Raw genomic sequence first — 144,179 nt, forward strand, 5'->3', positions numbered from 1 at the left:
GCCATCCTAGGTGCAACCGTGCATATGACATTCTTCTTTCAGACGAATACAATCTGAGTTATATTAAAAATGTCCTGGCTCTTCCAAGCTTTATAATGGGAGTCAATGGGTATATTTTTTTGGAAGTCCATCAAAGCGCATCCATCCATGATAAAAGTGCTCGACACGGCTCTGGCGGGTTAATAAAGGCCTTCTGAAGTGAAGCGATGCGTTCGTGTAAGAAAAAATATTCATATTTAAAACTTTATCGACTAAAATAAGTAGCTTCCGGCAGACGGCCGTACGCAAGTCAACTTGCGCCAAAAGTGTAACACTTGATGGCGTATGACGTAGGATGTAGGAGTAGCTTAAGCTTTCGCGCTTCAAACAAACAGGGCTGGGCAAGCGCGTTCGTCATTACGTTGTGCGTCAAGTTTAACGGTTACTCTTTTGGTGTAAGTCGACTTGCGTACGGCCGCCTGCCGGAAGCTAGTTATTTTAGTCGATAAAGTAACTCCCATTATAAAGCTTGGAAGAGCCAGGACATTTTTTAATATAACTCCGATTGTATTTGTCTGAAAGAAGAATGTCACATGCACCTATGCTTCAGGGTGAGTAAATCATGGGATAATTTTAATTTTTGGGTGAACTATCCCTTTAAACACAAACGGTAACTGAAGAACTTGGAATACTCGCACCAAATCGTTGATAGGAGTGGAGCAGCGGAGAAATGTTTGTTAATCTTAATGTAGCCAAATATATTATTAAAATCAAAACTTGTATATTTTTAATTGCACAAGAGCTTACATGAACAAACAATGAACAGTTATATTTTTATTAATGTTTAAAAAAAGATGATTAAACACTGTAATGTATTGTTCACTGTTAGTTAATATTACTTGACTAATATGATATATATATATTAGGGCTGGGGGAATTAACGCGTTAATCTTTGCGATTAATTTGAAATGTTTAACGCGTTAAAAAAAATTACGCATTTAACGCAGCACTTTTTTTTGCCTCGTTTTAATGATTTCCTGTTGCGGCTGCTATTGAGAAAAGCCGAAAATATGGGGATCGGGTTTCATTCTCGCACAGCTTTCATGAGCGGGTCTTTTCCGCTCCGTGTGCGCCGCCGCACTCTCCGTTCCGTGTGTGTGCGTGTGTCGGCCATAGGTGTCGACGCGCTGCGCTCTCTGCTCGATGTTCGACTCCGTGTTTGCGCTGCGCATTCTGCTCTGTCGTTCACGGCCCAAACGCTCCAATCACGTACCGATCAAGCACTGGAAAAGCAAAGTTCGCTCAAATAAGGTGAAGTTTCTCTGTAGACTTCTGTTTGCTGAGCTGGTATAGTATTGCCTGGCATTCTGGCAACAATGTTAAAGGGATTCACCCAAAAATGAAAATTCTGTCATTTACTCTCCCTCAAGTTGTTCCAAACCTGTATGATTTCCTTTCTTCTGCTAAACACAAAATATATTTTAAAGAAGGTTGGTAATTAAACAGTTGCTGGTCCCCATTGACTTCCATAGTATTTTTTTTTCCTACTATGGAAGTCAATGGGGTCCATCAGTCGTTTGGTTACCGACTTTCTTCAAAACATCTTCTTTTGTGTTCAGCAGAAGAAAGAAAGTCATACAGGTTAGGAACAACTTGAGAAAGAGTAAATGATGACAGAATTTTTATTTTTGGGTGAACTATTCCTTTAAAATGACCTGCTCTGATCACATGCTCTGGTAATAATAGCTTTTTTAGGACTATAGTTTATTTTTATAATTAGTAAAAAAAAAAAAAAATGAAAAAAAATCTTAAATTGATTATGTTGATTGATTATTGAAAAAGAATAATACATTGATATATTGATGTTTAATATTATTTTAATATAGGGCTATTTTCTCTTCCTTTTTTCCGGTGATTCTAAGTTTAATTATTGATGATTACAAGCTTGGAGGAAATGCAATTAATTGCAATTAATTACAGCAAATTGTGCAATTAATTAGTTAATTTTTTTAATCGATTCCCAGCCCTAATATATATATATATATATATATATATATTTAAGAATCAAGTTCAGAGTGATCAGCTGTGCCCAAAAGAGAACAATGTAATTGCAAGCTGATTGAGGAAAGGACCTATCAGCTTGCGCCATCTACAATTTCATGACAGAACTTTTTATTTGTTTTTGGGTAACTATTCCTATAAGCTTCAAGATTGACCTAAATATTTCTAATAATACATGCACCACTTATTATTATTGTCCTCAGACTCTATTCTCATTTATTGTAGGGTTATGTTTTAGACTGGCTCTGCAATGCACTGAAGTTTGCAACCATGTAGGTAAAGATTTTAAACAGTTTTATTTCCTGAAGCACAAAGATAGGCCTTTTCACTTCAAAGGTTTCTCATAGGTTGAGACTGTTTAAAAGCATTTTAAAAGCATTTCTTTTGTATTCATTGAAAGCATTTATTCAAAGGGGTCATATATACACAATACAATACAATACAAATTGAATTTCTATAGCACATTTAAAACAGCTGCCGTTGACCAAAGTGCTTACCAGCATAAGTAATACAACAAAAGCAATTATATACAGTCACACAAACAAAATTAAATACTGTTCACTCAATCAGTTCTAAAAGCCATACTAAAAAGATATGACTTCAAACTAGACTAGACTAGCATCCACAGATGCGGGGAAGATTTAATGTGCATTGGAAGAGGGATCCATAAGTGTGGTATCAAAAGGTCAACAATATATTTTGGGGCAATACCATGCAACAAAACCATCAACAAAACCTTAAACTAAATTCTGTATTTTACAGGCAGCCAGTGTAAATAAACCAAAACTGGAGTAATTCTCTCTCTCTCTTATTTGTACGAGTTAAAAGTCTGGCCGCAGCATTTTGCACTAATTGTAGACAAGATAATTGACCCTGTGAGATACCTATATATAAAGAATTACAGTAATCAATATATATATACAGATTGGCCATATATAAAGCGCTATTTAAATTAAGAATACTTGTCTTGACTTGACTGTGAAAAAAAAAGCAAAAATTACTTTTAAAACAAAGCAAATGTGGCTGTGGTGATTTGATGACTTCTTTCCAGTCTTGGCGTCTCTCATGTTCTTTGCTCAGACACGGACAGGCTCTCTGGTGTGGCGGCTTGAGTTCCCTGTCAGGTTGGACTTCAGGCTTCGTGTCAAGTCTCCAGCTCAAGCCCAGCACCAAGGACAGCAAGTATGTTATTTCCTATCCAATACAAAGAGTATATGAACAAGTAAACTCATGAATGTTCTTTAGAGCTGATTTACAACAGAATTGAATTCTGTTTGCATGACTGATTCTGTTATTTTCCTGTTTATTACCGTGAAGCCACATTGAAACAATCTGTATTGTATAAAGCGTTATATAAATGAAGGTGACTTGACTATAACAAGAACATTACAATGAACACAAATTTGAAAATCTCACAACAAATGATCCAGAATTGAAGACAAATGATAATAATGCTACTCTTTCTGTTACACTTCCTCACACCTGAAATCACTGATCGAGTGAATCTCCTGTCTACAGTAGATCATTTCTAATCCATTTATGTTGTAACATCTGCTCTAACGTCGGTCGTTTAGTTGGATCCCGGGTTAGGCACTGTCTAATCAGATCACTGCATTCTGTACACATTTTAATAAGGAGAGAGCTGGTTAGTCATGACCATGTGACTTGGCATCTATGAAAACAGCATCTAAAACATGATTAATATAAATGTAAAATGTTCCTTAACTTTACTTTAAAAGTGAAGTATGTAGTTTCAGCGACACTAGTGGCACCTAGCAGAATTACACATTTTTTCAAAAAAACTTTCGTGTGTCGCAGCTCTTACTGGTTTTTGTGAAGGCATGTTTCAGGTCCAACATATTAGGAATACTTTTAGCTGTGTTGCATTGGTCTCTTTATGAAAATGTGTTTTTCTGAAAGGGTGCATGATGATGCTGTATGATACCGAAGCATACTTTGTAGCGCGTAGAATCATAATGTTCGGTTTCCTTTGACGTGTTAATGACCCGTTTAATCTAAGAAGGCATAAATGCAGCGAATTTTGGCTTTCACTGCTAACTAAAGCTGATTTTTTTTCCCCATGACTCCACTTGCTACAGTAGCCACGCCCCAAACTCTCACTATATGTTGAACTATATATTAAAAATCTTACATACTTCACCTTTAACTGTTTCTGTACAGATCCTTTGCTTTATGTGTATGTTTAGCAATGTTATCAATATTATTCACTCACCTTTGGTTAAGTTGGAGTTCTGAAATGTAACTTTGGCTTGTTTGATTTCCATTCCATTGCGAAAAGGAGGACATGATGCATTCACCATCTCATACAACAGCACTCCTAGAGCCCAGACATTTGCTGGGACGGCGTGGAATCTAGGTTCTGTTAAGACTTCAGGTGGGCGGTAATCCAGCAATCCTGTAAGCAAGACATTTGCACATTGTTGAGCTTTTTTTCCTTAAGCATCAAATAATCAGTAAGTCACTATACATTCAGGTTTACACACTCCCAAAATGCTCACCACGGTATATTTTGTTCTCGTAGCCATCACTGCTTAATAGCTGACCGTAGCCAAAGTCTATCAGCTTGAGCTCTAAAGTGTTTTTCCTCAACAGAAAATTATGTGTATGAATGTCGTTATGAAATACACCATGCTCAATGCAGTGTTGTACTGCCAGCACAGCCTGTTGCATGATGACCCGTGTTATTGTTTCAGGCAGTTCAGGATTACGAGTGATGAACTCCAGCAAGCTCTCGCAAGGTTCGGGGTACTCCATAACGAGAGTGAATTTTCGAGGGTGTTCAAACAACTCGTATAGTTGTATGACGTAGGGGCTTATTGGTTCTCGCCTCATCATTAGCAGAAGCGCCACTTCTGTAACGATAGGTCGAGGATGCCCAGGCTAGAGAAAAGTAGTAGAAAGAAGGTCCATCCATCCATCTTCTTCCACTTATCCGGGGCTGGGTTGCGGGGGCAGCAGTCTAAGCAGGGATGCCCAGACTTCCCTCTCCCTAGACACTTCCTCCAGCTCTTCCGGGGGGACACCGAGGTGTTCCCAGGCCAGCCGGGAGACATAGTCCCTCCAGCATGTCCTAGGTCTTCCCCGGGGTCTCCTCCCGGTGGGACATCCGGAAAAGATGCCCGAGCCACCTCAGCTGGCCCCTCTCGATGTGGAGGAGCAGCGGCTCTACTCTGAGCTCCTCCCGAGTGACCGAGCTTCTCACCCTATCTCTAAGGGATCACCCAGTCACCCTGCGGAGAAAGCTCATTTCGGCCACCTGTATCCGGGATCTTGTCCTTTCGGTCATGACCCACAGCTCATGACCATAGGTGAGAGTAGGAACATAGATTGACCGGTAAATCGAGAGCTTTGCCTTGCGGCTCAGCTCCTTCTTCACCATGACAGACCGGTACAGCGACTGCATTACTGCAGAAGCTGCACCGATCCGTCTGTCAATCTCCCGTTCCATCCTTCCCTCACTCGTGAACAAGATTCCAAGATACTTGAACTCCTCCACTTGAGGCAGGAACTCTCCACCAACCTGAAGCGGGCAAACCACCCTTTTCCGACTGAGAACCATGGCCTCGGATTTGGAGGTGCTGATTCTCATCCCAGCCGCTTCACACTCGGCTGCAAACCGTCCCAATGCATGCTGAAGGTCCTGGTCTGATGGGGCCAGCCAACAACATCATCCACAAAGAGCAGAGATGAAATCGTGTGGTCCCCAAACCTGACACCCTCCGGCCCCTGGCTGCGCCTAGAAATTCTGTCCATAAAAATTATGAACAGAACCGGCGACAAAGGGCAGCCCTGCCAGAGTCCAACATGCACCGGGAACAAGTCTGACTTACTGCCGACAATGCGAACCAAGCTCCTGCTCCGGTCGTACAGGGACCGGATAGCCCTTAGCAAAGGGCCCCGAACCCCATAGTCCCAGAGCACCCTCCACAAGATGCCGCGAGGGACACAGTCAAATGCCTTCTCCAAATCCACAAAGCACATGTGGATTGGTTGGGCAAACTCCCATGAACCCTCCAGCACCCTGGAGAGGGTATAGAGCTGGTCCAATGTTCCACGACCGGGACGAAAACCATACTGTTCCTCCTGAATCCGAGGTTCTACTATCGGCCGTATTCTCCTCTCCAGTACCCTGGCATAGACTTTCCCGGGGAGGCTGAGAACTGTGATCCCCCTATAGTTGGAGCACACCCTCCGGTCCCCCTTCTTAAAAAGAGGGACCACCACCCCGGTCTGCCAGTCCAAAGGTACTGTCCCCGACCGCCACGCGATGCTGCAGAGGCGTGTCAGCCAAGACAGCCCCACAACACCCAGAGACTTGAGGTACTCGGGGCGGATCTCATCCACCCCCGGTGCCTTGCCACCGAGGAGTTTCTTGACTACCTCGGTGACTTCAGCCCGGGTGATGGACGAGTCCACCTCTGAGCCCCCAGCCTCTGCTTCCTCAATGGAAGACGTGACGGCAGGATTGAGGAGATCCTCGAAGTATTCCTTCCACCGCCCGATGACATCCCCAGTCGAGGTCAACAGCCGCCCACCTCCACTGTAAACAGCGTTGGTAGGGCACTGCTTCCCCCTCCTGAGGCGCCGGACGGTTTGCCAGAATCTCTTCGAGGCCGACCGGTAGTCCTTCTCCATGGCCTCACCGAACTCCTCCCAAGCCCGATTTTTTTGCCTTCACAACCACCCGGGCTGCAGTCCGCTTGGCCTGTCGGTACCCGTCAGCTGCCTCAGGAGTCCCACAAGCCAGCCAGGCCCGATAGGACTCCTTCTTCAGCTTTATGGCATCCCTTACTTCCGGTGTCCACCACCGAGTTCGGGGATTGCCGCCTCGACAGGCACCGGAGACCTTACGGCCACAGCTCCGAGTGGCCGCGTTGACAATGGAGGTGGAGAACATGGTCCACTCGGACTCAATATCTCCAGACTCCCTCGGGATCTGGTCGAAGCTCTGCTGGAGGTGGAAGTTGAAGATCTCTCTGACAGGGGATTCGGCCAAACGTTCCCAACAGACCCTCACAGTACGTTTGGGTCTGCCAAGTCTGTCCAGCTTCCTCCCCCGCCATCGGATCCAACTCTCCACCAGGTGGTGATCAGTTGACAGATCCGCCCCTCTCTTCACCCGAGTGTCCAAGACATATGGCCGGAGGTCAGATGAAACAACCACAAAGTCGATCATCGACCTCCGGCCTAGGGTGTCCTGGTGCCATGTGCACAGATGGACACCCTTATGCTTGAACATGGTGTTCGTTATGGACAAGCTGTAACTAGCACAGAAGTCCAATAACAGAACACCACTCGGGTTCAGATCAGCCGTTCCTCCCAATCACGCCCCTCCAGGTGTCACTGTCGCTGCCCACGTGGGCGTGGAAGTTCCCCAGTAGAACGACGGAGTCCCCAGTCGGAGCACTTTCCAGCACCCCTCCCAGAGTCTCCAAGAGGGCCGGGTACTCTACACTGCCGTTTGGCCCATAGGCGCACATGACAGTGAGAGACCTATCCCCGACCCGAAGGCGCAGGGAAGCGACCTTCTCGTTCACCGGGGTGAACTCCAACACATGGCGGCTGAGCTGGGGGGCTATATGCAAACCCACACCAGCCCGCCGCCTCTCACCATGGGCAACTCCAGAGTGGTGAAGAGTCCATCCTCTCTCAAGGAGTGTGGTTCCAGAGCCCAAGCCGTGCGTGGAGGTGATCCCAACTATCTCTAGTCGGAATCTTTGAACCTCACGCACAATCTCAGGCTCCTTCTCGCCAGAGAGGTGACGTTAGAAAGAAGGTTAGCTGGGTAAAAATCTGAAGGAAACATTAAATGTACTTTTCTTTGATCTTTTTAGACACGTTCAAAAGAGCCTTTTCAGCTCAAAGTTACTTAAGAGTAACTAGAGTAATCTGCACTTATATCAATACATATTCAGGTTTTGGCCAACTAACAATATCAAGATAAAGATCCGTGTCAACCTTGCGCATCCGCTTGATGGCAACCTGAAAAAAAAAAATCAATAACAATAAGTTTAAATAACAGAAACAGTTTTCAAGCACCTGCACCTTGCACTAAGTATTAAAACCTCTGTCATTTTTTTTAAATATGTTTTGATGCATGCAAGAGCAAATTGTTCGTACTATTTGGTAAGATTTACCTTTTTGCCATCAAATTTGCGTGTTCCCTCGTACACTCTGCCAAATCCTCCGGATCCAATCATTTCTCCCACGTTATAGAGAGACTCAAAGGACTCTGAAAAACAAACTATGTCAAAAAATATGACAAAATATATGAGCTTGCTAGATCCATTGTTTTATTTTAAAAATATCAGTGCTGGTTGTGTCGAGAAAATAATATTAAAATGGGGAAAATAATATTAATATTCTCTGAAAACAAGCCTTAAGATATTTTTGTGGAAAACAAGATGACAATATTGTTTAAAATAATGTTGGAGAAATAATGGCGATTTACCATTATTTGTCTTGACGCCAGAGTGATCTGGCGCAGGTGATGGCTCAGGATCAGGTGATGGCTTCACAGTGGACACAGAAACAGACAACTCAGAAAGCTGAGGAGATAAATACCCAGGTAGCTCCTGGATCAGTGTCTGGGTCGGTGCTGGCAGCGGGTCCTGATCGCAGCCAGAGACTCCAAACCTCCGGACCAGCCGTCTGAGTTAAAGCAGCTCTTCTGGATGTCGAGCGGCCTGAGGCTGGAATATTTCAGACATCACTCAGTTAGTAATGTTTTAATAATAATCAATGTCAGTGGTCAATTACAAATTGTTACTAAAGTTAGGTTCTGCTGGGTTCTGGGTTCTAATCTGCACTCGTATAGGGTTTTTTTTTCTCATCAAAACCGATTATGTTTATCAGTGGTTGTATATCAGGCAGGGACACGTTTGTGTGCATTTTGTTTTGTAATTTCACCGGAGAGTCTCCACAACAGATTGAAGCGCGAGTGAAGAGAACACCGTATCCGCGCCAGTGTTGCCAACTTAGCGCCTTTGTCGCTATTTTTAGCGACTTTTCAGACCCCTTTAGCGACATTTTTTCTTTGGGATGGCACCACAAGGTGCACTGCTGAACGGGAACAGAAATATCACAAAAAATGTTTGTGTGAAAGAGGCTACATGATTAATGTAAATAGTGTTTGCTTCTCCATAAGGCCATCCTTAAAAATATTCTTGTTTGCCGTAACCCGACCGACCCTGTCAATTTAGTACCGACCCAATTATTTATTTTTTTCCCTTTTAGTCCGACGACTTGCCGGTTGTAAACTTGCATTAAAGGGTTAGTTCACCCAAAAATGAAAATTCTGTCAGTAATTACTCACCGTCATGTTGTTCCAACCGCGTAAGACCTTCGTTCATCTTCGGAACACAAATTAAGATATTTTTGATTAAATCTGAGAGCTGATCACTCCTCCATAGGTTTCTATGTGATTGAAACTTGCTGGCCCAGAAAAGTTATTAAAGAGATATACAGTCCAAGTGACTACAGTGGCTCAATCTTAAGTATATCAAGCGACGAGAATACTTTTTGTGCGCAAAAACAAACAAAAATAACGACTTTATTCCACTATTCATTTCCTTCTCTCTGGGCCATTCTCTCATTTCATTGAATCTTGAAAAAAAAAATATATAGACCTACCTACCGACCCTTTTTTTCTTTTTTTTGCTGTTACTGCAAACCAAAATATTTTTAAGGATGGCCTAACCATACTTTTATGTCACGTTGTTGGCGTTTGTGTGAACACTGATCATCCTTGACTTTGACTCTTTTTATGCACATATTCTCTCTGAGGGGTGTGTGTGTGTGTGGCTGGCAGCCCATATTCAATCTCTGATCAGCTCAGTGAGAGAGTGATTTGAAATGCTATTGACTGAGTGCAGTGTTCCTGCAGATGGCTTATGAGGGATGCCACAGTCATCAGAGAGATGGGCCTTTCAATATCATCTGAAGGACAGAAAACTGCTGTCTGTCTCTCTATCTCACACACGCACGCACACCAAAGCTGGCTGCTGACAAGCCAAAAAAGAAAATTTAGATGACAGGAAATCAATGAAAGCCAAATTATGATTTGTGAATATACCAAATGGAAACACTAAAATGATTAATTCATGGCAGTGTTCCAGGGTTGGCTCAGTCATATAGTCCAGGTGATATGTGGACTAAAATTATGTTCACTTTTTCATAAAAGCATGAAGCTTGGTACACATGTACAGTTTGCGGCCCTGAACATTTTCAGAAATGGAGCCATCGCAAAAACGCAAAAACTGAATTATGTATTTTGTATTATCTCCTGAACCAAACATGATAACATGGAACATTTTATGTCTACGACTATGTTTTGAAGGTCAAAGATTACAATAATACCATATACATATACAACTAGTTAATGGTGAATTCGGTGACGTTGTGAGAAGGATTACAATGAAATTGCAGTATCTAAGAATGTCATCTGAAGCTGGGGCCACACTAAAAGATAATATTTTCAAAATGTGAGAGACCACAAGCATGACGATAAAAAAAGAAAAAATCATAGATTTATCCAGCCCGTTCTCATCCCAAGGCGTCATATACTGACGCTTTTGAAATTTCTTCAATATCCGACGCACAGGGCACCCTTAGGCGTCAATATGAGACGCAGATAAATATGAGTCTAGGAGGCGCCTCCTAGCGGTCTAACCCTAAACCTACCCCAGACCTAAACCTACCCATAACCGGCATCTCATATTGACGCTAAAGGGTGCCCTTTGCGTCGGATATTGAAGAAATTTCAAAAGCGTCAGTATATGACGCCCTAGGATGAGAATGCGTTGATTTATCCGTTTTGTTGCTCTAGTGCAGGGGTCGGCAACCCAAAATGTTGAAAGAGCCATATTGGACCAAAAAAAAAAAAAAAAAAAAATCTGTCTGGAGCCGCAAAAAATTAAAAGCCTTATATAAGCCTTATAATGAAGGCAACAAATGCTGTAAGTGTCTATATTAGCTTTATTAGCCCCCTAGTATCAAAATGATAAGTAGGCTACAAATACATAATGAGCATTCATGATTAAATGTTTATTTTCCCTGCAGCGCATCCTGGAGAGAATGACGCACCACATGACTACTCTGCTGTACGATCGTGCTTTAAGTTTAACTTCCATTATAATTTTAATGTATTATGTTTCGTTTTATTTATTCGTGTATTATTTTTACAACGTTGAAAAACTTTAAGAATGTTTGTCATGTTTTTCCTCCTACAGAAATTATATTAAAACAAAAAATATTTTTTCCATTTTCATATTTTTGAAAAAGCTCCAGGGAGCCACTAGGGCGGCGTTTAAGAGCCGCATGCGGCTCTAGAGCCGCGGGTTGCCGACTCCCGCTCTAGTGTGTGACCAGGAAAGCACACCACACACTATCAGATTCCATTCACAGACAGAGTCCCGTCTGTGAACACAGGAAATCTCGCAAATTCTCTTCCATCAAACGTGACTTTAAAATAAACAAACATGACAGATAACCGGCAAGAACAAATGGTGCTTATAGTGTATGGATTGCTTTTTAAGCCATGCAGGGACACACCAAGCCGGCGGTCGCCCGGTGGGCAACGGCGGGCAGTTTTTGAGCATCGACCGACTTAGTTTTTTCGGTGTGTTCCGCACCGTTGGATCTAGTCAACACAGTGGGCTTTCATCAGTGCTCATTCTTTGGCATCGGTTGGGTGTTTCCCTACAGAAATTTTGCGAAGAAAAGTGTTCAGATGAAATCGTAGAGAGGGTGTGAACATGAATATGTTACAGCATGAGCTGGAGATTAATCTTCCGTCAGCTCGCTTTCTGATTGGGTATTGTTTCGTTTCACATGATAATCTCCAGAGCGTGTGCATGTTTGTCCTCTGGGTTCCCCCCACACAACAGGATTTCTGATTCGATTCGAGATCGGGCGGTTCCAACGTTCTTCCGAGCAGATTCAGTCACTCTTAACACACTTCACACCACAGGAAAATCTGATAAGATAATCTGTAGAACCATCAAGATAACAGGGACGTTATCTGGCATTGTCGGAAGGGGAGAAATTGGTCCAAAATCACCCTGAATATAGTAGTGTATACCCAGCATAAGTGATGAGCTTGAGAATGCCATGGAGTTCAGCAATAAGGGCGTCTCTGAAAACAGACATCATGAACAGGCCAAAAGTGTCCAGCTGAAATTCAAAAGACATGTGAGTTGGTTAAAATGGGAAACCCCTTCACAGAGGACAGCAACAACCTTCTGAAGCTGAACTCAAGAGATTTAGCAGACCAAGCTGTTGTGGATGCTGTTCGGGTTGCTGAGAGGAAGGACCAAGAGCAGTACAAACTTTTGGTTGCAGAGAGGATGCAGGGCACAGAACGCATCACTGCCCCTTTAAAGAGGAAGCTCTTTGAGAGTGGATAAAAACAAAACAGAGCTCTTTTACTTTCTGGCCAGGAACCTTGTGAAAATGTTGACTACCAAACAAGTTGTTTACACATGCGAACCCAATCATCTCACCCACAAGAATCAGATCAGATTGCCCCTTGCACACATGAAGAGGCAGATACAAGGATGCTACTCCATTCAGTGGATGCTGCAAGAAAAGGATTTAAAAAGATCACCCTACACACTGTGGACACAGATGTTGTGGCTCTAGCCATTGCACATGTGTCAGAGCTGGACACTGAGGAGTTGTGGGTGGCATTTGGGACTGGCAAGAACATACCTGCCCATGAAATTGCCTAGTCTCTGGGTCCTGACAAAACCAAGGCCCTTCCTGTGTTCCATGCCTTCACTGGCTGTGACACATTGCACATTTCGATGGCATTTGCAACCAGGGGCAAGAAGACAGCATGGGATACCTGGAATGTAGATGACATGGCAACAGAGGCCTTCATGGCTCTGTCAAAGGCTCCAAAAAGCATTCCAGAGGAGGACATTTCCAATGTGGAGCTCTTCACAATTCTCCTCTACAATCGCACCAGCAACGAACTGAACACCGATCAAGCTCGTCTTGAGTTCACAAAGAAAGGAAGGAGGAATGGAGCAAATGCCCCCAACTAAGGATGCACTGCAGTCAAGTCACCTTAATTTATATAACGCTTTTTACAATATACATTGATTCAAAGCAGCTTCACAGTGATAATAGGAAATTTATTCAACAAAGATTGTTTTGGCCGTACAGCAGCTCTAGGAGAAATTCATAGTCCAGCTTAAGTAAGTTATTTTTATTGATTCATTACCATTTTAAAGATCATTAGGTAATCAAGATCATTTTATCCCTGTATGAACCAAACCCATCTTAAGTGTTTGCTGCCAAAAAAGCTATTTTATTTTGTTTTTTTCATCTGACCATAGAACCCATCCCGGTTGAAGTTCCAGTAGTGTCAGTTACTTTTCAAACGTTCTATGGACAGATGAAACAAACAAAAAAAGAGCTTTTTGGCAGCAAACACTTAATATGGGTTTGGTTCATACAGGGATAAAAAAAAGTACCCCATGTGTAAAATGAAATACTTTGCTGAATCTTTAATGCTGTGGGCCTAATTTTATGCCAGAGGTCCTGGACATCTTGTTCAGATACATGGCATTATGGATTCGATCAAATACCAACAGATAAAAAAATCAAAACCTGACAGCCTGTGCTAGAAATCTTATAATGGGCCATGTTTGGATCTCCCAACAGGACAGTGATCCAAAAACAAACATCAAAATCAAAACAAAAATGGGTCACTGAGCACAAAACCAAGCATCTGCAATGGCCATCCCAGTCCCTGACCTGAACCCTATAGAAAATGAGTGGGCTGAACTGAAGAGAAGAAGCGCCAACATGGATCTGGGAATCTGAAGGATCTGGAGAGATTCTGTATGAAGGAATGGTCTATGATCTCTTGTCAGGTGTTCTCCAAACTCATCAGACATTATAGGAGAAGACTCAGAGCTGTTGTCTTGGAAAAAGGAGGTTGCAAAAAGTATTTAATAAAAGGGGGCAAATAATTGTTCCCAATGTGTTTTGGAGAAAAACATTTATTTCATAATGTGATTTCCCCCCCACTTTCAATTATTTTACTTCAATAAAAGGTTAGATTTTTGCATTTAAAAAAAAAAAAAAAATATATATATATATATATATATAACATATTACAGGAGAGCAAAATATAGGGTAGGTGCAGAGACCAGCTCAATGCAGTTATCTAAAAATATGATACCAAGTGCAAAATATTACATAATGCAGTACAAGGTGCAAATGTAAAGTATAAACACAGAAAGTGCATTATTGAGAATGAGGTAGGCTATGTTTATGTAAATGGCCAGTGACCACATCAGTACAAAATGGCATCATGAGGTAGAATGTTAAAAATGAAAGTGCAAAAGTAAGAGGCATTATAGGAAACATTTGTGACCCTGGACCACAAAACCAGTCACATGGGTCATTTTTTTTAATCATCTGAAAGCTGAATAAATAAGATTTCGATTGATGTATGGTTTGTTAGGGTACAACAATATTTGGCTGAGATACAACTATTTGGAAATCTGGAATCTGAGGGTGCAGAAAAATCGAAACATTGAGAAAATTGCCAAGTTGTCCATTTATGTTCGCGATTGTGCTGCATTCACTCACAAAAATAAATGTTTTGGTAGGAAATGTACAAAATATCTTCATGTAACATGATCTTTACTTAATATCCTAATGATTTTTGACCCATACAATGTATTGTTGGCTATTGCCACAAATTTACCCGTGCTACTTGTGACTGGTTTTGTGGTCCAGGGTCACATTTGTAAGTGTGCAGTATGGAAGCATGTTAATGTACAGTGCAGACTTTTCCCTTTTTTTATTTATAAGGAGGTTCAGGTTGGATGTAGTGTTCATCATTTTAATTTAGAGTTCAGTAGGTTGACCGTAGAAACTGTTCCTGAGTCATGCTGGTGCGACAGTGAAAGCTCCTATAACGTCTCCCAGATGGAAGAAGAGTAAACAAACAGCCCATAGCTTGGATGAGAGGTGTCTTTAATAATGCTTCTCACCCTTCATAGGCAATGTTTGTGGTATATCTTTGATCGAGGGTATAGTTGAGCACCAGTGATGTTTTGGGCATTTTTCACCACCCGTTGGAGGGCATTCTGGTCTGAGACAGTGCAGTTGCCATGCCACATTGTGATGCAGTTTGTTAGGATGCTTTCAATTATGCATCTGTAAAGGTTCAGCAGGATATGGGGAAACAGGTGAGCTTTCTTTAGCTTTCTAAGGAAGTAGCCTAGAGGCGCTGTTGCGCATTTTTGATAAGAGTAGCAGTGTTGATGGTCCAGGAAAAATCCTCAGAGATATGGACACCCAGGAATTTGAAGCTAGTCGCACGTTTCACTTCAGTCCCATCAATGTAAATGGGAGTGTGTGTGTAGCCTTTCTTAGTCTGCCGGTAGTCCACAATCAGCTCCTTGGTCTTCTGGGTATTGAGTGTAAGATTGTTGTTTGCACACCACTGTCAGACCACCGTGATGTTGTCTGCAAACTTGATGATGGAGTTTGAGCCATGCTCAGGTTGTGGGTGAAACTAAAATAATGCATTTTTTAAATAATCAAATATAGATGCAAATATACTATGGATGCTTTTTATTTTATTTATATGCAAATGAGAATCAAAATCTAACATTATTTTAGAAATTACTCAGTAAAAATTGAAATGCGCTGCATAAGAATATTTACATCTTTAGAGCCACCTTTTACAGCAATGTCAGCTTTAAGGTTTTAGGAAATGTATGTATTTACGTTTTGCTTACTGTTGGTTGATATCAGCCCATTCCTTCAGGCTGGTTTGCTACACAGTTGTTAAATAGATTTTAATTTTGACTGACATCAGAGCTGTCTTATGTTATTAAGCCACCCAGTATTAAATTAGAAATTCCTAAACATTGATGTCTTACCATAAAGTTAAATATGAGTTCTTCTGTACATTTGATCTTTGTTGTTGAACATATAGCACCCTCTGGTGTCCAAAGATAATACCAAGAAGCACACATTCTAAAATTTGCTCATACAGCTCAGCATGACATCGTAAATTTATATTTTAACATTACACACTCTTACAAAGAAAGAAAGAAAGTTCAGTGGGCTAGGGTTCTTGACTCAATTTTAAAGAACCCTTTTTGCCAATAGGAGAAATGTCATATATGACTGCATAAAAGTCATATACCTTTCAGGTTTAACAAGGCAAAGGTGTTAATGAGTTTTTTAATTCATACAATTTGAATAAAATACTCATTCTCAGTCCTGAAAATGCTAAAAGGACAGACTTGGCAAAACACGTAGGCCTATAAAATGATGAAAATATTACAAGAGTGAGTTGAAAAAGGAGCAGCAGGTGGGATTTCAGGAAGAGCACCAAATTACATGCAGTAGAACCAAAAGCCACATGTTGACCATGAAAGGATCAATTCATTAATTGTAACGTGCATACTGCGTACTGTTGAGATTTGCCATGTCGCGCCGCGTTATCGGCCAGGTAGAACAATTCTCCCAAATACTATCGATATATTCACAAAAAACCTGCCTGCTCCTTCTCAGTGTACCCAAACACACAAATGAACTAGAGGAAATTACTAGCAGTATTTGCAACAGCAGCTACGCTAATTATTTCCTATTCGTTTCTTTGTTTTATCTTGGGATGCCCATCCTGAGGTAACTAGAGAGTATGTCAGTAGTATGTGCTCCAGTTTGGATCCAGCCTATTATGAAGACTTAAGATGCCCAACACCTATGAAGAGACGGTGCCAACTCCTGCAAAGATTTCAGATGACGCAAGTTACACTGAATCAACATGCACCAATGCTACATTTTTCTAAATGTCATAATCATTTGTTAACAAACAAGTATTTATTAATTCAATGAGCTCATTGTTTCTGCATTAAATTATTACATTGTTTAACTTAATACACTTTTAGCTAACTGCGATTTTTGTATATGTACATTTCTGAAATACATAACTCAGACAGTTACCTCTGATAACAGATCTCTCTAAATTGTAATATGGACTCATGCACCTTCTGTAAAGCTGCTTTGAAATGATGTGAATTGTAAAAAAGCGCTATACAAATAAATGTGAATTGAATTGAAATAATTCAGTATTACAATATGTTCTCAATTTCTGAGAATTTTATTTTCAAAAGAGAACAGAGCATATTTTAAAAAGGTTTTTAAAAAATAAATAGCTTTAACCGAAAAGTACTTCATGTGCAAAATCTTGGCGCAAAATGCATCAGTCAATGAGATCCAGTCAGTTTCCACACAAAAGATCTGCATATGTAGTGAGTAACTGTGAAAAGACAGGTGACCATGTCCATTCTCAGAGCAAAGAAGCAGGTGGAGTCGTCGTGTCGATGTCTCAGCTCTGGGCCAGCTCTAGTTTGTTTTCTGACGTTTTTGGTGCTTCAATTACTTCTTCACACATGAACTGCTCCTACAACAAAAATATAAGCTTTTATATGAAATGTTATTCAAAATCACATTAAAATCACGCTAAATTCAAAAATGTTATGGAATATTGCAGTATTTATTATAAATTATTTATTCGTGCATACATCATTATTGTTATATTACTCTTAATCTTTAATCAAAATAACTTTTTTTTTACTGGCATGAGGGCGGGGAAACCTGTCACTCTCACACGAGATCACAGCAACAGCAAACCACAACCATCCAATTCATTCCCAATGGACAAAATCAAGTCCCGCTCTATACTTTTTCTTGTTTGAAAAGCATTACTCAGATATACGTCACAATAGGGGAGAAAGGACTAAGACTGCACCCGAAAACAGCTGACTTGTTTCCTCACAGCCTTATCAAGCAATGACATAGTATGTCAAAAACGTACATTTACACACAAACAGACCAGAAACTGCAAATTTTGGACGCCATCTTTATTTTTTAGCTCAACTGTCACAGAATGTAAAGCACAGGATTGTGGGATATCAAAGGCAGCGAAGGATACATCTATTGACCAATTCACACTGCACAGACTAGCGCCAACAAGTGCCAACAAACACCAACAAACTAGCTGGCCGTTGGATTTAGAATTTTATGAAGAATAACTGTCATGTTCACACTGCCCCAAGAGACACAGACAAACGCTAATTAAACATATGCAGTCGGGGGTGAACACAAACCCTGACAGGGTAACACACTGATCCGACAAAACCCAACAAACGCGTTTGTTGACGTTTGTCTGTGCTATGTGAACTTGCCTTATGTCAACTTCAAAAATTGATCAGATGAAGGCATCTCAGGAGACAGGTAGTGAAGCTAACATTGGATTTGGACGTGTCTTAATGCCGTCCTACCTTGGAATACATCCTTTGTAGGTCAAATGTTATCAGATGGCATTAAGCGGTCGCTTAATGGAGTTTGAAACTCAAAATAGTTGTTGAACGGATACTATATGAAGGTCTTTTTTAAAAGTCGGCATGAAATGGAAGTTGTGAAAAAAAAGTAGGACTTGATTTTGTACATTTGGAATTGATTGATCGTTGGATTGTGCCCTTGTCCCATTAAATGGATAGTTCACCCAAATAGTTCACCCTCATGTTGTTCCAAAACCGTAAGACTTTCATTCATTTTCGGAACACAAATGAAGATCTTTTTAAATGAAATCTGAGACCTTTCTGTCCCTCCGTTGACAGTTCCTCAACTACCACTTTGACACTTCAAAAAGTCCATAAAGAGATCACAAAACGAATCCATATGAATTGAGCGGTTTATTCCAAATTTTCTGAAGAGACATGATCGCTTTATATGATGAACATATTGAATTTAGGCTTTTATTCACAGGCTTTCATTCATCAACTCACACATCAGTTATGATAAACAGAAGCTCAAGCATGTATGCTTGCCATGCGAGAATTAATGAGGTTCACGAGGTTAATGTTACGCAGCACGTTTGAGCTTCTGCAAGAACCAATGAGGTTTGTTCGCATGTCAAGCAGGTTCGGTTAAGCTTCTTTTCATGTTCGCTGTAGCCTGGCAAGCCAGACCTACATCAAGATGTTAGGTCTGGCAACTCACCATAGACACGGCTCAATCCGAGGGGCGGGATAAACGGCTGTCTTTCAAATTCACTCTGCACGCAATAGGACAGCGCTTCAACCAACCAGAGCGTTTTCCCAACAGCGGAGCTAACGTTAGTTGATAGATTCAACTTTTGAATCTGGCCGGCAAAACTACGAACAGATCTTCCTTTTTTAAGAATGACTTAAGTGCCGTTCTTTGCTCTTTTCTCAAAGAAAAACTTAACTCCGAGTCGCGGCCAAAGCCGATTCGAAAGACTGTTCTCCAGCAGCAGCAGCCATTCTTTGTTTTCAAGTAGGAACCGTCGCAACTCTGTCGTCATTATGTTAAGCCCGCCCCGCCTACTCTATACACGATGTGATTGGCCTGACCTAATTTAGGTTTTTACAGCTCCGAAAGTCAATGGAGAGTTGCTAGACTACCCTGGCTGCAAAATAAATTTTGCTGCCGCTAGGGTGCGTCTAGATTTCTAGGCTATGTTCGCTGATTAATCTTTAAACATGTATAAAAGCCTTAATTCATTCTGTTCATCATATAAAGTGATCGAGTCTCTTCAGAAAATGTTGGACTAAACCAGTCAACTCATGTGGATTAGTTTTATGATCTCTTTATGAACTTTTTAAAGCGTCAAAGTGGTAGTTGCGTAGCTGTCTATGGAGGTATAGAAAGCTCTCAGATTTAATGTGAAAGATCTTCAATTGTGTTCCAAAGATTAACCAAAATCTTCTGGGTTTAGAATTTTCTATCTATCTAACTATATATCTATTTATTTATTATTTATAGTGCAGAACAACAAATCAATGACCATGCCAAGTGCAGATTAGACTTTAGCCAAGTTGGCTATACACAAATATCAGAACATACTAAACATCTTACCTTATCATAGATTACTTTTACTATTAGTGAGCAGCTCGGACAGGTGGCCACTTCTTCACCATTCTCAAGATCCTCCTGAAAAACAGAAGTTTCATCTTAACAAAACAGTAGGTATTTTTCAGTTCACCTATATATGTTTGCCCCTAGTTAAACTCTCACACTCTTTGAGTTTTGGTTAATCGTTATGGTCTTTTGGTTAATGTCTCGTAGTTCTTCAAGTTTAATCCATAAACCAATACTTTATCCGCTAACATAACAGGAAGGAACGATTACAGATTCAAATACAATTCTTCATATAAATAATATAGAAACGGACACACATATATTAGTGTGGAAAAATATTAATCTGGAAATGATTAGTCAAGTAATGACTGTATAGATTCTGCTAGAACAACTTGCCTTCGTTATCGCAAATCTGTCACCACATGGACAAGGAAAATAATATGTTTCTGTTTCTTCATCATACTCAAAATCTTCTATCTCAACCTCGTCGTGAAACACCGTCATTTTAAATAAATTACTAGTTAAAAGCCCTCGCCAGTCGCCGGTGGTGATTCAACCATAGGGATTCAACATGCAGCCTCTGTGACATAAGTGGCGCACAAATTTGACGTGGCCAGCAGCGAATTACAATAAACAGCTGTTCACAATTTAGCCACCAGGAGGAGACACATTTCTATCCAACCGATGCTGCACAAGTCTTAGTACAGTAAATAGTTTTCTGTAAACATTACAGCTGACTACGACTGGGGTTTTCAGTATGCAGTGAGAATCCCACTGTGGGATATCTACCCTGCAATCGATGTTATCCAGTCATGTGTGCATGCAGACCTACCCAACTTTCCCAGCGCAAATTTGCTTCCATTTAAGTCACTGAGTTAGAGATTATGTTGAAATAGCAGCTACCACACTTAGTATTTCTACAGTGTAGGCCTATGTAGAGTAGCCTATACTGCGCAATACGCAATAATACTTGCACATTCAATCTGCATTTGTTACAAATGAACTTAATAATATCAGACACAGTCTGATATGTTCAGACAGAGTCATTATGTTATTCATTCTCAGTCTTATTAAATATGTTTCAGAATTACAGTAATGTATAAAGCTCCAAGCACCCTCCTTCCCCGGGGTTCCTGTTTTAAAACTCTTCATGTAGATTTATACTCTATGACAATGAAATTACAGAAATTAAGTAACATTCATTAAAGTCACTGAGTTAGAGATTATGTTGAAATAGCAGCTACCACACTATTTTTACAGTGTATGTAGAGTAGCCTATACTGCGCAATAATACTTGCACATTAAATCTGCATTTGAAGTGTTACAAATAAAAATTTAAGTAATATCAGACACAGTCTTTTAACACCTTTTTGTGAATTATTAACATTATTTATTATCTTAAAATGTAATCATTATAGGCCTACTGCATTGCACATAGCCTATCAGTAAGAGGTAGGCTACTGAAGCAAGTATTTATCTGAATATATCCTTTCACACTTGAATCACATGTACACAACACAAGACTCAAGGACCTAGACAGCATTTTTGGCATCAAACACTTACATACTTGGCAACAGGTTTTCACTTCTCCCATGTTTTTAAAAAAAAAAAAATATCCCAAATTCTGAAGAATTTAGTATTGAATTTGATTTTGTGATTTTCAAGTTGAAAAGAGAACCATGACATGAGTTAAGGCTCAGAGACAAGCATTCATTCTTGCAATGCAAATGGGATTAATTGGTCAAATAGATTTGGGCTATTTGAGGAGAGAAGAGAGGAGGACAAGATTTTCCCAAGAACTAGGGTTTCATGAGACCACAGGCAAACATTACAGTGCCATGAAAAGTACTTGATATTAAATCTCGAATGCATGTTATTCGGTATCAAGCAAAAGGCAATATTGCATTAAGGGAACCTTAATAATGACACAATGCAGCATTTTTTGTTTTATTTTCTTCTTTCAGTGAAAAATCTGCAAATCATTAACAGTGGCTCACATCACCCCTGTGAACAAGTAAATGTCCCCTTAAACCAGTTGGACAGCAGCAATAACAGCAACTAAACACTATTTAAAATGTGCTTTGCAGTCTCTGAAGTAATTTTTGTCCATTATTCTTTGCAGAACTACCTAATAGATTGTGATGAATCTGAACTGCTCTTTCAGAATCTTGGTTCCTTGTCTCCAGGCCTATAGGCCACTCCAAAAAAATAAATAATTTTTGTTACTTTTAAGCCATTCAGCTGTGGAATTGCTTCTGTATTTTGGATCACTGTTCTGCTGCATCACCCAAATACAGCTCCTGTACTGATGAAAGGACAGGATTATAGCAAGTCACAATGTTCCGAAAGTAAAGCAAACATCCCCAAAATCACTGTGCTTCATTGTACTAACACTGTAAGACTGTAAGACATATTTTATGATTTTATTGTCTTTTATTGTTGATTGTCTATTGCTTGTTTATTTTGCTTTTATTTCTCTATCTTGTTCCCTATTTATTTATAGTGGTTCTTTTATTAATTGTACGGCACTTTGGTCAACCTCGGTTGTGTTTAAATGTGCTCTACAAACATTAATTGGTTGATTTATTTATTTTTTATTCACAGCATTATAATTTGTTCCAGTTTACTTCATTTTACTATATAACTTATACAGAACACTGCTCATTTATTCTGAGGCAACAAGAAGAGACCCAGTTCCTCGAAAGACAGCAAGTGCTTAATAAGTCACAGAGCTTGCATGTGTGCACAGAACACAAACACAGAGGAGTGTTGTTTAAGGTGGAAAGAGTGAGAAGAACTTCAGATGGCGTAATTGTATAATGGGTGTCAGCAGGGATTTGTTTGGGAATTAAGACATGAGTGAACTTCAGAAACTAGATTTAAATGCTTTAACTGCAATCCTTGAGTAACTCGAATGGATATATTTTTAAATTAGAAACACAAGATGTCTTTGTACATCAACTTAGCAAAAGATCTAGCAAGTCATTAGCACAGATGCGAAAGTAGAGGATCATTTGGCGTCACTTAAATTTGAATTCTGAATTTGTTTGAGCAAAATTGGTTAATGCTTCGGCTAATACCCTTAACACAACAACAAATTAGTTTCAGTTAAAATAAAAGTTTTCCGTTATTGACCTTTCAGTCAACAAGCCTTCTTAAATTTTTAAAAAGTGGATTTTTTTTCTTCCACGTGGCTCATGTTATTTTGACCTTTTTATCTTTTAGTAAAGAAGTCACCTAAACTAAGTTTCCAGTCATGTGCCCTTGTTAATAATTAAGCCACAGTCTTAAGTTAGCACAATTGTTTCCAAGTAATCCATGATGTCAGTATGGAAGTCCATCACCAAATAATTCAATAATGTAATTTAAGTTAAACATGTTTGTGGTAAACATCCATTTTAAATGAAGGGACAGAACGTGTGCTTCCTAATTACATCATGGGTAAGAAGATCTCAGGTCAGTGAATATCAAGCACATGCAATTTATTCACAAGTGTCTTATGAGAGAGTTTTGAAACATTTTGATGCCAAGGACCCAAAAACATCATGATCCTTGTGAGGGACCCCCTTCCTAAAATATAGGCAGCTAGATATGTTCATAAAGACCTGTTTATACTATGAGAGAAAAACAGCGCTGTTCTAAAATTCAATAATTGGCTTTTGTATTGTCATTATACTTAAGCCAAAAGCAAATTAATAACATTATATTTTATATCTCATTATGTTATTCATTCTCAGTCTTTAGATATGCCTTCGTTAGACATTAGATATGTTTCAGAATTACAGTCCTTCCCCGGGGTTCCTGTTTTAAAACTCTTCATGTAGATTTATACTCTATGACAATGAAATTACATAAAATAAGTAACATTCATTAAAGTCAATGAGTTAGAGATTATGTTGAAATAGCAGTTACCACACTTAGTATTTTTACAGTGAATGTAGAGTAGCCTATACTGCGCAATAATACTTGCACATTCAATCTGCATTTGAAGTGTTATGAACTTTATATCAGACACAGTCTTTTAACACCTTTTTGTGTATTATTAACATTATTTATTTATTATCTTAAAATGTAATCATTATAGGCCTACTGCATTGCACATAGCCTATCAGGTTGGCTACTAAAGCTAGTATTTATCTGAATACACTGTAAAAAAAAAAAAAAACTTATTAAGTTATCACAACTTTTTATCTTTTGTCAAATCAATTTAGATAATTAATGTGGTTCAGATTACATAATATTTTGAGTTTCTATTGATTAAACCAATCTCCTTCATTGCATTAACTACATTTTTTTAATTTCAATCAACTCAACATTTTAAGGCAACCAGGTAACTTACTTTTTTAAGTTAAACCAACAATACTTTTTTCACACTTGAATCACATGTACCCAACACAAGACTCAAGGACATAGACAGCATTTTTGGCATCAAACACTTAAATACTTGGCAACAGGTTTTCACTTCTCCCATGTTTAAAAAAAAAAAAAAAAAAAATCATCTCAAATTCTGTGAAAATCCAATGTTGTAATTTTGGCTATTTGAGGAGAGAAGAGAGGAGGACAAGATTTTCCCAAGAAAAATTAAACACATTGTTTTGTAAGAATGCATCTGCCAGGAAAATAAATCCAAATATGCGACCCTGGACCACAAAACCAGTCTTATGGGTCCGTTTTATATTGATGCATGCATCTGAAAGCTGAATAAATAAGATTTCCATTAATGTATGGTTTGTTAGGATAGGACAATATTTGGCAGAGATACAACTATTTTAAAAATTGGAATCTGAGGGTGCAAAAAAATCGAAACAATGATAAAATCGCCTTTAAAGGGATACTCCACTTTTTTTGGAAATAGGCTCATTTTACAACTCCCCCAGACGCTGCGTCATATCATTACGCCTGCTGCACCCATGGTACGGCAGCAAAGTTTCTTGATTATTACGCAGGAATGTGAGTATAGTTCCTAGCCATATCAGCCTAGAAAATCGCAACTTTACATTTTCCGTCGGTCTTAGTACACAATGTAACTACAGAAGAGTCAAGTTTTAAATAGGAAAAATATCTAAACTCTTTGGTCATTTATTTGAGAGAGATGCTAATGGTCCTGTCCGATTCAATGATCTATGCTAAGCTATGCTAAAAGTGGTACCGCCAGACCCGGAGATCGGCTGAATGGATTCGAAAACGGTAAAACTCAACTGTTTAACTCTGGGGGAGTTGTAAAATGAGCCTATTTCCAAAAAAAGTGGAGTATCCCTTTAAAGTTGTCCATTTATGTTTGCGATTGTGTTGCATTCACTCACAAAAATACATTTTATATATTTACTAAATATCCTAATGATTTTTGGCATAAAGGAAAAATCGATAATTTTGACCCATAAAATGTATTGTATAGACCCTTTTACAGCCCACGTGATCAAATAGTTGCGCGCGCATTTTGGCAACGGAAGTGGTGTTTTTCCCCACTGGCTCTAACGTGTTGGCACCTCCGAAAGTTTATCAAAACGGTTTCCCAGCATCAAAATGTCTGGTTGTTGCGTTTACGGTTGCACTAATCGATATTCCACCAAGGGGTTTAAGTTTTATAGGATTCCGACAGGATCACGGCCGTTTCAGAATAGTGGCTGCAGGCGATTAAACGTGTTGATTGGAGCGAGGACATAATAAAAAATGCTCGCGTCTGTTGTTTAATCCGCTCGCGTAGCTTGACACGCTGCTGATTCTCGCCATACTTCCGTTGCCAATATGCGCGCGCATACGTCATCGTTGTGTACAAACAGTAAAAGGGTCTATACCCGTGCGACTTGTGACTGGTTTTGTGATCCAGGGTCACATTTGATATAGTGGGGATTGAAAACTAGGCTTACATGGAAAAACACAGAGTTCGGTTGACCTTTTTAATTGGTTTTTAATGAGTAACCAGTGGTTCTCGGGGTGATATTAGTTTAGTTTGTTACAAAAGAAATCCTATATCTTATCAAATGTGTTTCTTTCAAAGTCTCATGACACTATAAAGTTTCAGGGGGAAAAAAGGGAATGTCATGAGCAACTAAACCTTTCCTAACTTAATTTGCATTGACTCCAGACAGTGTTTAGGGTTTTCAGGACCCAGAGGTCAATGAAGAAAACTACGACTCTAATGATGTTATGCTGTATACGTCAAATCAATCAAGGTCTCCTGTTGTAAGCTGTGAAATTTTGTACAGTCACTGAGAGATTTATATATTGTTGTTGCTCGACACCAGGGGGTCCATTTAATGTGTTAGAGACCTCTTGCATGTGCTGCTTCAGCCGCAACATTATGTTCCAAAATAAAAGATAATACAGTTGCCAAAGATGCAAACCCGAGTTGCTCCAACAACAGATGGTTCAGAACACATATTGTATGATGGTTTCATGAATTTAAAACATTAGTTGTCATAAATTAATTCATTAAATGAGAATTTTCACAAAAATTGGCAGCACAATCGGATAAAACGATTTTCATGCATGTATAAATCATTTAAATGGAACTGGACAAAGTTTGCACTGTTGGTGGGTGGTTGCACAATGGTGGTTGGACATCTGAGTTGATTGCTTTCAGGTCGTTTTAGATGTTTTTTTCATTTTATGTTCCATAGTAAGAAACTTCCTGTCAGATGCATGTGACATTCCTTAGCATAGAAGAGTGTAGCATAGAAATATAGGCTATAGCTACATGCAGGTAAAAAAAAAAAAAGGACAAAATAGTTAGTGTGATCGCACTTGTTAATGTCCTTACAGTGTACTTAAAAAAATGTTAGGGTGTTAGTAATTTACTGTTTTTACTATAGTAAATACATGTAACATGTAAAAAGACCTTGATTTTAAGGTTTCCTTGTTACAGTCTAATTGTACATTTAAGTAGCCTATATTTAATTATTAATTATGAATATTAATTAACAACATGTCTTAATATAGGGTTAGGTGCATATAATGATGCATCATTTAGGATACTGTTAGTAGTCTAAGTATGTAGGCTAACATATGTAACAAGGACCATCGTTTTGTAACCAGACGCGATGCGACAAGATTCCAGCGACAAATAATTTGTCTGTCCTCACCAGACGTGACGCGACTATTGGACACGATGAAAATCACAGCAAATCAGAAGAGCGCGTGTGCGCCGGCGGGCTCTCTTGGCACGCTGCCACGCTCCCGGCGCAACGAAATGGATAAGTACATAATCAAATTCATGAATATTACACCATTTTAACATGATTAAAAATACATAAATTAGTTACTGAAACAATCGTCGTCATAGAATAAACTCTGTTAGCAATGAGTTGACAGTTTGAACGTTCTTTCACTTTTATTTCTTTTGAACTAGATCCGAGGTTAACTGTTGCTTTCAGTACGGCTATAAAAGACACACAAAATGATGTTCAAACTCACCCAGACACTTTTAACATTAAATAACACACACAAACAGTACCTGAGATTATTCTTCTGTTGTTGTTTCAGCCTCGATGTCGCAGAGAAACCGTTTCTAAAATAGAAGATTTGCGTGTTAGGACACGGTGTTACCATAAAGTAGCTTACCCTATGTGGGCTGCAAAAATGTTTGTTCTACTATACCATACAATATTAATGTTCTTGGAAGAGCTCATCTTGTTTTGGGAGCCAGGATTAAACAATGGGCAGGCACAGAGTTACATTGTATAGAGATGTGTTTTGGACTAAATAACACTGCACTATAAAAGTACATCACATCCTGACATTAACACATCTTTTCTAGCTATGTACACTGTTGTTGGACTGGTCAGATCTGGCAGAGCTGGGTGATTTACAGCCAGTGTGATAGCCCAGGAGGATCACTGCTGACCTTACAGAGATTGAGCTGTACCTCTTGTACTGTAATCTAGACCACTGCTGGATTTATCCAAGGCCTTATCACTGGGCAGAGAGGCTAAGGTGTGTGTGGCACTGCCAGCCCCGTGTACATGTGCTAATCAGCCTGGCCTGTGCACTTTTGGTGGCATCCGTTCTGTCTTCACATTCTCGTGTTGTATTGATAGCATGAACTATCAACACCATGAAGCTCAAGAAGTTGTGTTTCCCTCTGGCCCGCATTGGGAACAATCAGCTATAAATGCTCGAATGGGTATCACTGAAACTAATATCTCTCTGATTGCTTTATGACATTAAGGCTATATTTGACCAGCGTATCATAAAGGCTTGTATTAACATTGTCTTGAGTCCAAGTTTAAATCGGATTGTAAAATGCATCAATACATCGTAATGTACTTTGGATGACTTTAATTTTCTTCTGAAAAACCACTTCATATGGATTGTTTTGGAAAGGTATTTGCACTTCTCTTCAAAATAACTGTCAGCTGCTTGTTATGTCAGTGGTGCTTTTTATTAGATAGAGATGCATCATTTAGATTGTGTAAAAATCATTAATCGTGTCAGAAAGTATACACGAAGGAAATGTGCCGCATAAATAAATCATTATCGTTAGCAATATAGAATGGTAATGGCTTTTATAGCCTAATTATATCCACTAGAAATAATAGTCATTGCCAGGGATAAATAACACCTCCATTTGCAATCTGATCGGGGGAATTCAAGTGTTAATTGATGACTGGCAAAGATTTTGGCTCTAGCCATAAGTAAATCTTAGGACCCATGGGAGTGACAGATGAGAGAGGGAAAGTTTGGAGCAAACAGGTGTTGGGTCTCACCATCTCACGGTGAACCATCAGCCACAGTGACGAAAGCTTCCCAGAGTTCCCTTCTATTCCTCCACTCTGTCACTAAGCAACTTTACAGTATCACACACAGGCGTTTGCTCATACTGTGGCCAGAGCGATGGAGACGAGCCAGGGTGGGGCAAGGAAATCCTATTAAGGACATGATTGAAAGCCAAAACCTACAAAAGGTACTTATTTATTTGCAAGTATTCAGGTAAAACTCAAATATAGCATTCTGTGTAGTATTCTATAAAAAAAAAAAAATGATTCTTGTAGCTCAAACAGTTATGTAAAGCCAAGGTCATGGATTTGATTCCCAGGGAATGCATGAACTGAATGCTATATAAATTGTTTTGGATAAAACATCTACCAAATTTATAGATTTAAAACAAATGACCTTTGTGGGTTGGATGGATTAATCCAGAGAAGCATGGATAAAACTTTTTCTCAAGTGGTTCTCATACTTTCAAGACTACCTAATCATCACCTTACAACAGCTTGCATGTGATGTAAAATTGCAATTTGAAATGATGATTTCCTAAAAATAAAAATATAAAATTCTACCAAATTGGTTCAATATTAGGTGACAAAAACATTCAGAACATATATATTTTCTGTATGTTCACGTTGACCTTTGCAGTGTAAACACCAGTAATGCTGGTCATCAGCATATGTTGTGTTTTGGATGGGAAGCTAGTGTGTGCATGGGAACCAGCAAGACTTTCTTTATCATCCAGTATGGTATTTTGGGTGGAGCAGTTTTGGAAGTCTTGTTGGTTAAGAAGCTTGTTGGTTGAAATACAAATGGAAAATCGTTATAGTCTAAGATGGTCTTTTCAGCTTGAAAAGTCCACTTTTGTATGTAATATATGTAATGTATATCACTCTTAAAGGGATAGTTCACCCAACAATGTAAATTCTGAAGATCTTTTCAGAATTCTGAAAGATCTGAGTACTTCTGAGTTCTGAGTACTCTTCATTGACAGCTACGCAACTACCACTTTCACGCTTCAAAAAGTTCATAAAGAGATGGTAAAACTAATCCATATTAATTGAGCAGTTTAGTCGACATTTTCTGAAGAAATTCAATCATTTTATATGATGAATGGATTTAATTTAGGCTTTTATTCACGCTTAAACATTGATCAGCGAACATAAACAGAAGCTCAACTGAATGTTTATATGTGAATAAAACCCAAAATTCAATCTGTTCATTATATAAAGCGATCGGGTCTCTTCAGAAAATTTCAAATAAACCGTTGTGGTAGTTGCTTAGCTGTCATCGGAGGGACAGAAAGGTCTCAGATTTCATCAAAAAGATCTTAATTTATGTTCTGAAGATGAACGAAAGTCTAAATGTGTTTGGAACGACACGAGGGTGAGTAATTAATTCATTTTTGGGTGAACTGTCCCTTTAAGGTTATGCATTAGACTCTAATTATTAGAATATAATTATTAGATGCAGTTAATATAGAAGAAAATATATGTATGGCATACACTATGCATATATTTTATGAATCTAAACATTCTTTTACTTACAATGCCTATATGGATTCAGTGGAAATATAAGTTTATGGAATTGTTACATAAGAGCATGTATGGTCAAGTACGGGGTGCATGCAGTAGATTTTGTGGCTTAGTGGTGTCTATGTATTTATAGTTCCTGATAAAGTGTCCAACCCATTTCAGTCCCCCCATTGCCCTTCCACAGGGGGAGTAATCCAATAAAGAGGAGCACAGGAGTCGCTCCTCCATCTCTCTTTCAAGAACCAAAGACGCACAGCACAGCACATCACGGCACAGGACAGGCAAGTTGAGCATCAAGAAAATTCTCTTCTCTTCTCTTCTCTTCTCTTCTCTTCTCTTCTCTTCTCTTCTCTTCTCTTCTCTTCTCTTCTCTTTTTATTTTATGTTTTTGCCATTAATTCCACCCACTTTATCCTATTGCTTTTTTATTTGCATCTAATAAATTACAACTTTTCAATCTTCACTGAAACTTCAGATTTATTTCAGAAAACATCTGATCTTATCATTATCAATCGATATACTGTATTTAATGTAAATTCTTCCAATGCATAAATAGCTGTTTCGCATTCTCCCTTTTCTTTCTATTGTCTGTCCTGTAGTTTCAATGCTTCTGAGCCAAATACTTTTCACTGAACCATATTTTAAAAGCTCGAGGTGGTTCATTTATTAAATTAAAACACAGTAGAGATGGAATGTGTGCTTCAGACTTAGGATTTACAGTGGAAAGTAGGCTGCATTTTAAAACTGACATGATTACTGAAATGTAAAAGCATTTGTGGACATGCCAAGATGAGCCAATCTGTATTTTTCTAATGGATGTGGTTTTTAATAAATCTTCTAGGTTTGAGATTTATACCTGAAATAGTGCTATAGTACTGGTATAAAATGTTTTGCCCTCTTTTTTTTTGGTTGTTGGTATGGGGATAAATAAATGTGTCAGGCATCTCCACAGCCACCTGTCAGTCCTTCATAGTTATGGCTGAAAGGTTCCACAAACCGAGGCCCTCTTGTCTTTAATTAGCTGCACGTTTCACTGCATCACTTATGGTTTAATCGTAAATGAGTGGGTTGGTTTGGGGCTTCATTGAGGTAATTCACATGACTCATTAAGGTAATTCACATGACTCAAAAAGATTCCCCAGCTAAGCTCTTGCGTCAGTCTTATTTAATCCCTGGGTACTGTATGTGCATGTCGATGTCTGTTTGAGACTGAGGCGACTGAGGAAGATATGCCTCTTTACTGATAGTAAGGGACACACTGGGGACAGCTGGAACCACAGAGACTTCTCTTGATCTGGTGCCCAGTGTTGGTGCCAGCCTGCCAGGCTGAAGACAGATCAAAGAATCCATTCAGAAACAACAGTGTGATCTGACAAGTGTTCACAGTGCAGATTTAGCTGACTCCACTGCCTCTCTGTGGGAGACGCACAGAACATAAAGGAGTCTATGAAGTTATAATAAAGGTCACAAACACACAATGAGATCATGACCTCACTCTCATGTGGCATAGTGGCTATAGCTTAGGTTTAGTCAACAGAAGGCAGATACACTTTATTTTGATGGTCCCCTTTATACATTCTGTTGATATAAGCAATGTTGCACCTACATGTCAACTAACTCTCATTAGAGTAGTAGTTGAATATTAGTAGGCTGTTAGGGATAAGGTTAGGATTAGTAGAATAAGTTGACATTTACTTGCAAAGTTACTTATAGTCAGTAGAATGCCTGTTGGGGGACCATCAAGTAAGTAAAGTGTTAGCAAATATTGAAGGGATAGTTGATCCAAAAATGAAAATTTTGTCATCATTTATTCAACCTCAAGTTTTCAAGAGTTTCTTTCTTCTGTTGAACACAAAAGAAGATATTTTGAAGAATGTCAGACATTTGATGGTAGCTATTGACTTCCATAGTATTTTTTTTTCCTTCTTGGCTACCATCAACTGTAGTTGAACTCGTAGTGAACTTGGTACACTTTACCAAGTCTACTGAAGTGACTCAGCTAGACAAGCTTTACAGAGACTTTTGTTGTGTTAGAATGAGACTCTCTGAGAAAATAAGCCACAGGATTGGTGTGGAGCTCAGAGCGGGTAAGCTTTGAGTGCACAAATGCTAGTCTGGACAGTTCTGAGGGATAACGCAGGAATATTAGCAGGGCTTTTCTGAGGAAGACACAACAGCTGGGACTAATACAATGGCATGCATTCCACTCTTGCTTTAGAAAGTTTGCGTCATATAGTTAGCCTTTATCAAGAAGAGGTTAAGCACTGGTATTATAGGCCTACTAGTTAAGTTTCATGCCTAACATGATTCCAAACTATTATCTGAACGGCATTCTCAGTGTCCCCCTCAACCTTTCTGCACCATTTAAAACACTTTTATTATTTAGGAACTGTTTAAACCCAAGATGACGGAGCGCTATGACTGCCACTACTGCAAGGAGTCTCTGTTTGGGAAGAAGTATGTTCTGCGTGATGAAAATCCATACTGTGTGAAGTGCTATGAGAGCCTGTACTCCAACACCTGCGAGGAGTGCAAGAAACCCATTGGCTGCAACAGCAGAGTATGTTAATCTTCACAATTTCTACCTTACTAAATGTTTTTACTAAAAGACACAATCCAAAACAGCTGGAGCTGCCCTGGTACACTTTAGCATACTTTAATTATGACGGAAATAACATGATTTAAAATAATATTTAAGTGTGAAGTGAATGTAATGTTTGCAGACACTTAATTAAAACTGAATGAAAATGTATTAGCTATAGCTATAGAGTTTTTTTTACCTATAGCTAAGTAGGACTTAAGTACATCTTTATATGTAATTTCATTATAACTTATATTGTCTAAAGTGTAATATCAAAAGTACTGACAAGCATTTAGTAAACTAAAATATACTTTAATGTAGTTTCTGTTAAAACTTGTATGTCATGTATTCAAATATATTTGTAATTATTGTAAAGGTGAAGAATAGTACTAATATTATACTATACTTAATAATAATATAGTACATTTAAAATATATTAACTTAAAATGTAATTTCATATAACACTACACTTAAAAATATAATCAAGTACTTTAAATGTGCTTTAGTGTTAGTTAATGATTTAATGATTTAAACTGTACTTTAAAGGAAAAAAACTTTCATTTTACATAATTACAAAGTGCACCTTTTAAAAGTATACTTAAGTGTGTTAAGAAACAGTCATAAAAGTACACTTAAATGGATTTTATTTCATTAATATTTTATTATCTGCATGTACAGTTTAAAAAAAATGAAATGCAGTCAAGTGCACTACTTTTTCAAGAGTGCTCCAACTTAAATAGCAGGAATTATCCAGAAATATGCACTTTTCTTTATTCCATTAGAATGACAGTTCTAGCAGACAGTGCACCATATCAGAGCTCAGTATCCAGAACGAGATTTGAGCATTTTTATTTAGTAACACTGTACACAATGATTTGGAGCTCCGTGTGACCCTCTGAAAGCTGAGAGATCACCAGGAGAGTGGTGGGGAATCGTATGAATGCCAGCTCAGGCACACTGGACTGATCCCAGCAGGACATCAGTGCTGGGGAGTGAGTCCAAAACCCAACAAAGAGATCAGATGAGCTTTTGTGGAATTACCAGTACTCATTTACCTTGGAGACGGAAACACAGAGCGTCACTTTTACCCTTGAACTCTGTGAACATATTAAAAGGACAGTTCGCCCAAAAATTATAATTCTTTCATTTACTCACTGTTATGATTTTCCAAACCCATAAGATTTCAGATCATCTTCAGAACACAAATGAAAGTAGCCTATATTTAATAGCTATTTTTGTCCGTCCATTGAAAGTCCACGCATCCCAAATTGTCACGCTATTAAAAAGTACAAAAGGACATTGTATATGCATTGATCAGTATTCATATGTGAATAAAAACCTCAATTAAATCTGTTCATCATACAAAGTGACCGTGTCTCTTCAGAAGACTTAGTGATTAAACCGTTATATTTACATGGATTACTTCTACAATGTCTTTTTGTGCTTTTTGAAGTGTAAAAATGTTTGGACTTTATGGTAAAAAATGATGTGTGTGAAAGTCTTATGGGTTTGGAACAACATGAGGGTGACACAAATGTCATGTTTGGGTGAACTATTCCTTTAAGCTCTATGCTACAGACTTGTGCTACAGAGATGAATCATACCTCAAGTCATGCAGCTTGTTGAGAAGAAGTGTACACTTACATTTCAAAGCGATTGAACATACTTTTTTAATTGCAGATGATAAAACTGGTGAAAAATCCCATCCACTTGCATTAAATAAGGGACCTGAGCTATAACTAGGGACTACAATAGCAACAGCATTGCACAGTGCTAAAAGCCACTCAGAACACTTTAACCACAGCATAGCAATGCCCTAAAAAACATGTTAAAAAGGAAGAAGAAATAGAAATATATATAGACATGTGGTGCTCTCTCTACAGGCTCCTGTGAGTTTCTGTCGTTAATGTCACATTACATGGTCATTAGTCCTGATGAGGAGCTTGTCACTTGTTTTGAGGACAGGCCTGGGGTGGGACCACATCTGTGTGGCGTGTCCTTGGCCCAGTTAGCTATCCCGCTACCCCCTCTAGAAGCAGCCAATCAGCATGACCTCATAGCACCTTGGGCCAGCGATTTAACGAGCACAAAACACTCTCTCTCTCTCTCCAAATTGGTGGATAATTAAAGCAGTGGTGTCATACATGCATCCTGAGGCGATGTGCGTACACAGCCCAGGACAGACTCTCACTAACGCACAACAATTGGCAGATCACACTGCGATTGGTCGCAGACGCCAGCACCTGCGGCTCTCGGAGAGTGGAGAGATTGGAGAGTGACCCGCTGTGAAGCTGACATTGAGGAACCCTTTACCCTCCCTCTCTCCCTAATTATCAGTTCAAAGGCTGAAAAAGACCACTGAGGCCAAGCACATTCTCCCTTAACCCTAAGTTTGATGCAGGTGAGACAATGGAGGTTCAAATCGTCCTTACTTGCTTGCTTTTGTCCTCAGGATCTGTCTTATAAGGACCGTCACTGGCATGATGCCTGCTTCCACTGCTTCAAATGCCAACGTTCTCTGGTAGACAAGCCATTCTCCACCAAGGACGAGCAATTACTGTGTACTGAGTGTTATTCCAATGAGTATTCCTCTAAATGTTATGAGTGCAAGAAGACAATCATGCCAGGTGAGTGAAACGTTAGCTTGCTTGTAATGCTCCTCACACATTTTCTTAGTCATTTAGAAACCTGATTGATGCATCAAGACTCATCACAATGAGGCATTTGACAGTATCTTTTGACATTATTAACTATGCGACATATGAATCAATTTAAAGGGATAGTTGACCCAAAAATGAAAATTCTGTTATCAATTACTCTGTCATTTTCAAAACACAAATGGTGATATTTCTGTTCCTCCTTTGAAAGTCTGTTCCACAAGACTTTGATGCTTCAAAAAGTTCATAAAGACATTGAAAAATGAATCCATGCGTCCTCACTGGTTCTTGCGGAAGATCAAATGTGTTTGCATTACACACAAGAACAAAACTCATTGGGTTTCTTTTACAATGTCTTTATCAACTCTTTTAAGTGTCAATTGAATGAACTTTCACTGGAAGTACAGAAATCTCTCAGGTTTCAATTAAAATGTCTTCTATGTGTTTTGAAGATGAACAAAAGTCTTATGGGTTTGGAATGACATGAGGATGATGGTGCGTTCCAGTCAAGTTGGAAAGATCATACTGTACTTACGATTTGAACGCATATGAACATCAATACAAAGTCGCATTTACCCTTGGTATCTGAGTTGAGGGCCTGTCAGTAAGAAAACATATCGGACGCAATGGATGCATCATTTGTATTAATAGTAAATTTTATACAATTAATGATTTTTGTTGTTGTTGTTGTTGTTACATTTACAAGTTGCATGTACAAAATACCATTGTATTGTTCAATCTACAGCATCTTCATAAATTAAATAAAACACAAACACAAAGCAAAAAAACTTTTGAAACACAAACAAATTTATTTATCATTTTGTAGATGAACTCATAAATACTAACTTTTTGGTGATTTTCATTTTTGGATGAACTAACCGTTTAAAGGGTTAGTTCACCCAAAAATGATTATTCTGTCATTAATTACTCACCCTCATGTCGTTCCAAACCTGCAAGACTTTAATTCATCTTCGGAACACAAATTAAGATTTTTGATGAAATCTGAGAGCTTCCTGTCCCCCCATTGACAGCTACAACAACCACTCTGACGCTACAAAAACGTGTGAGAGCCAATGAGGTTCATTCTCATGTGTTACGCAGCACGTTTGAGCTTCCGCAAGAACCAGTGAGGTTTGTTCTTTCGCTCCAAGCAGGTTAAGTTAAGCTTCTGTTTATGTTCGCTGATCAGTGTTTAAATGTGAATACTAGCCTAAATTCAACCTGTTCATAAAGCGATCGAGTCTCCTTACAAAACCGCTGTGGTAGTTCCGTAGCTGTCTATGGAGGGACAGAAAGCTCTCATATTTCATTAAAAAGATCTTCATTTGTGTTCCGAAGATGAACGAAAATCTCACGGGTTTGGAACAACATGAAGGTGAGTAAATGATGACAGAATTTTTGGGTGAACTATCCCTTTAATAGGCTATAATCCATCCTCACTCTTATCCTGCTAAGTCATGGGATATTTGTTTGTCTGTCTGCATTTGTCTCTATGTCTCTATGTCTCTCAGGCTCCAGGAAGATGGAGCATAAGGGGAACAGCTGGCACGAGACCTGCTTTTCCTGCCAGCGCTGTCAGCAGCCCATTGGAACCAAGAGCTTTATTCCTAAAGACAACAATAACTACTGCGTGCCCTGCTACGAGAAGCAATTTGCACTGCAGTGTGTGCACTGCAAGAAGGTAAGAACAGCTGGAATGCAACATGTGGCTTTGAATAATATGAAAAGTATTAAATGATATCACACCTTTTTTGTTTCCTCTCAGCCAATCACCACTGGGGGCGTGACCTACCATGACCAGCCATGGCATAAGGACTGCTTCTTGTGTACAGGCTGTAAGCTGCAGCTGTCTGGCCAACGCTTCACCTCTCGAGATGACTTTGCCTATTGCCTCAATTGCTTCTGCAATCTGTATGCCAAGAAGTGTGCTGCCTGCACCACCCCTATTAGCGGTATGAGCGTTCAACACATTTACATCTCCTTATGTTTGGAAGGTGCTTATCAGAACCGAACGCAAGCTTATAAATCAGTACAAACACAATTAACATATTTGTACTGAAAGTTGCAATGAAACAGAAGTAGCGACAGATCTTTTCTTATCTATTTTATCATGTACAGTTGCAAGAAAAAGTATGCGAATCCCTTGCAGAATCTGTGAAAATGTGAATAATTTTAACAAAATAAGAGAGATCATACAAAATGCATGTTATTTTTTATTTAGTACTGTCCTAAATATGATATTTTTCATAAAAAAAAAAAAATGTTTACATATAGTCCAGAAGACAAACAAATAGATGAATTTATTAAAATGATCCCATTCAAATGTTTATGAACCATTGATTCTTAATACTGTGTTGTTACTTGGATGATCCACAACAGTTTTTTTTTTTTTTTTTTTTTTTTGTCTTGTGGATTACATGTAAACAGTTTTTATGTAAAATACATTTTCACAGATTCTGCAAGGGGTTCACATACTTTTTCTTGCAACTGTATATCCGAATGAAACAGAATTATTGAAAAATAAAAAAAGTAGAAAGGGGTGGGGTTTAAGTGGACTAAAGTCCAGCATGTCACCAGAGAGAAATCTGTCATTTCACTGGAAGATTGAATCGTGACATTTTGATTAAAACAGTTTTAAATTAAACAAATGCATGGATGAATATAGATAGGGTGAGTTTTCATTTCATGCTGACTTTCATATACACACAAAAACCATCCTATTAAAGGAATAGTTTACTCAGATGGTTTTAAATCCATAAAACTTTGTTTATTACACAAAACTAAAAAGTTTTGAAGAATATCCTGGCCACTTTTTTAGTAAAAGTGATTCAGGATTGAAGCTATAAAGCTCAACTTGACAGATAAGCTCCATGAAGGTATATTAAAATAAGTCCATATGAGGAATGTGCTATATTACTGGTATTCTAAAGCCATACAATGGTAATTATGTGAGAAACAGACCAAACATAGATTACTTCTATCACTTTTTTGATATTTTTGTTGGGATTTTTGTCATTTTGGAGATTTTGAAAGTCACTTTTCTAATTCATCTTGATTATATTGAAAAAAACATCCATGATATATATATATATATATATATATATATATATATATATAAAGGGAAAACAGAACATACAGGTTTTGAACAACCTTTCTGACCTCAGAACGATTTGTTACTGTCATATCCTTTGCAGGTCTAGGAGGAAGCAAATACATCTCCTTTGAAGAGAGACAGTGGCACAACGACTGCTTCAACTGCAAGAAGTGCTTGGTGTCTCTGGTGGGCCGTGGCTTCCTGACTGAGAGGGATGACATCCTGTGTCCTGACTGTGGCAAAGACATCTGATCACACAGCATAGCATGTCAATTCCTAACATTTTATTCTTTCATCAAAGTTAAACCGCAATACAAGCTTTTAATATAGCTAATATATTTGTCTAATAAAAGTTTAAAGGATCCTGTGTTTGCCAAAGCCTATTATGTCATGTCATTGTGGTCAGGGTTTAAAATGTTGCCAAACAAAAGAAACATATGCAGAGTGAAAATTGTTAAATGTCTTTGTTTTAAGATAGAAAGACATAAAGCACATAAGTGTTATTGCCTATATACCTTTTTTTTTGTGACTAACATTTGCTTTTGACTCATCAATCAATATTTGTCATTTATAGACTGTAAAGAATTTGCTGTAGCTCATAATAAAATTCTTGAAAAGGCATCAATGAAAGCCTCAGTACTGCTTACAAGAGATCACTACAATAAAAAAGTGACTGACATTCAACGCATTTACTCTAAATATGCCTCAGCTGTTCTTTCTTATCTTTCAGTGAAACCTAAAACAGAACCCAAAGGTCTTATTCGTCATGCATCTGTCTCTGTAGCTTATTAAAAACAATGTAAGTTTATTCAAATATATTCTTACCTAAGGTTCAATTTATTATATGGAAAGGATTTCATAGATTAACATCTCCAGTACACACAGCAAACATTGAGCATGGTGTGACAACACAGAAGATAATGCGAATGAATAGCTGCAGTAACATCATGGATGTCGTCAGATGTTGGCCTAGAAGACACTGGCCTATGGCTCCACCTTGTGGTAAAATGTTAAATTACATTTTCATCTGCTAAATGCAGAAATACAAAATAATGAATATGATTTTGTTTGAAACGCCATTAGAACTTGCAGAGGGAGGCCATAACTCGAAAAGTGTGATCTTTAGGGTTTCTATTGTAAAATCTAACATTCTAACCAAACGCCACAAATCAAGAATAATTAGCTTATAAAAAAAAAAATAATAAAAAAAATAACTATTTTAACGACATTAGTGGAAAAGCTAAATTGTAACACATTTCGCTTTCAGAATTAATTTTCATAAACGCTTTTCAATCAAAAAGCCAGAACCCACCCTCATCACGTGGCCGGATGTATTTCGGCGGAGAAACAGGAAGCGCTACAGCAGGAGGAGAGAGAAAGAGAGAGGGAGGTGGAGTGTGAATGAAACTGGCAGGCCGTGAAAACGCTGCCATCTCTCAAATCAGGACCGCACTGGCCAAGGCTGGGGTACGATATGCGCTCGGCTTTCTTTCACATCACCTGTCGCGTCACCTGTCGCATGCCGCAACACACAGACACACACACGACCAAACACGAAGGCTGTGTTTTAAAACCTAGCGAGCTGTCTTCCAGCACAGCTTTTAATATGGCACAATAGGTGCGTACGTTTGGAAAACTCCCCCCAATAATGCTGTCTAGATAGGCATCTCACTAGGTTTTGAAACACACTCCCATGATCACCCGTAATCAAAGCACTGTCTGTCGTTCATATAAATGCTCATACTGGACTGTTTGCGTGGTTGTGAAGCAGGTGTTGGTGCTTGAAAGAGGAATCGAGTAAGTGTTTGTATTGATGAATCTTGTTATGTTTTGCTAGCGTGGCCTTTGGCAGGTTGGACAGACAGTTATCTTGTAAATAACTTTCTAATACTGAAATGAAATGTCTTATTTGTTTTAAAGGAAGCTGATAGTAGGTCTATAAGTAGGGCTAACGCACCTGTGTGTAATACAAACCACAGGTTAATAATAGGCACCTGGTTTTGTGCTTGACTGTCAGAGCTGTGATTTCTTGCTTTAGAATATTCTATTATGATGAATTATACCAATAAGTGGCATTTAGAAACCATTTTTGCGTTTCTGTTTACATGGAGGCACCCAAAGGTGTGTATCTCATTATTCAAATTAAGTATATCTTTGTCTACTTCATCTTTTTAAAATTCTTTGTATTATTAATCTAATGTCTTCATAAAATGCTTCATAATATTGCTCATATTTGTTGTCAGTGCAAGTCTAAAGTAACTGAAGATTTTGTTTGTTTCCTCTCTTACTGAAGATGTGGAAAAGAGAACAAAAGCTTTAGTTTAGGCTTGTACAGCAATATTATTATAGAATATTCTGGTAACACTTTACAATAAGGTTCATTTGTTAACATTACTTAATGTATTAACTAACAATGAGCAATACATTTGTTGCAGTATTTATGAATATTTGTTAATGTTAGTTAATACAGCTGTTTATTCATGTTAGTTCACAGTGCATTCACTAATGTTAACAAATACAACCTTTGATTTTAATAATATATTAGTAAATGTTGTAAATGCTGTAGAAGTATTGTTCATTCTTAGTTCATGTTAACTAATGAACCTTTTTGTAAAGTGTTACCAATATTCCTTATAATAATGCTCAAACTTGTTGCCAGTGTAAGTCTAAACTAAGGTTTTGTTTCTTTTTTCTCTCCCACGGTAGATGTGGGTGGCACCATGAGCGTGAAAGCTTTTGAGCTGGTTCCCGCTGTGGAGCGGGAGCAGTTGATGGGCGAAAAAGTGCGGATAAACATTGAATGCATTGAGTGCTGTGGCCAACATCTGTACCTGGGCACCAATGACTGCTTCATCCATCACTTCATACTAGAGGAGCACACGACAACCAAAGGTAAGCTGGCCTACAAAGCCCAGAAACTCCTCCACAAATACTTGGGCCTGAAGAAGCCAGTAGCAGAACTGAAGGCCGCCTCTGCTTTGGAACGTCTAATCGTCCTCTGTGATTCAACCATCACTGTTGTGGACATGGTTACCCTGGAGCTTGTCCCTTTTGGTGGCACTAAGCTCAAAGGTGTGACTGCGTTTTGTATCAACGAGAATCCGGTGACAGGGGATGCGTTCTGTGTGGAAATGGCGGTGGTTTTGGCGCGCAGACGGGCAGTCCAGATATGTACGGTCCATGAGGACAGAGTGCAAATGTTAAAGGAAGTGACCACACCAGAACAGCCCTGTGCCCTGAGCCTGGACGGGTACAATATCTGTCTTGCCCTGTCCACACAGTATATGATTCTGAACTACAGCACAGGAGCCTCTCAGGATCTGTTCCCTTATGACTGTGAAGAAAGGAAACCCATTGTTAAGAGGATCGGCCGGGAAGAGTTTCTTCTGGCTGGCCCAGGCGGGCTTGGTGAGTTACATGACCGAACACGACACTGATCAGTACACGTATTCATTTTTTCCACCAATTTTATTCCCATTTCATTAAAAGCTAGCACCAGCATTAGGTTTTTCTTTGCCCTATTGAAGCATATTAGTCATCAGTGACATTGAGGATCTACACTACACAGAATCAGATCTGTGGTGAATTTTTAGAAGTGAATTTATTTAAAAAAATGTTTTTTTCTTTGCCGTCATCAGTTTAATGGTTCAGGAGATAGTAATATACATTTTAAATGTATGTCTATAGAAAATCTAGATAATATTACTCTCATTCTATAATTTGTGTTTAGTGAAAAATTAATTGATTTTGCTACCAATAGAGTGCTGCAGTGATGGCGTGTTTTTGTAGAACACCCCAGAAGTTAGCATCACCCTGGTTTCCTCAACAAAAACCCAAAACATTTTTTCCATTGACTTTTGGAGAAACTCTGACTTTTTCAGAAAATAAGCTCTGCGACAAGCAAAAGTTTATGATTCTTACACGTTTTTTCCATCATGATAATCTTCATAAATCAAGTAAAAAGCTGAATGAACGTTATTAACAAACTAAACCACGGCACTGCAATTAAGCATCCCATAACTCTTTCAGTCTTTATTCAAAAAACATTCGCCCTGTTAGAAGTTAGAGTTGAGGAGGTGTAAAGGTGGACTAGTAGTGATTGATAGTGTTAGTGAAAGTTACTTCTAAAAGTAATGCGTTACAATATTAAGTTATTAAGTAGCAAATTGTGTTACTTTTTATCATGTGTAACTGATATGATTTTTCCGTATTCTCCGACCTAAAAAGTTCCATGCGTAAATCCAAGAAAAAATGTTTGGGAGGGGTGTGTGGTTGGTTACTGTATTAAGATTAAAATCACGAAATGGCCTTAATCACTAAATAAACTGCAAAATGTTACGTTTTCTAATACATTTATTTCATGCACGGATTGCTTCTTGACAGCGCTGCACGAGCCGTGGTTTGCCATGGTTCGAGGTGCCAAATGCAAGTAAAAATCGATGCGCCGGTGAAACGGTGTTACTCACCAGTTGCCCGGTAACTTTTTTATAATGAATTTTGACAATGCATTGTTGTGAGAATGTGATATGGCTTAATGCAATCATCAGAATGCAACGGTTGTGATGTAATTATATAAATATATAGTCTGATGCGCTGCATGTTTCAGAGTAAAGAACAACACTGTGTTCATTTTCTGTTTAGATTCACAGTAAATGCCACTCTGCAAGTGCTATGTGTGTTTGAGTCACTTATAATTTGCATTTGGGAACGCAACATGTGCCATTGCCAACCATCTTACCGAATTCATAATGAGAATCGTTTATAAATCTGTTATCAACAAAGAGGAGCGTTAAGGCCTACCTGTGGTTGTCTGCCAAAATGAAAGCTCAATGGTTTAAAGTTTGAAAGCAAAGAAATTAGGACAACCATAAATGTTAGTATTGTATCGGTCAGGTTTTACCTTCTTTTTATCTTTAGCTGCGTTCACATGCCTGTTGTATGGTAAGTAATGCATTAGGTTTTTTCACCTGGGCTGGGCTTGGTTGTTTGTTTATTAATAACAAAGTTCTATTTTTGGGAAATGTAAAAGCCCTTTCACACCAAAAGTGAAATAATAAGCCTCAGGCAGAAGGAAATGCAAATCCACGTCTGTACAGTAGAGAGCACAGCTCTAACAAACCTTTCAGCTCTGCTGCCATTCCGAACTGCAGCAGAATAGGACGCAGGAAAAGAAAGTTTAACAAACTTTCTTCAGCAATAAAAATATAAAATAATGAAACACAAATGTGTTTATAAGTTATTTTTGCTTAGTATGGTTTAATCATCCAGGTGGATGCTGCACATTGGTGGTGGTTGAGGAGATTCCCCCTTCTATGTAAAGCGTTTTGAGTGCCGAGAAAAGCGCTATATACCTAAATGTAATTTATTAGGGGTTCAAGCATGAAATGCTGAAACCCTATTGTAATTGTGCTGATTTTTAGGGGTTCAAGCACGAAGTGCTGAAACCCTATTGTAATCGTCCTGATTTTTAGGGGTTCAAGCACGAAGTGCTGAACACCTATTGTAATTGTACTGATTTTTATTATTATTATTATTATTATTCTTCTCCGCTAAAACGCATCGTGCAGCCCAAACCGTAAGTGCTGGAGACTTGAAACTTTGTCAGATGGTAGTACAAAAATCGAGGAAAGGTTCAGAGAGTATGACCCCGATTGGCCCATAGGTGGCGCTATAGCGACCAAACGCGCGAAACTGGTCATAACTCCTAGACCGTATGTCCTAGACTCAAGTGTCTTATATCAATGGAATCCAGACCTCATGGCGAACAAAACGTATATCTCCGATTTCATTTCCGGTATGCAAATTTTTCCGCCATTTTGAATTTTGTCAAAAACCTACTTTTGCAAACTAGTCCTAGGTTTTTCGCCCGATCGGAACCAAACCAGTGCAGAAATGTTCTCTGGAGTCTGAAGATCAATAATTATCGAAAAAACGTCGATATTTCGATTCAAAGTCGCTAGGGGGCTCAAAATGAACGTTGTGGGAGGAGCCTATTTTACTAAAATGGCTATAACTCAAAAAGTAAATGAGATAGCTTCACCAAACTTGGTACACATATGTAGGAGTTCAATCTGGGGTCACAGTAAAAAAATCACAACGATTAAACACTAGGTGGCGCTATAACATGAAAGAAACATGAAAAGGGCTATAACCACCTGACTGTTAGTCTGATTGACTTGAAAATTGGTATGCAGTGTCTTGGTCCAAGGTGCCATGTATGTCTATGAGGACATTGGCGTATCTCAAAAAACATGGCCGCCATTGGCCAATGAAGTCGAGCACCTATTAGACAAGGTTAACGGAGGCCGATTGGAACGAAACTCGGTGGGCATGTTCGACTCATGGCCCTAGAGGTCTGTAAAATTTTTGAAAGAAATCGGCCACTAGTTGGCGCTAACGAGTTTTATGGCTCTGTAATCACGTGGTGTTACACTTATAGTCACATTATGCATATCATTTGATAGATCTACTCATGCTGAACAACTTTGCCTCAAGAACCATTGCTGTCAATCAAACCGTTCATTAAATATTCGTGAACATGTTAAAAACCTACTTTTGCGAACTAGTCCTAGGTTTTTCGCCCGATCGGAACCAGACCAGTCTAGGGCAATTCTCTGGACTCTCTAGATCAATAATTATCGAAAAAAAGAAGAAAATTTTGCTTTTGTTTGGCTATAACATGATCATTTAGAAAATGGGCGTGTCAAAATACACTCAAACGTTTATAAATCATAAATAAAAACTCAGAACTTTACAAAAATTGATGAGCACATGTGACATAACATGCTAAAGAAGCATGGGAATTTTTATGGAGATTGGACCATAGGTGGCGCTATAACTGTTAAAAAGCTTTGAAACAATATATATTCTATGGTAAATTGCCTGTATTGGCTGTAAATGGTGTTTTCCATTTATGATCTTATAATTTTCAAATCATAATATTCAAATCTAGTGCAGTACAATTCTCTGGACTCTCTAGATCAATAATTATCAGAAAAAGTATAACTTCTTCATTTGGATGGCTATAATAGGGTCACTTTAATATGTAGCCTTGACCAAGTGTCCCCAAAAGCCTATATCTTTTAAATATCTTTCAGATCTAGTCAGAACATGTTACTCTTAACAAGCATGAAAAATTTCAGACAGATCGGACAAAATTTGCCTCTATAACAGTTAAAAAGGTAAAAATGATATAACATGGCATATTAAGCCAATAAGTGGTATTGTACTGCCCCCTGCTGTCATTTCATCATACTACTCCCTAATATTGTTATATAATTCATATTTATACTTTATAAAATCATTATTTTAACATTTACAATCACATTTTGTCAAAATGCATCTATTGGAGTGTTACTATTGACAATTGTTTTACATTTAGAAAACGAAAGTAAAACCTTGTCCGCCATTTAGGCCACGCCCCCCCAGTACAAATTCACTCATAACTCGAAAACGGAAAGTGGCCGCGCGCTCAAATTTTGATGGTAAGGACCTCTCCGGGCTCTTGATCGAAACGTAGCGTCGCGGGCCTCGGGAGCGCGCCCCCCCCACGGAAAGCTAGTCCGCGGGACCCCCGACTTTGAACGGCCGTAACTCCCGAACCAGATCACCCCGAACCTTGTGTGAGGGCTCATTGGAAAGGGCCCATCCTTGGCTAGCTTCGATTCAAATGTGGTGTAATTTGCCCTCGGCATTCCAGAGAAAACTGCTCCAAAAGACATGCCTTTGAATGGTCATAGCTCCCGGCCCCAATCGCCCAAAAACACTGTGATGGTCTCATTCAACAGGGCTCCTCAAGCACTATCTATGCTCTGAGGTTTAGAATTTTTCGCCATCTGGTTCCCGAGATATAAGTGAAAAAACTAATTCCCATTCATTCACTTCAATTGTAAGATGGAGGCTGTAATTCCACTGTTGTCAACTAGAGGGAGCAGCAGTATTAGACATAGTATTAATCTTTTTATCAGCTTTCAGCTTTGGCCAACAAGCAAATGCTTAAAGCTATTTATTATTATTATTACTGATAATACAGATCACAAAGAAATATGTGAAAATGGTTAGACCATTAAAAGATATTTTCACAATAACATCCCAAAAACATTGAAAACATATTTGTCTTTGTGTGTGTGTGTCTGTGTGTGTCTGTGTGTGTAAGCATGCTTAATGGAAAGAACATGGTAAAACTGCTTTGTTTTACTGGTGGATAAAAAAGTCTTTCAAATGAAAGTGAGTCAATTAGTGGTCTTCTACTGCCCTCTGCAGGACATTCTACTTATAAAAATATTTTTACCTGTGCTTTTGCATACATTTTTAGACTATATAAAATTGCTTGCATGAAAATCACCTATTATAACACAATCATGTTTTGTCAGTTTATCACTTCATTTGTACTGAGCTCTCAGTTTGAACAATTCTGCTTCTCAGTGATTAATTTGAAATCTGAAAATGGTGTTATACGGAGGAGATTTGCAATTATCATTTTGTTACCTATCTTTAATTTAAAATATCTACATCTACAACCAAATGTGTTTGCATGTGTGTGTTGAAGCATGGTTACTGTATTAAGTATTATTGTTTAAGTATTATTGTTTTCATTTACATTTTAACCACCAGAAGACCACTCATTGCTTCATTCTGCTTACTAAAATATTATTTTCCAGTTAGTTTCCATTTGAAATATTGTTTAAACTTTATAAAATCATTAAAATAACATTTCAAATCATATTTTGTCTGTTTATAAATCCCACAGACTCACATTGGCTGCAATACTAATGTTTTTGAAAGACACAGACCTGAGAGTCTAATCTTTGTGTATTGTGCATATAGTATTGATATTATTACTATTGCAAATCATGTTATTGTAACTCATATCTTAACAGAATATTATTTGTAATTTTAATTCTTTATTTCTTAATTGTTTTTTTCTGATTACTACAGATATTATCAACAAAGATATCAACTACACCTTCACTTTTAATATTGATAAGCTGCACACACAGCGCAATCACACACCCACTAATGCATTCAAATAAATGTAATCTTACTGTGCTACTTTATTTGTACATGATTAGAATGAACAGACATCTAAGAATATTTTTCTTCTTTTGTTAAAGCCATTTCAGACTACAAGTAAGCATTATATTACTAATCAACTATTTTAAAGGTGCCATACAATTGAAAACTGTATTTATCTTGGCATAGTTGAATGGTAAGAGTTCTGGACAAGGAACTGACATACCGTGAGCCTCAAACACCATTGTTTCCTCCTTCATGTGTAAATCTCCTGTTTGCAAAAGACCGCTGAAAAATGAGTGAATTACAGCATAACACCGACTGTGACGTTGGAGTCGGGATCATTCATATTTATACCCCCCCAATTTGCATATACCAGCCCATGTTCTAGGCCAGGCAGTGTTAACGTGGACCTGCACAGCCGAATCATCAGAAGTTCTGCAGGTATTGTGAAGAAGCAAGCAAGGACAATAGTGAAAATGTCAGATCATGGATATAAATGTTATGTTCGAGGCTGTGCTGCGGATTTCAGAACTTTTCATTCCCTTCCCACAAAAGAGAACTGCCAAAAGGCATGGTTGATTTTTACAACAGGATACCTTACCATTTTAATTCAAAGCTGTTAGTTTGCTCTGCCCATTTCACCACTGACAGTTTTTCTAACCTGGGACAATATCAAGCAGGTTTCGCTCATCGTTTGATACTGAAGAAGGGGGCAGTTCCAACTAATGTTATATTTCCATTACAACCCCTACCGCAAGCAGAAAGTAACGTTAGTGATTTTATCCACTACTTGACTGTTGAAGACATTTCTGTTTCAGAGATATCATAGAACAATTTAAAATATATCAATGCATTCTACGGCACCTTTAAAATAATTATTTAAAATGGAGATCAGGCCAAACATCACTAAAACATGAAAAGGGCTATAACCACCTGACCATTAGTTCGATTGACTTTAAAATTGGCATGCAATGTTTTGGTCCAAGGTGCCATGTATGTCTATGCCGCCATAGGCCAATAAAGTTTGTGCACCTCTTAGACAAGGTTAACGAAGGTCGATCGGAACGAAACTCGGTGGGCATGTTCGACTCGTGGCCCTAGAGGTCTGTAAGAATTTTGAAAGAAATCGGCCACTAGTTGACGCTAACAGGTTTTACGGCTTTGTAATCACGTGATGCATGTCATTTGATAGATCTCCTCATACTGAACAACTTTGCCTCAAAAACTACTGCTGTCAATTAATTTGTTCATTAAATACTTGCGATTATGTTAAAAACCTACTTTTGCGAACTAGTCCTATGTTTTTCACCCGATCGGAAATATATCAGTGCAGTACAATTCTCTGGACTCTCTAGATCAATAATTATATAAAAAACTTAAACTTTACCCATTGGGTAGCCATAATAGGATCATTTAGAAAATGTGTATGGCAAAAAACACTCAAAAGCCTGTAAATCCTAAACGAAAACTCAGACAACTCACTAAACTGCCTTATGTGCTTAAAGACCCTAAATGCTTGAACCCCGCTAAATGCTGCTTGCAGCTTTAATTATTATTATTATTTTTCCGCCATAAAACGCATCGTGCAGCCCAAACCGTAAGACCTAGAGACTTGAAACTTTGCCAGATGGTAGTACTATTGCTCGCTACTCAGATACACGGACTCAGCCCAATCGGCCCATAGGTGGCGCTATAGCAATCAAAAGCGCAAAACTGCTCAGAACTCCCAGACCGTAAGGCGTAGCTTCAAGTGTCTTATATCATTGAAATCCAGAGCTCCTGAAGAAAAAAACGTATATCTCCGATTTCATTTCCGCCATGATAGATTTTTCGCCATTTTGAATTTTGTCAAAAACCTACTTTTGCGAACTAGTCCCTGGTTTTTCGCCCGATCGGAACCAAACCAGTGCGGAATTGTTCTCTGGAGTCTGAAGATCAATAATTATCGAAAAAAAGTTGAAATTTCGATTAATGGTCGCTAGGGGGTGCAAAATTAACGTTGTGGGAGGAGCCTATTTTACTAAAATGGCTATAACTCAAGAAGTAATTAAGTAAACTTCACCAAACTTGGAACACATGTGTAAGAGGTCAATCTGAGGTCACAGTAAAAAAATTGCGTCGATTGGCCACATGGTGGCGCTATAAAACAAATAAAAACATATAGACAACTGACCGTTTTTCCGAATGACTTGAAATTTGGTATGCAGTGTCTTGGCCCAAGGGGCCATGTATGTCTAAAAGGATATTGGCGTATCTCGAAAAACATGGCTGCCATTGGCCAATGAGGTTTGAGCATCGTTAACGAAGTCCGATCGGAGCGAAACTCGATGGGCATGTTCGGCTCAAGCCCCTAGAGGTCTGTAAGAATTTTGAAAGAAATCGGCCACTAGTTGGCGCTAACGAGTTTTAAGGCTCTGTAATCACGTGGTGTTACACTTATCATCACAAAAAGCATATCATTTGATAGATCTGCTCATGCTGAACAACTTTGCCTCAAGAACCATCACTGTCAATCAAACTGTTCATTAAATATTCATGAATATGTTAAAAACCTACTTTTGCGAACTAGTCCCTGGTTTTTCGCCCGATCAGAACCAGACCAGTCTAGGACAATTCTCTGGACTCTCTAGATCAATAATTATCGAAAAAAAGTTGAACTTTTGCATTTTTCGCATGGGTATAATTGGGTCATAAAGAAAATGGGCGTGGCAAAATGCACTCAAAAGCCTATAAATCCTAAACGAAAACTCAGAACTTCACGAAAATTGGTGAGCATATGTGCCACAACATCATTAACAAGCATGCAAAATATCATGGAGATCGGACTATAGGTGGCGCTATAACTGTTAAAAAGCTTGCCTGTATTGGCTGTAAATGGACTTTTCCATCTATTATTTCAGTGGTTAAAAGCTTTCTAAACAAATCTTAATGTCTTAAATGCTTATGTGCTTAAAGGCCTTAAATGCTTGAACCCCGATAAATGCTGCTTGCAGCTTTAATTATTATTATTATTATTATTATTCCGCCATAAAACGCATCGTGCAGCCTAAACCGTAAGTGCTAGAGACTTGAAACTTGGCCAGAAGGTAGTACAAAAATCGAGGAGAGGTTCAGAGAATATGAGCTAGATTAGCCAATAGGTGGCGCTACAGTGCAAAAAACAAAAAAATTGCATATTTTTGCTTAAATCTCATCAACCCTTTGTCAGAGACTCAAGTGTCTTATATCTTTGGAATCCTTGGGTCAAGCCGAACAAAAAAGGCCTCAAGGATTTCATTTCCGGTATGCAAATTTTTCCGCCATTTTGGATTTTGTCCAAAACCTACTTTTGCGAACTAGTCCCTGGTTTTTCGCCCGATCGGAACCAAACCAGTGCAGAAATATTCACAGGCGTCTGAATATCAATAATTATCGAAAAAAAGTTAAAATTTCGATCCACGGTTGCTAAGGGGCATCAAAATGTTTGCAGGAGGCGGAGCTAATTATGCGAAAATGGCTATAACTCGTGAACGAAATGAGATATTTTCACCAAACTCGGTACACATATGTATGAGCTCAAGTTGAGGTCACAGTAAAAAAATCGCGGTGATTGGCCTCATGGTGGCGCTATAATATGAAAAAAACATAAAACAGGCTATAACCACCTGACCGTTAGTCCGATTGACTTGAAAATTGGTATGCAGTGTCTTGGTCCAAGGTGCCATGTATGTCTATGAGGACATTGGTGTATCTCGAAAAACATGGCCGCTATCGGCCAATGAAGTTTGAGCACCTATTAGACAAGGTTAACGGAGGCCGATTGGAACAAAACTCAGTGGGCATGTTCGGCTCAAGCCCCTAGAGGTCTGTAAGAATTTTGAAAGAAATCGGCCACTAGTTGGCGCTAACGAGTTTTGTGGCTCTGTAATCACGTGGTGTTACACTTATCGTCACAAAATGCATATCATATGATAGATCTGCTCATGCTGAACAACTTTGCCTCTAGAACCATTGCTGTCAATCAAACAGTTCATTAAATATTCATGAATATGTTAAAAACCTACTTTTGCGAACTAGTCCTAGGTTTTTCGCCCGATCGGAACCAGACCAGTCTAGGACAATTCTCTGGACTCTCTAGATCAATAATTATCAAAAAAAAGTTGAACTTTTGCATTTGGATTGCTGTAATAGGGTCATTTATAAAATGGGCGTGGCAAAATACATTAAAAGCCTATAAATCCTAAACAAAAACTCAGAACTTCACAAAAATTGGTCAGCATATGTGACATAACATCATTAACAAGCATGAAAAATTCTATGGAGATCGGACGATAGGTGGCGCTATAACTGTTAAAAAGCTTTAAAATCATATATTTCCTATGGTAAACTGCCTGTATTGGCTGTAAATGGTCTTTTCCATCTCTGATCATATAATTTTCATATCATAATGTTCAAAACTAGTGCAATACAATTCTCTGGACTCACTAGATCAATAATTGTCAGAAAAAGTTGAACTACTTCATTTGGATAGCTATAATAGGTTCACTTCAAAATCTGGCCTTTACCAAGTGTCCCCGAAAGCCTATATCTCTTTAATCAATGCTCAGACCTTCTTAAAAACAAGTCAGAACGTGTGAAATATCACCCTGAACAAGCATGAAAATTTTCAGACAGATCGGACAAAATTTGCCTCTATAACAGTTAAAAAGGTGAAAATGATATGAATTAATGGCATGTTAAGCCAATAAGTGGTATTTTACTGCCCCCTGCTGTTTAAAATAGTCATTTTCTCATATTGGTATTGGTATCAGCCATGGTAAATCATGATAAATGATGGTGTGTGTGTGTGTGTGTGTGTGTGTGGTACAAATATAACAAAGGTTTTATTTTCCAACATGAAAACAAACATAACAGAGTGCTAGTGCACAAACAATAACCGACAATGATAATGGATGAGAGGGGAATGATGAGGAGGAGCAGGTGATGATGAGGAGGGTGATGAGGAGCAGGTGCAGGTGATGACGACAGATGGTGAATGTGATGAAGACAGAAGGTGAATGTGATGAAGGTGAATGTGACACCAATATCACTGAAACATCTGTGTGTGTGTGTGTGTGTGTGTGTGTGTGTGTGTGTGAGCATTATTGTGTGTAGCATATGTAGCAAGTATGCATTATTGAGTTAACATGGAAACACTGGTTTGCTTTAGTGCAGAAAACTGGTCAAAATCATGAGGTTTAAAGTGAAAGTGAGCCAATAAGTAGTTTTCTACTGCCCTCTGCTGGCCATTCTACTTATTAATTAAATTTTTCCACATGTGCTTGCATTTATACTTGAATACACACTAAAAATCACTTATATAGCAATAACTATTATAACACAATCATATTTTGTCAGTGTTAATCACTTTATTTGCACTGACACTTCAAATAATTGCTAGTAATGTGATAAATCAGGCTAGAAACATGGTAAATCAAAGTAAATAATACTAGATTGTCGTTTATCTCCTGGTAAATAATACTAGAACGTGGTATATCATGGTAAATCATGATTAACTATGCTGTGTGTGTGTGTGTGTGTGTGTGTGTGTGTGTGTGTGTGTGTGTGTGTGTAAGCATGCATTGAGTTAACATGGAAAAACTGGTTTGCTTTAGTGCAGAAAACTGGTTTAAAGTGAAAGTGAGCCAATAAGTGGTCTTCTAGTGCCCTCTGCTGGCCATTCTACTTAATAATGAAATATTTTACATGTGCTTTTGCATTCATACTTGGACACACACTAAAAATCACGTATATAACTAACTATTATAACACAATAATATTTTGTCAGTGTTCATCACCTCATTTGCACTGACACTTCACATAATTGCTAGTAATGTGGTTAATCATGCTAGAAACATTGTAAATCATAGTAAATAATACTGAAATGAGGTGTATCAAGGTAAATCATGCTAGAATCCTAATAAATCATTCTGGAACATGGTATATGATAGTAAATCATGCTAGAATCATATTAAATAATTCTAGAATGTGGCAAATCGTTGTGGGAGGAGCCTATTTTACTCAAATGGCTATAACTCAAGAAGTAAATGAGATATCTTCACCAAACTCAGTACACATGTGTATGGGTTCAATTTGAGGTCACAGTAAACAATTTTATGGAGATCGGACCATAGGTGGCGCTATAACTGTTAAAAAGCTTTAAAACCATATATATCCCATGGCAAATTGCCTGTATTGGCTGTAAATGGTCTTTTCCATCTATTATGTCAGTGGTTACATGCTTGCTAAATAAATCTTAATAACTTTTGATGCTTTTGTGCTTAAATGCCTTAAAGGCCTTAACTGCTTGAACCCCGATAAATGCTGCTTGCAGCTTTAATTATTAGGGGTTCAAGCATGAAATGCTGAAACCCTATTGTAATTGTGCTGATTTTTATTATTATTATTATTATTCCGCCGTAAAACGCATCGTGCAGCCTAAACCGTAAGTGCTAGAGACTTGAAACTTGGCCAGAAGGTAGTACAAAAATCGAGGAGAGGTTCAGAGAATATGAGCTAGATTGGCCAATAGGTGGCGCTACAGTGCAAAAAACAAAAAAATTGCATATTTTTGCTTAAATCTCATCAACCCTTTGTCACAGACTCAAGTGTCTTATATCTTTGGAATCCTTGGGTCAAGCCGAACAAAAAAGGCCTCAAGGATTTCATTTCCGGTATGCAAATTTTTCCGCCATTTTGGATTTTGTCCAAAACCTACTTTTGCGAACTAGTCCCTGGTTTTTCGCCCGATCGGAACCAAACCAGTGCAGAAATATTCACAGGAGTCTGAATATCAATAATTATCGAAAAAAAGTTAAAATTTCGATCCACGGTTGCTAAGGGGCATCAAAACGTTCGCAGGAGGCGGAGCTAATTATACAAAAATGGCTATAACTCGTGAACGAAATGAGATATTTTCACCAAACTCGGTACACATATGTATGAGCTCAAGTTGAGGTCACAGTAAAAAAATCGCGGTGATTGGCCTCATGGTGGCGCTATAATATGAAAAAAACATAAAACAGGCTATAACCACCTGACCATTAGTCCGATTGACTTGAAAATTGGCATGCAGTGTCTTGGTCCAAGGTGCCATGTATGTGTATGAGGACATTGGCGTATCTCGAAAAACATGGCCGCCATCGGCCAATGAATTTTGAGCACCTATTAGACAAGGTTAACGGAGGCCGATCGGAACGAAACTCGATGGGCATGTTCGACTCAAGGCCATAGAGGTCTGTAACAATTTTGAAAGAAATCGGCCACTAGTTGGCGCTAACGAGTTTTACAGCTCTGTAATCACGTGGTGTTACAAATATCCACACAATATGCATATCATTTGATAGATCTCCTCATCCTGAACAACTTTGCCTCAAGGACCATTGCTGTCAATCAAACCGTTCATTAAATATTCGCAAACATGTTAAAAACCTACTTTTGCGAACTAGTCCTAGGTTTTTCGCACGATTGGAACCAGACCAGTCTAGGACAATTCTCTGGACTCTCTAGATCAAAAACTATCAAAAAAAAGTTGAACTTTTGCATTTGGATGGCTGTAATAGGGTCATTTATAAAATGGGCGTAGCAAAATACACTAAAAAGCCTATAAATCCTAAATGAAAACTCAGAACCTCACAAAAATTGGTGAGCATATGTGACATAACATCATTAACAAGCATGCCAAATTTTATGGAGATCGGACTATAGGTGGCGCTATAACTGTTAAAAAGCTTTAAAACCATATATTTCCTATGGTACATTGCCTGTATTGGCTGTAAATGGTCTTTTCCATCTATTATGTCAGTGGTTACATGCTTGCTAAATAAAACCTGATAACTTTTGATGCTTTTGTGCTTAAAAACCCTTAAAGGCCTTAATAGCTTGAACCCCGATAAATGCTGCTTGCAGCTTTAATTATTATTATTATTATTATTTTCCCCTAAAACGCATCGTGCAGACCAAACCGTAAGAGCTGGAACCTTGAAACTTGACCAAATGGTAGTCCTCAATTTGGGGAGAACCTATCAAAGTATGACCCCGATTGGCCCATAGGTGGCGCTATAGCAACCAAAAGCGCGAAACTGCTCATAACTACTAGACCGTATGACGTAGACTCAAGTGTCTTATATCATTGGAAAGCTGGACGCCTGACGAACAAAACGTATATCTCCGATTTCATTTCCGCCATGATAGATTTTCCGCCATTTTGAATTTTGTCAAAAACATACTTTTGCGAACTAGTCCTAGGTTTTTCGCCCGATCGGAACCAAACCAGTGCAGAAATGTTCTCTAGAGTCTGATTATCAAAAACTATCGAAAAAAAGTTGAAATTTCGACTCACGGACGGTAAGGGGCGCCAAAACGTACGTTGTGGGAGGGGCCTATTTTACTAAAATGGCTATAACTCCAGAAGTAAATGAGGTATCTTCACCAAACTTGGTACACATGTGTAAGAGGTCAATCTGAGGTCACAGTAAAAAAACCGCGGCAATTGGCCACATGGTGGCGCTATAACATGAAAAAAACATAAAACAGGCTATAACCACCTGACCATTAGTCCGATTGACTTGAAAATTGGCATGCAGTGTCTTGGTCCAAGGTGCCATGTATGTGTATGAGGACATTGGCGTATCTCGAAAAACATGGCCGCCATCGGCCAATGAATTTTGAGCACCTATTAGACAAGGTTAACGGAGGCCGATCGGAACGAAACTCGATGGGCATGTTCGACTCAAGGCCATAGAGGTCTGTAACAATTTTGAAAGAAATCGGCCACTAGTTGGCGCTAACGAGTTTTACAGCTCTGTAATCACGTGGTGTTACAAATATCCACACAATATGCATATCATTTGATAGATCTCCTCATCCTGAACAACTTTGCCTCAAGGACCATTGCTGTCAATCAAACCGTTCATTAAATATTCGCAAACATGTTAAAAACCTACTTTTGCGAACTAGTCCTAGGTTTTTCGCACGATTGGAACCAGACCAGTCTAGGACAATTCTCTGGACTCTCTAGATCAAAAACTATCAAAAAAAAGTTGAACTTTTGCATTTGGATGGCTGTAATAGGGTCATTTATAAAATGGGCGTAGCAAAATACACTAAAAAGCCTATAAATCCTAAATGAAAACTCAGAACCTCACAAAAATTGGTGAGCATATGTGACATAACATCATTAACAAGCATGCCAAATTTTATGGAGATCGGACTATAGGTGGCGCTATAACTGTTAAAAAGCTTTAAAACCATATATTTCCTATGGTACATTGCCTGTATTGGCTGTAAATGGTCTTTTCCATCTATTATGTCAGTGGTTACATGCTTGCTAAATAAAACCTGATAACTTTTGATGCTTTTGTGCTTAAAAACCCTTAAAGGCCTTAATAGCTTGAACCCTGATAAATGCTGCTTGCAGCTTTAATTATTATTATTATTATTATTATTAATTAGATCATCGAAGGTCAGCAGCAAAGTCATTGGTCAATAAAGTGAGATTAAATACATAAATTATATATATTACTTATTGCAGATTTGCATAGTATTCTGAATTAGCATTTCACTGTTTTATTCATTTTGAGGAATAATCTGTTTTTGTGCAATTGAAATGAGTAAATGCATGCTCGCATTTAGTCTAGAACTACAAATACCCACAACCACCGCCATTCATTACACAGCGCACACAACGCCTCGGAGAGGTGTTAATCAGTAAATGGAAAATTAAAGTAACTTGCGTTACTTATTTGAAAAAGTAACTCAGATATTTTGTTGTAAATTTAAAAGTAGCGCATTACTTTACTCGTTACTTGAAAAAAGTAATTTGATTTACGTAACCCTCGTTACTCGTAATGCGTTACCCCCAACACGGTTGATTGATTGCAGAATGATGGAACTCGTTTCCTGGTTTTGGTCTACAAAAATGTCATCCCTGCAGCACTCTATATAAGACAAGAGTCTGATGAAAATCACTTTTTTGTAAACCTAAATGTTTTGGAGGAAATGACTCCTTATGTGACCCTGAGGAGTATCATAAATTTTCTATGACGAATATCTAGTATTTTTTTGTTTGTGCTTTTTATTATAAGTTCAGCCACAGCCCACCTGAGATATGAAGCTGTCTTCTCTGCTGTGACTGTACTCATGGTGATCATTTGTGATGAGTCATGCATCTCTCTGTATCTTTATCTCTCAGGGATGTTTGCTAATGCAGAAGGCATATCTCAGCGTGCTCCGGTGAGCTGGTCCGAGAGCGTGATCGCGGCGGCTGTGTGTTTCCCGTATGTGGTCGCGCTGGATGAAAGCTTTGTGACCGTTCACAGCATGTTGGACCAGCAGCTCAAACAGACAATGTCATTCAGAGATGGACACCTTCTGCAGGATTTTGAAGGTAAGAGTGTATTCCCATACATTTAGCATTATTTCACCCTTAGGGCCGGTTCACACAGACCGCATTTTTGCTGGTAAAAACACGAGACCTGGGTGAGTGGAACAAATTGTTTTTTTTACAATTGTTACATGTGCCAGACACTGCAAAAGATGCGAGTTCAAACGGTTAAAGACGTCCATCTAGCGTTATGACGTTACATTGCGTATACGTTACGTTAGGCGTTACATTGAAAAGCTATGGAAAAGTAGTGTAGGGCCATGAAATGGAAAAACGTGGCCCCTTACTCTGTATTCACGGTAGAGATGCGCGGTTGGCGGTTACAGCCGCGGACTCCGCGGATAAACCGCGGATCGGGCGGATGACGTGACGAAAAATAATATTTTAATTCAAATCGGGCGGGTGGCGGGCGGTTGAACCAATCAAATGAAAAATATTATGTATACAGCAATCAGCGGATGGCGGGCGGGTGCGGTTTTGAAAATTGGTCAAAACGTTGGTGCGGATGGATGGCGGACGGATGATGAGTTTTGTGATGCGGTTGCGGATGAAATAATAGCCCATCCGCGCATCTCTAATTCACGGTTAAAGAAGAACGTTGTTTGGAATATTAAAGCAATAGTTCAGACATAAATGAAAATTGTCATCATTTACTCACCCTCAAGTTGTTCCAAACCTGTATGAATTTCTGTCTTCTGTTAAAAAAAAAAAAAGCAAAACAAAAGGAAGAATATGGGTAACCAAACATTTGATGGGCCCCATTGACTGAACTATAGTATGAGGAAATAAATACTATGGAAGTCAATGGGGCCCATCAAATGTTTGGTTACTGACATTCTTCAAAATATCTTCTTTTACAGTATGTTCAGCAGAAGAGAGAAATTCATACAGGTTTGTAACAACTTGAGGGTGAGTAGATAATGGCAAGAATTTTTTTGTTTTTGTGGTGAACTATCCCTTTAAGGTACGTTTACCATGCCTATTTTAAGGGGATAATGATTTCTTCCTTCATAGCACCTCAGAAAAACGTAGTCATGGTAATGACATATTTTAATTGAAGGGCTAAAAGTACAGTCTGTTTAATATGTTGTACTGTTGGTACTGGTGACGTTTAGGTAGTGGTGGAAAGAGTACTAAAAACTGTACTTAAGTAAAAGTATTGCTACTTAAGAAATAATTTACTTGAGTACAAGTAGAAGTACTGGAAAATAATATGACTCAAGTAAGAGTAAATGCGTAGTTTGCTGAAAAACTACTCGCGTTACTACGTTACAAAGTACTTTAGTATATTTTTCTATTTTTATCTAAAATAAGGCGATGTCAGCAATATGGAGCGCAAAACACTCTCATGTAATTTCTGTTTCATTCATACTGGAAGCAAGAGGGCACCCTTATAGGAAACCCCTTATATGGGCATCAGATATCCCTACAGCTGAATAACATGCAGATACAGACAGTCGTTTTGACTAATGAAAAATGAAGACAATAAACACGATTGCAATGATCTGTGTTATTTAAGCCATCTCAGGTATTGTCATAAGAATGATGTATATCTATAATGCAACGCTAATCGACATGGCCTGTATCAGAGTATATATCATTTTTATAAAATTAAATATTTTCTGTCTCACTCTTAAGAAGCAACATGGGACCACTGAAGCAAGTTATTTTAAACACGACTGACGTGTGTTTGTGTATATATAGTGATTTTGGAGCAAAACATTATATTAATCTCATAAATTGTTGTGTTTGACACTATGCTAAGCAAACATATCAGCTATCCCTGTTGCTAAGAGCGATTGTTTCATTACTAATTTTGAAAAGTCCACGTAAGATCATTTTAAGGTTTTTTTTTTTAAAAGGGCAAAAACACAGAAGGGTGAGAGGTCTGATCAAAGAATTGAGGGATTAAAACAGTATGAATAGAAAAGTGCCAGTAAAAAAAATAAAGTGGGGTACGGGTTAATATGTTAAAGGGGTCATATAATGCCATTTTTGTACAAGTTATTATGATTCTTTAGGGTCTAAATGAAAAGTTTGTAATACAAACTATAAAAAAAATTCTCATTAGTATTGCAAGAAAACACTCATTTTACCTGGTCAAAAACAGCTCTGTTTTCAGCACGCTGTTTAAGTGCATGTGTCTTTAAATGATAATGAGCTTTGCTCACCCCGCCCCTCTGTTCTGTGCGTACACAGTTTGTAATAACACAATAACCATAACGCGTTGTTCATTATAAACTTGGGATTATATTTAATTATATTGAGAACGTTGTACATAGAAAACATGCCGTAATGTACCCTGAGTGTAAACCTTAGCCGCATTCATCGTGAAGCATGCAAGCGATTTGCAAAGATTAATATAAAGGTTAATAAAACGTTACATTCACTTCTTCTGGAGGTGCAGCTGGAACACGAATAGTTGGTACCGATCCTTTTTCAGGAGCAGCTTCTTAGCAAAACCAGCTTTATACTGACCCTCGTTTATAAAGCAGTCTGGTGAGAAATGATTTGCGCAAACATGAAAGCATTGACGTTGATCGTGGGGAATATTCCCTTCGAAAACAAAACTCAGCCACTGCGTCTTCAGCGGTTCGGATTTAGGAACATCAAAATGACTGCTGTGTTCATTATTACACCCAAGAACAGAACACCACAATCGCTTAGACGCCATTTTGCTCCAGCGTATCAACAATGTCCGCGTGGACTATGATGACAGCTCGCTCAGGGCGGGTCTGTGTTGAAACGCTGCTGTCAATTAACAATCGTGGGAGGGGCGTCTGACCGTGTGACGTCACACGGTCAGACGGCTCGATTTGAGACGGGAAAACATATAAGGAGATTAAAAAAAGACCACTGGATGGATTTTTATCATTTTATGATGGTTGTGTACAGGCACTGCCAACACACATTTCAGTACAATCAACTTGTAAAAGTGCATGTACCATTATATGACCCCTTTAAATAAAATGTTTTTTTTTCATTCTACCGAAAAGAGCCCACTGTTGCCATAGCAACGAGCTACACTTTTACGTGCATCTGATTGACAGATAATTCATTCATTCTTATTTCACTGCTGTTTCTAATGTTGAGTGTATTCCAGCTTCGTACAAAGTTTGCTTCGTACATTTAGTTTAACTGCATTGTTAAAGAGGTTCAACTGAATTGTGTGTGTGCATTTTAGTCACTTAACTTGCATTAGATTGTTCTTGCTCCATCCATGCAATAACTGCGTCCTTGTATGAGCCGAGTTTTCTATTTACTTCAACTGCTCAGTGCTCTGGTAATATCAATGGTATGAACCATTTCAGTTTAAAATCAGAGCCACATAAAATTTAATCCATAATGTTGCTCATTAGTTATGGCCACAATCTGTCAGAAATAACACACCTCCTGTACTGAAGTAGATTCTACAAAAAAAATATTAAAGGGCACCTATTATGCCCCTTTTCACAAGATGTAAAATAAGTATTTGATGTCCCCAGAGTGTGTATGTGAAATTTTAGTTCAAAATGCCCAACAGATAATTTTTTACAGCATGTTTTAATGGTCACTTTTTGGGGCTGAGAAAAATGCACCGTTTTAGTGTGTGTCCCTTTCAATGTAAATGAGCTGCTGCTGCCGCACAGAGGGCGGAGCCTCATGAGCTCACGCTCAGGACAATCTCATCTGATAATATCAAAACAGAACCTCTCTGTAGTGGTGTTCATTTCGACCCGGAGTCGGACAATAATGCCCACAGAGCCAGAGAATATATGCTGCATGGAGATAGAACAGGTATAGTTTAGTTTAATTACGGTTAAAACTTATTTTTCATCTTGCTTTTATCCACTATTAGTACAAGCCTGTTGTAGCAGACCGTCTCCGAATGATGAGTTTATTATACATCACACAAAAGATGAAGCGTCAGTTTTACTCCAGAAAATCACCGTAAGAGCTGCATAAACAGTATAAGAAGTGCGCATTAAAGTCTTATCCATAAACTCTCTCTCTCCCTTTCATTATCATCAACATACACAGTGAATTACACAAAAACAATCGTTACAACTAACAGTAAATAAATATATACAGACTTTATGCCTTTTCAGTGGGTGCTTAAAAAACTGGTCAACTTTATATCCGTAATACAACTCTGACGAACTGTAATAAAGTGCGCCTTCTCCCTTCCATTACTGCCGTGATCAGTAAGGTTAGGCCTATCGCTATGGGAGACTGTAAGCTGGATCTCGAACAGTTTGTACAGATCCATCTAAAAACGAGAGTAAATGACGACTGTTCACTATGTTCATTCTTACCAGTGTTGGGGGTAATTCATTACAAGTAACTTGAATTACGTAATCAGATTACTTTTTCAAGTAACTAGTAAAGTAACGCATTACTTTTCAAATTTACAACAAAATATCTGAGTTACTTTTTCAAATGAGTAACACAAGTTACTTTGTTTTCCCGTTTATTGACTGCCAGCTCTCTTGTCCCAATGTTGAGACAAATGGAAGTGCTGAGGCGTTGTGTGTAAACATGATGGTTATTGTAGTTCTAGACTAAATGTGAGAAGGCATTTACTCATCTCACTTGCACAAAAAAATTCAACATTCCTTAAAATGAATAAAATCAGTGAAATGCAGAGTAAGAATATTATGCAAACATGCAATAGCCTAACTAGATATGATAAATAAAACATACATTTTTATGCATTTAATCTCACTTTATTGACCAATGTACCTGCTTCTGACCTTTTGATGATTCAGTTAAACCATAAGCAAAAATAACTATAGATTTTTTTTATTGGCAAAGTGTTAAACTTTTTTTCTCCTGCATCTATTCTTCTGTTATCCAGAACAGCTGAAAGGTTTGTTTGACCGGCGTCCTCTACTGTACACGCGTGAATCTGCATTTCCTTCAGCCTGAGGCTTTTATATTTCACTTTTGGTGTGAAAGGGTCTTTACATTTGCCCCAAAAATCTAACTTTTTTTGTAATAAAAAAACTAAAAAACTTTTCTAAAAAAGTAACTAAGTAACGCAATTAGTTTTGTTTTTTTAAAGGGATAGTTCACCCAAAAATGAAAATGCTGTCATCATTTACTCTTCCTCAAGTTGTTCCAAACCTGTATGACTTTCTTCTGCTGAACACAAAAGAAGATATTTTAAAGAAGGTTGGTAATTAAACAGTTGCTGGTCCCCATTGACTTCCATAGTATTTTTTTTTCCTACTATGAAAGTCAATGGGGTCCATCAGTCGTTTGGTTACCGACTTTCTTCAAAATATCTTCTTTTGTGTTCAGCAGAAGAAAGAAAGTCATACAGGTTTGGAACAACTTGAGGAAGAGTAAATGATGACAGCATTTTCATTTTTGGGTGAACTATCCCTTTAAGGGAGTAACGCAATATTGTAATGCATTACTTTTCAAAGTAACTTTCCCCAACACTGATTCTTACAACCAACAATAAAACACCTCAATCGCTAAGGAGACATTCTTGTCTACAGCTGCTCCGGCGTCGAAATAATGGCGGACTGTGTTTAGCTCACTCAGGGCGGGTCTATGCTAAAACTGCAGTGTCAGTCAACAGTTGTGGGTGGGGCTTGTGCAAAAGTATGTCACATTGCCTCGAATCTGAGAACGGGTTGTTCTGAAACAGTGCTTATGATTTATGTTCAAACATACAATTTTGCATAATAGGTGCCCTTTAATTCCCACTAATTAGTCAAATGAATAGATGTAAATGTTTAATCAGTTAGCTTAAAAAAATAAAATAATAATAATACAAAAATAATAATTTCTAATTGAAGATTTCTTCATTGAAATACACATTCATCCAATATTGATTAGCAGATTAGCAAATGAGACTGTCATTCTCAATCTCAGTTGTGATCCGACTGAATCAGTCAGACAACTCATTTCCACACTGAATCTGCTCGCATCTGACTCACTCGGTGAGCGGAGAACTTATTTTTGAAAGCAATGTTAAAGATGAAAATTTGTAAGGTTAGTAAAACTTAATTCAGTACGACTGATTTAATTGTTTATAGAATAACATTTAGTTAAAGATAGAAATCCACAACATAGTTTCAGAACAAACTTCTGTAGGATAAACAGTAAAGAAGCAGCTGAAAAATCTATATAAATAAAGATCACCGGTGTCTTAGTTGGTATTCCTTTAGATTGCTTGTGCTGCAGTCTAGTATTTACAAATATTGATTTCTCTGAAGTGCTGAGGTAAATTTCCCTACAAAGCAGCAGGGAAATTTTCTCCTGTCAAGTCTTGCTAAAGCTTGATAGTGCTTGAATCGGGAGGGCGAAAACCAGACACATTCACATTTAATAAAGCAAGCAGTGCAGAGAATGTAGTGAAGGCAATTTATTTAGGAGCATCTGATATAATGTGTTATGACAAGCTCGGATCAGGTCAGTCACCATACGTCCCGTGTCAAAAACTCATTATTGTGCAGATCACAAGCTTGATTATTTTTCAGCGGTTTAATCACCATCAGTCGTTACATTCTCATGTCTTATGAATGTGCTGTTCTTTATGCCAAAGCATTTATTTCCATGAATGTGGCTTTATTTCCATGGATGTGAAATTGGTGTTTTATGTAAACACATGTTATCCATTTTACGTCCCTCAACGTTCCCCATTGCATTGCAACTCTGTGGAATTAAAGGGTTAGTTCACCCAAAAATGAAAATTACCCCATGATTTACTCACCCTCAAGACATCCTAGGAGTTTATGACATTCTTAGGGTGTGGACATCATAGGATGTGCGAGTAGCGTAAGCTTTGACGCCTCTCGCGGTTCAAACAAACAGGGCTGGGCAACAAACTCAAGCTCCTCCGACATTTCTCTTTAAAAATTCTCGTTTTAGACTTAATTCGTGAATGGTGTTTTGTTTTGCTCTATCCTCTGCACTCCCGCGTTTGTCAATGCGTCATGCGTCAGGTCAAGGGTCACTCTTTCGTCGTAAATCGATGCGTACGGCCGTCTCGTTTTAAATAGGAATATTTTTCTTACACGAACGCATCGCTTCACTTCAGAAGGCCTTTATTAACACCCCAGAGATGTGTGGACCACTTGTAACATGAATGGATGCACTTTGATGGACTTCAAAACATAAATGGCCATTCACTGGCATTATAAAGCTTGGAAGAGCCAGGACATATTTTTTATATAACTCTGATTGTATTCGTCTGAAAGAAGAATGTCATATACACCTAGGATGGCTTGAGGGTGAGTAAATCATGGGCTAATTTTCATTTTTGGGTGAACTATCCCTTTAAGTAGCATTTACAGCGTTCAAGTAGTGTGGTGCTCAAAGAGCAGAACACACAATGAATGTATTTTTGTCAATTTTATAAAAAGCCTCTAATTTCTCAGGTAAGGTGGTGTTGGCCTCATCAAAAGCGGTGTATATGCTGGTGCCTCTCCCTCTGGAGCGTCAGATCCAAGACCTGTTGGCAAGCCATCGAGTCGAGGAAGCCCTGACCCTCACCGAGGCCGCACAGAGAAACATTCCCAAAGAGAAATATCAGGTACGCCGAGCCGTTCTGACTGGTAAGATACAAGAGTATTTCTCTCAATGGAGAAAGGATTTTAATTGATGATTTTCTCTTTTTATGTTGTAGATATTGCACAAAAGAATTCTCCAGCAAGCAGGATTCATCCAATTTGGCCAGCTTCAGTTTTTAGAAGCGAAAGAGCATTTTAGGTGAAGTACATCATTTTGTCATGCAATTAATACTGTTAATTGCTGCTCAGGCCCAGATGTTTCAGAGGATGACTGAATGGAGTTAATTAACGTCTTTGCTAACTGCTTCTTATCCCTCTGTGCACCTGACCCTAATCGCCGTATGCTAATGGATGGAGAACAGAAACTTGTCTAATAGCTGAATAAATAGCTGACGTAAATATCAGTGGATTCACCATGTTGAATTCGGCATGTATTTTAAGTTGCTACATCTGTCATACGGCATGAACTATTAACCCATTTGAATCACAGATTGCAAGTATTACTGTAATATTTCAGATGACAAGGAGAAGATACATCTGGAATAATTCACTATGTAAAAACATAGCCTTATCTTTAAAACCTTATCTTCAAAAACTGAGCAAATGGACAGTTGCCACCAGTGTTATTTTACTATATAGTATTTGTTAACATTTTTAATGAGCTTTTAAATTTAAGTTTGTTTTTGTAATTTTATGATGCACTTTTGTGAATTTTATTATTTTCTTTTTTATATACATTTTTAGTTGTCATTTGTTATGGAAAAAAAAATGTAAAAGATAATTGCAACTTTTTATCTCACAATTCTGGCTTTTTTTCCTCATAATTGCGTGTTTACATCTTGCAATTCCAAAAAACAAATTCTCAGAATTGTGAGATATAAACTTGCAATTGTGACTTTATTGCTCGCAGTTATGAGGTTATATTTCGCAATTCTGACTTTCTCGCAGTTACAAGTTTATATCTCGCAATTATAACCTTTTCTCACAATTAAGAGTTTATATCCCTCAATTTTGACTTATTTTCTCAGAATTGTGAGATATAAAAACATTTAAAAAAATAACTGCTGTGAGTAATGAATTCTGAATTCTGAGGGGAAAAAGTCTGACATTCTTACAAATGCGTGCAATTCTGATATCGTGCATTTTCTTACCTTTTTTATTTTTTTATTCTGTGGTGGAAACAAGCTTCCATACATTGTAGTACTTCAGCTTAAACTTATTTTATTTCATGTAGTTGCCATGGCAACATTTCTAATTTTTGTTTTAAGTGTTTCATCTTATTTTTATTTTATTGCAATTAACAAAAACAATTTTAATACTTTTAGTTTTAATTAACAGTAACAACACAGGATTCCACTGTAGTGTTCATTTTATTTTAATGTGGCTGGAATTGTTTTTTTTTTGTTATAATAATACAGCAAAATAAACTTTAACAAAATAAAAACCTTGTTATAATAATAATAATGTTGCTTTATCTAATGCCCATCACAGGAAGGGACAGCTGGATGTGCGGGAGCTGATCTCTCTTTATCCGCTGCTCCTGCCCGCTTCTTCTTCTTTCACACGTTGCCATCCACCACTTCATGAATTTGCTGACCTGAACCACCTGACGCAGGGGGACCAGGAGAAGGTACAGCGCTTCAAATGTTTTCTCATCAGCTACCTACACGAGGTGCGCAGCAGCGACAGCGCTAATGGTTTCCGTGAAGACGTAGATACGGCGTTGCTAAAGCTGTACGCAGAGACCGGCCACGAGAGTCTTCTGGACTTGCTGGCCTCTGATAACGCCTGTCTTCTGGCAGACAGCGCCCCCTGGCTGGAGAAGCATCACAAGTGGGTACTCGCTTTTGTATTTCTTTGAGTAGCCATTGATAAAGTTTTGATGGTTTATTTTTGCAAGAAAGCTAAGAGTGCAAAAGATGAAGCTTCACGTTTTGTAGTATTTTGGTTGTTGTCTTATAAACCATTATGATGCTTTAATCATCAATGCCCTCTGTCCTTTTATTCACAGCAGTTGTCATGGCAGTACATTACTTTTTTAAAACTTAAATAAATGACCGTGTTTAAATAACTTGCGGCATTCCTTAATGTGTGTGATTTGACTGTTAATGGTGTTTCTGTTTGTTCAGGTATTATGCTCTTGGACTTCTATATCACTACAACGGTCAGGATCCTGCTGCTTTACAGGTGGGATCTAATTGAACATTCTGATTGTGGTGACAAGCTAGGAAAAGTTTGCTGGCAATTTTAAAAGCATTTTCCGAATTAAAATACAATTTAAGCTCTGCTGACATCCTCTTTGGCATTCTGTTGGTTACCACAGAAAAATATTTGGATTCATCCTGCAGTTTGGAAAAAAAAATTGAAGTCTAACAGGCAATTGTTCATTACAACCTGCATATAATAATATTAACAATATATATATATTTTAAGATATATTTATTTCAGTGATGAAAAAGCTGAATTTTCAGCATTGTTACTCCAGTCTTCAGTGTCTGATGATGCTTCAGAAAGCATTCTAAAATGCTGATTTGGTGTTTAAGAAACATTTCTTTTATCTTACATCTATTATTATCAATGTTGAAAATGAATTAGCTGCTAAATATTTTTGCGGAAAACCATAGCCACTTTTCCACCGTCGTACTAAAAGATTCCAAGAAAGGTAAGGAACTGTTACGGTTATATTTCTACTTGAGCTCGGTTTGGCACGGATGGATTACAAAGCGTTCTCAGCCCGGAAATCTCAACTGCGCTAGTAGAATGCGTGTAGTGACATCGCCGCTTAGGATTGGTCACTTGTCTGTTGCCTGACTACCAGTTTCTCTGTAGTCGCCAAGCATGCTATTTGAGTGATGTAAACACAAGTTAATAATAGAAATATCTGATCTTCCTCCATAATGCGGTCGCTATTTGCATCTCATACCTTGTGTAAACTCGTACATCACCAAAGCAACGACTGACGCATCTTTGGGTATTACATTCCAAAGAGCTCCATTATCAACCCTACAGTGGAAAATGAAACCATATCCGTACTGGCTAGGCTGGGCCGGACCGGCACGGAATTGAACCATTAAGCAACGAGATCGATTTGGCCCAACGGTGCAAATGCAGCTACATGAAAAATTATTCTTTTAAGAATAGGAAGTTCAAGGATTATTCACCCAAAAATGACAATTCTGACATAATTGACTCATCCTTAAGTTGTTCCAAACCAGTATGAAGTCTTTTTTTTTTTTTCATACTATGTAAGTCAATGGGACCCATCAACTGCTCTTCTAAATTCTTCAAAATATCTTCTGTGTTCAGCAGAAGAAAGAAATTCATACAGGTTTGAAACAACTTGAGGGTGAGTAAATGAGGATAGAATTTTCATTTTTGGGTGGACTATCCCTTTTAAAACAACAGCATTTATTTGAAATAGAAATCTTTTGTAGCATTACTTTTAATAGATAATTCATACTTGCTGAATAAATGTATTATTATTATTTATTTATTAATTTATTTATTTATTTATTTTTAAATCTTACTGACCCAAAACTTTTGAATGGTAGTGTGTGTGTATATATGTAAATACAACTTAAGTGGCAAATAAAATGAACACATTTGCAGTTTTAATGAGTTGAGTTTGAGTTTTAATGATCACTTTCATGCTATATTTACTTAAATTCACAGACACATGAAAATGCACTACCCATTTGATTAGGCTTTTTCTGTAGATTTTCAAACTGACATTGTGCAGAGTAAATACTTCTGTTAGTCAGGAAGTCTGATGCAGATGTTGACTGAGACTGATATTCTAATGGCCACGTATTGGCCAGTTAATCTTCCTGGATGATGTATCGGTCTATCCAAGTTAATGGTGCGTTCAGGTTCTCCTGGGAAGTTTACAGCAGGTGCGTTCAAGTCACTTTCGTCGGAGTAAGATGGCGGTGTACTTTCTCTTAATTACAAAAAAATGCAGCTCAAGGTTCTTAAACTCTAGTTCTAGAAAATTAAGAACAAAGAAATGTGCATCAGGTGTACTTTGGTTTTTTATGTCTTTAATTAAGTTATGAACCACTGCACACTTTATTGTATATTACATTGTTATATTATAATGCCATCATATTCTGTGCAGGCAATTAGCTTACTTCACTGTAAATGGAAAAGCCTGACAATATCACTGCTAAATACCATTAAATATTATGGTATTACGCAATGTTTCTCACTGACACACCCCCAACTTGATAAATTTGGGGCTTAAAGAAAATCAGACTTCCCACTTGCATTTACGACATTGTGGTGGCGTTCATGTGCGTAAATACGATCTTTACGAGATGACTTGAACTGATATTTAGTTTTTATAAATAGTTTTTAGACTTTATAAGACTGGCGTAATAAAATTGCTTTCCAATCTTCTCTGTCTAAATGTAAAGTAATTACAGTGTTTCAGTTTGTCATGACCAGTTAAAAAGTATCAATAGTAAATAGTGTGTGTGTGTGTTTTTTACCTGGAATATTCATGTTAAGCAAGATGCAGTTCTATTTAAGAACCTTACAATTGGATGTGCTCTCAGGTAATGGATGATTAAGAGTTTTTTTTTATATATATTTTTTTTTATCCTGTCCTGTTGTAGATGTGGGTTAAGATTGTCAATGGAGATCTCCAAGACTCAACACGACCAGATCTGTTTGAATATGTTGTGGATTTTCTTAGTTTCTGCTCCAACCTTGACCTTGTGTGGCGGCATGCAGACTGGGCACTACAGAAAGATCAAAAGGTGTGTACTTCATCCTCATTGTAATGAACTATTTTAGGTGAGAGTTATCTACAGAATATTTTATCGGTTATCTACAGAATATTCTAGAGGGTGTAATTGACTAGCTGTCTCTATCTTTTGGATCACCTACAGATTGGTGTGCAGATCTTCACCAAAAGGCCTACCTCAGAGGAGAAGATGGGGCAGTTAAACCCAAATGATGTGATTGCATATTTGGAGAAACACAGTCAGGCCCTTCTGCTCTACCTGGAACACCTGGTGCTAGAGAAGAAATTGCAGGTAATAGCACCACTGCCAAAGCATTATTGATTCTTTAGTCAAGGGCTGTACCTACTATATGCTAAAAGGTTGCCCAACTCTTTAGGGCTTTTCATGCTAGTTAACCCTGGGTCATTCTAAACCCTGGGTAAATGGAGACCTGGATTATCTTCCTTCGTTTCACATTGCTCATAATTAACCCGGGGTTAACAATTAATCCTGGGTATTTATAAACTGACGTTTCATACTGTACATTCCTAAACTCTGGGTTACTGATTGGATGAATGCCTTTGTAAATAAATAAATACTCTAGCATTGCACATCCTCGGATTACAGTATATATTGTCGACTGAAGTATCAAGTTTATCCTGAATAGGTTTTTCAGACTATAAATGTAAGAATCACTCCAATTCAGTCCAATTGACGTGTTTTTTGTCATCATTTGACATTTTTCCTTTCAAATGCTGAAACTACTGTTTATACAGTGCGCCGTGTTTCCGTGACTGTCCAAAGCACGTGAATATGTGGCACATGAATGGTTGTCTGTTGTTAAGCAACTAGTGTAACATTGTAACTTCGCTGTACTTGTTTGGCACTGCAATGCATGGTAAAAACCACAACGCAGTGCTAATCTTGTTTCGGGGTATAGAACGATGATATCCTGGGGTTAAGTGCAGTATGAAAAAGCTCTTTTGTGTGTTGTGTCTGTTATTACAGAAAGAGAAGTATCACACACATCTGGCCGTGCTGTATGCAGACAAAGTCCTGGGCTTGATATCACGACCATCAGCCAATGAGGAACAACTGTCTGCTGCTCGCCAGAAACTACAACGGTTACTGAAAGAGTCCAATCTCTGCAGAGTCCAGTTACTACTAGGTAGGTACCCAGTAGCTGGATGCCTGTGCCTCTTCTCCAATATACACAAGACTTTTGATCCTTTGATTGCAGTACAAGTAATTGTCCCTTTGTGAAAAGGGCACCGACAGCAGAGGTAAGAGTTGAGCGGATAGGTGTTGATCTATGCATAAAACTCTAGTGATCTTTGGGTTTGCAGATATGTCTTGTTGCATTTTTCTTTCTTTTCAGGTTTTGTGTTACCAATAAATGCTTTGCAATAATGCTGCTAAACACAAACTCTGTGCATTGAGACAGCACAGAGCACATCTAGAATTTCGCTAGATTTGTAATGAGAAACATATTGAAACCATTGGCAATTATACACAGAAACTTAAAGGAACTTGTTTTTACTGTAAAATAATGCATGAAAATAAAGGCAATGGTGATAATAATACAAATAATAATAATACTAATAATATATTTATGCTGATTGGGTTCCAAAAACAATGGTGAATGTAAAATGGACTGACACAATATTAATTGAATTGAATTTAAAAAAGATGAGTGAATGCAAAGTGAACTCATCATATACTGAAATATTTCTCAACTGGTCCTTTTACAAGTATAACTATATGGCAGTAGAGTGTGAGCAAAAGGCATTGATTGTTAGTTTTCCCCACACTATTTCAATGTGATTTTTTTTGTTTGTCTATTCTGATTTTATGTCTTTTAACTGGTGCCATATGAGATTTTTATGAGAGATCATATCGCAGCTGAAATTGAAATCGCAATATATGTGTATGCCTAGTGTTAAGAGCTAAAATATGGTTTGATCTGCTTGTGCTTGTAGGTAAAATTCAGGACTCCGAGCTGCTGCTACTTGAGCGAGCTACACTTCATGGAAAGTTAGAAGAACATGACAAGGCCTTGCACATTCTAGTGCACCAGCTCAAAGACTCGCCTGCGGCTGAGGAATACTGCTCTTGGGCCTCTGCATCTCAGGACCGGTCCTACCGTCAGAAGCTTTTCCACCAACTCTTGAGCGTTTACTTGGACCCGGATTTACCGGGAGGGGCACAAACAATAGCAGCAGTCGACCTGCTTAACCGACATGCTGAGGATTTTGACGCAGTGCATGTGTTAAAGCTCCTTCCAGAGGAGTGGTCTCTACCGTTACTCCGTCCTTTCCTGTGTGGGGCGCTGAGGGCTAGTGTACATGCACGCTGCACTTCCCAGGTTGCAGTGGGGCTGGCCCGGGCACAAAACCTCCAGCTTCAGCATGACAGGGTGAGTTCTCATGAATTTTGTTTGTATGTCAGAGCCTATTGTAGCCTGTCTTGTGGGCAGTGCTTCGACATGTAGCTTTCGAGTAGAGGCTGACATTTTTTCGGGAATCCCGCGGGTCACGGGAATCCCGTGGGATGGGAAACAAAATCACTATTAATCACGGGATTGGGACGGGACAGGAAAAAAATATCAGCGGGAGTGGGCGGGACCGGGAATCGTAATAAAACTATGATACCCAACTTTATACACAAATATACAGTTTATATAAATAAACTGTATATTTAAATTTTGAACTAAATTATATTTGCCCTTTCTCTTTATGCTCTCCTGTTTGCTTTGGTGTGGCTGGTAAAGTGAATGACGTGCTCCACACATGCATGAGACACACGCTTTTCACACGCTCTCACGCCACACATTACATCCATTTTCTCACGCACAGAAAAATCGCAAAGCAAAGAGGGACACGGAGACCGACAGACTAGACAGAGCAGGTTACTTTATGATATAAAAAAATCTCAGCTCTCAGATTCTGTCAATTTTATTACGAAATTCAAACAATAAATACCGTTTTGGCGCTTGTAAATGTTACGTGACAGATCCCTAGCGCACGTTAACCGATCATCTCTACTAGCTAATAGTTAATAAAGAGAATGAACACTGTTGAAAGATACAGTACAACTTACCGAAATGTATTCTCATACATAATATCGATCAATCAGTGTTTTTCATCAGCGTGAAGAGGTCAATAACATAGCTGGAGAACAATTATGTCACATTTACCTCAGGAAAGTCATTTAATGAACATAATATAGGCTATAGCACGTAGTTGGCAAGAAAAAAAATAGCTATAGAGTATTTTGCTAAATATGTGTTCTATATTACATATTTATTATATTTTTATTTGTATCATTAAATAAAGTTGTTATTATAATAATAAAAAAACGCATTATATTTAATTTGAGTTATTTTTAACCTTAAATAATAGCCTACTACCAGCTGATAGGGCTCTCTGTATGTTTACAGCATTAGGTGAGTTGTTGTTTTTTTCTTGAGAAAAAATAACGCCTATCTTGTGTAGCCTACCTAATATTTATCCAAATGAGTCAATATTATATCAAATCACAATAATTGAATTGAATTGAAATAATAAAAAAGCGTAGCTTACCAGAAATTGTACCATGTAAACATTGTAACATGTTGTCACTAAAATGTTAGTGACAATCACAATACACTTATTGTGATGCATTTTTTTTTACTGTAACTGACAGATTCTGGTAAAAAAAACACAACACGGGAGTGGGAGGGAATAGGAGTCATTCTTCTTGGATTGGGACGGGATTGGATGTTTTTTCGTGGGATTGGGACGGGACAGGATTTTTTTTGTGGGAGTGGGACGGGAGAGGTTTGAAAATCCACTCCCGTGTCACCCTCTACTTTCGACATGTCCTGGCTTAGGGACCTTTCTTGATCCTGTCCCCCTCTCTCTCCCACTTCATGTCTTATCAGTTCTCTATACTGGCAAAAACAGTGGGCCGGGCACTTCTATATTTTTACCTGTAGAGTAACCTCAATCGCATGTCTGTCTGTCTCTGTGTCAAATTTCATTTTGATATTTTTGCTGGGCATAAAGTAAAAAAATGTCAGGGTGGTACAACTGTCTAGATTAGTGGTGGACCGATATATCGCCAAGGCCGATATTTGGCATTTTTTAAATATCGGCATCGGCCGATAAGTTTTTCTGATTGGCCGATGTGTTGGAAGCGTTTCCTTTTATATTATTTGAAACAGAAAAGGCAAACAATCAGGCTAAAATACTTTCTCATTTACCGTCAACATTCAGCAAATGTGCATCTACATCATTTAAACAAATCTCTGAATATCTAATGAACATTTAATTTCACAAACCTTGCAGATTTAATCGAATCCAGCTGTGATATCTTGTGAAGTGTGCATTTGATTCAAGAAGTTGCCATCTAAAGTATAAGAATGTTTATTTTAAAGATTTGTTTTCTAATTTATTTCTAATTTATTAAATATTGATTATAATAAATATAAAGTGTGTGTGTGTGTACATATAATATAATATAATATAATATAATATAATATAATATAATATACTATTATGGGGGACATAAAAAGAATGAAATTATTGAAAATAGAACCTAAATAGTAGTCTGACAATCTTTTATTATTATTTTTTGGGGGGAAAACATAAATGAAGCTTGACTATTTCGACAATATTTGTTTGACAAATCAAAGTCATATGGTAAAGTCAAGGTCAATAAGTTGTCATAAAAAGGTAAGATTATTATCATATAAGCGAGGCAAAATTAGTTCAGGTTGCAAAAAAAGTCATGCAGTGTGAATTTAATAATTCATGATATTTGTATGAAATAAGTAAATGTGTAAAACTTTTTAAAATGATTGGTCTGTGTACTCTATACACTACTGTTCAAAAGTTCGGGGTCTTCAGTGTCACACGATCCTTCTGAAATCATTCTAATATGCTGATTTGATGCTTGAGAAACATTTTTTGCTATTATCAATTATGAAAACAGCTGCAAAAAATTGTGGAAATGGATTGGACTTTTTCAGGACTTTTTGATGAATAGAAAGTTCAAAAGAACAGCATTTATTTGAAATAGAAATCTTTTGTAACACTGTAAATGTCTTTCCTGTCACTTTTGGTAAATGTAATGCCGATCCCAAACTTTTGAACAGTAGATTTATTTTGTTTTATTTTAGTGTATACATTTTTTGTTTATCAAAACCAAATGAAATCAACATAACGTTTTTATATATATCCACTTGACCACTACAGTGCATGTCATTGACCCACTAACCACTGCATTCTGTGTTGCACAGCTGAAGTATCGAGGCGGCCCAATATTAGTGTCTGAAAAGAAGGGATGCCAGCTGTGCCACAACACCTTCAGCGAGCCAGACTGCGCCTGCTTGCCTGGCGGAACGCCGGTCCACATTCACTGTGTGGCCAAGAAAGCCCTGGACTTGCCAAAGCGCCAACATGAAAATGCCCACCGCAGCAATCACACATGAAGCTGATCTGTGGGGCAAGCGACAAATTCTGGCGTTACTCCTGTACTGCACACATGAGAAGGCTGAGTGCATAGGGCAACCGTTCAGAGCCCTCGCAAGAGCAGGAACTGCTTTCCCTGTGTGTGAGGGAGTCAGTCAACAAATAAGTGTTTGGGAGTTTGAGATACTATTTATTCCATACACACAACACTGACAATGAATATGAACTTTTTAATCAACGTCAAACTAACCCCCCCCCCCCACTGGTTGATCTTTTTAGCATTGCCTTATGACTGGTCCAGTGGCTGTCTTGAAATATTTAGCTTTTAAGTGGGTGGTATCCATGTTAACTATTATTTGCAAACTGTTTGAGGTCAAAATGCTAGTGTCTTGACTATCTGTTCCCTGTGGGCAGACTCATCAAAAATTGGTTTATGCGATTCGGCCGATCAATAGTTTTCATTAAACAAACACCAAAGTCACTTGCTCTGTTCTCAGAGAGTGACAGGTTATAGCCTTAAGTGATTGCATCATGATTCTTTTAATATAAGGGAGAAATGCTTAAAAAGAAAACAAATTATTTTCATAATGTCATCATGAATATGTTTTGTGGTCATCATCGCTCTTTTAAACCATTTAATAGTAATTTTCTGAGATAAAAAGGGAAGATTTTCCAGAATTTCCATGTTCATCTTCTGGCTACAGTCCGATCTGGGTAACTTCAAAGTTACATCAGTGTTATGTAAAATTCTGCAATGAAAGTCTATGATTAATTAGTACAACCCAAGAAAAATATTATTGTGTCTCTCTCTCATCTCTTTCCCATGGTTGATTTGGCTGGATATTTCCCTTTAAAGACAATTTTAAGATACAAAGTGATATTTAGTTAAAACAAATGGTTGCCATATCAAACAAACCAATGGGCTCAGGCTGTGCTGTGTTTGTGTACATGCTATAGCTAAATGCTAAAGTTGCTTATAACATCCAAAATGTTTGTTTCTCATATGCATGTGGTGATGTGGATGTGAGTCCTCATGTCTTAATGCTAAGCTGTGATTTTAAAGATCAAAACATATTTTAACATGATCAATTACATTTGTGTTTTTTGGTGAAGCACAGTAGTAGCAATGGCTGCAGGGGTTTTTGCCTGAGAATAATCTGTAACCTCAATATTTGAATAAGTATCTGAAATGTTTTCTCTGTAAAAGTGAAAATAGTGGGATTTTAAAGGCAGAATAAGTGAATGGGAAAAAAGCACAGAAGAAACACTGCTTACTACTAAATAAATACTAAAAATGTCCTCGGCTATAACCAGGGAACGGTAGGATGACTGGTTCCCTTGATGTTTTTTTACAGAAACGGTTTAGCAAGTGAAAATATAAAATTTATTATAGTGATCATTGGCTGCAAGGATAATGGTAAATTGTATCCAAACAAATTTGTCACACAGTTAAATTATTTAAATACTATTGTACACAATCTTGGGTGGTGGATCCAGCACAAGTTCCACACTTGAAATGCCGGTGTAGGAAAGTTTATGTGTGCTATTTAGCCATTGCTTTGATTTGCTGATGCATTTCTCCCAGAAAAAGTTCCATTCGTCAAACGTGCAACCAAATTTTTCCTTCTGTCTGAAGTGAGACTGTAAACTTTTCAGCTTGAGCAACAATGGAAATCCTCTACATCTCTTTACGTCCACTTTAAGTATTTTATGGATACATGGATACTGGTGTGTACATACTGTATTAATAACTGTTTGTTGCTTTGTAAATCAATGCCGGTGTGGGTGGAATGTACAAAATGTAAAGACGTCCATTTTAATAAACGATTATGCCTACATGAATAGAGCACACTGTTTAGGATGATGTACTTCATGGAAAAAGACTAACAGAAAGACAGAAGAGCCAAATGGCTTGACCTGTTCCATTTGTTTTCTTGTGTTTATCAATCCAACATCTTTGCAGGAGCATCATATGACTGAGAGATGCTGCAGCCTGAGGAATGGGGAAAAAAGGAAAAATCAATGCATAAAGTTCATCAAGTATGATTCATATGGTTCGATTAGGGTCCAATTACTGCTTATTAATAGTAAGTTAGATTAAATTTAGGTATTGGGTAGGATTAAGGAATGTAGAATATGGTCATTCAGAATAAGGCATTAATATGTGCTTTATAAGTACTATTAAACAGCCAGTATCTTACTACATGCATGCTAATCAGCAACTAGTTAATAATGAGAATTGGACCCTAAACTAAAGCGTTACCATATATATATATATATATATAGGCTAAATATGGACAAAAGTATTGGGACACACCCCTTAATTCTTGAAATCGGGTGTATAAAATCAACACTAATTCCATAGCTGAAGCGTTCCAAACTTCCACTGGCATTAATATCAGCTCAAAAACTGTGCGGCGGGCTTCATGGAATGGCATGCAAACCTCACATAACCAAGTACAATGCCAAGCGTAAAGCATGCCACCACTGGACTCCGGAAATGAGGAATGACGAATCACGTTCCTCTGTTTGGCAGTTTGATGGGTGAGTCTGGGTTTTGCGGATGCCAGAAGAACGTTGCCTGCCTGACTGCATTGTGCCAACTGTAAAGTTTGTATAGTATAATGGTAGCTATGAAGTTGTTTATCAGGGTGGCCCAGCCCAGCCCAACCCCTGATAAACAACCTCATACCATTTTACATGTACAAACTTTACATTTGGCATATTTCCAGTGAAGGGAAATCTTAATGCTTCAGCATACCAAGATAATTTTGGACAATGCTTCCAGCTTTGTGGGAACAGTTTGGGGAAGGTCCTTTTCTATTTCAGCATGACTGTGCCTCAGTGTAAAAATAAGGTCCATAGAGACATGGTTGGATGAGTTTGGTGTGAAAGAACTTGACTGGCCCACACAGAGCCCTGAACTCAACCTCATATAAACCTTTGGGATAAACTGGAATGGTAAATGCGACCCAGGCCGCCTTATCCAGCATCGATGCCTGACCTCACAAATGTTTTACTGGATGAATGGGCAAAAATTCCCACAGAAACGCCCCAAAGTATTTTCACCCATGATCACACATTTCTGTCTTCTCTCAACCAAAAACACCACTGGAGTCAGAGAGCCAAACTTGCGATTTAAGTAGGCCCTACGCACTTTCAAATGGTTAAAAGGTCATGATACAGAGAGTTTTTCATGCCAACTCACTGGCTTCTTACTGCTGTCATGGTTACAGGGCAGTGGTTCATGTTTCTCAATATTTGCACTTGTTCTTCTGTTCTAGGACTATCAGTTTAAAGCTTTGGCAGACACTGACCAGTAGCCGTCATGTATCTATATTTTCTATTAAAGGTGAGTGAATTTTTATTTTATTTTTTTAATGTTTTTTTTTTTATTACAAAACTAAATCAATAAAACTAGCTCTGAAAATACTGAATGTCTAGCGAACTAAAGCCCAAATAGCTACATTAGTGCAATATAGTAACATTAATGTGCAAAGAATTTATATGGAGAAAATGAAAAAGCTCTATTATGTGAATAATTATATACAGTGAAACCTAACTGTGCAAATATTTGTGGCCTCCTTTCAACACGATTTTGCCAAGACAGACATGTTCCTGTATCAATGTGGTTGATCTTGGAACAGCATTCCTGTCCGAAAATGTGGTACTAATCCTATCTCTACCCCTAAAATCAGAGGGACATGATAGATAAATAAGAATGGTGCAGAAGCCCTTAAACCTTTTTTTTTTTTTTTTTTTTTTTATAAATCTGAAAACAGCAAGACGCATAACTAACGACCCTGTCAAAAGTGAATTAATTTCAAAAGCAGATTTTGGCTGCCCTCTTGTGGTAATTAGAAGCATTACAATCTAATCTCACAGCTGGGTTCATTTTTGAAAAAATAACCTGGGAATATTCACGTATGAAAAAAATAGTTTATTGAAAGATGTTTACCAACATTAATATACACAATCACACACAGAAAAGAACAATTAAATGTCAGCAACAGAAAGGTTTCCTTTCAGCTCACAGATGTCCAACAGCGATACGTTTTGTCAATTTTAACTGATGAAAGCAATAGGGCTGGTTTATATCTGTGATCAGCAGAGTACATTTGTCCACGGAAAAACCCAATGATCCAGTGAAAGAGAGAAATTGTGTCCTCTCTCAGGTTTCCAGTCCTGCCTTGCCCCTTTCCTGTTCAGCGCTTTTTCCATGTGAACTTTCTCCGGGCTCCTTCCTGCCCTGGTTTCTTCCTCTCCTTGATCCTGGGATCAGCGGTCAGCAGGCCAGCTGTTTTGGGTAATCAGAGAAAACAGATGATGACAAAGTTTTCTACTACTTCAAGTCTACTAACAGCATCTGTGACATGACTACCAGAGAAAAGAGATATTAGATGTAAAGATTGCAAGTTATTATTTTTCACTATCGGAAACTTGTCAAAATATTGGACCTGTGCTTAGGCCTTGCAGAGCAAGTGCAGTTAAAGGGATAGTTCCCCCAAAAATGAAAATTCTGTCATCATTTGCTCACCTTCACATTGTTCCAAACCTGTATTAGTTTGTTTCTTCTGTTAAACAAAAAAGAAGATATTTTGAAGAATGTCGGTAACTAGACAGTTGACGGTAGCCATTGACTTCCATAGTATTTTTTCCGTCAACTGTTTGATTACCAAAATTCTTTAAAATATCTTCTGTTGTGTTCAACAGAAGAAACTCATACAGGTTTCGAACAACTTGAGGGTAAGTAATGACAATTTTTATTTTATTTTGAGTGAACCATCCCTTTAATATACCTGCCAATGTCATTAATATTAAACTAAACTAAATATTAACAAGAATAATAACCCACCCCCAAATTATTGGTAAAAAAACCAAGACCCCATCTGGCAAGACCCCCAAAATAATGACTAATATTACTACTTATTAAAATATATGTTCTGCCCTTTTCTATGGTTTGCCACACTGATGTTATGGGCTTCTTGTCACACACCTTGCCTCATCTTTTCCACTTGTCCCTCAGACACAAAGCTAAGCAGCGCCCGTGAGATGGCCAATCGTAGAGCTCCAGCCTGAGCCGAGTGACCACTGCCCTCCACACTGCCCTCGATGTCAAACCGGCCCAGCATGCCCACAAAGTGCAGAGGAAACAACAGCTGCTCCCTGAGAGAAAGAAACGAGTAAAAGGCAGAATTAAGAACGTCTCTCTCAACTGGACTACTCAAGCTTTCAACATCTGTATGAATGACACCCCTGCAAATCCCCCATTGAGGACCGTATCCTCATATTTAGACAAAGCGATAATCCTGCCACCGTAAGAACTATTGAGAGGACGCGACGCAAGCGCGTGCGCTCGCCTGCAGGACGGCCCACAGTGCTGACACAGAGCAACGCTCCCCTCCCGCTCCAATTAGGTCTGTGTGAAGCGGACGGAGTGATAAGGGCGGGCAGCCGGTCTCCGGCTCACTCATCTGTGTAATTAACTTTTCAACCACATTAAAAAAAAACTCAACACACTCACCACGCACCCTGGACCACAAATGCTGGATTTGAGCATTTTTGGCACGGGTCTCATTTATGGCATACTAACTAGAGTAAAAACAAATATTCAAGCTCTTGATATGCTAAAAGGATCTTTTCATAAAGATGCGATGCATAACTGAGGCACACACACCTGTCTTGTAGTATGGGAAAGTGGCGGAGGTAGTTCTTGCCGTTGATTGTGACGTTCCCAGAGCCGCTGTCTCTGAGGGTGATGCTGGCTTTGGCTGACTTCCTTCTGCCTGTGGGAAGGAGAGAGAGAGAGAGAGACTTAGCTGGAGTGATGTGGGAATTAAGTGAGTGTGTACAGAAGAAACGGAGAGAGTTTTATGCGAGAATTAACTGAGACAAGCGGAAACCTTGCAGAATAGAAATTCTTTATCTCTCTGATTTTACTCGCAGGATCACAAGACTTGAAGGAATAGCTCTTCCAAAAATGAAAATTCTGTCATAATTTACTGTCGCTCATGTTGTGAGGAACAGATAAGAATCAACAGCTCTGCTGTAGCTCTCAAATCTCATTTTTATTATAGTTAAACTAAAGAAAAAAAACTGTTACATGAAATAAAATAAATGTTAACTTGTTAAATAAAATATGAAAACCTTTTTTCAATTAATTTCAGCTATTTGCCAAGGCAACATTTCTTATTTTAATTTAGTTTAACTTGATGTACTAAAATAACAACTAAAACTGAAATTAAAAATGAATAAATCTACACAACTACTAAAAATGACAAATATAAAATGACTTTTAAAATTAATAATTAAATGGACAATATAAAAACAAAAACTAATTTAAAATATTATTAAAAACTATTATAGTACATCATTGATGCTAAAATTGTATTATCATACACGGTCACAATACACACACAGAAACAAATGGTGTTTTTCAAACCTGACAATGTATCTTAACACACCATTGAAATAAAGCTAAAATAATAAAACATAATATAAAATAAAATATAAATATTAACTGAGTTAGCAGCAATTAACTGAAAAAGTTTAAGTTGAAGTATTAAATGACAAAATCTGAAATGAAAATAAAATTAGAAAAAAATTAGAAAAATGACAAAAGCACATAAAAAACTAAAACTGAAAATAAAAAAATAAAAGCTACTTAAATGAAAAAAGTGTTAATACCATTTTAAAAAAATTACAAATTACAATATAATGGGTTATTTAAGGATTTGCAAACTAATACTGCACATGGGTTGAATGACAATTTAATATTTAAATATTAAACTTTCAATTTACAATGGTTCAGAACCCACCCAGCCCACCACAATATTATAGTAATTGATTAATGTTTGTCCTGTGAATAATATTGTGCGATAGCAGTATATTTTTGTCCTAAACTCTTCACGCTCACACATTTTTCATGTGTCTCAATTTATTTGGAGAACTCATATAATGCACTATTGCACCAGAGAGACATAAAAACGGCATTTTGAATCAATATTCTCATAAATTCCCTTCTATAAATGGCTATCGTTGCTATTGAAAGTGCAGAATAAATGCAAATAATCACAATCAGATTCAGAATTATTATCAGGCCGTACACATTTGATTACAGAGTTGAGATCTGAGAGTTACAGTAGACGGTCAGTAGAGTTGGAAAAAGGCTTTTTTTGTTCGCAAAATCGAATAATCTAAATACCTAATATTTTAACCACAACATATTTGATCAGCCTGTGTATTTGAGATGTGGGTATTACGTCGTACCATCAGCGACGCTGAAAGCGACACCCTGCGGGTCGTACTGTATCACAGGAATCTCTTGTTTACTGGACTGAACCTCCAGCTGTCTGCGAAACTTCAGCACGAACTCCTCCTCCAGAGAGCAGTAGGGCATAGACAACAACTTCTCCATCAGCTGGATCAACCGCGTGTACTACACAAAAGAACAGAATTCACTTAGTTCGCCAACAGCACCCTCTTGTGTTTTCATCCTGAAATACACACTTTATCAGTTCTTACGTCTTGATCTGAAACGTTCTCAACCAGATGCTCCTCCATTTCCTCTTTTAACAGCCACCTGCTCCCAGTCAGCATTCTGAGAGGAAACAAACACAGTTTAGCCATTCAAATCATCATTTTGAGGAAAGAACGAAAATTCTCTAGCTTACTTTCGGATCTAGACGTACTGGCATTGTATGTTACAAATATTGTTGGCTTTTTGACCAATTGCTTTTGATAAAACTTCTGCTAAACGCATAAAAGTAAATGTTTTTCTTGCAGGAAGTTTTGAAGTTCTCACATTTGTTTGGTGTCTGACGTAAATAGACCTTTATTTCTCATCTTGTCCTGATGTCTCTCAATGGCCAGAATCTTCTCATACAGATCCTAGAATGGCAAGAGAAATGGAAAGTGGTCAGTTTTAAAGCTATTTCTGTAAGAGCAGAAATAACACACACACAAAAAAAAGATGCAAGAATCATGAGCGTGGTCTCTGTTGACTAATAAGTCAATGAATACAACGAATGAAGGACGAGGTATTCTTCATAGATATTCAGGGATCCCTCAAAAGAAAAGATGCAGTGAAGCAAAAGCAGGGATTTGAAAATCCCCCCCGACACACACACACACACAGTCTCTATTATGAAGGCAGATCTCATCTCTCTCTCCGGCTCTGGCTGAATTTAATTGTGTGTGTGTGTGGAGGGAAAATTGAATTGGGGAGCACTTGGGCCGTAACCCCCCACACTTTCTCTCTCCTTTCTAACACACACACACTCACTCGCACGTCCTCTTGACAGGAGAATCTGCCATGCGGAGCAGGATGGCATCCTCGGGCACACTTGTCTAAATTGGCATCGCGCCCATGAGCCTGGAGTGCCCGTCAGGCGTGGTGGTGCTGGAGCAGGGGTCTGACGCGGGGCCCGGCGCTGGCATGCAGCTCACGTCGCCACCTTCCTCACGCCTGTGCGAGAATTCATTTCCCCCTCAATTATCCCACAGCTGTTTGTTTAATTCGGTCCTGATAGAGTGCGTATAATCCACCGCTACTCGCCAAAAAAGCAAACATCGGGCAAAAACCAATTTTCAGCACAAAAAAGGAGGAGTAATAGAAAAGAAAGGGGGGAGGGAGGAAAAAAGCTGGGGGAATGCACGTTACACGTTCGTGATCACAGCGCCATAACGAATCCAGAGAAATTCAAATGCCTTTAGGAGGGGAGAGAGGCTCCTTGGTCTCAGCTTTTAATATGAACTTTCACTGTTGCCTTTTGGTTGGCCGGGGCTCCTTGTATTCAACAAATCATGGTTAAATTGTACAGACTTGCTCCTCCCAAAGCGCACATGGGATTTTTTGTTGAAGGTTAAGTCGAAAATACAGTATAATGAGCACAAGATCAAAGTTGAAGGGCCTGCGGTTAAAAGCAGGAAGTACTAACATCATGAGCCCGTGTTTTATGACCTTGCTTGTGCTTTTTTTGTGAATAATTTTTGGTATAAATAGTATAAATGTGTCAGATGGACGTCTTTGCCATTGCCAGTCAGTCCACTCTACAGCCATCTTGGTAAAGCACATGGGTAGCTATTGCTAATGCCTGAAATTAAGTTTAAATAATATATTTCATTTATAAATATGACACAGTTTTGTGTCAAAAGTGGTGATTCTTTATCTTAAATTATGCAAAAATAAAATAATGTTTAGGCTAGTCCAGCTAATGCACATTTAAGAATAAACACACAGGCAATGCCTCTATGAAAAGGTGACAGGCTTTTTAAACTGTAAAGCAGGACTATAGTGTTCAAAAATAAGAACTGTAGGCCCGGGATGTGTGTGAGGGATTTTTAGGCCAGTTGATAAACGCAAGAAAAACTGTCAGAGTCTAAATTGTCACTACATATTAAACTTATTGATCTTTTACTGATATGTTCATGCTTTGCAAACTTAAACACTTGGTTTTCTGTGATGCATTGAATGTTGTTGTTAATTCAATGCGGAGTTAAACTCACCAAAGTAACATGATAGCTGACTAACAAACTTTTTTCTTCAAATTGTGAGAATGACTAATCTGTTTTGGAGCCACCAGAAAATATATATTCTATAAATGTCCCTCTTGGGGTCGGTAAGATTTTTTGTGTTTTTAAAAAAGTCTCTTGCTCAACAAGACTGCAATTATTTGACAGTATTATAGAGAAATATTATTACAATTTATGTATGTATATATGAAGAGTTCAGATGCAAAAGCCTCTAAGTGCCATCTGAAATTTTCTTCTAGAATGATCATTTTTATCAAGCTCGTATATTTAAGTTCAATAATTTCACTTAAATGACAATTCATAGGTAATTTTCATTGCCATTGAAGTGAAATTACTGAACTTAAATATACGAGCTTGATAAAAATGATCATTCTAGAAGAAAATTTCAGATTGCACTTAGAGGCTTTCGCATCTGAACTCTTCATACATACATATACATACATATATATATATATATATATATATATATATATATATATATATATATATATATATATATATATATATATATATATATATATGTATGAAGAGTTCAGATGCGAAAGCCTCTATATATATATGGAGTACATCATGAATCCATTTTCCAAACCGTGTTTTTGTCTTATCCTGAATCACTACGTTACACCTATAATAACTTTATATTGGGACTATTTTAGACTGGTTTGGGTTGTACCACTGCGAAGTTAGCCCAGTACCTAACTCGTCATAGACATAAACAGAGAGAAGTAGCTCTGGCTAAAATGAACTGCACATGCAGTTCTGTTCATTAACCACTAGAGCGCCAAAAGATACAGACTGCAGCTTTAAAATTACTTTTCTATTTTAATATATTTTACACCAGTTATTAGTCACACAATCCTTCATTTATCATTTTAATATGCTGCTTTGTTGTTTAAGTTTAATTTATTATTATTACAGCAGAAAACTGCTTAATATTGTTGTGGAAACCGTGAAACATTTTTTTCAGGATTATTTTATAAAAGTTATAAAGAACAGTTATAAAGATTCTCATTTTGATGAACTGAAATCGATTCTTAAATCCCAAAAATAGGAGCTTTTATAGTCTATGCTGTTTTACATTGATGAATGAACAAAACATTGTAGCATTCCTCCCATGCCAATAAATCACAATAAGCTTTGTGCTTTAGTTACTTTTGATACTAAGTCTCAGCTTTCAAATTTAGTCATTTTTATTTAATTTAAACAATAAATACCGTTTTGGTACTATTTAATGTGGTGTGAGTCGTGACAGATCGCTGTAGCGCCTCAGTTCAAGCACACGTGAACCAATCATCTCTTCCGCTTTACTACAAGTTACTGCGGTCAGTAATTGTTTGTTTGTATTTTACTTAATCTGTTTTTCAATATTTAATGTTTGAATAAATGCGTCATGTTTTTTTATGACAGCCACCATCTAAATGTTTATAGCCATTTCAAGAAAGGATGTCATTAAATTTTAACATTGTTATTATATGTGTGTATATGTGTAATTTAAATCTAAGTATAGCCTACACAAATCAGTTCATTTTAAGCTTTAATTTTATAGTCACGTACCAACTGGGGTTCCGTGAATAATACAGCATTGGTTGAGAGATATTTTTTTTTAGTAAATTTGCATTGAACTTTACCTGATAAATACCCCAATTAATCGATATCGAATTGAATCAGAATTTCATCAAAATCTAATCGAATTATGAAATTTGTGTCAATATCCTGCCCTAGTCTTTACTGTCACTTTAGATCAATTTAATATATCCGTAATAATAGGGTATTAATGAAAAATAATAACTTTCCATTGTAGCTACTTCCAGTCAACATTTTAAATAAAAGTAAAATACATAAACAACATTTTTAAATACATTTACTTTAAAATAAAATTATTTTATTATTAAATACATTTTTAATTTATTTATTCTGACACAAAACATAAATCAAATTTAAATATATGTGAATGGGGACAGAGGAAACATGGGCAAGCAAGTAAAAATCCCAGTAAAACTCACACCTCCCAACCCATTTAAAATCTATCACCTCCCAAACCAAAAAAAAAAAAAAAAAAAAAAAAAAAGGCCCTATCTTAGTTTAGGAACTTTAAACATGAAATCGTTAATTTTATGCAATAAAAAGGGTCACGCAATTAATGCGTTTTAATAAATGACCACTGCCGTACTAGAATACTTAGTTGAATCGATTGTGCAAGTGGCTTACTTTGATAGCTGTAAATTCTCCTGATATATTAGCTACAGAATATAGGTCTCCTTAGTAAATGTCCATATTTACCATCTGTGTACTATCTGAAGAGTTTGGATGCGTTTTGCTTCCTTTTTCTCAGGCTATAAAAATATTGCTGTCTGCAGGAAGGGGAGTTGTACATTATTTTCTGCACACTGCAGGGTTTCTGAACGCAGAGCACCTCTGTGCGATTCGAAGCTGAATGAGAGAGAGATTTGGCATACCTATTTAAATTAGCAGCAGGGGTCCCAGCCACTGCAGGGCAAAGGGGAGGATGAGGGGCTTGGGCGCACCGAGGACAATGGCGCATTAGTCAACTCGCACACACACACAAACTCCTTACTGCTACTGTGAGGCGTCGTAGCCCAAGGTCGAGTCCAGAGATGAATGGTAGAGAAGGGAAAAATAAGCTAAAACAAACAAACTTTGAAAAGGAATTAGCCGTGGTGACAAAGAGCCGGTTAACGCAGGAGGCTCTCTGGGGCTCTTCCCATCGCAGTAAAACCCCTGAGGCTGATGTGCACACACACCTACACACAAAGAACAGCACGTGTGCACATATACACACTTGCAAGCACACCTAATATCACAAAGCCCTGGCGTGCCTAGTGAAGTGTGTGATGCTCCCTGTTGTAAATGGGATTTAGGAAGGAGAAAGAGCTCCGTCACACTCATCTTCCTAAACTCTCATTCCTCTTCTTACAAATCCAAACCTGCCACTTGCATTTTCTTAATAATTCCAATCTCTGATGTATACTGGTTTGTTTTAACAACAACCATTCTATTTCATTTGATTTAGCACACTAAGAGTAAAATGTCAAACAAAGCCTCGCTCTTTCTGCAGAGGGGCTGTTCCCCCATCACCCCATCCAGGCCCTTTTTAGGGGATCACGATCACCTCTCTCTGTCTGTGCCCCTCCTTCTATCCCACCTCTCTGTGATGTGCCCCACCCCCACACCCCGTCTGTGCCACTCCCTTCAGTCATAGACCAGACAAAGCAGAAACTCTTCCAAAACCATTTCAAGACAACAAAATTTAAATTTTGTCTGATACCAATAAATTTAGTGATGAACTTTTTCAGAAATGCCCAAAACAAGAAGTAAAAAAAAAAAAAAAAAAAAAAAAAAAAAAAAAGTCTCTATCCCCGCCAGCGTTTTCGAAAAAAGTTGCCAGCCAGCGCCAGCATTTTTGATCATTTTCACAAAAGTTTCATTGCCCCCAAAATATTTTGCTGTATGAATATCTGAACATGCAATATTTCAAAAGAAAGAACAGACTCGCAGCTTTAAAAAAAAAAAAAAAAAAAAAATTATTCTAGCTTCATGCATTCCTTTATCAACACTTGAATGTGGGTAAGTTTCATAAAACTAGCAACATTTTGAGCAAAAAGTGGAGAAATTCAAAGACCGATCGAATTCAGAACGATCATCAAAACATAGATGGAGTCCATCAACACCCCCAAAGCTTGCCCAGTCCTATACCTTATCCTTGGTCGACATTTCATTTGGTAACATTAGTTTAGATTTATATGCCGTTTAATGTTGATGATTGTGTTATTTTACATTTGCATATGCTATCGCTTGTTTCTGCTGCTTCTTCGTCTGTGTTTTGAACAGGAGATCGAGTACACTTTTAGAAGATGCGTAATAGCACCCCCTAAGCACAGAAAGCCGTACATTTCCGTCAATGTGTTGAACGTAGCATGACTAAACCGAAAAACTGGTCTCATCGCATCCGCTATTTAGAAAAGTGTTAAAAGCAGTTTGAACTGACGCCGATATCTATGGACATTATATATATTGTTGGATTACATTTTTATTACATGTTTAATTTAGTTTTTCCACTGCAATAGTATCTAAACTGATAAAATTTAGTAGACTGATTTCAGGTGATTATTGAGTCTCCAGCAAGAGTCTCCATTCCTGCCAGACCTGTTTTCTCTATTGTGTTTTAAATGAGTCAGATCACTTGATTCTCACCTTTCGGAGCCCAGACGTTGAATAGTTAGGTTGAATGACTTTCACTGAGAATCTCACCTTTTGTTCTGCAAATGGCTTTCGGACCCAAATGGCTCTTGGAGCCTTATGCTGATTGAATTAGGATAGGCCAGACCCTCACAGTCTAGGGTGTTACCTTAACCTGTATAATCATTTACATGCTTTGTTTGAATTTGTCTCCACCTCCAAAAGTCCCTCCCCCTTGGAAGGTATATAACTGTAAATGTATAATGTTTGAGTTAGATCATGTTGGAAGTTTCTACAGCCGCGTACAGCGGAGTTCTCAATAAAGAATAACTTCTGTTGAACGTGATCCCGACTGTCTCACTGGTCTCTGCTTCGAACAAAGAAAACTTTACAACAATATATATACACTCACCTAAAGAATTATTAGGAACACCATACTAATACTGTGTTTGACCCCCTTTCGCCTTCAGAACTGCCTTAATTCTACGTGGCATTGATTCAACAAGGTGCTGAAAGCATTCTTTAGAAATGTTGGCCCATATTGATAGGATAGCATCTTGCAGTTGATGGAGATTTGTGGGATGCACATCCAGGGCACGAAGCTCCCGTTCCACCACATCCCAAAGATGCTCTATTGGGTTGAGATCTGGTGACTTTGGGGGCCATTTTAGTACAGTGAACTCATTGTCATGTTCAAGAAACCAATTTGAAATGATTCGAGCTTTGTGAGATGGTGCATTATCCTGCTGGAAGTAGCCATCAGAGGATGGGTACATGGTGGTCATAAAGGGATGGACATGGTCAGAAACAATGCTCAGGTAGGCCGTGGCATTTAAACGATGCCCAATTGGCACTAAGGGGCCTAAAGTGTGCCAAGAAAACATCCCCCACACCATTACACCACCACCACCAGCCTGCACAGTGGTAACAAGGCATGATGGATCCATGTTCTCATTCTGTTTACGCCAAATTCTGACTCTACCATCTGAATGTCTCAACAGAAATCGAGACTCATCAGACCAGGCAACATTTTTCCAGTCTTCAACTGTCCAATTCTGGTGAGCTCGAGCAAATTGTAGCCTCTTTTTCCTATTTGTAGTTGAGATGAGTGGTACCCGGTGGGGTCTTCTGCTGTTGTAGACCATCCGCCTCAAGGTTGTGCGTGTTGTGGCTTCACAAATGCTTTGCTGCATACCTCGGTTGTAACGAGTGGTTATTTCAGTCAAAGTTGCTCTTCTATCAACTTGAATCAGTCGGCCCATTCTCCTCTGACCTCTAGCATCAACAAGGCATTTTCGCCCACAGGACTGCCGCATACTGGATGTTTTTCCCTTTTCACACCATTCTTTGTAAACCCTAGAAATGGTTGTGCGTGAAAATCCCAGTAACTGAGCAGATTGTGAAATACTCAGACAAGCACGTCTGGCACCAACAACCATGCCACGCTCAAAATTGCTTAAATCACCTTTCTTTCCCATTCTGACATTCAGTTTGGAGTTCAGGAGATTGTCTTGACCAGGACCACACCCCTAAATGCATTGAAGCAACTGCCATGTGATTGGTTGATTAGATAATTGCATTAATGAGAAATTGAACAGGTGTTCCTAATAATCCTTTAGGTGAGGATATATATATATATATATATATATATATATATATATATATAAAGCTTGAAATGTCTACTTTTAAGCAAAACAATTCAAAACTAATAGAAACAGACTACTCTCTAATCCATATAAAATGTGCAATCTTTCTATAGGCGCGTTCACTACATTTGGACATTTTTGTGTAATTATATTTATTAAACGTAGAATACTTTCCAAACCGTTACATTTAGTATTATAAATGTTACATATAGTATTATAAATTCATGCTTTCGCTCCACTCCAGGCTTTGATCACATCCCCCTCCGCAGGGTGAATAGCCTACACCTCATCTTTCCTTAATTTAAGACCTATTCAAACTGAAATTAAGACATTTATTACACTATTTGAGAAATGTAACCATATTTACTGCCTTAAAATTATGAAGTGAATTTAAGACATAAGGACAGGCGGGAACCCTGCAATTGACGGAAATCCGTCGTAGACTCGCTGCAATTGGCGGAAATCCGTCGTAGCGACGGAGAACTTTAATCCCTGAATGTAACTATTCGGTCTAAATGAAACAATTAGAAAACAATTAGAAAAAAACCCCACTAAAATCAGCTATTGTGGAAAATTTCACCATCCCAATATTATAGTGTACACAATGGAAAAATATTGAAATTTGCTAGAAAATTTACATTTAACAGTGAAATTATTATTGTTTTTAACGTGAGAGTAAAATGATGGCGAAATTAAGAAATGTAAAAATAGGGGAAATTAGTGCATTTTAATTAAATATAAACTGTTACCAAATTATTGTATTGGTCAACAACAGATATGGGACCTACATTGATTATCTCTACAGCTATTATTCAAATATCACCTAGAACACTTTGGGCCCTATCATACACCCGGCGCAATGCAACGCCAAGTGCGACGCAAGTGTGTTTTGCTAGTTTCAGCCCGACGCAGTTATCATTTTCACGTCCTGCGCCACGTTGTTTAAATAGCAAATGCATGCGCTCATGGGTGTGCTGATCTGAAAACGAGGTGTGTTCAGGCGCATTGTTGGTGAGTTGCTATTTTGAGGCAAATAAAATAGACAGTATTTTTTTTTGTATTAGGCATAATATTAGGCAGTTTTTTTTTGTTATTTAAAGAGCGTGTTAGTAATGTGCACCTATAGGCAGATCACAACGTGCGTACACTCTGCTTATTACACACACAGGGACGCACAGCAGCACACAAACTAGCCAACTATTAAAAATAAAAAGATTACAATGTAAAAGATTAATATTGCATACATAAAGATATGGTGGAATCCAGCTTGTACTGTAGTTGGTCCGTTTGCGCGCTTTAACCTTGCACACGAGCAGATCCGTTTGCGCTCTGGAGACGCGTTCAGTCTTTCCGCTTGCAAATTCCGTCATGTAAACAGCAATCCGCCATGGCACGGAAAGGGAATGGGAGATGAGACTCTGGTTGGTTTATTTCACGTTACGCCTAAAACACACCCATTACTCATTAAGAGAATATGGACAACCCTTATAGACCATGCGCGCCGACCATTTTTCCCATTGTTAAACTAGCAAAAGTGGATTCGGACATGCCCTAAGTACACTTTAGACCATGCGCTTAGATCGTTAAAATAGGGCCCTTTGGCTTTGCATGTTTTATGTAAGCATTTAACATACACATATTAAGAGCAGGAACTCACATGCAAGAGAGAATAGTAGGACTGTTTCCCTGTGTAAAACAGAAAGTGAAAAGGCCGTCCTTCTGCATCCCACTGGACAGCTAAAAGAGAGAACAGGGCACAAGTATTTTATTACTACATATCAGCATGCTTATATTTGGTGTCAAAAAGTTAAAACACAGCTCTTCCATACCTGTCTGTTTTGGGAATATTTGCTCTGGGTGCTAAAACAAAAAGAAAGGTGCATAAGAAACATATTGACTGTGATGGACATATTAATTATAAAAAAAAATAAAAAATAAAGCCAAAACAGTTGGACCAAATCTCACCTTCATTATAGGTCTTGCTCGCTTGTCAAAGAGTCCAGAGGGGAAGAGGTATGCAATACTCCTCTAAACAAACAAACAAACATACATACATAAAAATACACACTTGTTTTATGGCAAATTTAATGTCATAATTATAACTCTTACACTGATCTATTATATCTATAGAGTGGTGCAGGGATGACGTATTTTTGTAGGCCAAAACTCAGAAATAAGTCAGCATTTTAGTACTTCAGTTCCATAGTCCCAAAGTCAATGGGCTTTTCTGAATGGGATTTTGGTTAAAAGCCTGAAATAAGGTTTGTGGTGGTGAACACAGGCTCTGACATAAAAACACACCAGTAATACCTCACTCCTACCCCCATATTTTTTAAGCTTTTACATATGTCTTGAAAATGTGGTTGCTAACAAGTTGCTAAATGGGGCTACAGATTACATTACATTACATACAGGCTACAGGACATTAAACATCACGCCAAACAGGTTAACAGTTTCCAGTGATGTCATTGAACGGGGCATAAAACTTTCATTTGCATAACATGAGACATTCAGAATGGCAACCTTTTGGGTCGTTGACCCCGTTTTCCAGGATAAAGAGACAGAAAAGATGAAAGAAAAAAGTAAGGTGATGGCAGATGCACTCCAAGAGAACAGATATCCATGTATTGGGCCATCAAAACCAAAGGGTGAGGGAAACTGAGTGGAATAAAGCAACACAAAGGGAAGAACAGACAAACGGTGCAGGATGCAGTGGCAGATGAAGGCAGCACCTGTTCATACCTTGAAAAGCAATATGGCCCAACTCCCTCAGGGAGGTTTAGCCTCGTCATAGTGTTCTAGAAACCTCTGCTGCCTACACTTCACACGAGCCCAATCTGGGAAAGCAACCTTGTTACACGCACTCCCTCAAAACAGATTTTTTTAGACATCTGACCACTCATTTCATGTGCCATGGAAAACACAGCATCAAAAACCTAAAAGTGCCTAACCTTCTCAGGTGACAAGGGCATACATGTTTATGCCATACCTGCCATCCCATCCTTTTTTGTAGCATATTTTTTTTCCCTGTAGTTAGTCAAGGTTTCCTTCACCAAGGTGTAATTTAATTTTACATGACATTTGTGCCCTCTTGCTGACCCTTACATACCACACATTTAAAGGAAAATCTGCTTGTCAGGAAGGGCCATGATGCAAAATACTGAACAGTTGTTGACATCCAAGAGATCATATGGCTCAATGAAATGACATCTATTCAGACATCTATCCTGATCCATTCATTTATTCAAAAATACACTACTGTTCAAAAGTTTGGGGTCAAGTCAAGTCACCTTCATTTATATAGCGCTTATAACAATATGGACTGTTTCAAAGCAGCTTTACAGTGATAATAGGAAATTATTAAGGAAGCCTTGAGGAAAATATATACAGTACTGTGCAAAAGTCTTAGGCATGTTAATTTTTAGGCATGTTTTTTTTTTTTTATCTCTGCGCAAGCTTTAAAAATGCAAACCTGTGAAAACGCTGCGTATTACGTGTTTAGTCTATAGGTATGCGCATTTAAATATGTATGTGCGCAGGCGTGTAGTCTTTCTTTACAAATTGACCTCAACAAATTACTTGTCTGGCCTTAAAGATGTATAATACAGAATTATTTATCGCTTCTGCATAGCCATGTGAACCAGAACTATTTTGACAATGTTTTATCTGTACAGAGGTAAAGGGAAGGAGAAGGGGGCCTTCACAGGGGAGAGACTAGTTGACACTTCAAGACTGCGTTGTTGTCAGTAAGTTATTTACTTTTATTCAACAGGGACAAATTAAATTGATCAAATTTTACAGTAAAGACATTTATAATGCTACAAAAGGCTTATTCCAAGTAAATGCTGTCGTTATTTATTTATTTTTTTGTCTATTTGTTTATTTGTCTAACAAACATGACATTGTATATTATGAATATTGTTGGCTCTTTGACAAATGCTTTTGTTCCTCTTTTGTAAATCTCTTTGGATAAAAGTGTCTGCTACATGCATAAATGTAAAGTGTAAATATATAAATGGAGTAAAGGCTGCTGAAAATTCAGCTTTGCCATCACAGGAAGAAATTATATATTAAAATAGATTTTTTTTTACAAAAATAGTAATATTACTGTTTTTACTATATTTTTGGTCAAATAAATGCAGCCTTTGTGAGCATTAGAGACTTTACATTATAATAATAATTATAAAATAAATTAAAATATTAAATATCTTAGAGGTCCCAAACTTTTGAAGAGAAGTGTACATAATAAATAGAATTCATTCTATTTCAAAATAGAATCAAAATTAATTTTAGTTCAACTAAAGGTTTTCAAATATTAACAGTTAGTTTAGTTTAAATGGTATGAAGGTTTCAAAACCATATGAAACTAACATTAAGACATTTCTAAAAACTTTTTTTTTTTTTTTTTAAGATTTCCTTTTTCTTTATTTTGGACACCCTTATTTGTCATTAACCCATGTGTTAAATGAATAGTACACTTAAAAATAATCTACTTTCTACAAACTAATGTTTGATATCAGTATTATTATTTGTGGAACAAAAAATTCGATATTTTGCAGAATGCCCGAGCTGATTTTATTCATACAATAGAAATAAATGGTGTCACACTGCCAAGCTCCAAAAATACACAACATAAACGCAGATCATATAACTTGCACTATTTTCCAAAACTTCTTAACTTCTCAATTACACTCTCTTTTAAAACTTTGACTCAAGTTGGAATTGTCAAAAACTCAGCAAATTTCTTCCCAATTTCAGTGGCATGGTCTCTGTGAACGTCAGAGCCCACCTGACGGGTGCAAACGCAATGTGTGTGCGAGTGGACGAAAGACAGCGGGAGAAAGCAGGTGAGGCTTGCAGTCTTTATTAATTACTTCCTCCTGGCAGCGCTTGCTGTGCAGCTGTTTCACACCTTCAGCGCATTCACGGGAACGTCATGTCGGCTGAAGCGCTTGGCACACACACCAGTGCCAGCTCAGGCACAGACGCCCCATCCTGTACTTGCTCTGTGCCCTGCAGTCGCAGCCATTTTCCACCCCTTACCCACCGATCAGCTGGCAGAGGGACGGTACGTGTCAGCTTCTTTTAGCCACACTTACTCTGAGGACTCAATTCATTAATGGTGACAGAGATTGCGGAATAATGTTAAGAATCGAGAAATTGGACCAAATTAGTGGGATAAATCAATTACGGCCATTTCTTTCTGGCACAGAATAAAATATCGGACATAAATACTGTTTGTAAATGTATGCCAATTTCTAAGCGGGTCCCAGAAGTGTCCCAGAAGTTCTATGTGATACCTGCAGAAAGTTGATAACTTAACTTTCAGCTTTAGGAGTACCACAATAATTGTATCAGACTTCACATTTCTAGTTTTCTTATGTTCCAATACAAATTCATAATGCAAACTTTATGCAATAAACTAGGCTAGATTGCTAAGAAAGTATATGGCCAGATTGGCCACATTACCCCTCTGATGCATTGTGTCCATAGTGTGCCAATTTTATATGACTGGCCTCTAGTGTTGTCAAAAATATAGATTTTTCAATACATATCATTTCCCGCAGTATCGATACACCAAAACCTGCTGCGCCTTCTCGCTCTCTCTTCTCTCTGACAGCGAGTTGACAGTTCCAAGTCGGCCCAATTTTGAACAGTGTATAGGCTGTCCCCTATTGCCAAATCATATAACCTCGTCACATAGGCTAGATCTATGAATATTGTATAGCCCAATGGCAGCAACCCTACAGCGTGTGCATACACTGACACTCACACACACATTTACCCCTAAACATACCCATCAAAGAAAACTTTCTGCATTTTTACATTTAATAAAAAACAACTTTTAATTAGGCTACTATATTTTTATACCAGATTTACAAATGAGGATGTCCCTAAAGGGAGGTTTTTGGAGATTTTGTCACGTTTTGGTCACTTCTGGGTACAAATTTGTCCCCAAAATATAGTTAAGTAGGTACACACACACAAATACACTCTCTAGTTCTTTTTGTTGGAAGGAATGGCTGTGCAGTTCTCTGCTTTTCACCAAATCATTTGCACACTCGTCTTTTTATTTCCTTTTTTTCTATATAAAGCTAAAGCAGCAACATTGAAAGTGCCAGTCTCCGTGTTTAGTGCGAAAGCTCATGTGATTGCCGCCGGCTCGCCGTGCAGTCGTGCCATGTACCACCTGCTTTGACACGATTATCAGGTTAACTGACTCGTAAAAGGTGTGCAATGGCTCATGACCTCCTGAGTGTCCGAATTCGCACAGTGTACACCCGCCTTTAGTCTTTACATATTGTTGTGGAGTAAAGGGGGTCTTAAAGTCAAAATGGTTAACCACTGTTCTAGAATATCAACTTATATTTTATTAAAGACAATCCAGACAGGTTCAAAAAAATAGAATACAATCTTAAGGAATATTTTTTTTAGAAATTGCTCATGATGTAATTTACTTGTTAGAACTGAAAAGTTTAGAACTTTATCAGGCATTTTTAGCATTATTTTTGGTATATAGGCCTAGTACAGTCATCTGTGAATATTTTCTGTTTTATTTTATAAAATTTTATTTAATTTTTTCATTGGTTCCCTCATAGTAACATGTGCTTACATGATGAGAAGAAACCTAAAACACTTTATAACCTGCAAATATAGACAATAGTTTTGCATAATGAAAATGTGTGCCTTGAATTTATTTGTGTTTGACAATCACTAGTAAACAATCACTAAACTTTTGCCATGAAAACACTCTGCTTGAATTCTAAATTTTATATTTCGGAAAACTGAGAAAAACAGAGCAGCACTTCTGGGTTGTACGTCAGAACATAGGCTCACTATTGGCCGATGCTGGTCGTGTGTGATGCAGGCCAATAGTGAGCCTACGGTCTGACATTGCGCTGCGCTGTTACACTATGTGAACTCATGTCAGAGGCCCACACAGAAGAAAATGAATAGTTGAATAAAGTCGTTTGTTTTTTGCGCACAAAAAGTATTCTCGTTGCTTGATAATCTTATGGTTTTGAGCCACTATAGTCACTTGGACTATTTTAAACATTGTCTTTACTAACTTTCTGGGCCGGCAAGTTTCAATAACATAGAAGCCTATGGAGAAGTGAGCCAGCTCTCAGATTTCATCAAAAATATCTTAATTTGTGTTCCGAAGATGAACGAAAGTCTTACGGGATTGGAACATTTTTGGTTGAACTAACCCTTTAATAAACAGAACTGCATACGTCTTGGGGAAGAACATTGTAGCCGGAGCTACTTCTCTATGTTTATATCTATGATGCGGGTGAGTCACGCAGGCACTGGGCTACTCCGCAGGTGCCGACCCGACCGCTGTAAAGTAGTCCGAGTCTAAACGTCTATTACAGGCTTACCGTAGTGATTCAGGATAAGACAAAAACACAGTTTGAAAAAAGGCATTCATGATGTACTCGCTCATTATATAAATTTTGTAAATTCTGAACATAAAAAGGTTACAGACTGCAGCTTTAACAGTCGTCTTATGAATGTTTTAAAGCATCAGATGAAATCGATACACTCGACCGCTCTCTCAACGACAGCGCAAACTGATTTTAATGTTCCGGTGTTAACTCCGCTCCGCGACGTGTCGAACAACACCCCTTAGCTGTTCTAAATCCACTGTAAAACACGGCTTCGCGGGGCTTATTGCTTAATTATTTTTCTATGTAAACATGCGCTAGATGGACTTTGACCGTTGACCTCATGTTTTGCGTCTTTTGCAGCGTTGCACATGCCACGCCGTTCTAAAAACACGGCGCTCAAGTTAAAATAAGTTTCACTTTTAAAGGTCCCATGGCATGGATTATTTTATTATTTTATAATGTTTCCTGGGGTGCCCTTATAATGTTAGTATGTTTTTTAGATCAAAAAATGTCAATTTAGAAATAAAAGCCTCTGATTTGAACGCTCTGTTTGTAGGGGCGTGTCTGCTGTGAGACTTCAGTGTAAACGCCCACTGCTGTGATTGGCTGACATGCTTGCATATGAAATAGCTAGCATTACATGTGGAACTCTCTCGAATACTTTTACTATTACACGTTTTTACTATTACAGCTATCGATATTAACGAATCGTGAGAAGTTTTTAAAGTATTTAGATCTATTCCCATCACATAAAAAGTTGCAGTGATGAGCATTGAGCAGATGACAGCCTGTTGATCGCGTGAATGAAGATCTTATCATTGCAACGCTGTTTCTGCACTCTCACTAATGCTTTCACCAATGCAAACATGATGTAAATACAGTAAGAGCTTCGTTGTGCAGTGTAACAGCGTCATTGATTTCATAACGAGTTTTGGCAAGTGTCCAGATAAACTTGCGCTGTGTGATTGACAGCTTGGGCGATTGGAAAGGGATTGTTCTTTGATCGCTTTCTGTATATATTTTAATCACAGTTTAAATAAGATTATTTTCATCCTACTAAGAGAAATGAAGTGACGTTGATTGTTTAGTCACTGGCTTGATTTACTGATGCATAAACAGTATTGAACGACTTTGAGAGAAAGATTATCTGTCTGAACTTGAACAATTACACATCAGAAATTCACATAACCCACTGGTTCTTCAGAGGCTCGGATGAAGGAACTAAAAAAATACTTTTGTGTTCATTTGTACATCCAAACACTGAGCAACTGCCATGCTTCGCTCGTTTGCAAGCCATGATGTCTCTCAAGAAAAAAACAATATTGTGCTCGCGTAGCTCATTTTCTCATGGGCGGGCCAAATTCTCTTTGCAGGCAAAGCAGAGAAAGGGGAGGTAACCTTTCCCCTTATGACGACATAAGGGGAATATTCCAGATTCGCCCATCTGAGCTTTCATTTTCTCAAAGGCGAAGCAGGATACCCAGGGCTTGGTTTACACCTATCACAATTTCTAGCCACTGGGGGACCATAGGCAGGCTAGGGGAACTCATATTAATGTTAAAAAAACTAGTTTCCACTAATCGCGTCTTGCGCTTTTCAAAGCAAAGACTCGTTCTGTGTGAACGAAACCTAAGAAATGAATAGACTTTGTCCATTATTTGTTTTGTTTTTTTAAATAAGCCATAGATTCACGATCAGATGTACGGATGATTCACACTGCTGTATCATCATTGCCATAAAGCAACTGGATGGCAATGAATCAGAGGGTGTTCCCTCTCAAGATTTAGAATAATGTGGACATGTGCTCAGAATTTTACAATGTACTTGTATGACTTTGCCTGAATGTAAGTTTTTTTTAACCAGAAGCATTGAACCAGAAACCCCCCCAGAAGAATGAACCATATTTCCCAAAATATTGTGCAGTGTTATATATCAATAATGTGCAATACATACAAATCTGTTAACATCCCAAAACTATTTTAGATATTTTTTTTGTATTAAATAACTTGTGCATCGGAGTAATTTTTTTTTTTAACAACACGGTAAATGGAACAGAATAAGACTGAACATCATGGATATAGAATAGTGTGGTGAAGTAACTCACATCAATATCCTCCTGTGTAAATGTTTCTGGGTCCTCCCCCATCATGTTGGCCAAGTGACGTTTACCAACTTCAAACTCCTCCACCTGTTTATTGATGAACTCCTGTGTGAATTTCTGTGGGCCTGCCGCTGCCAGATTCTTCTTCCACAAAGAGGATGACAAACAAATCTGCCTGACCGGCAGCTGGAATTAATCAAGAAAAGAACACATAAGAACAAATTTTAGTCAAATGCTGTTGTTATGACATCATGAAACGCCATCGGACTGTTGGCTGAACGGCTTAATCTGATGCATATGGTACACAAAATTGGAAACACTTCAGGATTTCTGAAGTTGTCATCTGATTGGTTGAATTCTCCAGAGTTTCCGGAAGATGTGTTTGTCACTTTCTTTAACTGTCTGTCCGACACAAACTGTCTGGCGGCAAACCCCTCATGGAAAAAAGCCTCATGTTCACAAAAAGCGCTTGTCGGGATCAACTAAACTCTGGATTTTCGAACATTTGTTAAGTTCACAACACTGTTAAACAGGCTCTTTAAATATGTCCAAGAGTTTTAAACACCGGTCTGTTATTATTGTAGGGACATCTTTTACATTTTCATGCCACTAAACATGATGCTGAACAAAACGAACTGTAGGCTAACTGTTTGCTTTACATGTCAGTCAGACAGCCACTGAGCGGTCCTTGGCCAATGAAAGCTGATGTAGTCCAGACCTTCTGCCGCCAGTCTGAAGATCTGGCAAAACGAGTTAAATCCAAGTGAAACAGCTCACTTATTGAAAAAATACAGGACGGGACTTGATTTTGTCCATGGGGAATTGATTGGAATGTTGGATCATTGTGGATTGCTATTGCTGCGATCTCGTGACAGGTGACCCCGCCCTCACGCTACAAAACATGTCATTAGAGAAGAGATGTAGTAGCAAGAGAGAGTTATTGATTAAAGATTATGAGGATACAATAATAAAAAAATGCCGATATGTGCACGGATAAATCGGTTATAATAAACAGAGCAATATTCCATAAAAAATAAAATAAAATAAAAATTACTGATTTTGATTTCATGGTGACTTTGAACCAGACTACAAGTAACTTAGCCTTGGTGATCACGTTCATATGAAATGACGAAACAGCAATATTAAATGTAGAGTACTAAAACGTTATTATAATATTGTTTAAATATTTGAACGAAAATTGCATGTGTATTATATTAGCTGGCATGGGCAGTGGACATAATGTCACGCCATGATGTTGTAAACACAAAAAATATATCTTTCAAATAGTTCAGGTTATTAACTCAATACGTATGCTATGCACTTCAATGAAAGAAGTACACTTCTGCCAATCTGCATGTTTTATACAGACTCAATAAGCACTCGACTGTTATTATTCAGCCACAAGGACATACTGCTCTCTACAGCATCACTACCAATTACGATTAACTTGTCGCAAAACCAGCTCTGTGTCGGAACAAACATAAGAATGCACTTCACCTGCGGAGCTGTCTTCGAACGGGACACACATAAACTCTTCCCGCAGCTCCCATACTTCCATAAAATCGATCTCACGCCTCTGCAACTGGAGGCAGCCATGTTTGCTCGCCGACTCGCGCTTGCTTAGACAGGAAGTGATGTCTACATCACATCCTGGAAGCAGGCAAAGTCGTTCATCACACACAAAAATACATTTGCCACATTGTAATGGTACCTTTTAGAGCATAACATATCCACGGTGGTAACTTAATATCTAAAATAACTAAAAATATATATCTGTAATTAAAGTAATAATATCTCAATATAGAGCAAAAACAGAACTTGTAATTTCAGTTAGGCCTATAATTTTGAGAATGTTTTCAGAATCTTCACCAGTTAAAAGATTAATAGAAAAATAACTCTCCGGAAAGAGTGTTATGTATCTATGTGTGCATTTTTTAATGCATTTATGTATTTGTGTATATGTATTTGGGGGACACTTAGGCCTATCTAAAAACAACATTGCATAAAATGTTATTAACTTTGTGTTTCTAGCCATTTTAATTATAATCTCTCTTTTTAAATTATCTACATTTTATTTAATGCAGTAAACACATTTACTTTCAAATTTTCAGCAAATATAATTGAGATTAAGCACATTAAAGTGCCCCTATTATGTTTTTTTCAAATATTCCCTTTTATGCATGTGTGTAATATAGCTGTTTGTGAATGTAAATGTTCTACAAAGTCGAAAGTGCACGATAAATAAAGTTATTGTCTCCCAAAATAAATAATAAACTGTGAACCGCCTTAACCAGTTGTGACTGTTTTACGTCACTAGATGACATTTGCATAATGCCCGCCTATGTTGTACTTGTCTGAACAACTTGATCCGCCCTCAAGCATCATTTTACTGACGACTGTGCAACGCGCGATTCGCAAAACGCTTTATCTTGAAAGATGTGTCAGTACCCTATTTTTTACAGTCTATGGTCAGTACCCAGTTTATTTGGACCAGCTTGCTCCTCAGAATCACAACCTGCAAGTATGAATAATTATTGATGTATTTTCTACTGGGTGTTCAAAACATGTAGTCTTGTGTTTTACAAGTTTTCCGACTAAACGGCTAACTCACGTTATTACAGTCTTACTGCTTAATACTTCTGCTAAGCAGCTGTGTTCAGTTATTGTAACGGGTGTGTAGTTTCCGATAAGCACTGTAAGCGGTAGATCAATCATAACAGACTGGGCCATCTGACCAATCAAAGCAGAGCAGGCTCCCGGAAAGGAGGGATTTAGAGAGACTGATTCATCCAACGAGTTGTTTGAGAATCATTGGAAAATGTGGTGATGTGCAATGTATATTATGAGAAAATGAAAGTGTTTTTTGATCTTTGATGCAAACCTGTTGTTTAAACCTGTTATAGGAGACCTTTAAAATAGCATAATTGGGGCACTTTAAGGCCTATAGACCTTATGTAGCCCCGGCCCTTTTCCTCGCTGCAGTCTTTGTGTTCTGTCCTCTGGCTTGTACTTCCTCAGCATGAAGGTAAGATCTTAATGATTTATGAATGAACCGCTCATTTTAAAATATTCCTACTCTACTGACATTTATGAGATCAGCTTCAAACATCACAGTGTTCATTATAACTTTTGTTAACTTAATAAGTAAATCCACTTCACCAGCTAATTACTCTTCAACAGCGACACCATAGAAATATACAGGGCTGACACAAAAACGGAAGTTCAAAAATAAAATTCTAAAGATAGCTGCGTGCTTGTTTCTCTGGCATACAAGGTCTATAGCTGTTACAATCAAGGCTGATGGGAGTTAATATAAAGTCCAGAATCCTTGGTGGTGCTATTGTGATCAATATGAACCAGTTAAACTTAACTTATTACTTAACGTTCACTACAACTGAAACTGCATCTGAAAGCATCTGTCAAAGTATGTTCTGCATTAAAGTAGCCTATACTTTTAAACTGTTAAAAAAGTATTGCATGCATGTTGAGTATTAATATCTGTATATACATATGCCAAGTAATTGTAATGTGACCTAAAACATCAACCTTTAATAAAAATAAATCCTCTACCATGGCCTCATTGGTGTAGCGTTGTCAGTCCGATGATGAAGACGGAAAGTAGAGAAGATCAAATAAAAGTCCTTTTATTTAAATTCAAAGTAGACTCAGATTATCCAAAGAGTAGAAACAGCAACAAGGCAGCGTGTAGCACGCAATACACCAACAATACCGGACAACTGAAGTGAGCACACAGAGGAACTTACACAGTGATAACGAGACAATGACAAACAGCTGTGATAATTAATGAGTGGCAGGAAATTTGAACAAAGGAAACAGGCAACAGATGAATACAAACTAAAAGTCCATGAAAACAAAACTAACTAGGCTAAACATAATTGTGTCATAACGCCCCTCCTGGAAGGCGCGACCTTGCGCCGTAACAGAAGAAATGAGGGAGGGATGGTGGGGGCTTTCGAGGTGGGCGAAGAGATGTGAGGGCAAAGGGCTGGTGAAAGGGGCAGGCAGACAGACGAAGAAGACCAGGGAGAAGCTGATGGTGGTAGCAGCCATGGTGGAGATGATGGAAGGAACCATGGAGGAGTGGATGGTGGTAGGATCCAGGATGGTACAGGCAGCCGACGAGATTTCAGAGTGACCCAGGAGACAGCCATGATGGAGGCGATCCACTGCGGCAGTGATGGGAGGAGCCAAGGTGGTAATTTGAGCCCGACTTACATTGGTGACGCAGAGAGATGGTGAGACCCAGACGACGCCCGATGGACTGAGAGACCCGGCGACGTCGCTGGAGAATAAGGCGGAATCCCGGCGATGAGCAGCTGAAGTGGAGCCTGGGGGCCGGTGGACCAAGGTGACGCTGGTGTGAGCAAGTACCCCGGTGAAGACTGAGGGATGGAGGAGTCCGACGGAGCCGTAGGGGTGGAGGGCTGGAGCGCAGAAGACAGACCGAACGTCCGTGGCATTGGTGTGGCGACGACTGACCGAGGTAGAGCCGGTGGGAAGAGGGAGTCCGGTGGAGCTGAAGGGACGAAGGTCCTGGGCGAAGCTGAGGGAGCGAGGAGCCAGGGTGAAGCCGACTGGTCGACGGTTTGAGGTGGAGCTGAGGACTCAGAGGGATGAGGCGGAGCCAGGGAATCCCCATTCCACGGCGAAGCTGGTGACTGAGAGTCCCAAGGCGGATCCGGGTTGCATGGCGAAACCGAAAGGCTGAAGGAATCCAGCGGAGGCAGGGCCGAGTGAATGGCTGGCTTTGGTGGAGTGAACAGGAGAGGAAGATTGGGTACGTTGACAGATTTGATAGAAAGGGATGGTGGTGACAACACTTTGCTGGACAGAACTTGCAGCGATGACGAAGACAAATCTTTGCTGGATTGGACCAGTGGTGATAAAGAGATGTTTGTGCAGGAGGGGACCAGTGACAGAAGGTTTGTGGGTGGGAAGCGCTGTCTCTGTATTCCAGTCTATAAGTCATTCTTCCTCTTCCAGCTCCACTAAAATTTCCACAGGTATGTACTGGCCAGCTCACACACCTGGACAGACAGGACCTCATGCTTCTCTTCCGGGACAGACGAGGCTGCTGGCTCTGGCTCTGGCTCTATAGCGGGCTTAGGCTCAGGCATGCTGTCTGTGGCATGGAATGGCTGGGTCTTTCGGTCTGTGGTGGGCTCTGGCTCCGTATCCGCAGTGGGCGTGGTCACTGGGTCTGGCTCTGGGGTGGTGACGGATGGTGAGTGAGACTGGGCGCTGGTGGTAGGATCCTCTTCTATCTCACCCACCGTAAATTATCTGTGGACCCAGAGGCCGAAGTTGATCTACTCGGCCAGTCGTCCAGTCCAATCCAAAAAACCCTTCATAAGCACAAAGTCGTTGCACTGGGCGAGGTGGCTGACGTCGACGAAATCCTCCACATACTCCTCCAGGTTTCTACCTCCCTGAAACATAAAAATCGTTGCCCCGTTGGGTTTGTAGGGGCACCCCATTGGGGTGACATTAATGGAAGCAAGATCCATTATTAAATACTTGTCTGGTATTCTGTAACATTGTCAGTCTGATGATGAAAACGAAAGGCAGAGAAGTTCAATAATATAAGTTATTTTATTTAAATAAAAAGTAGACTCAGATTATCCAAAGTGCAGAAACAGCAAACAGCTGTTATAATTAATGAGTGTCCATGGAAACTGATGAGTGGCGGGAAACTGAACAAAGGAAACAGGCAACAGATGAATACAAACTAAAAGTCCATGAAAACAAAACTAACTAAACATAATTGTGACAATTGGATAGTAAAATGTCTGTCAGAGGTGCATTTCAGAATCAGAATATTAGCAGAACTAGCAGGTCATCCGGGTATTTTTCACATACTGTTTCATGAAACCTGCACATACTACTTTTCACATACTACATTGTCTGGAAGTGGGCATGTTCGGGGTGAGACTGCCTAATGAATTAAAAAAAAACATCTCCATCACAATTTTCTATGAAAAAGAGAGGAGAGGGCAAAGCCACAGGCCAACATTTATTCCAGGGGTTATATGTATGTGTGCACTGTTTCTAATGGATGCCATGTCTTCACTCATGATAGAGTTGGAGTGAGTGTTTTTGAACATTAATCAAAGTGAAGGGACACACGCTTCTGGTTTGTGCCAGTCAATGCTCTGGCGAGCTAATGTGGCGCAATGATGAACAACGTTTGTGCTCAGGTTTAGCCACAAGCGTTCACAAAGAAAAATAGACTCGACCCCTGGTCTCCAATTCACCATGGGGGTTAGTGAGCATCACATTAATCACATGCTAGCTCTGGCCTTACTCAGCTAACTCAGGGCTAACTCTCCTGCTGGAGGTGTTTCTGTGAGCCACCCTCGCAAATATGAAAAATGTCAAACGTCATAAAGGTCTACAGCTTAAGACTGGAGAATTTTTAAGATGTAAACACTTTTAACATTCTCTTTGCCTTTTTTTTACACGTCGTAATCACATTTCAGATCAGTTATATGAAGTGTCAAAATGGTAATTTCATTAAATTAAAGGAATATTCCACATTCAACAGCTACATCTCTTAACCAAAACGTACAATGCAGTGAATGAGGCCAATCTGTAAACATTAAAACACTTGCTGTTCCAAGAGTATAGTTATAGTATTTTTTCATCACTACACAAAAACTAGATGCTGGAATGAAGTGATTTTTCCATATCCTTTGCTTGTGTACTAAAATATCATAAATCAATCATATTCATGAGTAGTTTATATTTTCCACTATTAGCTCATAAAAATAAGGTGCATTTTTGTCTCAACATATAGTTGAAACAGGACCATGGTATAGCTGAGACACCCATTCCTAATGCTCTAAAGCTGGCTTACCACTTACACTTGCAAATGTAATACACTTTTACAAAATTACATTGAAAACCACTCGTTGCACACCAGTCTTCTGTGGTTTTCTTTTCTTTTTTCTTTACCTCCTTTTTCTCTGTCAAGATCTTCCTTTTCACCTTTAAGGAGGACCTTTTTATTTGCAGGTTTTTAACCGATGCAGTGTCTCTTTTGAATTTTTTTTTTTTTTACCATATCAAGACATCATGCAGAAGTTATGCAGAAGTCTTCTTGAATTCAGTGTTTTTCCATATTTAAAATAAGGTATTTTCACCAAATGTCCTGTGTTGGAATTGTTTATGTTTATGTTTTATTTGTATATGTCCCCGAAGGGCAATTGGTTTTACAGCAAGACAGCATACAAAGGGACAATTTACAATACATTAAAAATCTGTAAAAGTTCAATTAAATAACTGAACACAAAAATAAGTACACACACAAAGTACATACACAAAACCCAAACAACTACTACCTTCCACCTTCTCCCCCCATACCCAAATTTAACAGAGAGATGGAAGTAGGAATAAATGAATGTTTATACCTGTTACTTTTAACAGAGGGAAATCTCAATCGAGATCCTGAGGGTAAAAACTGAAACTCAGAATTGAGAGGATGTGAAGTAACCATTAAAATGGATCGGGCTTTCCTAACTACCTGCCGGTTATACAAGTCGGTAGGGTGACTCTGCTGAACTCCTAAGATCTTACTGCTAGTATTTACTATTTTCACCAAAGCAGTCTTTGCCTTCACACCAAGAATTCCATACCAGCATAACATAGTAAATGTTAGAACCGACTCAATATAAGATTTGTAAAACAGAATCATTAACGACCTATCAACTTTAAATTTAGACAGTCTTCGTAGACAGTACAGACGTTTCTGGCCCCTTTTACAAATTGTCTCCACATTTACATTAAAATTCAGCTTGTTATCAATCACACACCCCAGATACTTATATGATTCCACAATATCAACCTCCTGCTGATTTGTTGTTTGATTTGAATTGATTTGTTAATAAAGTGATGTTATAAAATGTCAACCCTGTTGTCTGTGTTCTGTATTTTGCTTAATGTATTTATGTTTTTCATACATTTTTCTTTTGGGACAGTGAGAAATAAAATTGCTACTACAATTTAAAGTATTCAATTGGACCAACACCGCTGTTTTGTAAACTAATTGTTTTCATTGGCTCAACATTCTGATTGAGCCCATGTTAACAGACTGTTGCCACAATTGATAAAATTCAATAAACAGACATTCAATTAGGCTAACTGAAAAAAAATTATGTGACCAGTCACTAGAAGTTTTTGAAGTGGAGAGGTCTGAATATTTTTTTAATTTATTTAATCATATTTTTATTTTTCATCATTTTAAATGATGTTTCAATGACAAAAACAGCTCAAATAAGAATTCATGTGAGTATATCAATAATTGTCCCATTTTAATTCCAAGTGGAATCGTCTCTCTGTAACCTCTTTTCTTTTAAGAAATAATTAGGGGTTCAAGCATGAAATGCTGAAACCCTATTGTAATTGTAAGGATTTGTAAAACTGATCATGCAGGCCAAACCGTAAGGCCTAGGCCCTAGAGACTTGAAACCTGGCCAGATGGTAGGCCTCAATTTGGGGAGAACCTATCAGAGTATGACCCTGATTGGCCCATAGGTGGCGCTACAGCAACTAAAAGTACAAAATCGCTCATAACTCTTAGACCGTTTGTCCTAGACTCAAGTGTCTTACACTTGAAAGTTGAACTTAGTCAAAAAAGTTTTTTTTTTCATTTGGGTGTCTGTAACAGGGTCATTTAGAAAAGGGGCGTGACAAAATACACTCAAAAGCCTATAAATCCTAAAGGAAAACTCAGAACTTCACAAAAATTGATGAGCATATGTGACATAACATTCTAAACAAGCAAGCAAAATTTTATGGAGATTGGACCATTGGTGGCGCTATAACTGTCAAAAAGCTTTGAAAACCACATATGTCCTATGGTAAATTGCCTGTATTGGCTGTAAATGGACTTTTCCATCTATTATTTCAGTGGTTAAAAGCTTGCTAAATAAAACTTAATGTCTTAAATGCTTATGTGCTTAATGGCCTTAAATGCTTGAACCCCGATAAATGCTGCTTGCAGCTTTAATTTTAATTAAAATTATGATGCAATATGCAATATGTCATAATTATTATTGGAAGACCAACAAAGTGTGACTGCTTTATTGTCTTTAACTGCACAGCATGACTTCACCACTCTCTCTCGTGAAGATGGTTTTGTTGTCCTTTCAAAAGTTTAATAAATGTCCTTTTCCTTTCCTGGAATTTTGGAAAGTGGCTATAGTCCAGAAAGAAAATTCCTTGAAAGTTAAAAGAGCTGTGTGGTTTTAGAGAAGGAGAAAGGAATAGCAAATTCCACAGGCTGAAATGTGGGAATAGTGCCTTTTTGAGAAATACAGTTTTGAACTGCAGAAAGAAAAAGAAAAAAGGGTTAGTAGTGGCAGGGCATGAGAGGGCGAAGAAAATGGGAAAAGCGAGAGAGAGAGATGGGCCTGGATTCTTTAAGCTTTAGTGGTAAGATGTAGGCTTATTCCAGTCATAATTTCCATCATGCTTTTCCTAATATCCTTACTGGCTCGTGATGGGATAAGCACATCTCACAGCGTGTGTCGTTTTCACCTTAAAGCTTTCACACTGCTTACAGCGTCCATTGTGGCTGACACAATCAGCCATAGGGGCAGTCTGCTTAAAACTGCTTTTCCTCTAGTATTTTGCACGCTGTATCTCTCATTCCATTCACGAGGGATTTATTTGAAAACATCTTAGTGGTGACAAACAGCACATGCTTTCTGTTAAGACTTGGTCTAATGATTTTGTTTACTCGGGGCCAGTGCCAAAGTAAATGGCAACTGTCCAGAGATTTTTGAAATGAAGCCTTTATTAAAAAAAAAAGAAAAGAAAGAAAATATTGCGACAAACACTACAAATGTGTTCTAGTGAGTTTGCATAATGAAATGCAAAGTGGCTATTTCAATAGCAATGAATATACAGTAGCAAGGCTATTATTTAACCGTCTAGCATAAAAGTTACTTTTTCACTCGTACTCATAACCCGTTTGCTTATAACCACAGTTTAGGAAGGCGAAACACAGGCTGACATTACAATAATGAATAAAAAAATGAATAGTTTGCCGATGCAGGGAGCACCATTGATCGATACTAAGGAACAACAGCTGGAGGGGAGTGAGGGTGGTGAAAGAGTGAAAGAAAAACAACAGATTTCTCTTTTCCCCCTTGAATACACACTTGCGTTCGGGTGCAAATGTGTGAGTATCTGTGTGTTTGTGTCTTTGTCATGGGTGCCAGTGCGCCTTTCATGCCCCGGGGCCATGGAACCCGCCCTTATGCCCCTACCCTTCATGAACTAGCACCTGCACTGATTGGCTGCTTATCTGTAGGGAGAAATAAGAGGTAGAGAGGCAGTGATTGGAAAAGGCAGCCGGAGGATACGAGTGGGGCCCAAATGGTGTCCTCTCCTCAGAGACACAGACAGAATCCAGGGGAGTCGTAATCCACACAGAACACGCGCGGCCCAGGGACGCAGACGGAGCGGTACGATGCGCACACATGTAGCGCACACACAATCAACTAAGCCTAAATAATAAGTATGCAGAAGCGAAAGCAAGGCACGAAAGCGTAACCCTGGCAGAGCCTGCTCTTAGGAAATCACTGTTTTGTTTACATTGTTTTCTCAAAACAGGCTTATTTAGGAAATGGACTTTTAATGAAACAGTCCTTCAAGCGAGGCCTTTCCAATGCCAAAATTCTCCAGTATTGTTTAAACATAATGCTCCTAAGGCATCCGTGGAGAATACTTGTCCAGATTTCATATCTGCCCTCCGACAGCCACGGAAATCATCCGGCTGATTATCAAAGAGCCGTGCTTTGAGTGGCCTTTAATTGATAGCAAAAGCTCTGTAATAAATAGAGACGTTTTGCTGAGGAGCGGAGAGAAGCTGAACTGCCAGTGATTACCTGCTGGAATCAGGCCTCATCAATATCAGCCTAATTACAAAGCACTTCTGGCAGTGCGTGAAACAAATCGACCGCCGTGGCAGATTGGGCTGTGGCCACGGACGTCCACAGATATTAGGGCTTTTAGCGATGGGCCTGTGGGGGGCTACCTGAGTATTGCTCCCCACACACTGCTGATAAGAAAGAATGGGGGCGATTTAGATCAGTGAAGTGCTTTGCCTCTGCCAGCTCTGCTAATGCCTCCTTTGCAGGCTTATGTGGTCATGGGGCTACAGCCAGAACTTGCACCGTTTTTTCTCGGTGTATTTCTATCTCATCCATCTCATGTTGTGCACCTCTGTTCATCGACACAATATTTTTTACAAGGGCAGTAATGATAGATCAGAACATGGATCTGTCAGCTTTGCGTTATGTGTGTAGGCAGTATCCTGTGTGAGCCTCTCTCGCTCTCAGATGGAACCACTTTGTAGGCCCATTCAGCCCCCCTAACACACACACCAGTGGAGCGGCTGTATTGGGTTTCCAGCCTCAGACAAGTTGAAGGGTTCCTTCCCTGCTTCCCATGGATGAAAAGACCAGTGTCTTTTCCCCCCTCCCTCAACTTGTGTCTGTCTTTTTTTCCCCCAGGTAAGCGTCTGAGGTAGGGTCCCGGTGGCGAGTGCAGGAAGGAAACCATTACTACACATTGCAGAGAAAGGGGCCGTGGGATGCAGCTGCCCGTCACATGGGAGGAAGAGGTTCAAGACCCCAGACAGGACGGGAGTAATACGACCCTCTGGAGTAGCTGAGACTAACCTTAGAAAAACTTCCTACCGCTTCATCTCATGAACATTTCCTGCTAATGGACTTGCCCTGCAAGGGGCACCCCCTCATTCTGCTATACCTTTAACTACATTCCCAGCACAGTATCCCTTTTTGAACCAACAATTTAATTTTGGGGGATTTGTTCATAATGTTTGCGCTCCATGTATTAATTGCTAGTGCACAGCAGCTTTGGTGCACACAATTATAAACACTTTAAACAACAAAGTTGATTCCAGCGATAATATCGGCGAAATGACGCTACCAATCAGACTTAAAGAGTTGCTCTAAATGAGACAGGGATAATAAGGACCGGGAGTCTTGAGACATCTCCATCCGCTGATGAGAGGACACTGGCTCTCCGGCTACCGCTGGGCTCGCCAACATCTGCACAGGCAATTTAAACCCACTGTAGACTGCAAAGGTTAAACCACTAAAATCTAATATTTGCCTGGAGGGGGTCAAGGCACTGCAATTACTAGGTACAATCGGCAGAGCTAATCAGCTCGCCTGGCTTGCAGGGGGCCGGGGTGGGCGAACGGGCCCATGATCAGAGTGTCTGTCCTCTCACTGTTCTGTTTACTTATTAAACTCCATCTTGTGTTCAAGGAGCCGCAAATCTGCCCTCAGCCCTCGGCACAGGGGGCAAATTTAGCTCCCAACACTCTCAGATATCGCCACACTTCACAAGAATTCACGTTAATCAGTAGTTTTGTTCTTTGGTCTGTGAGAGAAAAGGGATAAATCTGGCAGTTATTAACATATATAATGCTCTCTACATAAGACAATCTGCTGATGATGTAAACCTGACCTGAAAATGAGTTCCGAGATGTTTTTGTTTGAGCATTGTGAAGTAGTCGCTGTATATATTCTTTGATATAGTGATATCTTCTGTGCAAAACCAAATATAGGATTAGAGCATAATGCATTATGATTGTCTAGTCTACACCCCTTTTGAACGAGGCTTGGGGAACAATTACGGGTAATTAAATATGTGCCAGTACAGAAAAAAAAAGATAATTATGTCCTTTGTGTATTACACCAATTAATTACTATTATTTCTGAGAGTAAAGCCTTTAATGACTTGAGAATTTGCACATACAATACTTGCGAGTGCACTACAGATGTCTAACCAAGTTTTCTCCATTTCTTCTCTTCGTCTTCATGTGTTTCTGGCAGGTCACCTTTGATGTTAGGTTAATCACTCTCGTACCAAACCCTCGGTGAGTGAGTTTACGCTGTCCGTCTGATCAATGTTGAGTGGATTAGCTGAACCTCTGCCGTCTGGGGGTGGTGAATGAGTGACCAGGAGTTAACTCTCCAACACCTGGAGTTGTCCTAATGAGGGCTGCTGTAGAGCACCTTTGAGCCTTTTATCCTCATCTCCCCTTCTCCAAAGAGTTACAGAAGCCATTTAGGGTATGGACAACTTTATTTCACCACAAGACTGTTTTGTTTCAAGATCAAAGCAAGCAATTATAGCATTTTCTGTTTTATTGGCTATGTACCATGTAGAAACCCCACTGAACCAAACTTTCACTTGCTCTCTCACACTTACTTTTCTTATCTGGAAAAGATTTTCCAATGCTCCATTACTGATCTCTGTTTAAGCAAAAGAGCTGTGGCATCCGTTTACAGTGATCTAATTATTGGCTTCAGGCTCTAATACCTAACCTAGGATATGTGGGTCCAATTATTAGTAATCTATTAAACCCTGAAACCTATAAATGGTTACACTGCAACCCTCTGAGCTAAAGACGGCTCTGATGCTCTATGCTCTATGCTCTAAATCCCTACCTGGTTAATGAGACATTGAACCCAACAGCCCCTCTTACGGCTCCTCTGCCCCCACATCCCCCCCCACCCCCTCACCTCACCTCACAGGGCCTCTGAGGATACTGTAATTCCATCTTCCTTCTTGTCCAAGAGCTGCAAATACATTGCTTAATCAATGGATGTATATAGGAAAGCACGTCTATCCAAACCAAGGGATGCTCTCTGGATGGGATGCCGCTCACATGAGTGTGTTTTGGGACAGTGGGTGTCATGCGGGCTGCTGCCCCCACCTGGTCTAAGCACTATTGACAAATCCATCAAGAAGGTGATGCATCAGCTCCCTACAAGCCAGCACCAAGCAGCCAAAGCTCTGACATGCTGTCACCTTGGTAACTGCTGCTAAAGTGAATGGCCTGCTGGGATAGCTGACCTCGGTTGGCGGACCGCCATGATGCAAAGGCAGGCGTGTGGCTGGAGATGTCACCAGACCCCTGAGGACCATTGATCCCCCCCACCCCCACCCCGCCCGAACATCGCCACCATCCATCCTTATCCATGCTAAATTTATTCCTCTCAAACAAGAGTGTGGCAACTTAACATTTGTGATCAGACGGCATGTGGAAGCCATGGATTTGAGTGATTAATGGAATTCCAATTATCCTCTGTCTGGGAGGGGGCTGCAAAGCACAGAGATCCTCAAAACCAGAGACTCTGGGACAAATACAAACTTACACTGTGGAACTGGAAACTACTTTACCACTGAAAATGGGAAAAAACCATAAACACTATATATATTTTTATATATTAGTTAGAATATTGTTTATGTTAGTAAATTATTATTAGATTCATACTGTATCTGTATTTTTGACAGAACAAGCTGATGGTGGTGTGGGGATGAATGCTCCTTGCAAAACTTGTTAAAGGGCAAAAAAAATAAAAAATTACAACCAAATAATATAGCTTCTAACAACAAACCAAAATGACCGTGACAATATTTCCCCAGAACAATCAATCACATGGTCATACTAAATGATATCACATATCGCCTAATTAAAATTAAGGTTTGCTTGTTGTAATATTCTTGTAGTAGGCTAATTCAAAGTGGATAGCTATTTCGTTGATTTGTCAGTAGGCTATTAAACATTTATTGGTAGATAATTAAAATAAACGATAAATAACTTTCACAAAATCCAACAAAAAATTGCTCACCAAAATGTAGGCTACATTTCATTTTATGAGATTTTGTTTGTGTCTCACAGATATTTTGTGGGCTTTATGAAATATTTTCACGAGTGGCCGGAGGCTTTCGTCAGTTTACTAACTGTAAAATAACTAAAATAACTGTAATTTTAAGATACTTGCCGTAGAGATTAAGGACCATTTAAGTGCTATAACGCCCTAATGCTTCGGTTAACCAGCCATGATCAGTTGGATTTTTTTTTTTTTTTTATTGTTTAGGGGTCTCTCGCTCTCAAGATTTGAACTTGAGAATCTTTTGGGCGAATAACTAGGCCTAATATGAAAATATAGCTAGACTATCAGTTTGGCCTATCTGTCTTATCCGCCTATTATCGTAGCCTACAAGTGCCATTTTACTTCTGAAAGTAGCCTATAGTAATCCTTTAGTATCCAATTCATGTGTGAAAGAGAAAACATCTCCTGGAACATTTTTTTGTGAGTAACTGACTGTGATATAAAGCCTCTGTGTGAAACAGCAGATGGCGCTGTTGGGCCGTGGAAGTGTTACGCCCAGCTGCGCAGTAGAGCTATATGCGGGTTGTTGAGCTCACAAGGATGCGGTGACTTAAAGGAAAAAAAACACATAGAAAAACACGGGAATTCCTTCATGTTTTTTAGTAGTCAACCCACAAAATTATTTTCCCAACATCATAGATATTTCCTTGCCCACTCTGGTTTTAGTGTAAAAAAATATAAGCAGGGCTATAGGACGGACAACAAAAACGTCTTGAGTTTTATCAATCAATAGGCTATATACTGTATGGCACATATTATTATTATTATTATTATTTTATTATTAATTATTTATATTATTATTAAAGCTACTAGGCCTACTACTAATGATTTTATAAATTGTATTGACATGTATGTGAAAAAACTATATAGTATTTTTAGAATAGTCGAGTAGACCTATAAACCAAACGTATAGGCTATAGAACCCTATAGCTCATTCTGGCCAATGCTAGCCTAATTACATTAAATGATTACACACATATATATATATATTAATGTAATCTAGATACATTTATTTGCAAATAAATAATAATAATAATAAAATAATAATAATTATTATTTATTTGCAAATAAATGTATCTAGATTACATTATTATTATGATTATTATTTACATTATTATTATTATTATTAAAGGTGCTTTGTTGTTACTAAATATATTCGTATGTACTATGTATTAGAAACCTTTTAGGGTCTTCCTGTTAGTTGTCGCCAAACAGTTTATGAACTGGATGGAGGTTATTTTAAGTAATTCAACTAGCCTGGCTACACTCAACCCTAGTTCAGTGGCCCTTTCCCTCACCTGTCCGTCTTCTTGTCTGTCCCTCAAAGCACAGCGCCTTGAACTTCTCATTCTATAGAAAGGAAACCCCACACGTCACGTCACTCTGCATACATATTTCATTAAGCTCTATTCTCGCGCTCTTGGGCACGCGGTGCCCAGCGCGCACTGCATACCGCTTGGGCATATGATCCGGAGCGATCAGTTTCACCAGTGGTCCGGATGGTCCAGTCTTACCACGATTTTTGAATGTTGCCCTCAGTGCTATTTATGAATAAAGCATATACATAATTATTTACGTATTTGTGTTGGATTATCATTCATTTACGGCATAGCACTCAGCACGTAAGAACTCATTAGACACCACCAGGGACCCAAGTGACAGCAGCTAAGTCTGCACAATATTCTCTGTCTAAACAGACTGGGATCTCAATGAGACGTCATACAAGTAAGCATAATGCATATCGTTACTATACAGCAAGGAGGGGAAAATAGGGCCTACTGCTTCTTAATAATATTAAATTGATCTAATACACAGAATAACGCCAATAGAATAAAATGCATTGATAATAAAATTAAGTGTGTGTATATATATATATATATATATATATATATATATATATATATATATATATATATATATATATATATATATATTATGTGTACTTAAAATATATAGTAAATACATATCTTTTCAGCAACTTAACAATGAAGACACTACATGCGTGGCCTAGTGTGGCTTGAGCATTGAGTAAATTTGTCTGGATATTGTTTCACATGACTTCAGGAGGCATTTGATGGAAATGTAACCACTGGTTTGCGGGGAGTAGCACCTGCGCCCGCTGAACATGAACGGCGTTTACAGTGCGTCTCCAGAGGGAGAGAGTGACTGGGAGTGACTGGGAGTGCTGGTCCTCCAGACAGCACAACTGGGGACTTCCATAGAGTTCTGAGTTAGTCTAAACTGCATTACTGTACGGTGGCTGAGTTGAGCCTGTGTGCTCTGATAACCATTTTAAATAAACTATTTATGCGTTATAATTCGAAGACAGTTTAAGCAAATACAGCTGTTACCTTGGAATAACCAAGCTTGCTTATAATTATAATAATAATAATAATTATTATTATTATTATTATTATCATCATCATCATCATCATCATCATTATTATCGTTAAAATGTTCTGCCTTAATACAACTTTCCCTGTGTAAGCAGTATGTTAAATAGATATATGTAAATTACAACAATAAGAAATACTTTACTACGCAGAATTCCTAAATCCGTGAAAGACCACATGCGCGTTCCTAACTTTTCCTCGTTCAAAGTTAAGTGACCGGCTATTTAGAGAACTATTTAGAGTAGGCCTACTTCTTTTTTTAACCACTAATAATAGTCCAAATAATATAATCAATATACGCCTATACACACAGGAGCAAAAACATTTCACAGAGAAAGAATAATTTTGTAATTCGATACAATTTGTAAATAAAGGCAAATGACTTATTTAAAAACAAAGAATTATACCAAGATGAGCAAAATGCTGAGATTTTGGATTAGAGCAATACAGATGTTTAAAAGATACAACAATACTGCTTATTAGCAATATGACAGTAGAACATGGACTAACAAAGGCGGTGTGGAGGACGTCTCCCCACTGAGAAATGTCCCATGTAAGAGCATTATGCATGTGCACAGCACGAGGGGTTAAGGGGGTAAAAAAAAAAAACCCGTAAAACGACAATTAACAACAACACAAAATTAAACTCGAAAAGTCTGGCATGTTCGCATAAAGACAGATTGTAAACAACCAAGTGCGAAAACCTCATCGATTACATGGACATTAACTTTTTGAACACTGATCAAAATAAGTGTGTGTTCGTTCGTTCGGTTGGCCACGTTGTTCATATAAATATCCTGTTGGCTGGGATATTCTTTGTGATGTTCAAACTGGAATTTCGATATCCCGTTAAAAATTACTTAGCGTTAAAAATCAATTGACAAGTTATAATGGCCCTAAATTAGCCTACATTTATGAATAGCTAGTATTTAGAAAACTATAGCAATTCTTTGTGATAGTACTGCAAACATAATTCACTGTGCAATGCCATCCACTCTATTATTATTAATAGATTATATAATATATAGACTATTATTTATTTATTAACTCACTGATGTAGTTGTTTTCGTTGTGAGTTCTTGAAAAGTTTATGGCGTGTGACACGTTAGCGTTTGGTATTATCGAGGTAGGCCACTATATTCTGAATTTCTCAAGACTTTTTTTAGACACTGGTCAAGTTAACGCATGAAGCTTCTTATCAAAAGTTATAGGCTATATTACTGTTACAAATACAAAAACTATATTAGTGCTAGGCTACTTAATTCAATTTAAGAGTTATTGGTTACCTATTGGTGTACAGTGACACACTGTAGTTTTTCTAGAAGGTTTGGAAAGAAAGAATAAATGCAATAAAATAAATGTTATTTGGGCTAAAATGTGGGGGTAGAATTTAAAATGTGGCTGCAGCCTGCACGTGTACGAGCACTGATCGATTATTTATGAAGGGCCACCATTATTGCTACAAAACTAAAAGGCTAACAATAAATTGAGCTGCAATTAAAATCCAAATACTTTTTGAGGTAGAACGGTTCGGACTCTTAAGGTTTTTTTTTTTTTTAATATTCATAGCAGTTCTTGCCTAGTATTTTATCAGCAAGGGATAGATCTGAGCACGTGGGTCGTAAGTCATGTGACATATAGACTATGGAGTTTAGTGCAGTTTGTCATCTGCTTGCTGAACATATTCCAGGCCTCCCTATAGCCTATACTACAGAAATATCTGTTGTTTCTTAAAATGTACAATGATATATATATATATATTATATTAAAATACTATGCCATGCTGCTCACTAAAAGGAAAACAGGGTCATCGGACATCAAAAAACCCCAAAGATTTTTTAAAAAAAAATGTTTTTTTTTTTTTTAGACATATTCCTTCCAAATCTGTTTAATTAACAATACTGGAAACAACTCGATATTTCAATCTTTATACACCAATCATACACATGAGCTGATTTCCCCCCCAACATTTTTCCCCTCTAAATTTTAATTATGATTAAATATAACCTACTTCTCAATGACAGCATTTCTTTAACTCGGGTCATACAAAATCAGTCTGAATGTCAGACTAGTACCCTTATTATTTGGGGACAAAGAGAAGGGATGCATACTTCTATAACATTGATTGAATTTAGTTGCTAAGCAACTAGTGTATGGGAATTCATCCGCGAAATTTAAATCTTGGAGAGAGAGAGGGAATTGCGAGTTTTGCTGAATAGACATCCTAAGAAAAAGTTGAAGCGATCACACTGTCGTTTTCGCCCGCTTACGACACACTTCGTCCGTTTTATTTATGACGCCTAGCTCAGGATAATTTCATCTCCAATATTTGGCTTACATGAATAATGTTTGGTATATAACATGAAGTCAGTTTATGACAAGTTTATACCGGCTAAAGTTTACGACATGACTTATATATTACAGGCCTATTTGTAAGTCTGGAGGGCATATGCAATCTGTTGTGAAATTAGGTAGGCCTATTCTGGTTTATTTTAACAAGCAAAACAGAGAATCTGTAGCATAAGCTGGTGTTTGCGACAATCGGGAAATAATAATAATACTAAAAATAATAGCCTAATAAAATTCCATATAGGTCATCACACAATGCATGTAGCAAACGCGAAATTGATTATAAATTCAATTGCTGAGAACTTTATAAAATAAATGTTATACAATTCAGCTATTCCTAAACACATCGACTGATCGAATGCTAAAAATAGGCCTACGATAAAAAGATATGTATAGCTGTGCAAGTCTGTAAACACGTGTTTTAGTTTACAAGGATATATACGGGGATACAGTGTAACATTAGATTTTTTTTGTAATATATAGGCCTATCTAAGATAGATAGATAGATAGATAGATAGATAGATAGATAGATGCAAAAAACAGGCCATGTAACACTTAATAAAAATATGTCCAAAAAAACACGATGATCGGATTGATAAGCAGGTACACAAAAAAGCGCGTGACATGTAAACACTCCACCTCCAAAAGCGGTCAACTTTTCTGGGCTTTCTCTCGTGAGATTTACTGAACGTTGCTATCTCTACTTGCCACAGCGACACATTTCATCCTGCTAACAAAATGGTTGCAGCCTACACTTAAGTATAATTCACAGCGGTTACACTTTTGCTGGTTTGTCAAAGAGGAGAATGTTACATAGAAATGCTAAAAGTTCATGCGTAATGCTTCCCATCGAGGCCTAAACTATTGCTACGTTACACTGACCTGTTTTTTCTGTTTTTCTTTTTTTTTTTATGTATTGTGTAAAATATATAGCCTATAGGACGGTTGTATTTTAAGCAAACATCTCTATTTTGTTGCAATACAAATAAAAAGGTTTTGTTTTGTTATTTCTAGTCTGCAGGTCAGAACATAAGGCCATTCATATTCAGCAGTCATCATTTTAAAATGCATTTGGCTAAATACTGCTCTGAGAGCATCCTAAAAAATACAAACAGCTACGATTTTAGGCACAACACACAATCTTGTTTCATTCTAACAAATTTATTGTTCTCGATCATCTCTTACGGAATCACTACTGAAATTAAATTACAATCAAATCATCACATCAAAATATACCCTTATTTCCTACTGTCAAAGTCAGCTCGTGTAGATTTGTGCTCTTTTAAAAATGAGAATACAAAATTAAACAAAACAAATAAGGTCAACAACGAAAACAGGGGGGAAAACATTTTACACAAGTCTGGGGGAAATAAATAACTGTTTGGAATAGTTCGTATGTATCCCGAATAAAATATTAAAACAAAGCATTTTAATGAAAAATATTAAGTAAATAATTCCGATCAGCATCTGATCTAATGAATCTATATTGCCGGATTTACATAGTCTTGTTTATTAAAACCTACCAAAGAATACTGCTTGGAAATGGCAGCACATGAAAACATCCACAGCACCAGCTCTGGCCCACTTGGCAACGGATGTTCGCAAAGAAGATTTTCAAAGAGGTGCAGCTGCGGAATAATCAGTCTTTTCAAAAGTCATCTTTGATTTCATTTTGTCCTCAAAAATCCTCGTAAGATTCAGTTCTTTACATTAAAAAAAAAAACAAAAAAAAAACGTGATCTTGCAGACCAGAAACTGAGGGCAGTCTTTTGTTGTTTTTGTAAGGATTGGAAGGCCAGAAAAAAATTCCATTCCATATTTTTGGATAATAACAAAACCATGCAGTCTTCTCTGCCAAGTTGGATGGAAGCTTCGTGGATGCCACTGTTCTTCGCATTGTTTCAGTTGAATTTCATCCCTTTGTTTGAGGTTTAATGTCCCATAACAACATACACAATTGCCTGCGTCTTTTGCCTCTCAAACAAGACATTGGTGTAACAGGGTAGGGGGGGGGCAAAGATTTTTGATGTTCATTTCTAATCTCTCATATTTTTCAGTTGAAGTTAATGCGCCAAAATTACCTGGTGGAAAGAACTTGTAGTTGTCACCCTCTGGTCGCCCGGTTCGCTCGGCCCAGTTAAACTTGCATCTTTTAAGTAATCTACTAAAAAATGTCCCTGAAAGAAAGAGCAGACACAACCTTTTAGGTAAAGACATTTAAGGGCCTGGAAGAAGATTAGCGGGCGGTTTAGGGTTTGGGAAGGAAGAGGGGTGATTTTTTTTTTCTTGTGAAAAAAATATATAACACATCTGCAGTCTCAATATTCCCTCACAATCACAGTATCAAAATGCTTTGCTATCTTCATGATAGTCTGTGTTTTATCAGATTAGTCATTTATATAAAATATTTTTTTCTTGTATGCTGTTCTATGTCTCACTGAACATTCGTTTGCAGTCCATGGAGGGGGGCGGTGTATCTGCACTCACATTGCCGACCTGAGAATATACATCCTCCGGCGTCTGCGGCACTCCTGGGGGCGTCATCCTTTTCTCCTTCTGTCTCCGATTGCAAAACCAAACTCTCACCACCTCTTTCTCCAGCTGAAGGTTGTCCGCTAGACTGGTTATCTCTTGGGCCGAAGGCTTGGGGCATTTCAAGAAGTGGCTTTCCAACGCACCTTTGACGCTCACTTCGATGGAGGTGCGCTTCTTGCGCTTCCTGCCCTGAGCCGCTATCTTGTCGATGCTGGTGGGACTGCCCGTGGAAGAGTCTGCTTCCTCCAGCCATTTGTTAAGCAACGGCTTCAGCTTGCACATGTTCTTAAAGCTGAGCTGGAGAGCTTCGAAGCGACAGATTGTGGTCTGCGAGAAGACGTTCCCGTACAGAGTGCCCAACGCCAAGCCCACGTCCGCTTGCGTGAAGCCCAGTTTGATCCGGCGTTGTTTGAACTGCTTGGCAAAGTGCTCTAAGTCGTCCGACGTCGGCGTGTCCTCGTCGGAGTGCGGGTCGTGGCTGTTCACTCCGTGGTGTGCTTGCTGGTGATGTTGATGCTGGTGGTGATGGTGGTGGTGGTGGCTGTTGTGATCGAGCTCCGGGGTGTCGCCACGCACCAGACCCGGGTGTACTAGGCTTTGGCTGCCAGGCGGACTGAGCATGCCGTTTACCGTGAAACCACCAGGCTGCGAGTATATGAGGGACTGCTGCTGTTGCTGGCTCCCGGTTAGAGACGGGATGTGGGCAGCGGTTGTGCTACCCCAGGCACCCGCGTGAGTCTGGTGGGGACCTAAATGTGGGGGCCTGTGATGCAGCGCAGTCCCAGAGTGCAAATCGTCTCTCCCCGAGTTATTTTTCACGTCCTGCTGCTGTTGCGGGCTGCCTGTCATTCCAACGGGACTAGACGACCATGGCGATCCGGCTTCAGCTGCGGCAACTGCGGCAGCCGCAGCCGCCGCTGCCGCGTGAGGCAAGGACGTCACCCACTGGTGAGCGTGGCTTAGCATATGTCCCCCGTTGCTCGCTGCCATTGCGCCCTGCATAAAATCACTTTGTACCATTTTCACCGTTGGGTCTCCTCTGTACCCACCGGACACTGAGGTTACCGCAGCACTGCCCTGCTGCATCCCACCCCCGGAGTCCGAGTGCACGATCGAGCCGGACGATAATAAACTACTGCTGGCTAGATAAGGGTTGGATGCCGCTGTGGCCATTCCGCTAACCTTATGAATATGTTTGCCGATCACCCCCTCCCTTTTTGCAGAAACTTTTTTAATGCAGGCAAATTATATCTCATGAATTATTCAAACTTTAAAAGTCTGGCTTGTGTTTTGGCAAACACCATCAACAAAAAGCAAAGAGAAAGACGAAATCCGTCTCTTGGATATTTTGCGCATTCATATATTTCGAACATATGAATGATTAAAACGATACATTCCAGTTTTATGTCAGCGTTGAAAACCCCCTCGGAAGTCAAACAGTCCCTTCAATCTGTAGTATTTTCTATTTAAAAACAAAGAAAAAAATTAAATATTGTTTAAAAAACTTTGTCCCGCAAAAAAAAAAAAAAAAAAAAAAAAAAAAAAGTTCTGGCGCTTGAAGAAGTTGTAATGTGCCCTTAAAAATAATAAGTCCAATCGTATGTTCCGTTTCCGAGTGGAAAATATTAAACGTGATTCTTCCTCAATTCTTTTGTTATTTAGCCGCAGCGATTTCACTTGCTCCGTTCCTTTATTTCTTTTCTTTTGCAGATTCTTTTATGGTGCTGTAAAGTCTGTCTCTTTGTTCTGTTTTGATGTGTTTAAACCTGCCAAACCGCTCCAGTTGAAGTACAATCCAGTATTACAGTGCAAAGCAGTGTTGCATGCCTTCTTTCTCATTCGCTTGTTCTCTCTTCTCTCTCTCTCTCTCTCTCCCTCTCTCTCCCTCTCCCTCTCTCTTTCTCTCTCTCTCTCTCTCTGACAGTTAGCTCCGTCCCTCCCTCAGAGCTCGAGGACACACGAGTGTTTACCCTGTGCTGCGTACATCGTCCACGTCTTTTCCCCAAATGCAAGGAAGTCGGGTGTACGGCTCTCGTTGATTGGATAGTACTGGCAAGATTGACAGGTCTAGAGAACTCGCTTCAGGCACTTAGACCCCCCTTCCGGCTATTCCAATTGGTTGCCTTTGAATTTAAATAAATAAATCAAGATAAATGACTGAAAACTCTAAAGAATGCGGGAATATATTAATAAATCCTAATTTAAGTTTCCCATAGTTTTGGTGAATTATTTAGGTGAATTATTAACAAGACAGCGTGACTGTGCTATTTCTCAAGGTAATAAATAAATAAATAAAAACACAAAAACAAAACAAACACAAAAACCGTTATATTAGCCGTAGGTTGAATTTAGTTAAGAGTGATGAACAAATCTAACTAATACAATTGATCTTTCTTTTTTTTTCCTTTTTTTTTTTTTCCAAATAGGTATTTTGAAATGCTCTGAAAACGCACTGGCTGCATGGAATCTCTGTTCGCAAAGATCTCACTCTTATTGACAAAATGAGTCCTAAAATATAATTTATCTTCCAGCTTGTCTGTTACAATTTTTGATAAAATAAGCAAGATAAAATAAATATATCGACGTAATAACCCAATTGCATCATATTGACTACATTTTTCTGAGACCTCGGCCTCTCAAGAGTTAACGAGATGACTATGCGATGCTTCCATGCGGAAACAGAGAGTGCAATGCAGCTAAACACAAGAAAGGCATGGGGAGAAAGTGGCAACCAAAACGAATGCAAACTGAGCAATCCTTTGGGGGGATCTGCAAGAAATGTCTTCTAATTTAACTAGGCTACCAAGATCAACTAGCGATAGGCCAAATACAACATTCCTTTTCAAATCTCGCGCTGAATCGTTTAGACATAAGCTACCATCAGACCCCTACAACATATGGATTCACCCAGAGGTAGCCTATAAGTGCAAAAAAGTGCAAAAGTGCAAGTCCAAGGAAAATTTAGAGTGATTGACGTATATAGCAGTATATACCCCCCCACCCCCCCGTGTTTATAGCTGTGTTTATGAACTACAGCTAGAATAATAAGTATCAGGTGCATAAAAAGTTACATGTAAACACATGTAAACCAATGCACCATTTTACAACAACTTTGACAGAAAAGCTAATCTTATTTCATTTAGTATTGTTGTATTGGCTAGAATAACACTGAATCAGGTTTTGTAGAAAACCCAAGAGAGGACAACGCACTCCCCTTCCCAGAAGATTTCATTTGGATCAGGCTCAAAAACCGAGAACCTCGTGGATTTGTTTACATTGAATGGCAAAGTAGGGCCACCGCCACGGGACTGTCTATTCATTAATTTCCAGCAGATTTTGGTCTAAATTACTGTTATGCATTTTATAGGCTACTGCTCGCTTTCAAAGGACGTCTCGTGCGGCCATAAGAAACGTGATAGCCAGTCTAAGGAAATAGATTCACTCACTCTAAGGAGTCAAGGCAATTTCAAATGTTCAAGCCTTCAACTTTTTTTGAAGTTTAATGTTTTTTATCTGAGAAGTAGGCTGTTTATTATTTATTTGTTTATGTAACAAGGTCCCTGTGTTCCCTGCTGGGGAGATCATTTGTTTTCCGTGCAAGTAGAGAGGGAAAAATCCCCAAGTATAACAAGAGATGAACAGTTAGTGCTGATTTTCATTTGCATAAATTTTCATATATTTTAGTGAAAATAATAGCGGTGCAGAGGAGAGCTCCGCTCAGTTGAGTCAGAGGGAAGAAAATCTTAGGAAGGACCAAACACGGAGGGAGAGAGTCGGTCAGTGATGGACGAACAATGCAGTATTTGAGACATTTTTTCCAGTTATCATGGAATCTTACGGTAAGTGAAAATAAATCCGTATTCGGCGATGTTATAAAACTGTAGCCTATTACAAGGCATACTACCTGAACAATATCTATATAGGCAACTAATTCCTACCCCATATATATATATATATATATATATATATATATATATATATATATATATATATATATATATATATATAGGCTATAGCCTATGTCTGTGTGGTTGCGAAGTCCTTTTTTCTTCGTGTAAAAATCAATAAGACTGTTTAGCTTTATAAATAGCGAGCAGACGGTTAAGCTGCTGTTTTGTAGTGAATGTCCAGTGGAGAATGTGCAATCAATCAAATTCAAACAGGAGACCCTCGGTGGAATTCTCGGTGGAGTCGGGTACAAGTGGATATCAGGTCGTTTACATAAATCGATCTTTTACTTCTGTGCCAAAGTTTGATGAAACTTGGTCAGCAGCACTGCCTTGTTTTGGAGCGCGCGATGCTTAACGCGAGACGGCGTGTGAATGAATGAAAAGCAAAGGATTTTAGTTGTTACCGAACGACTGTGAAAGGACAACACAACACACGAGTGGCAACTGAGCAGACACTAGCTGATCATGACCAATGGTAATGAAAATATGCGAAAATAAATGATCGGCGAAAGGTATTATAGGCGAAATTAAACGAGACTGGAGCAGCTTAAATTATAAACATTTGAGGTGACTAAAATGCGCAGGCAGTTACAAAAACAAAATTTAGATCTAATTAGAATTAAATAGTAAAATACTTAAGATTAATATATTAACATATGTAACAAAACGAAAACCTCTCCCCGCGATATTTCTTGGGTTAACTTTGCGTGCCCTCCCGGTCGAAGATGCCATCTCTCTTTCTCGCAGCCCCACTAAGACCGTTTGTTTCATTCATGGGCAAAGCATTTCTGAAGCCTTCCTCTCGGTTGCTATGGTGAGTGGAATAAAAGAGGGAACACTGGTCGCATTAAGCTATATGTTTGTGCACTGGAGTCGAGATGAAAGAGCCACAGTCAAGCCAAGAACATCTACCATTGCGCCAAACGCACATCTCAAATTCGTATATGTCTATAGAAATACAAGCGTCTACAAAATATGTATACATAAAATAACTGGAATCAGCACAACCATAAAGATTAGATCCCACACTTACACGCTTGACAGTGACGTATGGGGGAGTGTTTTGTCACCAGCAGGTGTCGCGCTTAGTCAGTATGGTAAAAGGGCTAATGGTGAGTAATTGGGCTATTGTCCTTGATTATTGATTTATTCTTATTTTTTTAGGAGAAGCATAGGGTACTGATATCGTAACCTGATACCTGTTGAAATCATAATGCGAAAAATCACCTCCGTACAATTAATTTATTCACAAGACATTAATTCAAATGATTATTTTTTGCTGAAATAAACAATGTAGACCCTGCTATTAACGATACATGCTTAAAAAGATTCAGTGTAGGCTAGTCTTCAAACGGATCTTTGTAAACCCTCCCAATTCTGATTTACAACGTAGACGTAAGTTGCAGCTTTATTTAGTTTACTAAAAGGTTTCGTTAAAGGAAGTTTATAAATAAAACGCAAAACGTTTTAAACAGATAATTTATAATTATACTTGGCAGTTAATGTTGTTGTGTAATAATGCTGATATAACGACAGTAGCCTATTTAAATATTCAAAAACTTATCATTACGACTCAACACGTTATCATTAAGGAAAATTGTATTCAACAAAAAATAAAACAAAATGAAATTTTCTAAGTGATACATCACTATACAAAAAAAAGTGCGCGCATGTTTGATCACCCAGTTAAATATTTGAATAATTCGGGGATTTTAACATCACGAAAGAATAAAACACAGAATACAATATAATTTAATTGAATAGAATTAATGAGAATTGTGAATATTAAAAGAGAAATTATTTCAAAGAAAAAAATATGTATTATGATGAAATGAAATATCTGCTCATTTTGAAGAAAGACAATATAATAGCCTATACTGAATATATGTAACAGACACATACTGCTGAATTGTCATTAATTAGAGAAACAAACATTCAAAGCGCTAAGCTCATGTCTGACAGCGTGAAATTGTAGGCCAGAGCTCTGGCTTCTTCCCAAAAAAGGGGGAAAAAGCGATGTGCCTTATTTTCTCTTAATTCTGGAAGATAAAATGTCATAACTAAATGGTACATGTGTATTATGTTATTACTAAAATAAGAAATAAAACATTATAGACTAATTATAGGCTAATTATTATTTTATAATTATATATTTATTTTATTTTTAAACGTCTTTTTTATTTTATTTCATTCGTTTAACTGCTGTCATGAAAGTATCACTTTCTTTATCGAAAGGAAAATAAGGGATTGGACATATGTCACTATAGCTGTAATCCTCCAATGCAGACCGTTTTGGGCTTTCATTTGCCAAATTTTAATATACAGTTTGAAATGCGAAATAATTTGAAAACAATCTACAGTTATTGTGAATAATTATAATAATCGAAATAACAACAAAACACAGTATTGCATTTATATATTTTTCTTTCCACCTACAAAATGGAATAAAACGATAAGATCAATCTAAAATCTTTAGTGATAGTCGTTCAGAGAGGAAGAGTAGACTAATCGACTGGCCGATGTTATTTCATAATTTGTGACTAGGAATGACATTATTTTATATCCTTGTTCTATACATGAAAGCCCATAGAGTGCGTCACGTCGTTCCGCCTTGTTTATTCCACTGCTCCCCAGTGCATCATTTCCCGTAGCACCGGCCCAGGAGGCGCGCAGCTCATGACCGAAATGGCGAAAAAAATGTTTCAGAGCTCTGTGTCTTACACGAAGATTATCCGAGCTTCATTATTCGGAAACATTCCAGCCAGCCCCTTATTGATTGTGCTGTCTCCCATTGGAAATCAATGCAAATATCATAATGTGCTTTAAATGATATGTGGATGCAACATTATATATATATGTAGAATAAACACACACACACACACACACGTAAATAAACTCAACTCATTAAAATACAAACTCAAATCATTAAAATACAAAATAATCACTAGTAAATACATAAATCACATCAGACATGTTATCCCCTTAGAAATCAGTCAGGACCCCAGCCTCAAATTTCATCCATCTCAAGATATGTGTGATGTGACATGCAGCTGTCTGTTTCGTGAGATGGATGCTAGTTTTCGCTCTCTGTGTGTATGTGTGTGTGTGCAACTGACAGTTCCCTCTTAACTGTCCCATGTGGACTAACAACAACTCTTGGACATCCTATAACAGACACTGCACTGATTACTGCTGCAGGTCACAGCAATAATCTAACTCCTACTGTCCCATTACGGGTCAGGGGCACTTTCATGAAACACTTGCTTATATATACATGCTAGGATTATCTGATATTCCATCGTAATTATACATCAACATATTAATCTGCTGAAAAAGTTGCACGAGCTCTGTGACGTGCCCTCTACCATTTAAAATGTATCCATTGTGTGCGGACTGAAGTGGTGCCCTGCGTGTTTTTGTTTGTCAAACAGCACCGTTCCCTGAGGAGTGCGGTTTGTGGTACCTCCCTGCTCAGGATTACATTAATCAAAGCATTTATTTCCCCAGAGATGCACAACACAAATCACCCAAAATCCCAATCAAATTGAATAACAGAGGAACCACGCATTGGAAGTGACCTCTCTTCTTTTTTCTGTTGCTTGTTTTGTGTGAAAACAGGTCTCCTGATATTTCAGCTTCAATCACAAAAGCAAAAGTGTCTGTCTTTGCGATACAGAAGAGTTTCGATAGTTGAGGGTGTTATGATGGCTGTGAGAACCATAGCACATGGAAATCTTACATCAGAGTATATCTACGGATTTAAGGATTTGCTGTTGGTTGCAGAAAGTGCAGTCTGTTAGGTTAAACAAACCCACTGCTTGAGAACTGTCTCGCCCCTTAGTATTAAAAAAGAATATAATGTGCAGATGAAATTATGTTTTTTCATACTCAAGTTATGCAAAACGACAGAGTGCAAACTGTCAACACAATAAATCCACGGCAAAGCCGTGCAGCTCAATAAATACTGCCTGCAATACGAGGCCTATTACAGGTATTGCAAATAAAATAATACAGCTGTAATTTTCCTCATACGTTGTTTTAATATAACTGGCGTGCGCCGTTTGAGATTCATGGTGGAAATGGGAAGAAAATGTGAGGCTGTTTATGGCAGTGCAGCACGTCAAAACACAAATTTAGCTCTGCTGCTTTCAGCCCGATCAGGGATAAATGATGGAGCCTGTCCTGGAGAGGGTTACCAGACGGGAACGTTAACTCTGCTGAAGAGGTGATGGAAACAGCAGCATTTTGCTGTAGATACTTTTGTTTTTGAAGTATACAAGTCATAGTAGCCTATATAAGCCGCAGTTTTAAAAGGTGGTATAAAAAAGCGCCTTTGTGTCTCTATTTTGAGCTGTAAAATTGAGAGAAATCTGTGGCTCAACTGGATGTATGACTGACAAATGACAGTGTAAACGTGTTAGCAACTACATAAAATCTTCTGTTTTTATATGTGTGGGCACACTTGGTTGTCAGAAAATCATTTGTGTGTGTCATCTTAATTACGTTCCCACCCACAGCAGGAAAAATGGGTTTACATACATCTGCATCCTTGTTTTTGCATCCTATATGTTCTCTCAAACCTCCGGGCCTTTCCTCACTCTCTGTGTCAACCATTTTTACCTCTCTTTGTCTCCTCCTCTAATTCTCTCCCTCTTGGTCCACTCACGCATACATCCCGCAGGGTCAAAAAAGCAACGTTCACCAGCTTGCTAGAAGTGGCTTGACCTTCTGCCAAACTGCCTACCACACATTACTCATTACTCAGGCCGGGCACACGGACAGCCCCACAGCTAAAATTTTGCCCTTAACTCAGGCAACATGCAATGTATCATTCTAAACTCCTCCAGTTTGCTCTCACTCACTTTTATTGCTCTCACTTCACTTTTACTTGCTAAGGGTGCACTGCACTGCTTAGAGGCTGAATAATGGCTAAGCTAAGGAAACATATGTGTCTCATGTGTAAGGTGGAAAGGTCAATGAGTCTAATTTCTGGTATGCACGATAATGCCTATGCAGTGCACTCGCAGTGGGTGATAGAGCTGGATATTTCTATCTAAACCTCATGTTATACATGCGAACGAGCCTGCTATAGCGTACACTGAATACATTCTGAAGTATAATAATTTATAATGGTGGACATATAGCCATGCGAGAGGATATACAGTAAATCTATCTATCTATCTATCTATCTATCTATCTATCTATCTATCTATCTATCTATCTATCTATCTATCTATCTATCTATCTATCTATCTATCTACACTGTAAATAGTGATCAGTTGACTTAACGTAAAAAAAATTGGGGAAACCCGTCACCTTAAAATGATTAAGTTCAGTGACTTCATGCTTAATCTAAAAAAAATAAAAATAAAAAATTAAGCAATGTAGAATTGTCAGGTTCACATGACTTAATTTTTTTTCAATTAAGTATTACGTTTATTTACTTAATAATTTTAAGGCAAAAGGTTTACTAAATTTTAAGTAAGTGAACTGAACACTTTTTACAGTCTATCTATCTATCTATCTATCTATCTATCTATCTATCTATCTATCTATTGGCTAGACTACACAGAAAAGTAAATTTCCTCTCAATTCAAGGATCAGTCACTGCCCTCAATAAATAAGGTGAAAAGGATGTGATCAGAAATCAGCACAAACTTTAGTAGCGAAGATGGTGAACATCTGGACACCTGGAGAAAAAAAAGACGCCTGGAGACAAAATGTGTATTACGTGCCATAGAAAGAATGTTCAAGATGCAGTTCTAACGGATTCTAATGTTATGTTATTTCTCTTGTAGAAGAGGAGCTTCGACTCTCCAACCTTCCCTCCCTTCTCGGGAATGGGGCCTTTTTCCACGTTGGACCCAGACTCAATCTGCTGCAGAGGGACAGAGTGGACATGCTGTGAGCGCGCGCACACACACACACACACACACACAAACACAAACACACACACACACACACACACACACACACACACAGAGATCTCATTGCTTCCGTTTTCAGCATACACTGCTGCTGGAGCTGTTAGCCTGCCGGCTATTTTTCTTTGAGAGACTATAAAAATATGCAAATGCTGTTGTTAAAGAGAACAGTCAAGGTTTTTTTTTCCCTGTTTGCGCCCTTGTGAGTCTGCAGAGCAAAAGGCGGAAGGATTTCACTTTTGTCCCTCACTTTGTTTATAGAAAGGCAGAAAGAATTAAAGGAGTGCGACAGTGACAGACACACCATAAACATGTTTGAAATGACCACATAGATAGGCAAATAAATATGTATATATAAAATATATATCCTGCTTTACTCATTCCAGTTATATGTAGCTGCAGAGAGAGAGTGAATTTAAAATGCTCTCCTTCATTATCTCTAGGCCTACCTCTCATCATGGCGGACAGGCCTTAAACGCAGAGCATCAACCGCTTTAAGAGTGCAGAAAAAGTACAGGGCGAATTTGTAAACCCCTCACGGTGCAGCAAACACTTTTTGAAGTGATTATGAAGACAGTTCAGATCAAAGGCTTTGACAACTCTGAGTGCCCGCCAAGACTGAGCCCCTGTAATCGCACAGAGCCCTCCGTACAACACAGCTCACACCCCTCAAGCATCCGGCAGAACGCAACGCCACACTCACGCATAAACAGATTATCAGGGGACAGAAAACGGCTGGAAAGTAAATATGGGATTAGAGTTTTCAGACTTAACCACACCGATATAACCGAGGAGATTAGCGAAAAATTTACAGGTAGATATTAATTATCGGCATCAGGGAGATGAAGGAAAAAATAGCGAATTAAAAACTCCTTGCAATATGTTTTAAAAAGCAGATAGCCATATAATATAATTATATTTAATTGTATTCAACATGTCAAATGTATTAAATTGCCATGATCTTCTAAATCCTTTACAAAGAAACCGTAAGAAGCAGGGGAAAAAGAAAGGATGCTAAGGAGAGCGAGCAGAAAGTGCTTTGTTGAAGTCAACAAACTCTTATATTTTTATATAATTATGTGCTCTGCTGTGCGTAACTGCTAGACAGCATTGTAACAAATGTCCATCATTGGCTCCATTAGCCCTGAAGACAGACGGCCATTTACATTTAGCTCAGTGTTTTGCTAACACTATAAGAAAACACAATAGCTCAGAACAAAACAACAACAGTATATTATTAGTCATTTTATTATGTAAGTATCCAAGTTATACCATAGAATTTAAAAAATATGTTTTGTCATGCACATATGCACACACTGTTAGCATGTCAACATGTAAATAGCCTATGTTTACAGGCTGCCATCTTGAACCTGTTCTCCACCCATTCCTTTCATGTTGTATGGTCATTTAATTGAAAGTTTTGCTTTTGTCAGTGTATTTACTTTTTTGTGGTACTGCACTGGTGCTGATGTGAAACAATAAAGTGTGTGTGACAGCAAGTCCCCTCTCTGCCTCCTGTTTACGGTGCCACTCAGCGCCTCTCTCAGACTAACCGCTTGGTACAGTCTTCTCTGGATCACTTCCAGAACCCTTGGGTTCCGAGTGGCCCAGTCTCTGAAGAGCAGCCAACAAACGGGCCTTTCAGTGTGGACAGCAGATGGGGCGGGCCAGCCAGCCACTCGGAGGAACTTCTTGTGTCGCCAGACACAGAGAATGAATCCGCTTTTATCTGCCAGCCCAGTGGACTACAATGAGCCTTCCTGTGCACTTAACCATGAGACAGCACACACACATACTGAGAATGATGCCAGACAGGTACTGAGCATTGCCATTCCCTAACCATGGAAGGACAAATCCGAATCTCTGGGTTTGGCTACAAACACAAAGTCTATTTCTTCAATCATTCTCTGGGTGGAATAGACAAAATTCTGATAGGCTACAAGAGAATTAAGCTAAAAATTAAATTTCTGAAGAATGATCAAAATCAACATTATTTAGGCATTATGATCAAAGACAGTGACAGTGCCAAGCTATACATGTTTTTGAAGACTGTTTTTAATCAAAATTACATGCTAACATTTATTAATTCCTTTCATATCTCGCATAGGGGAGTTAAAAATCTAAGCATATTGACCCATCTACTTTTTAATATTTTGTCAGCCGTTTATGCCTAATTGTTCCAGACAAGATTTCCAATGTCTTTTTCAACAGTAGCATTAACTCCCACCGACTAGTCTCTCACAGATAATCATCTGAGATCACTGTGCTTGACTGCTCCATACCGCCTCACGCTAAGTGTGTGTGTGGTGTGTGTTTGTTCTTTTGACAGCTTGGTCACAGAGAACTGCAGGCCCTATCGATTGTCTAATCATTAGGAGTGACCAGCTGAGTGGCAACATAGCCACAAACACTGTTAACTCCAATGTGAAACATCTGACCCCTCTAACGAACAGCCATCGAGTGACCAGACCTTCTCATTGACCCATAATAGTCACTGCAGGCCAGCAACGTTAAGAAAACTACACCCAGCTGTGAGCTGTTTCATCGACTGCTATGGATCCGCTGGGCTTGTGCAATTGCGGAAAGGGTCTGACATGGATTTTTTATGAGGAAATGTAACTCATATCTGATGGTTTAGCAGATGTCCGTATGCAGAACAGTTGGCAGGTGTGTCTGCCAGTACAATCTCGCTGATGATACAGTTTACACTAGTCCGACACCCACTGCTGAAAGTCTGCGAGTGACACTGCTCACCTCCTGTTGCGCTATTAGAAAGCACGGCTTCCAGTTCAGAGCCTCGCACCACCCCAGTATGTGTGTGTGTGAGAAAGAGACAGTGAGAAAGGAGGGGGAGGCAGGGAGAGGGTTGGAGGAGGAGGAGGAGAAAAAGGCCACTGATCAGTGAGTGAATGAAGCGTTTCTCTGGTGAGTCTCTCAGAGGGGAAGCACCCTGCAGAGGACAGTGTGGAAATGAACTCGATGAGGCGGTGAGTGTTTGACCCCATGTCTGTCCTCACACCACCCTCACCACTCTCATGGCTGACTGACACGGCTACATCCTGCCCGCAACGAGTCACTTCCCGTCTGTCATTACCTCGCCTTCAACAATAGTACGTCTGACTATAAATGGGCGACGAATTCTGCGTTTGAAGTGTCATATTACGATTTCGCCAGTTTTGTTTTCTTTCCTTCAGGTTTCATCCGTAGTTTCCTAAAGAATATGGGTCTGATACATGCTAACGAACACCATATGAGTCTAGCAGCGTGAGAAATATCTGAAAGCCGGCTGCTCGAGAGTTGAGCTCCAGGGAAAGGATCCTTGTGGGGCAGCTGAAGGAATGGGGGGGGGGGGGGCGGGGGGGCGGAAGCAGATTGCAGGAGAAGGCGGTGGCTTTGAAGGTTGTAGGTAGCAGGTTTTTCCCTGCACCACTGCTGGAGACTCGAGCACAGGCCCCCACCGGCACAGGTGGTACTGCTCATTTCAATTTAGCTCAAATCTACACTTGAAATAGTGCGGCTGTCATAAGCAATCTGCAGCCCGGGACGAGGACAGCCTTGGTCGAGGAGTGGTGGGGGGAAGATGGGGGTGTCAGAGCAGACTACGTTGAGTTCTGAAGAAGAGGCTTCTGCCATATGCCCTCTCAACAACCTCTTCCCCCTCCTTTGCTGTTCTTTTACTCTCCCAAGCACATGTTCACCGCAGGTCCACTCATCCAGAACATCACAAAGGGAGGTCAAAGCAGTCAACAAGTTATTTACTGCAGGGGAGCCACTATGCCTCACACACCCCATCTGCTTTCAAAGATGAGTCCGAATCCCCCCATTATGTAACGCGATAATTTTTTTCCTTTTTCTTATGACAAAGGTCTGATGGGCATGCATAACTTTTCTGTGCTTATGCTTTTTGTACAAAATGGGCATGGGCATCAGGGGAGCCACTGGTCAATGCCTTCTATGCTTAAGGTCTCATCCACTTTAAACATTCATATTAGAACCAAGTGCTGAGTTTCAGTTAATTTAACCACAGATGCTCAAGACGTGAAACACAGCAAGCACAACTTAAGCTGATCTGACAGTTATTCTGAGACACTGAACAGTTCTTGTGGGATCAGTTTTCTTTCCTAATTAGATTTTTTTTTAATTGAACATTTTCAATTAATTTACATGTAGACGCTTTTATCCTATGCAACTTGCATTGCATTCAAAATATACATTCTACCAGTTATGCATTCCCTGAGCATTGAACCCATGACCATGGCTGTTTGAGCTACAGGAACGCCTGTCTAATTTCTGGTAATTTAATTAAACAATGTTTCCAAACATGCCTGATGCACAATAAACTTTGATTGTCACAAAAATGTAAAAGTGAAAATCTGTTATATTGCGATCCTACTCAGTGTTCAACTCAACCTACAGCCTTCTTCTTTGAAAGCTGAGAGAGTCTTCAAACATTGGAGATGAGGCAGTGTCTACAGACAGCACAGAGGATGGGCAGATCAGAGCAAGCTTTGCAATCCTGGTAGTGTTTCCTCGTCAGAAAGCATGCGTTTTTAAGCAGTGTTGTTTTAGCCTGGGGCTACAGCCCACTGGATCATGTTGAGCTCTTTCAGGGGAGGAAGAGAAAACATGGCAGGCCTCGATGAATGCAAATGTACCTTGTGTATCTCGCAGACATCTTGATGGTTCTTGGAAGCACAGTTGCCCCTTTAGGAGCGGGTGTCTGATGTGGGAACCTCTAAATAATATACAAGCTCGGACATGAAGTGTTACTTTTACTCTCGGTTGAGGGAAAATATAATCGAAGAGCTTTTAAAATAACCTAGATGATGTTTTCCCTCACCTTTAAATTGAAAATTTAATCATGCTAATTTATTCATTAATTTATGAACTTAACCTGAACTTAGGTACACATTTTCCTATTCAGAGGTTCCAAAAGAACCATTGGCATCTGCACAGTCAGCACTCGAGGAACGAGGCATGGCGCGGCATACCATGACTATGGAGGATTACAACCAAGTTGCCCGCTTTGGACTGTGTGCCTTTGCCATGAGCTGCCAACCTGGCCAGCTCTTTCACGGCACGGCAGAGGCTCTCCAGGAGGTGGTATTCTCTCTGGACAAACATGTGTTTCTGTGGCTGGTACCCTGCCCAATACCACGCAGACCGTGCCAGGGATCATGCGTCTGTGCACTGATAGGGCCTCAGTGAGGCTGCGGGAATGCTGGGAGATTGTCTATCTTTTATCCCCGGGCTTCAAATGAAGTTGAAATTGAGTTTTTAGCCGGTTTCTCTCTCTTGCTTGCATGACTCTCGAGCAATGGCTCCTTGCCTGCAGCATCAGCAGGGAGTCCTTTCAAAGACTCCAACACTGCAAATGCAAGAACGCATGTATGCAAAAAGACACACACACACACACACACGCACATTCTTTTTAGCTCCTAGACACACAGGAGTCTGCAGGCAGACGACACTCTACGAATAACTTTCATGCACATTTGGGAAAAGAGAAAGTTTACTCCCGAGTTCTCTGAGGGAGATTATGTGTGTGCGCACAAGTTAGTGTCTTTATGATTGAAGTCCTCAATAGCCTTCCACATATATGCTTCAACATTAGCGCATATTACAAACAAGACTTAATGGATCACTCACATTTGTCCTAATGAGTAAAGTAAAGTTGGTCTGTAGTTTCACTCGTTAAACTTGTTCATCAAGACCCAGATCATCTGTGCATTCATGCTTCATGACGGTGCTGAAGCTGTAAAGGAGAGCAGGAATAACTGGTGAAGAGCTGAATTGACAGGATTAATGGACGAGGAGCTGAGCAGTGCAATTACACCCTTCAGTGAGGGGCATTTTTCATTTTTGGGTCCTCCTCATCTCTGGCGTTCTCTCCTGTGGGAGAGAGGGTGCAGTCCTAGCGGTTTGTTTGTTTTAATTATTTTTCCATATGCAAATGTGGTTTTATTTAATTGCAGCGAAGCAAGCAACGAGCACGGAGAAGAAAGAGGGGAGGACAAACTCATTATTGATTCCTGAGCCATCTTTCTGGAAGCCATCGCCATTACATAGCGTAATCCATCTTTCCCATGCATTAACTTCAGTACAGGCATGGAGAGAAGTGTTAATGCCTCCTCAGAACATCAATCAGACTGGGAGAGAGAGGGGATTAGGAGAACCTCTGAACGAGTTTCTTGTTTTCATTTTATTTATTTATTTTTGGACAGGTAGCACTCAGTAAAATATGTTTTTATTGCCTGGAAACAAGGACCAAAAGTTGTTGTAATGAGGGGGTAAAAATAAGTCGTGCAGGTTACCAGCAGCCATCTGCCAAACCATCCTCACTTATTCCTCAGGCCTTAAGTAATGTTTTCTGCCGGGTGTTTCCAATAATGTCCTCTTGAGGAGATGAGTGTGATTGCGTTTGCGGGTTGTGTTTGCATGCGTGTGTGTGTCATGTGTGTGATTGAAGCTCTTGATGACTCTTTTCAAGTGCACTATACACCCTGCGCTATGCAGAGATGAGACATAAATATTGCTGAATAAAGAGAAGTACGTTATCAAACCCTGCCTTCACAATGGAGAGCTTAATTACCCATGGCTGTGTTTTGGGAGTGTGTGTGAGCGAGATGGTCAGGTCTTAAACTCAGAGGCCCAGAATGTTTCTTTGCACGTTTACTTGTTTATTGCTCACTGAAGTGGGCGGGGCTAAAGCATTTCATTATATGAGTGACATCTTCTTTTTCAGCCTGTCAGGCCGAGCTTCTCCGTACAGAGACGGACGGATGTCATCTGTCATTCTGAGGCCTCCCTGATGGTTTATTGAAGGTGTTCATGGATGTATGACGTGCTTGTTAATTTCAGGGACTATTAATGAATGGCTTGAGATAAAATGAAGGATAAAAGCGAGAGCCAGGAGTGAAAGAACTGTGGAGAGCAGGAAGCTCAGTTTCAGCATTTCTGAAAAAACCCTCAAAGTCTTTCCTTTAATCCATCCTGACAAGGCGGCTGAGGCTCAATCCACCTCTCTCTCTCTTTCTTTCCTTCCTCTTCTGGATCAGTAGGGTCCTGCAGTGGTGGAGCAACAGCATGGGTTCTTAGATCAGTGTTCTGTTCTGAGAGACACAAATACAGAAGGGATAATTACTATGCCACACTGAACAGTAAAAGCAGACCTAATCCTTTGAGTGTTGGAAGCTTGTCTACCACGGCTGCACAGGAGAGATTGTACATAGTGTTTGCCATGACAATGTTTGTGTGTGTTTTCGTTTTTGTGAAGTTCTCTTAAAGTAATATTTTACCCCAAAATGAACAACTTCATGTTATCATTTACTCACCCTCAAATCATTAACAATATAGTCATTTCTTTCTTGCATGAATTAAAAAAGATGATGTTAGGCACAATGTCCAAGTTGCTGTTTTCCATTGAGGGCAAATAGATGGTGAGTTCTAAAAAAAGCACCATGAAGGTAGTCCATATGAAGTGTGTGCTGTCTTATGAATATAACGATATATACGATAGATTTGTGTGAGGAACATAACTTTAAGTTCTTAAATTAGGCAATAATATAAAATGTTCTGTAGAAACAAAAACTCATTGGGGTCACACATATTCAGAGCTTGTTCATGTGAAACACACAAAAACAACAACGCTGTTTGTCATTGATGACGTCAAAACTGGTGTGCTATATCTAAAAGGAGCCATTCTAGAATTTCATACAAAGGATGAAGGAGATTATCAGTAAAAAAGGGGTTTATTTTTTGTCTGTTTCTCACACAAAGCTATCATATATATTATGAACCATTCAGAACAGTTTTCTGGTGCTTTATTTATTTATTTGTCTTTTTTTGGATCTTGGCAGTATAAATCACTGTCCACTTTCTTTATATGAAAACAGCAGCCTTGTCAGAGCTACATAACAGTGTTAGGTTGAACTATTCATTTAAGCAACTCTTTCCTGTTTATCAACTGCTTATAGTTTATAAAGACAGATAACTGTGACTGGAAACCTTCCAAATGAAATGATTATGTTTAATTGCACTGGTAGTACTTGCACTGATACTGCAGGAATCTTGCAGCAGTGTTTGTGTGTGTTCCTCGCTGGCAAAGCTCTGGGAGAATTACATCAGTCAGAGAGCATTGCCTACTGAGCACCAGGCTAGATGCAGAACGTGTTTCCCTGGAATCCCAGACCGATTGGACATGCACAGAGGATGTAAATAGCCTGGCAGTGCTTGGGGCATTCAGCATTGCCAAACAGGCCTTCTACTAACCAGGGAGACACCTGCGAGGGATCCCCCCACTGTGGGCTTCATTTAGGGAAAGTCTCCCCTGGCTACACCTGGATATCTCACTCAGGCCCAACTGTGGTGGAATATGGCTGCCAGTCATGCAGATGAAAGGTCTACCGTGACCATGCCGAAACTGGCTTTTACATGGTGGGTATGCTGTGCAAACAGTGCCAAGCGTGGGGTGATAATCTGCTCTAATACCACACACCTGGACTGATATATCACCTCTGGAAGTCCATAGCATTGCATTACGTACACAACTCTGCTCTCTGGAAGTCTATAGCATTGCAATACGTACACAACTCTGCCCTACAAAAACCAACACTCGCGGGGAGGGGGGAATCAATCCTTTTGACTTCTGACTCTGATCTGATCCAGGAAAAGGGGGTTATACGAAGCATTCTGTTTGACATCTGGATGCCTGCCAGTGCTAATGTAAAACATCCATTGCTAAAATCATAAGAAAGCATTGCAAGATCAGAAACAACTACCTTTTACACTCCGTCGTCAACTTTTAAAAAGGGTGTTTTGATCGACAGCTACCCTAGTTTCACACTCGCAGCGGAGGTAAATTGTGTGATCTCTGCGACGACTGATGGACACTGAGACGGGCTGAGAGACGGAGAGCACCACAGTGGCATGTGGAGGTCGAATCCAGCATATGCCAGCCAGTCAGCCTGTCCTCCCCACTGCCGAGTGATGAGAGCAGGGAGCGGAGAGCCGCCCTGCCCCTGACGAGCTGCCAGCTGGCTGGGGAAGAGAACACAGTGGACTGACACTCTACTAGGGGGTAACCTGCCAGGAGGAAGGGGAAGACAGCTGCGCGTATGACTGGTGTGTGGGTGTGGTCAGCAAGTGTGCATGTGTGTGCGTGCACGAAGGGATACAGGCGCAGCTCAGGGCGCGGCTGGTCTCCTGCAGGGGTCCAGATGGACGCAGGGAGGGGGGTAAACTTGATTCAAGGGTTTTTGGAGAGAGTGACAAGAGTGACAAAATTTCTCTGGAGCTCAAACTGTGCTGCCAGCATGTTCTCTACTGGCCCGCCTTCTGCCCCCCACTGTCACCTGTTAACCCCCCACCCCTTTGCCCTACTCAGGGATTGGCTTTGAGATCGGGCACACACACACACACACACACACACACACTTGGAATAGGCATGAAAACATGGTATGGCTTTAAAGTCTTTCTTTCAGTGTGAACAAGCCAACTGAAACTGGGCTGTCACAGTTATCTCTTAAAATGAATCAAAAGCGGAAGCACCAAAAATGTCTTTTATGATAATTAATTAATAATTTGCTCAAATTTAGCATTCTCATTCATTTTTTTAAAACTAATTCTGGGTGATTTCAGGACCTATTTCTTTAAAATCAGGGGCATTAATGTTCTGAAAAAGGAGGACCACAAAATAAAATATATCAGCTTTGCTCATGACATGAATATTAATTACGTGATCTTACATTTGCCTAGAAAGTAAGGCATTAGCTATAGTAAAATTACCAGTCGAATGTTTGCTCAGTTGGTTTTGACTTTTGCTTTTTTTTTTTTTTTATGCGATACAACCAAGCATTTTTTTTTAATGCATTTAATGTTTTAATGTTTTTCCGCCTGTATGTTGGTTGGACCACTACTTGATTTGTTGAAATGTAGCTTTTCAAATATTAACCCTCTGGTGTTGTCCGGCCATTTTAGGTCGAATGTTTGAATTTTTTTTTACTTTATCGGAATGGTAAGAGACTTTTGTGGCAGTCGCTATGTGACCACAAAAAAAAAAAAAAGAAGAAAAAAAATCATGGACTTGATTCTAAAAAGCTAAATAGTTGTTAAAAAATAGTCACACTTTTTTTGTTCGGCGTCAAAAAATGGCCGCTGTAGGAAATGAATGGGAAATACAAAAAATATGAAAAAAGAGAGCAATTTTTTTGGGGTACAATCTGTAAATGCAGCAAAAAAGCATAAAGTAATATAAAATTCTCTCAAAATATAAAATAAAAATTATTATTGAACAAAAATATATTACATTGATTTTACTGAAAATAAAAATGTTACATTTCAGGCGTTCGGTCACTTTTGACCGGAAACAACAGCAGTGTGACTCCCAAATGAATAATACCAGTAATAAGCAATAAAGCAGTTTTGTTCAAACATTATTTTCTAAGAAATAATAATAAAATAATTGTAAGTTGAATTGTTCTTCAATATATCATAACACTTGTATCACCCTGACCATTTGCTCCTTATAAAAATACCAAAATGAATTTGAATAGCCTACAGAAATTAGCGTGTTCATCATGGAAGAGGTATAGTTAAAGTTAAATTAAAAAAAAAAAAAGTTTTTAATTGTTTGATGTTTGTTGAACCACCAAGTTGTTTATCTGGGAGTATCACTGTACAACTGTATCTATCAATCCATCAAAAAAAAAGAAAAAAAGAAAAAAACTATTTTAAATAAAAATAAAAATGGATATTCACTTCATATGGTACATTAGCTATTCATGTGTAAATTCTATTGTAAAAACATGGGACAAACCACTGTGCCCACACATAAAAAGATAAAAAGATTTTATATTTTAAACAACCACTGTCTTGTTTCTTAAGTCTCTTCTAAATAGTCTCTCCTGTTTCCCCCTCCTAATTCTATCATTCTTACACTCTCTATAATAAGACCCTTTTGTGTCCTTGATCAGTGTGACCTACAGTGCTTTCTGTGGGAATATACTCTGTCTTTTATGAAATTATCCTGGATACAGAGTGGGAACGCTGTAGCTGTCTGGTCCACCCTGCGGGCCAGTAGATCCGTTGGACCTGGTCCCATGGTGAGGGTGCAGAGAAGATCAGTCGTCCCCTCACACACACTGTCCTTCAGAAACATCTCCATGGGGGCATCATTAATCTGGACCTCATAGACACACAGAGGAACTATTTGGCTTGAAGAGACTGCAATTTATAAGTTAGGGTGGCATACATATATACATGCTATGTTGAAGCAAAGGTGAACATTTTCTTTGCTCTTTCTCATCCATACCTCTATTTTCCCATTTCTCTCTCCCACTCTCCGTATCTCTGGTCTTACACTTTTCATATCTCCTCCAAATAGTCTCTTGACCCTACAGCCATCTTCATTTCAGTTACAACCGTGACACACACACACACACACACACACACACACACACACACACACACACACACACGTCACATTTACATTTCAAACTGGCACTGTGTCTGCCACACATTCATTATTTACCAGCCCCTGGCCACGGTGGAGAGTGCCTGATCTCTCACTCTCTCCATCTCTCTCTGTTTCTGTCTCCCTGTGACTCCTACCCTCTTCTCTCCCATCTCCACTTCCCGTTTTACATCGTGGATGGCGAAAGTTATGAGTACAAGGTAATTATGGCTCTCAGCATGGCCAAATCATTCCAATCACTCTCATTAACTTGGAGGGGAAAAAACAGAGAGGAACGTTTA

General features: G+C 38.7%; 5 protein-coding genes across 8 annotated transcripts; 2 read left to right on the plus strand and 3 right to left on the minus strand.

Annotated features, from left to right (window-relative positions):
• Positions 1 to 16,907: 16,907 nt before the first annotated feature.
• Positions 16,908 to 20,586, minus strand: dph3 (diphthamide biosynthesis 3). The gene is made up of 3 exons (XM_084128954.1): positions 20,383 to 20,586; positions 19,984 to 20,058; positions 16,908 to 17,503 (listed from the first exon to the last, which is right to left on the minus strand). Exons 1-3 carry the CDS (start codon positions 20,488 to 20,490, stop codon positions 17,429 to 17,431), a joined length of 258 nt encoding a protein of 85 aa, XP_083985080.1. The 5' UTR covers positions 20,491 to 20,586; the 3' UTR covers positions 16,908 to 17,428.
• Positions 20,587 to 28,761: 8,175 nt separating this feature from the next.
• Positions 28,762 to 39,255, plus strand: fhl2b (four and a half LIM domains 2b). Of its 2 annotated transcripts, none has more exons than XM_084128952.1 (7): positions 28,762 to 28,888; positions 30,412 to 30,508; positions 32,614 to 32,787; positions 35,261 to 35,435; positions 36,977 to 37,146; positions 37,231 to 37,417; positions 38,660 to 39,255. In XM_084128952.1, the coding sequence occupies exons 3-7, from the start codon at positions 32,632 to 32,634 to the stop codon at positions 38,809 to 38,811; spliced, it is 840 nt and encodes a 279-aa protein (XP_083985078.1). In that variant the 5' UTR covers positions 28,762 to 28,888; positions 30,412 to 30,508; positions 32,614 to 32,631; the 3' UTR covers positions 38,812 to 39,255. The 2 variants fall into 2 exon arrangements, with proteins under 2 accessions (XP_083985078.1, XP_083985079.1); XM_084128953.1 differs by having other exon boundaries at positions 28,776 to 28,888; positions 30,390 to 30,508.
• A 641-nt stretch (positions 39,256 to 39,896) lies between these two features.
• On the plus strand, positions 39,897 to 77,507 carry tgfbrap1 (transforming growth factor, beta receptor associated protein 1). 2 transcript variants are annotated; one of them, XM_084127894.1, is made up of 12 exons: positions 39,897 to 40,026; positions 41,266 to 41,967; positions 57,785 to 57,979; positions 65,350 to 65,504; positions 65,598 to 65,680; positions 66,973 to 67,314; positions 67,611 to 67,668; positions 70,098 to 70,241; positions 70,374 to 70,520; positions 71,217 to 71,376; positions 72,188 to 72,624; positions 75,490 to 77,507. In XM_084127894.1, exons 2-12 carry the CDS (start codon positions 41,280 to 41,282, stop codon positions 75,679 to 75,681), a joined length of 2,601 nt encoding a protein of 866 aa, XP_083984020.1. In that variant the 5' UTR covers positions 39,897 to 40,026; positions 41,266 to 41,279; the 3' UTR covers positions 75,682 to 77,507. The 2 variants fall into 2 exon arrangements, with proteins under 2 accessions (XP_083984020.1, XP_083984021.1); XM_084127895.1 differs by having other exon boundaries at positions 39,901 to 40,356.
• A 2,079-nt stretch (positions 77,508 to 79,586) lies between these two features.
• Positions 79,587 to 102,158, minus strand: mrps9 (mitochondrial ribosomal protein S9). The gene is made up of 11 exons (XM_084128092.1): positions 102,028 to 102,158; positions 100,534 to 100,716; positions 93,004 to 93,066; positions 92,868 to 92,898; positions 92,696 to 92,775; positions 83,466 to 83,551; positions 83,186 to 83,261; positions 82,931 to 83,099; positions 81,339 to 81,447; positions 80,658 to 80,827; positions 79,587 to 79,958 (listed from the first exon to the last, which is right to left on the minus strand). The coding sequence occupies exons 1-11, from the start codon at positions 102,124 to 102,126 to the stop codon at positions 79,867 to 79,869; spliced, it is 1,158 nt and encodes a 385-aa protein (XP_083984218.1). The 5' UTR covers positions 102,127 to 102,158; the 3' UTR covers positions 79,587 to 79,866.
• An 18,448-nt stretch (positions 102,159 to 120,606) lies between these two features.
• Positions 120,607 to 124,643, minus strand: pou3f3b (POU class 3 homeobox 3b). Of its 2 annotated transcripts, none has more exons than XM_084129401.1 (2): positions 122,513 to 124,643; positions 120,607 to 122,193 (listed from the first exon to the last, which is right to left on the minus strand). In XM_084129401.1, exons 1-2 carry the CDS (start codon positions 123,722 to 123,724, stop codon positions 122,080 to 122,082), a joined length of 1,326 nt encoding a protein of 441 aa, XP_083985527.1. In that variant the 5' UTR covers positions 123,725 to 124,643; the 3' UTR covers positions 120,607 to 122,079. The 2 variants fall into 2 exon arrangements, with proteins under 2 accessions (XP_083985527.1, XP_083985526.1); XM_084129400.1 differs by having other exon boundaries at positions 120,608 to 122,193; positions 122,504 to 124,643.
• Positions 124,644 to 144,179: the final 19,536 nt, after the last annotated feature.

The sequence above is a fragment of the Abramis brama genome, assembly GCF_963993115.1.
Source record: "Abramis brama genome assembly, chromosome: 11".
In the NCBI taxonomy this organism is placed as follows: Eukaryota; Metazoa; Chordata; class Actinopteri; order Cypriniformes; family Leuciscidae; genus Abramis; species Abramis brama.

What these genes read in the sequence shown, in the direction of transcription:
- dph3 (XM_084128954.1), bottom strand. Translation starts at nt 20,490, where the DNA reads ATGACGGTGTTTCACGACGAGGTTGAGATAGAAGATTTTGAGTATGAT. An exon ending in ACAGATTTGCGATAACGAAG is followed by an intron (nt 20,059 to 20,382) that starts GCAAGTTGTTCT and finishes TCTGTTTTTCAG; the next exon opens with GAGGATCTTGAGAATGGTGA. An exon ending in TAAAAGTAATCTATGATAAG is followed by an intron (nt 17,504 to 19,983) that starts GTAAGATGTTTA and finishes TTTTTGTTGTAG; the next exon opens with GAGCAGTTCATGTGTGAAGA.
- fhl2b (XM_084128952.1), top strand. Translation starts at nt 32,632, where the DNA reads ATGACGGAGCGCTATGACTGCCACTACTGCAAGGAGTCTCTGTTTGGG. An exon ending in CAAGAAGACAATCATGCCAG is followed by an intron (nt 35,436 to 36,976) that starts GTGAGTGAAACG and finishes TATGTCTCTCAG; the next exon opens with GCTCCAGGAAGATGGAGCAT. An exon ending in CTGCACCACCCCTATTAGCG is followed by an intron (nt 37,418 to 38,659) that starts GTATGAGCGTTC and finishes TATCCTTTGCAG; the next exon opens with GTCTAGGAGGAAGCAAATAC.
- tgfbrap1 (XM_084127894.1), top strand. Translation starts at nt 41,280, where the DNA reads ATGAGCGTGAAAGCTTTTGAGCTGGTTCCCGCTGTGGAGCGGGAGCAG. An exon ending in TGCTAGAGAAGAAATTGCAG is followed by an intron (nt 70,521 to 71,216) that starts GTAATAGCACCA and finishes CTGTTATTACAG; the next exon opens with AAAGAGAAGTATCACACACA. An exon ending in TCCAGCTTCAGCATGACAGG is followed by an intron (nt 72,625 to 75,489) that starts GTGAGTTCTCAT and finishes TGTGTTGCACAG; the next exon opens with CTGAAGTATCGAGGCGGCCC.
- mrps9 (XM_084128092.1), bottom strand. Translation starts at nt 102,126, where the DNA reads ATGGCTGCCTCCAGTTGCAGAGGCGTGAGATCGATTTTATGGAAGTAT. An exon ending in AGAACGTTTCAGATCAAGAC is followed by an intron (nt 83,100 to 83,185) that starts GTAAGAACTGAT and finishes TCTTTTGTGTAG; the next exon opens with TACACGCGGTTGATCCAGCT. An exon ending in AGTGGAAAAGATGAGGCAAG is followed by an intron (nt 79,959 to 80,657) that starts GTGTGTGACAAG and finishes TACCCAAAACAG; the next exon opens with CTGGCCTGCTGACCGCTGAT.
- pou3f3b (XM_084129400.1), bottom strand. Translation starts at nt 123,724, where the DNA reads ATGGCCACAGCGGCATCCAACCCTTATCTAGCCAGCAGTAGTTTATTA. An exon ending in TATATTCTCAGGTCGGCAAT is followed by an intron (nt 122,194 to 122,503) that starts GTGAGTGCAGAT and finishes TCTTTCTTTCAG; the next exon opens with GGACATTTTTTAGTAGATTA.